Raw genomic sequence first — 144,179 nt, forward strand, 5'->3', positions numbered from 1 at the left:
ATGCTATTGATTCTTTGCATAGTTTTTTTATTCATGGTATTAAATATGAAAGAGTATGCGAATAAAGAGTTCACAGTCCAAAGAATTTTCGACTAAGTAGTGTATGTACATGTACATGTAGTCAACACAATATCGTAGACTGAATATGATCAGATATTGAGGCAGTTTGGGCTGTTATGAGCTGTGTGTCCCATCAAGGATTGTGTTCATGCATGTCAATGTGGGTTGTCATAATTTCTCTCTTTTCTTTTCATTCCAGCAGGATTTATATACTTTTGTCAGTCACTCTTTTATTTGTAAGTCGTAAACCAGAGAAGCATGCAGGTCAATGAAATATTCAGACCGTTAAAGCTGCTCTCTCTCAATCATGCATCGGCTGACTTATGTTGAAAAACGTGAATGCATAATGGCATCAATGGCACTTGTGTACATGTATCTGTGCTCCCTTTTAGCATTTTTGCATAACCCATTTTTGTGGTGCAGTCAATTTCAAATAGTTGTATTTTTTTGAAGAGAAACCAGTGAACAGTGGTTTTCTTATATTTAAACAGGCACTTTTTATGAAGGCTTACACATCGGCCTGCATGTAGTTATCCTTGTTGATATACACTGAGTGACATCACAGGTCTATCATCAACTACATGTATGTCCCTTTTTGATATGCATCATGGACTCTACTCAAACCCACTGGTACATAAACATGCAGGCCCTATGGCAAGAAGTCTCACAATACTGCTTCTCTTTTTTTACTACTGTACTACATCACTACATGTAGATGTACATGTATGTACTCTTCCTTTCTTTGGTCATTCTATTGAGTGATTATTTGAAATGGGGAATCTCTGGTTTAGATGCTGTAATTTAAAAGATCGAGAAGTATTATCTTCACACTTCCGCCAACACTGCTCAAGGCCGTGCTACAACCAGAGAAAAGGACAGATCTATTGTCATCTTATTTCCCATTTTTTTTTTGCCACCACTACACTTTTTATGTAATGGATATTGAATGGACTCTGGGGATAGCTCTATAGGTCTATGCGCTCTAGTAACGCCCTTGGTGCTTGTCGGCTCGTTGCTGTGTGTGACGTAGGAATATGATTTGTTTCTGTCTGCGGTGTGAATTCTAAGTGACCAAGGTGGTGTTTGCTGATTAGTAGTCTAGACTCCAGACAATTGTATTAATGCCCGATTACCTCTCATGTGGAGTATGTTCCATTGCTTTTATTGAATGCCTGAGACTAGAGGTCAGATGGTTACATTAAAGGAGAATGAAACCTTTGGAACAAGATAGCTTGTGTGAAAAAAAAATCAAAGAAACAGATCAACAAAAGTTTGAGAAAAATCTGACAAATAAGGAGAAAGATATGAGCATTTGAATATTGTGATCACTAATGCTATGGAGATCCTCAAATTGGCAATGCAACAGAGATATGTGATGTCACTTGTGAACAACTCTCCCTGTTACTTTAGTATATATTTCACTTAAATTGCCTCTTTTATCACATCTATCAGTAGATCATGTGTTCTTTCTATAGGAGGGCATGAAATACAACTTTTTAAAGAATACATCATAGATAAAGATTTTGTATCACCATAAGAAAAAGCCACAAGAGACATTTTGGGTGTATTTTATAGTTCATCAAAGGGAAAGTTGTTCACATGTGACATCACACATCCTTGTCGCATTGCCAATGGGAGGATCTTCATAGTACATGTATTAGTGATTGCAATTTTCAAATGCTCATAACTTTCTTATTATTCGTCCGATTTTTCTCAAACTTTCTTTGTTCTTATTTTCTATTTTTCTGTTTCGACACAAGCCTACTTTTCCCAAAGGTTTTATTTCCCTTTAAGCTGAGTTGTGCAGATAAGTCACATTCTCATTATGATTTCAGGTGTGTCTGCCAAAGCTATTTTTTCTGAGGATTATAACAGGGGCCGCAGAACGGTTTTCAAAGTGGGGGGCTGACCATGCTAAAAATCACAATCGTATGGTCATTTTTGCGTTTTTGTACACGGTTTTGGAAAAAAGTGGGGGGGGGGGGGCTGAAGCCCCCTCATGGTTCCGCGGCCCCTGTATAACATGTAGATCTGTTACGCTTTGGTGGTAAAGTTTGACTTGGGAGAAGCAGGCCTACCAGTACATGCTTTGCACAATTTAGTCTGAAAAAATTGCTTTGACTGAAAAGGAAATGATTATGTATTCAGATTGATTGTAATAGTCTAGGCTTTAGCATTGATTCAAAATGATAATTCCAATTGAATTAAGAAAATTGAATGGCTATGCGCCCACCACTTTATAACACCTTGATAGAATTAAGATGCAAACAAATGGGCCTATTTTTTGTTTACATGTAGGCAGGGGCGTCGATCCATTTTTCAGATTGGGGGGGCAAAATCATGAATCAATTTTCCAAAAGCGCTCGATCACACAAAACAAACTCACACACACACACACATATGCCTATATATATGTGTACATATATATATGTATACACACACACACACACACACATATATATACATATCTCACCAGCAGATTAATGCGAGCGCGAAGCGCGAGCTGAAAATTTTGATATTTCGATCTGAAAAAAAAATTGAGTTTAATGGACGTTTTGAAGAAAGAACAAGATATATATATCCAACAAAAGATTATTGCAAGTCGAAGTGGGAGTTCGTTTGAGGTTTAGAACTGAAAACGGGACCATATTCACCTATTTAATCATGGAGAGTATAGGTTTTTGTTACAGAAATGATGCGAGCGCGAAGCGCGAGCTGAAATTTTTTGATATTCCAATCTGAAAAGTGGACATTTTGAGCACGATTTTAGACGAAGAACGAGTTGTGTATCTTAATCTCACTTGCTGATTTCTGTGTAACATTACAATCTTATTTTATTTTTAGCACATGCGGAATTATTGGGGGGGCAAAATGATATGTTTGCCCCCCAATATTTTCATTGGTGGGGCGATCGCCCCCCCTGCCCCCCCATAATCGACGCCTCTGCATGTAGGTATGTAGCCCTACATGTAGGTGTTGGATGCAAAAAGGTTAAAAAATAAATAGCCCATCATTCATTTTTCAATATTAATGATATTAGGATAATGGGTTTCCAACCTCCGAATTCTGTGTTTCATTCACCACCATTTCGAACATGGCTCTCTTGACTCAAACTCAAAGTACTGTACTGTACTGAGTGACATGACACAGTCTGTGGACTTGATGTATGAAATGTAAGGGAGGGGGGGGGGCGTTGCACAATACTGAAATGAAGGTGACAACTAGTATTTGTACATATAGGCCTACATTGTACGTGCTGTATGACACACAATGCTGTCATGTTTGCACCTGTTCTTGAGTCTAGCTTTAATTAAATCAGTAGTTATTCTTATTAATCATCTCAATAATTGTTGGAAAGATGATTAACCCTTTCTATCACTGCAGTGAGGTCAACTAAATTTAGAGAGAAGAATAGGAAATGCAACACGTTCAGGCATATAGTCCTATGTACAACATGCAAACAAAATATGTTTTTTATAAATCGGCCTTTGGCTTTTCACTGTATGTTTTGTATGTTCTTGAAAAAGATTCCTGATTAAGTGCATATCATCATGTGATTCGGTTCATCCTTTAATGAAACAGTTGAGTAGGCTTGTTTATTACAAAGTATTCTTTTGTCTCATCAATAATTCAATAAAACCTGGGGCCCTACTCCTTAGATAAGAACATTGATTCAAGGAGAAGACTCCCTTTGGAGAATAAGGCGTGTCTGAGAGACTTTCACCAGAATTCTCCACAGGTAGCGGCCGATGCCACTGAAGACCCGGCGATGCACATGACCATGTGCTGTGGTGTGTGCGCTCGATCATACAAATCTGTGATTGGCCTTTCCATGACCCTGCATTATGCACATATCTCCATGCACGGGTTCGGCCCGGGCTCGTGGAGCTCTCTGCCCTCCCCTCATACATTCACCTTTATACACACATGTCATTTGCATTTACCTGACTTTCTTTCTTTATCACTCTCTATCATCGACCTCTTACTCATCCCTCATCTTTCTTGTGTTTTATCTATTTGCTTGTCACACCCCCCTCGTCCTATACTTACCCCCCCCCCCGTCCTATACTTACCCCCCCCACACACACATCTACATGTAACATGTAGTTTTCGCAGGAGTTGATATCACAGGCTTTCAAAGGGAATATTTGTGGGATTTATGGGATACAAAACTCCTTTCCCCATCTTCGTATTTAACACTATGCCAAGTAAATTCCAGATTTGAAAGTTAAAACTCATAATGAATAGGCATTTTCCACTTTATTTTGGCACTTAAAAAATAATAGAAGTTGCCTAGTGTGAGGAAAGGATATTAAAAAAAATCAGTTTCTTGATTAGCGATCTGTTTCTCTCTTGATGACGTGCTTCTATCCTATTTTTCTTGTCTTTTCCTCACCTTCACTTTACCTCACCTTTCCGCCCATATCATCATTTCCTGTCCCGACTTTAGTTTGCTTTCCTTGGCATTTCACATTGCCTGTCTCTAGCTTTCTTTCCTTCGTTTAATTTCCTTTTCTTTCTTTATTATCCATCCAGTTCTCGTTCTCCTTCTACATCTTCTCTCTTTCTGTTTCATTGATTTTTGTTTACATTCCTCATAGGCCCGTTTTGAAAGTCCATTTTTGATGCACGTGTACACGTAGTAAACACTGTGAGAGCGAGTTATGTTTTCATGTCGACACGGACCCGCATCAACATGTCATAAAAAGGGGTCTATATAGCCTAAGTCACGGTTTTAAAGCTTACCTGAGAAGTTTGAAGTATCAATCCACAAAAATTGGTGCAAATTAAAAGTTTACTCAGCTAAGCAGCGCAATAAATTAATAAAGAATGCAAAAGAAAATCAGTGCAGGGCCCTAGCTATCGCCGACGCTCGTTGGATGCGCATTTTGTATACTGTAACGTACATGCATGCACAGATGGCTGCAGAATTAAGTGTAACTGAAGTTATCGATAGATTTTCATTATTTTGTTGCCAATTTGAGGAGCGTTTGTAGGCTTGTAGCACTTGTGTATGAGCGTATAACACGTAAGTTGTAGCAATTATCGCTGTCGCAATTGGTAATTCTCAAATTGGCTCTGAATGTGATTGAGCAATGCTTTCGAGCTTTCGAGACCGGAGCAGACCCATTTCGTGGTACAAAAACTTGAGTCTCCAGAGTGAACGTGGATTAAACCGGCGATTTTGGAAGTGAACTCACTCTAGATTAATTGAAATATATTGACATATTAGTGATTAAAACATGTGCAGTGTCTGAGAACTAAGATTTAATGTGAGGCTGTGAGCTTGTTCACTGACTTTGTAGTCCCATGCAAGCTTTATGCAGATGCTACCGTGTACAGGGTGATGGAATTTAGTACACGTGCACTGACTTGACCGTGCGTGTACACGTGTACCCGAAACGGGCCTAATTCCTCATCCTCGCTCCTTAACATTAGCCTGTCACAGTTCTGGGCTGTATCCGTTCAATTTTCATCTTCATACATGTACGTGTATGGGGTGTGGTCTCTTTGATTCCTCCACTGCTTTCTCTGTCCTGCATCCCCCCACTCTCAGGTGCGTAGATTCTTTCCCCATTCTCTGTCTGTCTGCCTGTCTGTCTCTCCCTCCCTTCTGCTGTCTGGGTAGTGTCCTGGCCTGTTGTCGTCGTTGTGGATGAATCATCGTGTCTTTGACTATTCCTTGGCTACTTGACCTAGTAAGTGTGTGGAGGTGATATGCAGGTGACACTTTCTTCACCTACCCAACAGGTACAGGTGATGACAAGGAGAGGGCATCTACATGTAGGAGTAGGAAGTGTACAAAGATGAAGAGTAACCCCCCTCCCTGCCCCACCCCTCATCTGACCCCTTCAGTTTTCATCAGTGCTCACTGATCAGTATGTTTGTATGCAATCAACATTTATACAGGCCTACTTATACATGTGTAAATGTTGACCCTAGAGAGAAGTAAAAAAATCCTGAACTTTCATCTTGCTTTGCTGCCCAAAAGCTGTACATATATTCAGTTGCCTAGACAGAACAATTATTACGAGTAATCTGACTGAGTCCGCATATTCTTGAGACACATGTCGGGGGGGGGGGGGGGGAGTATGCAGGGTTACGGGGCGATTTTGCCTCCGAAATGCTCAAAGGGGCCTCTGAAAGTCCCCATTTACTGCAGTGTTCAAGTACATCAAATGTTGCAGATTCAAGCAGTAGATTGTGGAAAGTAGCCCACGAAAATATATTACAATTTTTTTTTGTACCTACATCTCTTTGGTTAGGTCATTGCAGTGAGTTGTTCATGATTCGCAGTGTATTAAACCGAAGTGAAAGTCTGATTTATGCATCTCGATTTGCTACCTTCCCATTTCCTGTCTGAGATTACACATCTAATATTTGCTCCTTTCCTATCAAGACGCAATGATTGCATGCGATTGAGAACTGGGTTGCGTGAATCACAAGCTGTTCAATCATGCAGCGAATTATTATTATTCCCAGGGGTCCGTTTCACAAAGCTGTTCGTAAGATAAGAGCGACTTTAAGAACGACTGGTGAACCTTTCTTACGCGCTAAACCATCGTCAATACAATATACCACTTACCTCATGAAGGGATCACCAGTCGTTCTTAAAGTCGCTCTTAACTTACGAACAGCTTTATGAAACACCCACCTGGTATATTTGTACAATTGCCTCATCGTCATCGGCAGACACTAGTAGTTCAGGGTAGAGGCTGCAGAAATATGTCATGGTCTTGGTTGGTTCACCATACATACACATATAGATACTCCTTTCAGACGAAGGGGCCTCTTACATATCCCGGCTTAATTGGATGAAGAAAAATGATAATCTTCACGCGCCCATTTCCGTACAGTTGGCAGATGTATTAAGTAGCGATAGGCCTATTTAAATAGTCTATATATAATATTGAATTCTGCTATAAGCATCTCTTCCTGTATAGATTATCATCAAGTGTGATTGGCAGTTAATAGGCCAACATGTATAGCATGTATGCATCAATTTACAAAATTAAAGTAATAAAAGAATAATAGACAAATGTAAATACATGTATATGTCTCTGATTTTTTAGAATCACAATAAAATGTATATCTTAAAAAATGTCCCCTTTTTCTATTCGGGACATGCATACTTCTGAATTTTGATAGTGGAAATAGTTGTACAGAAATGTAATTTCATTGACAAAAATGTCAGTTACATACTATACATATAATTGGCAAAAATTCAAACTACATTTACATTGGCATTGGACCTTTATAAAAAATTATTTTGAACTTCGGTGTAGGAGATGTGCCTTATAATATACATGTATATGATAAAACTCTGAATTAATTTTACAGTGATGGTTTGAGTAGATAATTTGTGGTCTTTCATTAATCTTATGCACTTTCACTGACCACAGTAGGGGGTTGAATTAACAAGGAAACTATTAATGAGCATAGGCCTACATTTCTAATTGATGCATTGGGCTAACCCTGTACATGTATATAGAAATGCATATTGGCCTGGTTGAGAATGGCAAAACATATGCAGCATCCCCCCTTTTCACTAAGGCGAGGCCTCCATATGCAATGCTCATACTATCCACATGCGTGCATGGAAAGTAGGCTTCCCCGACAGTGCCATCTAATCGTAATAGCAATACTGGCTGTGCGTGGCATGTCAGCCCAATCTTGCTCCTGTTTGTCTCCTAGCTTGGGGGCATGCGACTGCCGCAGACGAGCGAAAATGCCAAGTTGATTTCATTACGGTATCGTACAACTTTGTCCTCGCCCGACTCGCGATGGGTTCTTTATTAGGATGGTAGAGTGAAGATGGGGCTCTGTAAAACTTATCAGGGTCTTCTTATTTTCCTTATATCATTTTTCCCCCTTGTAACCTTCACTACATGTAGCTATTTTTAAATTTGCATCATATTATGGAACAGATTGTACAAAGCTGGTATTTGGTGTATACATGTATGGAAAACCAAAGAACATACTACTGTAGAATTTTGCAGAATGAAGTGGAAAATTGTCCACATTGATCCTTTGCTACATGAAGTCTTTAGAAGTAAAGCACTGTAGGCCAACATGCATACAGTACATGCAGCCCTTACGTTGCAAGAATAGCCATTCTGCGATGTTATGACCAAGAGCTAAAGTGTAATCAAGCTGCTGTCTTTATTATTCATCATGCTATCCTCCATTGGAGATGCATTCATTAGTACATGTATGAATGTTTTATAATTCACCGAGGTCATTTTCATCACGGCTGTTTACTGTCACGCCAAATTGATTCTCTTCTGTCCCTTTGTTTCAATTTTCTCTTGCCTTCAGCCTTCTCTTTGTATGCCTTAATGCTTCCGACTCTTTAACTGACCCTACTACACGAGACGGAAAAGGGTCAAAGAGTAATTTTGAATGGCTATAATGTGGCATGAACAGAAGTAGGAAAATGTACCCCCTGCCCCAGGAATTGAGATCAGATATTTTTTTTAAATTTCTTTTGGAATAGTCTATTCTAACTATGTTGTGATGTGAATCTTGCACTTCTGTATAAAGCTTTGTAACTCAAGATTCTATGCAAAACAACCCCCCGCCCCCCAAAAAAAATTGCAATAAAATAATAGCTGTCTTGCAATAATGAACTTTCACTATTTTTTATTTGATGAAATGAATTAACGAATGACAAAATGTTAGAGAATCGTCATCTGTTTTTTTTTTATTCTCTCATATTCAGTAAGGCTTTTCATTGCTTTCTCAGTTAGTTGTTAAATTTCTTTCATTTGCTGGCTTGTAATTGGCAAGTGAAGTTGTGAGTGAAAAAAAAAACGGAATACACGTAGACTGGACTGCTTGCTGTGTTTCATAATTCATGGGTAATACAGAGGGAGTTGGGCAATAGCCTAATTGCGCAGACAAAACTTGACGGATAAGACTGATTATTCCATTAACTACAGGGAAAGGCAGCTCATCAATCAATGCAGGGGAATGGAAATCGCTGCTGTTGTCCCTTTGCTGTTTTTTAAACTACTGTACATGTTTTTGACGGGGGGGGGGGGGGGGGGATATAGATATACATGTACATGTTCGAGACAGCAAGCTTCATCTTCAAGAGTGAAAGACTTTATGTTGCAGTTTAATAATCACAAGATTGTTTGGTTAGAATCTTATTCAAAGAAGAAAAATAATGCTGTTCCAGTAAGGCAGTGTTTGTGTGGATAATGAAATATTGTATTTTAAGAAATGCTTTCATTGTTCCAAAAGGAAATTTGAAACTTTTAAGAGAATTGAATATACTTTTTCAATTCATGAAGTCTGTTTCCATCTTTTCAATTCAATTCAATAGTTTCTTTATGATTTTAATCTCCACAAGATTAAAAGTAAGGAATATAAACTTGATAATGTTCAAGAGTGAGAAATCCTGTAGAAATTCACATTGCAGTATGAAATCATTGCAGTATGAAGTACATTTGAACAATGGAAAAATAGATCAAATATCAAAGATATGAGACCCCACAGTAGTTTATCACATTTCATCAACATTTCCTTGGAGTAGCTGGTTTCTTTTATTTGTCATTACAAATAATAAATCCTCAATTTCCAGATGATTAATAGAAACTTGGTAATATTACATGTACATGTACATGTTTATTCTGCTACTGTTGGTGTTTTGATGATATTGGAGTACAAACTGTAGGCCCAAAGTCCTGTATACATGTATGTTGTCTTTTTGTGGAGAATTAATCACTGAGCTATGATGACGATTAGAGGCAGACTCTTATCCAATAAAAATCATGCTATTTCAGTACCCTGTAACACTAACTTTATTCTCCCTAGTTTTGTGCAATGTGACCAAGGTTGTTGACTGTTCCCTGTAGAAACTGTATGGAAACCTATTGGTGCAAGTTCAAGGTTAGAAGATTTGACCTCCTGACCTTTCCACCATCTTCCCCATCATTGGCAGTGACAGCGAAATAATTCCAACCCAAACATCTCACCCATGCATCACTATGGCAACCACTGCGAAAAAACTCTACAATTTTTCTTATAAATCCAAAAGTTGACGGTTTCTAAGGCGATGTGGAAAACAAACGATGAGGAAAACATTCCAGTGAATGTAGGCGTTCCCAGCAGCTCCAAATGGTTTAGGTTTGAATTTGAGGCTTGTTTTGGCTTAGAAAGGAAAGCGTGGGACTGAGGGAAAGTGGTACCCAGAGTCCAGGGATAATTGGTTTAATTTTTTAAGTAAATGAAGTAGGACATCCACCCCCCAAAAAAAGCCTTGTGTCTGCAGAATACAGTATTCTAATTGAAATTTTGTTCTTGAACATGTATGTACGTCTATCTGAAAGTTATACTTGGGACAGTAAAGGAGAAACTCCATGCATGTTTGGTTTCAGTGTCAATGTAATAGTTAAATGGTTCCTCATGCTCAAATGACAGGTCATGTTTTGACAGATGAAAGTTTGGTTTTGTACATGAACGATTTCTTGGTAAAAAACCTAGGATAAGCTCTTACCCAGGTTATTCAAGTCTTCCTGTTATGACATTAAACAGCCTGTTCCCATAGAAGTATAATTTTTTGGAGTGTAGATGTAAATCCATGTATGTGTAAGGAGCGCTTAATGCCCAGCCTGTTCACATAACTGTAATTCCTGGATGAAATATAGCGTGTATGAATTTTAAGTTATTTAAACATGCACCATAGAAGTTTAGTATCAATAGTACACATTATCTTGACCACACATCAAAATATCATTTTGAAAAATAAGTGTTGCTGCATGTACATGTAGTCCTATACTGTTTTTACGTGTTGAGGGAAGGGTGGGTATTGATATTTATTTGATGGATGTGCTCAGGAATCTTGCAGACGGTGGGGGGGGAGGGGTTGCAACCAGTATGATAATCTTGAGTGGAGATTGGCTCAGGAATTTTTCAGAAATCTTTTAATAGATTCACGACAAGTACGCACTCTGTCCCGTGATAAATTGCTGAGACCGGAGATCTGTATGCTGCAGAGTCCAGAGAGAATGAGTGCTCATATCTTGTCTCATTCTCAAGGACCCAGTGTTTTCTCAAGCCATCCTCATCTTCCTGTACATCCATTGCCGCTGCTCATTAGACAGATAGAATCTCGTCTCCCAGTGAAACCGGCCAGGTGCGTCACCAAGGGTGACTTTATCATTGAGAAAGCAACGGCCTTCCTGCCGTTGTCCTGGCAACAAGATCTGAATGCTGAAATGCTGTACTTTGTTTCCTCCGTCCTCCAAGCTGACCTGTCCAAGGATTCTTCCCGTTTCCTGCCGTGTTTCCAGGGAGCATTATACATGAAACAAACAGTCTGCGATAGACAATTGTCATAAGCTACGGAAATCCTTGCATCTGATTGGCTCAGAAGAAATTAGTCTGAAAATCACTGGCAGGATGATTATGGAACGCTCCCAGACTCCCCAGATCCAATGATAATATTTCTCAAAACATCTTCTTCCTTCACTGTCCACATATCTGTTGTTATTCTTTCAAAATGTTTGTGCGATTGCGATAACCATATGGGTTTCGTGACAGGCTTTCCAAGGTTAACCAACCATCATTTTGTGTTGTCAAACCAAATTTCTATTTATTCATTCACAGATGGGTTATCAGATTTAAAAACTATTACATCTTTTTGAAATACATTGAATTACATATGCTGTGTATGTTCGCAAATCCGAGCTGTGAGATTATAAGTATACCAGGTTTGAGGGTTAATTATGTTGTGAAGTGACTCACAACTTCTTGGACAATACCAGTTGTGTTTCGTGTTACGAACAATTAAGATCTCGCGACAACCGACTAGACATGTGGAAGAGGCACCCTGTCTCTTTCCGTCCCAACCTCGTTGAGGGGAAAGCGATGTGTCGCTTGTGAGTGTCAGCATGCTAATAAACATTGACAGTTCCTCTTTTTGTGATCAAGTTTCAGTGCCTATGAAACCCTTTGTGCCGATTCTTGTCTTGGATTAGACATACGTCCCCCCACTCTCCCGCCCTCCCTGTCCATAGGAATCTCTCTTTTCTGTTGAGACCTTGTGCCATGATTCTTATTCTTAATCGTTGTTCAGTATCACCGTAACTTGTGTTGTGGGATGTCAAGGTGCTGAATAATAATCTGATGAAAATGAACATGGAGGCATTTTTAGACATAAAAAAAATTAGGCAATAAATGGAGCCTGTCGTTTGTCGGTAAGCATGCATGCTAAATGAGATCATAGTCTCCCAAATGCATTTTGAATGTAATGTCCTGCTCTGTTAATAGCTATTTTCGTAATGTCACCCCGTTTTACATAATTTGATAAATTCTCAGAGGGTTCATTCCAGATCTATATCCAGCATTGATGAATTGAAATGCCCCTTTGGTTCCCTTGCACAACAATGAACAATCTTTAGTTCGTCGCACGCACCACGAACCGTCCTCTCTGCGCACTTCTATGCGAAAGTTACTTTTGCAGAAAATGCGTTTAAAGAAAAGTTTTTTTCAAACCACCAATAAGTGCACCTACCAGGAGAGCAAATTATTTACCAGTGTCTTCGTTAAAAAGTTCAGGTTCCAAAGTTTCATCCTGTATCTTTATATTTTCTTGAAGTTAATTATTTACGACACAGTGGGCAACGTAACAGAGAGGACGGTTCATGGAATAGATACAGTGCGCTTAACTTTCGCATCGAAGTGCGCAGAGAGGACGGTTCGTGATGCGTGCGACGAGTTGATATGTGTAGCCTACAGGTAATTATGGATTGAGGGGCAGGTATAATATACATGTACATGTATCTGTAGGTTTTCCCTTTATTAAAGACTTTCAAAATAATGAAGTACATGTATGTGCATAATATTAATGGATATATTGAAATGCATTTCAGTGATAGATTATTATTCAATAACGACTAAATCACAGTCCTCGAAAATGAAGGGGTAGAAAAATTGATAATTTTGGCGGATTATATATCTGGGATTGAAGATGGATTAGGTGTGGATTAAGCCTGAGTCATATCGATTATTTTGAAAACCGGTGTTCGACAGCTCTAATTCGATCGAACATCGATGCATCGAATAATGAAGGCGGGGAAAATTTAGTCTTGTTTTTTGCGTCGATGCGATGCGCTTTGCATACATGCACTACGCACTGACGGTACGCGCTGGCATTGGCCGGGTGAGCGTTGCACAAGCAGATGACAGAGCAAAGTTCGTTTGTATTTTCCATGATCACAAAACACACAAAAAAAGGCCGGGGACCAAAGCAGAATTCTTCCCAAAATATCTTCAACAATGATATTTGCAGATGACAACATATAAGTTTAAAATGAAACAATAATAAAGACATGAATCACGCAGAGTCGATCCGAATGATTTTCGGTCGACTAGCATTCGCAGTCCATTCACCAGCCCTGTCCGCAGCTCCGTACACTCACTCTCCCGAAACGACAGGCGTGCTTGACGTCAGCGCCAGCAAACAAGTGCAATCAACGGAGAGCGCTGTAACTTGCCTGAGATTGTGTAGTTGGATCCAAAATGAGCTCCAAATAAATTCATGGGAATAAATACGTAATTTTCTCTGGATGGTCATTTGAATTGCTATTCAATGATGATATAACGATTGTGAGGAAAGATTGTGGAATATGAGTTATGACGATGTTCGAGAATTAATCCTGATAATGACAATCCAGTTTTTTAGACGCAATTGAGCATGCGATCAAAATAAATACGAATGTTTCGAATCGAGCCCTAAATTCATCTAAATTATTACGATTAACAAGATTTTATGGTCATACTAAGAATATTGACGATGTCAGCAAAGTATGTTATGTTCATATGGAAGAAATAATACTGGGATTATTTCTATTGTTATTCCATCTCTGGACGTCTCCTCCAAGCTCCGAGAAAATAAGCACAATGCGCATGCGTGTTTGATGACGTATGACATATTTTCCCATTCATCAAATCAGAGTCCAAAGTTGGGCACAAACTAGCTTCAAATTGATGGGAAAAAATATCAAACGCAATTTTCTCTGTTTTGTCATGTAAAATGTTATTATATGGTAATATTACGAACTTGGACAGAGTTTTTGCATGTAGACAATGTTCGAGAATCAATCCTGGCGTGATGATTATTTTTTTTAGACAAGTGCACTAGCTCGACTCAAGAAGTCAAGTCGATCGTCATGAGATGTCCGCCATTGAAAATTGAAACGAAATACAAACGTTTCACATCAAGCTCTAAATTCATATTAATGATTATCATATGCAAATTATTGTTAAATATTACGATTAAATAATGTTCTATGGTCATGATTTTAATATTGTTCATGAAAGCAAGATTTATTTTACGTTGATCGCGTCAATTTCCGGCCATTTTCTGGTTTGATTAAAGAACAGTACTGCGCATGCACGATCGATGGCCATGACTTCCATTCATGAATTCATCATGCATAAATTATCTCGGCACGAGCAGACGAGTAAGACTCGAACTGTGATCGAAATAAACTTCAAATTAATGGTAAATAGCATCATAATTACTCAATCGGTTTCATTTTGGGGCAATAGAATAAAGTTGGACATTACTGATATTTTGATGATTGATTGTGTAAACCAAACGAATCGGCCGGCCGACGTATTTTTTTTTTTTTTTTCGATGCACCGATTTTGCAAAATCTGCACCGGTGTTCGATGACATCGATCGAACACCGATTTTAAAATCGATTCGACTCAGGCTTAGTGTGGATGCGTGTGTGGTAATGCAGGCCCAGTCTACAACCATGCTAATCTAGGGAGGAGGGAATAAGTTCACAGCGGTTTTTAATTCCAGGCAGGGATTATCAGTGAGTGCTGAAAAGGATTTGAAGTTGATTGGAATTCATTGGAAAGGCTTATCCAGTCCGGTTATAATCTGGCACGTAGCACTGATCTTAATTCAGTGCTTTCGTGCCGTGCCGACAGTATTACCAATGCAGAGCGTATGTTGCTGGATAAATGTATTACCAATTATGGCTTGTTTCATGATGAAAGTTCATGGGTACAGACCATCCAAAGACTGCTATGAACAAACATGAATGTAAATATGACTTCCAATATATAGGAAATAGTTTTTTTTAATATACTGTTTTCTTTGGATTAACCTGACTACATGTAGCATTGAGAAATAAAATCATTTGTATATTAAGTACTATGAACTGTTGCTGTTTGTTATATTTCTATGTGTACATGTGACATGATGGAGTACACAATAGGTGGTTTCAGACTGCCTCAAAGTTCGTCAGTTCCAGGTATTCTCTGATCGGGAAATTTAACCCGATCAGAAAATACCGGGTATTTTGGTAATGTGAAAGCAAACTACGCGTAATTTCCCCGAAAGAAAATACCCGCTAAATAATAGGTACTTGGCGAAATTACGAGAACTTTCGCGGGGATTTTTCCAAGGTCGCAGGTATTTTGGCAAAATTACGGGAACTTTTTTTTAGCCCAGCGTGTCGTTGGGCGCGGCGGCGTGGGTGGCTGCTGGGCTAGTGATTTTGAATCTCGCGCCTTGCCTGTTTATCAGACCATAGTGCGCATGCTTGTACTTTCGGGAACTTATCCCGAAAGGGTATGTTTCGGGGCGGTGTGAATGCAGGAATAATTAATGGGTATTTTTTAGCCTAAATAAGTTCTCGTAATTTAACGGGGATTCTTGTGATCGAGGCGGTTTGAAACCACCTAATGGAAATCAAGCATGAATAGAATCTGGTTTGATCTGGCTTCAGAATATCAGAGCATGAACTCGGTGATGAAGAAGAATTCCGTAAAATGAGCACTACAGGTTTCTGCTCATTATGGCTTTTATATAAATTTGGCTTTACTCAGTCATCATACAGTGTTGGCATCTATACCGGTAGTTAAAACCGATTTACATGGGATGATGTTTCATACTTCATCATGAATACCCTTGCTCGGTTTTATGCTCCACTGGACCTCAATATATACCCTTCGTAAACCCGGAATGCTGAAATTGTTTCTGACTAGACACCAGACACATTATCCAGTGCGTCAGTATCTTCCCGTTTTTTCCCCTCTTTCCTGCGGTACATTTTATCCTTTATCGCTTCCATTCATGCCCGTGGATGTGAAATCAGTTGGGAAGAACCGCTGGATTTTCTTCGTGTCAATTGTGGTTTATCGGAGGCTTTTATTTTCCCCATGTGTTCTGGTCTGGTTGGTGGTGTCTGCATTCTTTAGAGGCAGCTGGTGTAGTGGCTCCATGCATCATTCCAAATGCATTGCCATTCATATTTAACAACATCCCCGACATGCATCCGTGGTCCTAACATTTTTCATTAGTGAGCGAGATTTTATAAATGGCTGTTGAATGATGAGCTTGTTAAGTAGACATGTGTACTTGGCCGTAAAGCAAACAATTTGCTTTTAATGGTCTGCATGCTTTAGAAAACAATACTTGGGGAAAAAATTGTTTTACTGATGATTTAATGTTACCTTTTAATAGTGCACGCCTTACGAGAAGTACAGGTGTACGCAGCTGTTTATGAAACTTCTTCCATATGGTACATGTACGGGGAATATTTGTCATGTGTTTGTATTTATAGTACACAATACATTTAGATATAAAATTCTCCAAGTGGGCACTTTTGTGTGAATTGTGTCATGAGCTGTAAAAGTGATTACCTATTGAATTCATATTTTGGTTTTTCTTCAGTATTTGGCCAAATGCCAAACTATTCTGATTGATGGAATTATTTGTGTTGGTAATGGCCATTCTCTCCCCCCATCCTTTTAGCTTCTAAAAATGCAAATGGGGATTATTGAGGATTCTCTGGACGTTCACCCTTTAACCATTTTGTCTTCGTGTTCTAGCCTATTGCCTGTGACGCGGTAATACTTTTCTAGAAGTCCCTACATGTATCTTTCTTTGATATTCCACCTTGCTTTTAGATTACAAACTGAGAGAAGTTATTGAATATTTTGAAGTTTCTCATTACGATTCATCCACAAGTATTGCATGACCATGGCTCCCTCCACTAGTCCACTCCTTGTAGAATACAAATTTGCATACAAATATTAGAATTGGTTTTTTAATGTACAAAAATTCGGCATGAATTCCTACATGTACATGAATGTATGTGTATGAAATAAATGTACATATTCAATATTCATTCCCATGTTTACCATGTGCATCCATAATGCACATTCTGACTAGATACTGGTCTTTAGAAATTGGGATAAAAATCCTGAATGCACCCCAACCTCTGTATGAATAGGCTGCCATTTTATTTCTTGTCGATGTGAATATCAAGGACTTCTGCCAGGTTGAGCCGGTGAGCTGAAAGTAATTTTCTATTGATCTGGGAAGGAAATAGCTTTCCAAGGAAAAATATTCAGAGGAAAGATAAAAATGTTGAAGAGAATTGATGTGACTGGCCTGACGTCGTGGTTGTTCAATGCTCACCCATTTCTTGGTGACTTGGCTTCTAGTCCATGTTAATTTTGACTAAATACTTGTATCTTGTCTGTTTCCGGAAAAAAAGATGTTTCTATAAAAAAACAGAATTTAAAAATTTAATGCTGTTTTCTAAACAGACAATACAGGTTCTGATCTGTGACTTTTAGGATTTACTATTTTTATGAAAGTATGGTATTGGAAATAAGAAAAATTTGAATGAAAAAGAATGGACCAACACATATAGAAAAAATGTTGATACCATTTACCATTTGTGACCACTCTTTGAACACCTCATATGAAGACTGACCTGTTACTGCAATTTCTATCGGGAAATGCATAGGACTGTGAATGGTGTGAAGATAAAAATTGCCAATTCAATGATACCGTGGAAGTTACTGATTCATGCAGGCTTGTTCCACCCGCTGGGACGGAGTCGTCAATTTACACAGGAGTTCCTACAGGAAGGCCCTCTGGCCTAACCATCACGCAACAGCCTGGCTATAGTCAGTCCACTGCCCTTAGCGCATACATGTAGCTCTCAGTCTTTGTCCAGCATGCACCAGGCTTCAGTGAAAAAAAGTAAAAATCACTTCACATAATCATTGATTGAAAACTCATTTGCTGTCTAATTATAGAACGAAGCCATCTTAGAAAGTTGATGGGATGTGTTTAATTGGCTGGTACGATCAGCAAAAGCCCCTACATGTATGTTTGATTTTTTTTTTTTTTGGGGGGGGTGGGCATTACCATTTTTCTATAGGGCACATTAAAACAAAAATTCCACACAGGGGAAATAATAGGGCACAAGGCATAACAACAGGATATCCAAAGTCCATAGCCTTGGTAGCATTGGATTGATTAATGCCTTTTGCATTCCCAGTAATGTAAAAATGAATTGGTAGATGTACATGTACACAGTAATGCAAGCAGGAATGGGGGGGGGGGGCATATCAGTACTTCAAAGTTCAAGTGACATTAATAGCATAGGCCGATACTCTTCTATTTCAAACTGTTGCTAGTCATTTGCCAAATAAGGGCAGTCAAAGGGGTAGGTGGTTAGGGTCTGCCACTATCATGGTGTCGCCATGGTGATGTTTATTAAGGCTTCCTGCTAATATTTTACTGTTTGTTTTTATTTGACCCTTTGCAGTGGTTTGCATGTGGAGGACCTTCAGGCCTTATTGGCAATGCCCTTAATATGGAAAGAGTGTTTTGAATGTGTGCAAGGCTCCACACTAACTTTTCTTCGTGGTGGCCTGATAGGCCCACCAAAATTATCAATTTCATATCTATGTGGCCCGGAAAGCAAATTCAGTGGCCATAAAACAATAGAAAACATTCCAATTTATCAAAACTTTGGTAGCCCCATTGGGCCTTCAAGTGTTGGCTTTTACGGAATTTAGGTTGCCCAACATTCACGTTTGGTTGCCCCGGGCCACTGCTGATGTCGAGCCCTGGTTTGGGTATCATTTGCCACTTAAAATCTGAAATTAATCATATTAGGAGTATGAAATGAACTTGAAACGGACAAGCCTCTATATCTGTTATTATATTAGGTATTGAACAGTTGTTCAGCTTTACTTAGCATATAGGCCTACACTATAGGGAGAGCAGCCTGTTCTCATAGTAGATGCATAATGTCTTCTGTTTTCCCATGGTAAGAGATTAAAAGCAATGTCATTGATATTATGAATCACTGTCAAATTCCCAACTGAACTTCGTGATAAAACGTAGCGAAATCTTCAATCCTGGTAATGCAATCCAAAGCGATATGATTCAACATCTCACATTTGCTTTAAAAATCATTCTCCTTGTACTTTTGACATTTTAAGGAGCTTAATGGTTATATCCAATATTAGGTGCAGAAGGTTTTAATTTTCAGAAATGGATGGCAAAGATAGTTATTGTTGTTCAAATCCTTTTGTAAATGTTAAGTTTTTTTATGGTGTCATTTCTTCAAAAGAAAACATTGTTTCGTTCTTTTAGCAGACAGGACGAGCTGACTAAATCTGAGATATCTTGTTTGCTTAAACAGCTGGAGCTTATTGTCCAATTAATGTTCCAGACAGGGAGACAAAAGACGAAGAAAGAATGGAATGAAATTTGATCATAGGATGCAAGTAAAGACAACATCAGTGTCTGAGAGCTGCTTCCTCCATGCACATTCCCATTTGAAGAGGGAAAAAAAATGGTTCTAGAAAATTTCTCTGCTTGGAGAATATGTTGGGATAAAAAAAGCAGCTCTCGTCCTTTTCCTTCTCATTCGGCACAATCCCATGAGGCCGCTGCCTCGTCTGCGCAGGAATCACATAGTCTGCTCCCATTTGCATTAATTTCATTTTAATCAAGACTCACTTTAGTAGACATTCAATATCTGTTGTTTATCAACATGTCGGTTGCCATGGTGAACATCCATCTCTTCTCCAACGCCATCCTACGGAAAGAGGAAAATTCATAATTTCCGAAGTTTCGGGACAAGCGAAATAGAGAGAGAAAGAGGGGGGAGAAAAAAAGCAGGAGATGTGTCTATTTATTGATTTCTTGGTTCAACATATCGTGTGAGAAGCTTGGAGTCTAGGAAATTAATGCAGCGTTGGTGGGTTCTGCGGATGATAATATATGACCTGCATTGGATATACGATGTGACAGGCTGTTGTTCGTCTTCCGCAGTGATGAGCTGCTGCTTGATGACACAGTGTTCCCAGCATGAGAGCCAGGAGGGCGTACATGTTGAAATAATGTCCTTTTAGCTTTAAGGTCAGTCAATTTTATTTCACCGATAAGCTATCTTTTGGCTCTTGTCTGCACAAGCCAAGTATTAGACAGACCATTTCCATTGCGATGATTTGCAAGAAAAGATATTCCATGTATTCCCTGAATAATATAATACATATGTATATTACCAAAACCATAGTAAAAGTAATGAACATATTTTTAAGTTTTTTTCATTGTAGGGACAGTTTTACAAATTCCAAAGCAACACAAATGTATCGACAAGATCTTGGTATGCTGGTTATTTAGCCTTTTTCAAACCATTTCAAAGAAAATTATATATTCTATGAATAAAAGAAAAAATACAGTGTATGACTACCTGTCTTATGAAATAAGACAGGAAATAAACATGAAGCATGAACATCTGCTACAATCAAATTTGCGGTATTTGATTAGCACGGGGGTAGTACTGAATGTGTTAATAAAGCTAGGAGGAAATGTAGCAAGAGGTGTGCGATCGGGGGAGCATTTCATGAAAGGACTTGTCAGACATTTTATCCGACAAGTCCCATATTTTTCCCGACAGTTACCATAGGAACAGTGCCTCTCAGCCAATCAACATCAGGGAAAGGTGTCAGATCTGGCAACTTGTCGGATGAAACTGTTGAAGAAATGCTCTACAGAAATGTATGTAATGTGCATCCTTGGGGGCGGGGGGGGGGGGGGGAGGTGGTAGTTACAATAATGTAGAGATATCTGGGGTGCCTCATATGAAATAGATTCTACTCTTCAGTCCTCAACTCTGTTTTAATGCACATTAATGTTTTATCATTGCCTAAAAGCCTTGTACTAAAAAGATTATAAATTTCTTTTTCACCATTACTGTCATTTTTTTCCTGAGATTTCTCCTAAACTGAATATTTTTTTTCTTAATGATAATGATACCAAAGATCAAAACATTTTCGCAAATTTGGTCCATATGTGCAACACTTTCATAATTTAGACAGTCCTCTACATACTGTAGATATTTTCATTTTCATAGTATTACTATTAATGATAATAGATGTTAATACTTGCTTTTTATAGTGCAATTGATTTGAAAATAACATTCATGAAATCTTGTAGGACAGAGCAATCTGCAAGACTAAGAAAGTTAGGGAACCTTGCAAGCTGGTGGTTAGAACAGTTAGATTTGACAAATTATCTAGTAGCCATATTAATTTATAAAGATTGAGTAATTATGATGTCACACACATTTACATGTTAGAAGCACAAAGGCACTGCCCAACAAGATGCCAACCAACCCCCCCCCCCTCTACCTCACCTCTAATAGAGGACGACTGCTTCTAATGTCATTAGATCAATGCGACACTTTGGACGAGTGGTTATTAATTAGACCTTGCGGTGCTAATCTCGTATCAATGCTCAGACAATGAGTTGTGATAGTGGACAGTGTTGAGGTGTTGACAAGACATTAATTAACCTGGAGAAGATTAGGGATGAGTTAGCTAATGGCTTTTCGGTATTGATATTTTCAATACCGGTATTACTAATAGCTTCAATACCGTATACCGACTAATACCGAGTAAATTCCCAATTTATTGTGCAAACAGTGTCCAATGTTTGTTTAGCCCTGATATGGCCTCGGATAAAGAGGGGATGCTTGCGGTCAGCTGAGGAATGCTCAGCATGGTCCATTCTCATTGACAAAAACTTTCTCTTAACCAAATGTTATACGATCATGCTCTCTCCCCAACGAGAGCTGTGAATTACCTGTGCATGTGTGCAAAATTATCTGCATGGTACGAAATCAATAAGTCAAGTTGCCAAATGCTACACCGCACAAACTCACTGCTACTTACTTTGCTAAACGTTTGTACATGTCCTAACTTCCAAGCACCAAAATTCCCTGCTGAAACGGTCAAGGATATATGTGTGATTTTCCCTTCACCGATTTGGCCCCACGCATTCACATTCAGATTCGCCCCTTTTGTTTACCACTCATATCAACATGTGTTCGTCGAAAGTTCAAAGTTTGTTGACCTCAAATTTTGACGTCTCGTAAATAACTTTTCTTATAAATGTCCATTGTGTTGACCCCCCCCCCCTTGTGAATCTCCACGCTGTCTAAAAGTAATACCCTCCCCCTAAACTTCTTATCCCCGGTTGCCTCTTTCTCACTCATTTTTTCTTGCTTTTGTTTTTCTTCATCTCCCCAGCCCCTTAATTCTTCACTCTCTCTTTCCCATCGGCCCATTCTCTCCCCGTCGCCACCCCTCTCTTACCACGAACAATCAAGATCCTCCTCTTCTCCGAATCTCGATCTTCCCCTCTTTTTTGTCAATTTCATCTTTCACACATGCCAAAATTTAGTTGATCATCATCTGATCACGCCAAAAGACCATCATAAATTTAAATTACAATCAATCCAATAGTTAATTTTATTTTATTCATGACCGCACATGCACAAAACGGATGCAACACCCATCACAAATTACAGAAATATTCTCAGCCACTTTCTTCCATTTACGATCACTTCACAGATCAAAATAAACAAAGAGGGATGGCGTAACATTTTTTTCCTGTTAATGTTATCAACATTTCCTGTCTTTTTTTTATTTTCATATTTAATTTATTTATTCATTAATGTATTATTTTTTCTTTATGTATTTATTTATTTATTATTATTTTTTTGGGGGGGGTCAGACGATTTTTGTAGCAGGCTTATAGTATAAAAGTAAACTTGTCATAATTGAAACAAGTCAAGAGCAGTCCAGAAAAAAAAATTGCATAAAGAAAAAAAATTGTTAATCCCTGTGGTTTGTCTGTCAATGCACAGCACCCCCCCCCCCCCCCGAAAAAAAAAAACTCAGTGGACATTCCCATTGATACAAGTTAAGAGCAGTCCGAGAAAAAAAAACTTGCATAAAGAAAAAACAAGTGTTAATCCCTGTGGTTTGTCTGTCAACGCCCCAAGCCAAGGTTGATACTTTGTTGAAGCCCGCAATACACCACATGGTCAAAAGGCAAGCTAGGGAGTGTTTGAAAAAGAGTTTTGTCAGTGATTTTGTTTGTGGAGAGGGATGTTACAAGCTAGGAAACCGTCGCATGTGATTGGCGGAAAGCAAATCTGTTGTTGAAACCACTGAAAAAACCCTTCATGAAATGCTCTCCGTCTCGGTCGACTTCGTTGTTTACTGTAGCTAGCTGTGTACACGAGTGCATGGAGCTGAGCCGACATGCACCCCAGTAGCAGTAGCGGTGGGGCCGAGGCCTTATGCAGCGGCTAACGGAGCTCAGACAGTAGTTAAGGGGCGATGTATTCATTTTGAGGTTAGATTATTGGATTCTGATTTCATTAAATACGTTGAGAGCCACAGAACTTATTGTTTTGGCTTAATTTTTCTGTAAAAATACCCATAAACGACAATACAGAAGAAAATACCGGTATGATATTTTCAACTTTTGGTATGACGGTATTTCGGTATTGAAATTTCAACGGCGGTATCCATACCGTATGACTTTCATACCGAACGGTATTACTAATACCGGTATATCGAAAAAGATTAGGGATGAGAGTCATTAAAATGTAGAGGAACTAAACATGAAACAGGGTTCTGTTCCTGGCACGTGTTGTGCTTCCGATGAGTCTTTCCTTCCTTAATTATTGGTTTTGTTTGACTTTATAATTTGATCTTTGTCATCATTGGGTAGAGATGTTAAGTATATTTTGTGTGTCTGTCCTGAGAAGGAAGTACAGTAATACCTATCCATGCAGTAAGTTAATTTATATTACCATTTATCATTGAGGTTATTGACATGGGTGTGTGTTGTGTTCCGAGAGTGAATGGTGTTCAATTAATAGTATGGACATTATGATCATGAATCTCGAGGGTGGGGGGGGGGGTGCGGAGGTGGGGCTGGTGGCTTGTGTTGGAAATAATTATTTTCTCGTCTTCATAGATCACTTAAGGAATGCAATCTTTAATGATTTTTGTATCAAATAAACGATATAAAAGCAATGAGGGTAATGATAAGCGTATAATTCTCTGCATACATTTAGGAATGGGGAGCTTAGAAGTAAAAGTTAATACTATAACTCAGAAATATCTTTATGAAAGATCCCTTATTCCTTGATCTGGCAACATCCTTAAAAAATGTCTCTGTCTGTTTTGGACAGGATGTGAATGGAAGTGAAACAAAATAAATTAAGGGCTGGAAGCAGACCATCTTGCAAGCCTTAATGGGGTATAATGAATTCTAATGCAATTTATGATATCAATTTTAGGCTCTCTTCTATTTCAAATGTACTGTATAATGCAGGCTCTCCATGGTAATCAAATTATGATGGGCGGTGCGCATCGGCAGATTTTTTTTACCATATGTAATATTAGAATTTTATAGAATATAGTGGTTCATAGTGAGAGTTCGGGTTAAGAATTGAGCGAGCTTGCACACAAGCAAATAGAGAAAATGTTTGAAAGAGTGAGAAAAGGTATTTAAAAAAGAGGAAATGTGATGCTTCAATACAAGAATTCCATTTGAGAGTGCCATTAGGATTGAAAATAAAGTGAATAGGGGAATACAAGTTGGCAAAACAAAACATTTTTCTATACAAGGGATATATTTAGTGAACAGCACGATGTCTGAATTCTGTGGATGTAAGAATTTGAATAAATTAAAAAGTGGTACATCTAATCTGCCCCCTCCCTCAATACCAAATAGAATTGGCAAATGTGAAAAACTTAATGAAACCATTGAAATTGCAAATTGAATAACCTGCTTGATGTCTTCAAATTATTTTGATGGTCAAATAAATTAACTTATAAGAGGAACAAATTCATCATTAGGCAAAACAATTTAAAAGAATGATGTCCTTGCCATAAAGAAATCTGCAAAACACATTGATTACTGCCTTGATTAAATTTCCTCTCACAATATTGTCTTTGATAATTAACTAATAGTGTTTCTTCTTCCTTTCTTCTTTATTCCCTTTTTTGCCACCTTGGTGATGATGTCTTCCGGGTTCATCTCCAAAATGACCTCATCCTTGGTATGTCAATCATCTGTTCTTCACCCTCACAGGTAAGTGAAAATGTTCATCCCTATGACTGAATGGAATGATCCAGGTGTACTTGAGCTCATGAATGATGCAGGGGGTATTGAAATTGGTTGACAGTTTTTGAAGTTCTGTTTGATGGATGCAACAAGGTGAATCCAAATGGGGGTGTTGATGAAAACAGGAATGATGCTTTAAAAAAGAGTGAAAAGGAAAATGAACCAGAACCATACTAGTACAGCAAGAGCATAATACCTCGCGAAATGAGTCAATGACCGTTCCGCTCCAAACTGCTCTTTTATGTTTCCATGCAAATCTCTGAAGGGAGCAAAATAATTATAAATCTAAGAGGATTTGAAGAAGTATTTTTCACACAGAGGACATATCTTGATAATGGAATGATGATAATCTCCTTGCCAGATGATTTTGGCATTCATTTAAGATATGCTTTGTTTTCCTTAACGGTAAGAATAATTCATTATACAATCAGTTAAAGCAACGCCTACAGGCATTGCGCCCCCGTCATCATCATCATCTAAGGGGAGGTGGGGGGGGGGAGATATAGCATTTTTTTATTTTTCTTGCATGCAGTAATTGACTGTCATGATGATAGATGGATGCTTTTAGTGGAGGGATTTGAGAATTAGAAAATATGAATAAATCTGTGTTCTTGTTTTTATGCTGTCCACGCATTATTTGATGATTTGAGTTTTTCCTTTCCTGTTGCCTGTTCTTCTGCAAGGGGGCTGAAATAATGGAAGGAAATTAAAAGTGCAGAACTAGGAAACCCTACAAGATTTTAACTGCTGTTTGGAAATATTTTACAGTTTAATTATCGAGCGTTTCATTTTCGTTGTCACTTTCCTTGGATAATATTTCAGCATAAGAAGGACTGATGAAATGTATTGCAGGGGAGCATTTCATGTGACATTTTCAGTGACTTTCACCAACTGATTTGCTCCTAGCCGATCAGATGTAAGGATTTTCAGTAGCTTTTGTCAGTGAGAATCATGTGCTGACGGAACTCTTGAATTCTCTGGTTGATGTGATTTGCATGAACATCAACTGGAATAGACCGTACATGTATTGCCCTTATACTAAATAATAATCCTAAACATTAGATGGTAAAAAGTTGAAATAATGGTAAAAAGTTGAAATACGGTCTCATTTAGAAGTTCTCTTAGCTGTGCTTCCATCCGTTTGGGGGATATTTAATTTCTAGGATTGCATCGTCTTGGAGTGTTCTGAAAACGTGTGACTCATAACTTTTATAAAACGGAACCATTTTGCATGCACAGCGTGTGCTACATAATGTGATATTGCATACAGAACCTGGGGGATTCTGATATTATGGAAGGGGCTTCGTTTAGGGATAGAACTTTTTTTTCGAGTTTTGGAATACAGGATGAAATGAATTTATACAAGAATTTAGAGAGACAGATTGATTGAGAGGGCTGTAAAGAGTATGAGATATGGAATAGAAGTTGGGATTTTTTTTTTTTTGGGGGGGGGGGGGTCAGGGGAGGAGGTAAGAGATATGTTTGATTAAATTCAGATGTGCTAAAATAAATAAAGTTAATGCTTAGGGATTAGAGAGTGAACGTCTTTCACTCCTTACTGGACAAGCAAGTTAATTGAGAATATGTATTTAATGAATATAATTCTGATTTTTTTTTTCCACGGGGGATCTAGTGAGTGATATAGAATTCAGGTCTGTTCCTGTGTGTGCAGAGTTCATTTTTGCCATTAACACACTTGTCTACTTACATGCAAATATTTATTTTTAAGAAATTAATGAAGGGACTATTTGTTCTCTCGGGTCTTGTTTTATTAACCCATTTTTAGCCATTGTATAATACTGGTGGTCCAATTTACCCATTATTTTGAGCAGACAAGTACTGGCCACACATATTGATTGTTAACAAGCACAAAGGAGAGAGGGAGAATAGTAAGCTGTCGGCAGATGAATGAAAGCAATGTGCAATTATCCACTCTTTATTAGTGTAACCCAGTTTTGTCAGACATTTTGAGGTAATTATCACGTAACCAAGTCCTTTGAAGTGTTATTGCTTATGCTCCAATTCTTTCAGAAAATAGCGTTCCTGCCCAATTTTCACCAAAGTCGGTAATATCACGTGAGAGTCATGCATGAGAACCATGTGAGTGGCTTTAATTGAGTCTGATTGTATGTTATAATTGAAATAATTCGCATTCAAATTTAGCCGATGAACCACGATTTAGATCATTAAAACATTGAAATTAGGAATTTCCAAACTATGTATTTGTAGGACCTTTTAAGGTAGATTGTAAGGGGCATGTTGAATGTCTCAGCTTATTTCTTGAGAAAAGTTAAATTTTGGCTAAATTGATATCACAATTGCGTGGCGATTCGCAACCATTGCGAAATTATATGGTTGTAACCAAATTTATGGGTGCAAATGTTGGCACGGCCAAATGAGAGAGCCCCTTAAACTGATTGAGTGACAATAAGAAATGGAAGGAAGGTTTAGAAAGAAAATTGAAGAAAAGAAGAGTACAAAGCAGAATTTGAAACTGCCCAGAATGAGACCTCACAAGCCGGACTGTCAGTGAAAGCATATAATAGGCGAACGGTGTGAATTCTAGTAGAGATACAGGGAGGCTGTACAAGAATATTAAGAGTGTGAAATAATAGGGAAAAAAGTGTGATGAGGAGATGAAGTTTGGAGGCCGTTCTCATTACGCTTTCTAAAACTAGTTTACTGGAAGCCGATTCAGGAAACCACTTTGGAAGATCGCTTTGCGAGCGTTCCCACTTGATCACACGAAAGTGGTTTTCAAAATCACTTCACGTAAAGCGCTCTTGTTGCTATGGAAACGCTCTCAGTAGGGTGACACGTTTCGCGTGAAATTCGAAACCGCAGCATAGGCATTCTACACCTGTCATGTGGAGTAGCGCGCTCAAAATGTGCGAAGATCGCTTCCCGAAGAACGGTTGTGTCCTCACTTACGCTAAAACCACTTTAACGAGGCAAAGCGATCTTGAAAACTACATCGCGAGGTGGTTTTCCAAACTGGTTTGGAAGATCGCTTCCAAGACCGCTTTGACCGTTCTCACTACGCGTTAAACTAGTTTCCACTAAACTAGTTTTAGGAACGTAGTGAGAACAGCCTCATATACTCAGTTATACCACAGTCTGATTTGTTCCGAGCCATTCAGATGTACAGGATTTCATCATTTCACTAGCTTATAACAGCAGGCTTGCCATCTTCTATTACTCTCCCTTTCATCCCTGCGTCGATCGTGAATCCAGCTCTTTTATGAATGAAGGTAGATAGCTCTTTTATGAATGATGGTAGATTTTTTGACAAAAGACGGGGCTTAGAATGGATGGGAGAAATGAAGGAGCATGATTAATTGGTATTGAGGAGTGAGGGGGAAGGGAGAAGGGGGAGAAAGGATGTAGAAAGAGGGAGAAAGGGAAGGCAGGGAAATGGAAGGGAGGGGAACAAGATGGAGAGAAGGGTGGGTGACCGCAAGGAAAGGTAATCCTTTTCTATATCGCAAGACAGCACACATGCCTCTAGCTGACTCTGTGCACTTTCTTCTTTTCAGGCTTGCCTTTATGAAAAGGCGTTATGCAAATGAGGGGAAGGAGCCAAGGAGGGGGTGTTTAATATAGCTAGGGAAATGCTGTTTGAGAGGGTAAAGGATGTGGGATCAAATGGCTTGATGTTGCGAAGTTAAAATTCGAAAATTGTATCATGGAGGATGGTAATTGGTGAAATACTCTGCCTGGTAAACAAATTTTAGGATTTTTTTTTGACTGGAAAGAGAGAGAAAGTGAAGAGGGAGGAGGAATAGTGGAGGAAGGTGAGAATGCGGTTGTTAGGGTGAATATTAAACATTTAAAGGTATTGTTTTAGGGATATGAGAAAAGAAATAATCAGCGACCTATAAGATGGAATGGGATGCCAACCATAGAGAAAGGGCGTGTAAACCATTGTTCTCACCCCTGGAGATGGCAGACAATCTTCATAAACATGAAATTATGTATACTTATAAGCAAATGGGAAATAAGTGCATAAAGTGGAGGAAAGCAGCCGCCGCCCAGCAATAGAAATCGAAGGCTACAGGAAGATTGATCAACTCCAAAATGGATAACCCTAAACCAGGGGCCGTAACACAAAACGTAACAATCATCATAGAATACATCTTTGCGATTTATTGCATAGACTACAATACTTCCATCAAACGTAAAGATCAGGCATGTAATGTATTGCTATTAAACCTTTGTGTTACAGGACCCAGGCCATTCCGTAAAGTGAATAAGCAGACCAATAAAACATAGAGACGGAAACAGACAAGAGAAATAGACAGATGTATTAAGATTGGGAAGAGCATACTGGCATAATGCAAATCCAATCAGCCAAAATGCCAATATCCGCACGACATGCACTGGACTGGCTGAAGCACCCCTCTGCCGTGGCCTCATTTTTTATCCTCCTCTGTCCTGTTTATTTCTCCCTCTGACGCTTTTGCTTTCTCGCTGCCGAACATGCATCCTAATCTGGGGCGGCCATGAGTAACCCAGTTTTTCGTCCTCTCCCGCTATCTTTCCACCTAAACCTCTGTCTGGGGTTTGACGGATCTAGGTCAGTTATTTTTTTTCCCTTTTTTTGTTGGACTGTGTCTGTCTGTCTCTCCGTCGACGCCTTCCCACTGTATCAGTGTACATGTGTGTGTAAAGTCGTTGGGTAGTAGCGCGGCATGCAGCCACGAGCTTGAACCGCTTGCCTCGATCGGTCTGTTGCTAAATGGGAATTTAGAAAGCCAGCTCCCTGATTCTAATTTCTATACCTAAGTCATTTATGAAAATGGTTTGCAGGACAGTGATGTTACTTTTATACATGTACATGGCAAGTCATAATGAATGATGGTGGGGGGGGGGGTTAATTTGGCAGTTAATAGAAGGGCCCTGTTTCTTGTTTTTATGATAATAATCACCAAAAAAATCTGCTGTAGAGTGCATAAAATTTACAGTTTCCTTTCATTGTTGTATTTACAGCCGAACCTGTGCCGAGGTTGATAGCTACCGAAAGGGTCCAATCCGGCAAAAATTAGTCAAAGAAGTATTTTTAGCTTGCCCTCTTGAAACTGTCTAGGGGGAAGGGGGGATTTTCTTACAGTTTCCACTTCTCGATGCACGGGGTCAAATATTGTCAGACGTGAGACACTAGTAATTAGTAATATGAAGAACTTCCTGTGGATTTGTGTGTGTTAACTTACTATATATGATTGGTTATATATATATATGGTTGGTGTCATAGATGTTGTCATGAAAGACAGGATAGATGTGAAGAGACAGAAAATGGAACAGGCAATGAATCAACATTTTGAGTGACACATAGTAATCGATAAAGTTGCAAGATACCAAGTGAAATTGAAATTTGGATGCTGTGAAATTGTACACAACTTGACAAAAGCATTAACATGCACAAGAATGTAAATTAGAGCTAATGGTCACTCAAATAATGAAAGAGTTTTTTTTAGACTGATTAGAAATCTACACACTTTGCATCTATATGCAAACTCTTTCTAGATGTTGGGCGCAATTTAAAGATATTCGAGAAATTAATAATAGCTGGATTTGCAAAGCACTTTTTGACAGTATACAAAGTTCAACTACTATTCAGTACCCTGGCTTTAGCCTCTAGAGCTCCCTCTATATAGCAGTGCTCAGTGCATTTAAGGAATTAATCCTACTGGGTACCCATTTTACCTCTCCTTTGTTTAGTGCACCACAATTCAAATCAAGATCTTGCTGAAGGAAATTGCACCATGGCTGAGATTTGAACCTATGAACCTCTGCTTCAAAGTCCAGAGACTAATCCAGTGGGCCACAAATCTCCACTAGGAAAAGACAAGCGAGGTCTGCTTTTAAGATATCGCATTTGTCGATGGTATTTTGCTAAAAGGTTTAAAGGTAGTTTGGATATTGAAAGCTAAAATTATCCTGCACCTATCGGTTCCCCTGTGATTAGGACACACCTCTCCTTTCTTGGCAATTTGTCTGCGAAAGTTTGAGCGCAGGGACTTAGGAAACGTCTAATTCTGGAGTTCCTTAGTCTCAAGATTACAGGCGCTAATCTGTTCGTCATCTCAAGAGGGGGGTATTGACGAGACGACAGGTTAGTGACGTTAGTTAGCGCGAGCCAATATTCATTTTCCCCCTTTTCATCGATGTTGGCCGAAAGTACGACATGAATGATATGCCTTTGCATGTGTGTTTGTTTTTGTTTGTTTGTGAGGGGGAAGGGGAGTCTTAAAAGAAGCTTGAAATACACTGTACATAAAACCTTGTGACCTGCATGTATGATTCTTTCTATTCATTTTCAATTCAATATGTAGCCATTGCACTATGCAATCATGTCTCCTGGAGTTGTTCAGTTTTGAAATGGTCCAGGAACATTCCATGATTGCTGTGGCAACCACACATACACCAAAATGGAATGACCTGCCTCGACGAGGACAGCTAAATTTTGCTGGAATATAAAGATTGATCTTTAGATGAGTCAGTGCAGAGGGGAAACCCTAAAGCCTACCAAAGCACACCTGTACGTTGTGATAAGCTTGTCGGAGAGCTAATCGTCGGGTCGATCGCCTGAGAATGCTCTGATGCCGACGAATGCTCGATTCCTGTGACGTGATAGGATGTATTAATGCAGGCGCTCTCTAAAGTTTCTTTCGTATCAAGATCTGGTGAGCTCTAAGGTTGCTCGGGTCGTAAGTTCAGGTACCAAATAGCAAGGTTTGGAGGTGTATCTCGCCTCTTTAATGATGCAATTGGGAGGTGCACTTCAAGTACTCTGCTTTCGAAAGCTTTAGCATCCCAAATCAATAAAAATTTACCATGGCATTGAGCAGAAATCCTGATAAGACGGCAAAGCCGTAAGGAGAAGATTGACTAGATTTTTCTCTAACACTTGGCGATGATGGGCTTTATGGCTTAGTGTTATGTACCTGGCGATATGTTTCACAACATATGTATTTCACGCGAGAACTAAACACATCCAGTAGAGTATCAAGCACCTGAACCATGATGAAACTCCTGTATGACAATCTCGTACTGGCATGGATAGCTACAGTAACTGTGCACATGTGTCGGTGATTGTCAGATTTGGCAGAGCACATCACCCCACCCCTCCTCCCCTCCCCGGCAACATTAACAAATTGATAATTTTATTATATTTGAAAATTATGCAGCACGGAGGAAGAGAGAGAGAGGGGGGAAATGAGAAAGAGCGGCGCAAGTGAGCATAGCACATCTCCCTCATCTAATCAATTTCTGTCTGTGAGGTCGGCTTTAACGGTGGATCTGTTTCATCTCGTGCCGCTGCTTAGTGGCACGCTTCCTTTCCTAATAGAGCGCTCTTCTCCTCGCTTCATTACCCCTGTGCGATGGCCTCATACCCAGTGTAATATATCACTCATATTTCCCAGCCTATTATGATTCCTCTTCTTTATTTTTGTCTAGATTGACTAGATGCTGTGGTTTTGAAGAAATTGTGTTGTGGTTGAGGGTGCACTGGCCGAGGTGGATCAGTTGTGGCTCTTTACTCCTCCTTTGCCATTGTAAATCACACATCTCTCATATTTCATAATCATTCTATTCCGCATCCTTCCCCCAATCCATTTTCTCTCCATCACTTCTCGTTTCATTATTCTTTCATTGACCTCTCCTTTTCTTGGTTCTCCAATTTCCTCAATTTAACATATTTATATTTTTTTAATTGTTTCCTTTACTTCCTCCTTTCCCCCCTCTTTCTCCCTCATTCTTCTTTCTCTCCATCTAATTTATATCCATCTATTCACTTTCCTCCCTTTCCTCTCTCCTTGCAAACTGATGTGGTTGACGAAGCTCCGCTGGCGCGAGACGTGTTATCCTCATGCGGATGCCATCGGGGATCATGTCGAGTGGCCTGTCTCGCCAGGCGTCGCAACGATCAAAATAGCTTTCAGTGTCTGTAGGCTACATGGCTAATGAGATGAAGGGAGAAAGAGAGAGATCGTGAGGGATGAGATGGAGATACGGAATGGAAACTTGGGAGACAGGGATGATCAGAAGGTTGGCTAGAGTATTGTGGATAAAAGAGAGGGAGTCTATCATCGGAAAAGGACAGATAAGAAGGAGAGACAGGGAGAGAGAGGGGGGGGGGGGGGTGGAGAAAGATGTAGTCAGATGAAGACTCTTGAAGAGAAAGAAGAGAAAATTCTTATGTGTATAAAGTGACATGATTCATGTAGACTCTTAATCTATAATATACCTGTAGAGAGGATGTAAATCCTTATTGGGGGATATAACACTTGAACCAAACTACATATTGTATGCTAACACAGGGTGTGGTCGGCTAACATTTAATGATCATTTTGTGCATATTTCAACCCCTATACAAATTAAAAGTAATCTTTCTTTGGCACTTGTAATTCAGAGAGGGAGGAGTCCATTAATTTGCCAAGTTTGTTTATACAGTACAGAGATGAGTTTGTCGAATTATTTTTGAAATACCAGCTTACGTTATTGAATGCATTTACAGAGAAAATGGAAAATAAAAAATCTATATGAATAACCAGCACCCTGCAACAGTTTACTTTTGTTGCAAAATGTTAAAGGAACCCTGTATTAAATTTGGAATGCTAAAATCATGATATCATGATACTTGGAGAGTATTAAGGCCTGGTCACACCGCCCGAGCGTTGTTGGAGCGGTCGTGGAGCGGAGAGAAAATCATCACCGCTCGCTACTGTTCACCATTTTCGATGTCGATTGTTTTTTGGGGGGCTTTCGATTTTTGTTTTTTATTTTTCCCCCGATTTTGTGAGCGAAATTTGACCCCCTCTCCTGACAGCTCCAACAACGCTCGGGCGGTGTGACCAGGCCTTTAGCTACATGTACATGTATACATGTATATGCAGGCGAGACTTTGAGAGGTACATGCAAAGTAGTCCACTAGTTGTTATTTGTATTGAACGGCAAGTTCACCTTGATGATTTTTTTTTTTAAAAATAGAAAAAATGTTGAAGGTTTGAGGAAAATCCTTAAAAAAATCAAAGAAGTCGACAGAATTTTAAATCTTTGAATTGTGATGTCATTTAGGAACAGCTGCCTGATATGTTATGTAAATATAAAATACATAAATTTTAATTGTTTAATTGTTGATAATGGCTAAAAATATTTTTCTTTCAGGAGTTGATGTGAAAAAAATCCCATTCTCATTTTTTTCTAGAAAATGATATTTGATTATTAGAATTCACAATAACATGTGAATCTGTTTGCATGTGATGTTGCTAGTCCCAAAATTGAAACTATTATCACTTTTCAAAGCTTTGATGGATTTTCCTCAAACCGTCGCAAATATATTCATCATTTTTACTGCTATGTTTACAATTAACTTTATGTTAGGATGAGCTTTTGTATGGTTCTTGAGACCTACATGTAGAAAGAGGATGTTTTTATTGATAGCATGCAAGTATTTTTTTCCCTCCCACCAAGTTGGCAGTAGTAATCAGATTAAAACATGAATAACTCAGAAATGGAATGCATTGAATTCGTAGTATTGAGACATCCATCTCTCTGGAGTTACCTTCTGAAATTGATTGCTAATATCAGTTACACATTTGAATTCTTTTGATTCTCCTTGATCTTGTAAAATAGATTCACGTATATAGGCCTATCTGTCTCTCAGTAATCTTTGTTCTTGGGAGTGTTGTATCATCATTTGCTGTCTGAGATTGACAACTTGTCAAATCTGACAACTTTCATGGAATTTTATTGGCTGAGAAGAATTGTTACCAAAAGTGACTATCACATAAAACAGGACCTGTTGGATAAAATGTATGACAAGTCCTGCCATGAACCCTCCCCTATTTTCACTGAGTGCCTAGACCATATGAAGCATGGCCCAGTCTTATTATAACCCATAGATGAGAGTCAATGCTTCAGGGTAACGAACCAAGTTGGCCGAGTGCAGGTAATTTTTACTGCTTTCACATCAAGGTACTGTCGCTGGGACCCTGCAACCTATGAATTCATGATGTGAAAGCATTACATTTTAGTCAATGACCGATCGTTTTGGTAGACGATTGGTCGCCGAGTACAGCCAGAAAGGTACTTCAGCAACCTGTAGAGGTGTTGTGGCTCAGTGGATAAGTCTCCGGACTGTGAACCACAAGGACCGGGGTTCAAATCCCACTGCAGCACTAGCGTCCATTGGCAAGGCGTTTATCTACATTTGCCACTCTCGACCCAGGTGTAGTAAATGGGTACCTGGTAGGAAGAAATTCCTTGAAATGCTCGATGCGCCCGATCAGGGTAGCCGTGCTAAAGCCGGGGTAATAGTATGCAGCGCTTAGAAACATTTGTATTAAGCGCTATATAAATGTTGCATATTATTATTATTATTAACCGATCGCCACCGATTCAAGCTTGATGTAAAAGCACATTGAACTCAGCGACCAAATCAAAATGCCCTTTTCATCCTTTGTGATGTTAATTTGCATAGCGTAAAATATGTGCAGATCATGATGCGCACAAACTTCCAGCGACCGATTGCTCTGGGCCTGACCAGATGTTGATGGCGGTGTGAAAGCACGTCCGATCGCAGCGACCGTTCCTTGAAGTGAATTTTTGAAAGCATAATTTCAGTAAACCCTTGCTAACAAGGTGTATAATCCCCCTACTTGAGTCTGTGTACCCCAGTGTGTAGGCCTAACTGTCTTATGCCCCCATTGTGATTGTCTAGCACCTATTTCATTTTATCTATCCTATTGTCTGTGGTGCAGAGGTAATCTCAAGGAGTATAGTCTGTCTGTCCCTTTGTCCAAAGATTGGAATTCTTGCATGTTATGTAACAACCCTTTGTATGGGTTGCAAAGCCAAAGCCATTTGACTGGGTTGGCCAACAGTTTTCCTTGAAACCATTAGTCTTTTCTGAAGACTTTCATGCATAGTATTGACAGGCAGGCCTGCATGCACTGCACCTTTCCTGTTTATAGTCATCATTCCCGTTTCTTATGTGGAAGGAGTTTCTACTTTGATTGAGAATAAAAAGATAATGAAAGCACAACCCCTGTGAGGTTGATGATCCTGATAGGCATATAGCAGGGTTGTATAATCATAGTCTGCTAAGCAAACCCTTCACTCAAATAATGGGTCTGAATGTGCAGCCTACTCATGCCTTCTGTAATGGTGCCCTCTCACCAGAAAATTTTGTATGTGCTAGTCTTTGCTTGGAGACCCACTTGTTGATCAAAGTTTCAATCAGGGTTTGTGCCTGCAGACTAGTGTTAACAAGGGGGTAAGCACCCCTTACATAATCAAAATGACAACTAATCTTGCATTTAATTATTTTTGCTTGTCAAATTCTGTAATGGTCAATCATTTTTTTGCCAACAAGAACCCAAATTACCCCCACCCATTTGACTTTTAGCTTTCATATTTTCTTGTTATTTGAGATTGGCATTCAATATATTCTCAATATAACATATGAGGAGTTTCGTAACATTCAATTTTCAATTATGTTTTAAACGAACCGGACCACTGCCTCATGTATCTCCATGCTGGGCGAACTATCAATTTTTCTCCTGATAGATCTAAATTTAGATTGATCTCCAGAACCATTACATAACAATCAATATAAAAAATACCAATCCTGACCTTAATCTGAAATCTAGTTAGTTGGTAAGCCATGCTTAAAAGCCAAGACTACCAATGAACAATAGAGTTGCCCTGTGTTTATCTGTCTCTTCCATACCTCTCTTCATAATAAACCCCTGGACCATTGGCCCTATCAGAGTCCAGTCAATAAAAGAATGGCCCATTCAGTAGGGGCCCTGGTGTAACTAGTGGATTACACCATTGACTGGTTTTAATCTCCCAGTCAAAAGAGATGGGGTTCTATTGACTAGGAGTGAGGGAGGGGGATAGTACAGATTACTGCAGATACAAATAGGTATACGGGGAAATTATAGGCCTAAGCCCTCTACAGAAGACTGGGGAAATTATATGCTAGGCCCTTCCGTGACCATGGGCCTCCCTGTTAGACATTGTGTAGTGGTATATTAACCAAAGTTAACTGGGCATTGTGACCTGCAGCTATATCTATATAGGGAGGGAGGGATGGGTACAAATATATACAGAGGTTTGAGCCCTTGTCATTGGACTTTCACATTGCTTGATTAAAGGTCGGTCGAAGACTTAAATAATCGCATCTGAATGACACGTCTGTAAAAACTTGATTACACACAATAATGTTTTGCTACAAGGGAATGTGTGTTGTAGATTCTTATCAACAGGCCACCTGTCTATAGTGGCCACAGCGACCTGGTTAGAGAAGCATGATAGTTGCTTTTGAAATACCAGCACATATTGTAGGGTCTATGCATATCAATTCACACTGAAAACATGGGCCCAACATCTATCCCTGATGCAGTTTCTGCAGGCATATTCAGAATAAAAACCCATTATTCCCAAGACCTTAGTCAAATCATTTGTGTATTTAAAAGCATATTGTGTTTGGCTATCAGTCTCTGTTTACTGATAAGTGGCTGTATTGTGGGATAGGGACACACCTCCTTTTCTAGTGTGTTTGCACAGTAGGGCATCATGGCTAAGGTTGATTACATAATAATACCCCCTTCATAATTAAAAAATAAGAAGATTGTAAAAGATATTAAGTTATTGCCTCAGTGGCTGATATTGATAATCCATTTTAATTGTGTAAGTTTTCCAATTTGGGTTCTGCATCATTGAGCTTACCGAAGAGTGATTGTTCGTGCACTTGATTCTCACAATAGATTGTATATTGAGGTCAATTTGATCATTGCTGAGCTTTGTGTAAAGTGGTCTTGGTTTGAAATGTTTCTGTAGTTTGCATTCACAATTTTAAAGTAAAGTTTTATTTTTTAATTAACCTCTTTTCAAAAAGCCAACACTTCACTTTTCAGATATGTTCATGATCAATCAAAGTTTGTGTTGTATTCCATGAATTCAGTTTTGTTCTTGAACAGTATATATTTACTGTATATTTGTTCTTGTACAGTCATATATTTACTGTACATGTATATATATATCCAGTCAAGACAGTATAAGGTAGCAACAAACTACACTGCCACCACCTTCCATTACCATCTATTTCGACCACTACTACTTTGAGAACAGCATTTATAATCTTTACCACCCTGCAACTGCTGCAACACAACTATTTTCATGACTTAACTCTGGGAGGACAACATGCTTTTTGTAGGCCTATATGTAGAGTCGCAAACCACTTCTTTTTTTTCAATGTGATTTGGGCATTATCTTTGCTTTTATTTCTATTTGATCTTTAGATATCCAGACACTGATCAAAGTTCATTTGGAAATGCTCATAGATAAGCATGGGCAGAGAGAATTCCATATCTTCTATTCTATACCTTTCCATTGGCTGTCTACGGCATGATTGATTTTGGACAACAATGCTCGCTGTCAACAAAGTAAAGATGTGACGGCAAGATTGCACGTCACATTGCAAACAAACCAAATGGCCAACTACCCAGTACCCACCCCTTTTATCCAGAACTATGACGTTGGTGTCAGAGTATGTGTAGTGAAAAAGACCCCCCTTCCACTGGTATTTCAATTTTGATAATTTTATTGGCATATTGCCAGATGGTCTTGCTAATTTGATTAAATAAATAATTTTTGTGCAAAGTGTTTTTTGAGTCCTTGCCCTAAGTGCCACAGTCACATCAACACAATCCGACTTCACAGCGATCAGTGCTGTGAGGTTATTTTAGTGGCGTACTATTGGAAAATTTTGAGTTGATCTTTATATATGTGTGACTGTACACAGGATGTTGATCTCTGCTGCAAACTTGCACGAGAGCACACCATGAGGAGCTTCACATTCAACAGATGTGGTACAACGTATGATTTTCCAGCCTATTAAAGGCTGAAGCATAACAGAGTCGAGCCCATGAGATGCCATTTTCTCTTCTCAATCACATGTAATAAACCCATGTATTAAATTAACATAGATGCATGGTGTCTGTGATGCATTCATCTATGTTTACGTCCAGTGGCTTTTCATAACTTGACGATTGAGCGACCATTGAAGAAAGTAAAGCAGACTTGTGGCATTGTGCACCTGAACCCTTTATTGGATTCCTGTCTTGTGTTTTTGTTGGATGCATCTTGTCATTAGGGCCGTCTGCACCATCCGAGTTTTCAAATTAGCGCGCTATTTCTGATCCGGCAAATTATCCCGATCTGAAAAATCTCGAGATTGTTTGTAATGCAGACGCAATTATCGCGCTAGTTCGTAGGATTAATCTCGAGATTGCAATCCCAAGTCAACTCGGGTTTATTTGCAAAATAGCGCGCTATTTACGAATTATCGCGCTAATTCGTAGGTGCAGACGCACTCGGGTTTGGACTCGGGTTAATTTATTCATGACCTTCACTCCATAATGCAATTCGCGTTCCATTTCCGCCTTGGTAAAAACATAAACAGCGATTATACCGAACGCATGCGAAAGTCAACTTTATCATAGCGTTCATCAATTCCCCAATCAGCAACGATGGTGCCAAGCCCCCCGTGAATGGATTTTGGGAGAGACCAGACCGATGGGGGAGGCGCTCATTATCTGACGATGGTCATAGTCAATAACAATACTGACAGCATTGTCGTCTTATTCCTTCGCAAAATGTGAGCAAATAGCATTTCTTTCCTCCCCCCTCTCTCTCTCTCTCCCCCTCTGTCGTTGCCTCGGAGTCCGCCATCATATTAAACGAAGAATACTTCACTCGCTTATAATTATAGCGCGGCTGAGCTGAGATTGTTGCATAACAACGGTCGAATTCGGCGAAAGAGTACATGTACTTGATTGCATATCGCGGGAAGTTATTCAAAAGCGCGGGCCGTTGAAACTCCAAGATCGAAAGTGCGCATGCTCGGAATATCGGCTTGTTGCCTCGCTCGAGCAAGAATCGCTCTTCGTGCGATGGTGGAGACGGGGTTTCTTGAATCTCGAGATTAATCGCGAAGAGGGCTGATCGGGCTAAAATCTCGAGATTGAGCAAACTCGGGATGGTGCAGTACCGTCTCCTAGAGAAAAGTGGTTCTCTTTTGTTCACCCTGCCAACTTTTCAATCCTTTTGATCTAGTGCATTGTCTGCTGATAAAGTCTTTGAAAACAGACTCCTTTTGAAGATCACTGTTTATGATGAATTCAGTACCATCTTGAATGTGAAGAAATATGACTCGGTGGTGTATCCATGTATTTATTTAGGGAGTGGGGGGGTGTTCTACTTTTTTACTTTCTTTTGAATTGAGTTGTGTGATGATCTTATAATGTAGGCCTACACTGTATGCACATGTATTTCTTCGGCATCCCTGAATTCTATTTTTCTCAAACATGACCTTGAATAGCCGACATAGGCCTAGTCATTGAGCACTTTTAGAAATGCACGTCGACATAGTCAACTGGTACGAGATGACATCATTTTTTAGCGTTCCATATGCCTCAGGTCCTCACACACGTCCACTATCAGAATCGAGAACCTCGCCACATCCATTTTGCGGTTCTCCTAAATCATAGTCGACGTGCACGTGAGTGACGTCATTTAACCGCTCAAGCTCAGCATGAAGTACAACATTTCCCTTTTAAAACACAGTTTTCAGTGACTTTTTCACAAAATTAATGTAAGTTGTACGATGCATTATGTTTATCATATTTGAAATTGCTTTCTGATCTCCAAAATTTATATCGATATATATCCTAACTCGCGTAAAAAGGAATCAAAGCAAGTGAAAGGGCAAGTGTGCACAAGTTGCACCTTCGCATCACCCGACCGGGTTGCCAGGCGATGGTACGCCCAGATCTTCCGGGGCGGGCAGCGTGTCATGACCCGCTGGTTATTGCGCTGTTTCAAATGGACGTACGTACACGTACAAGTCGAGTGAAATCTAAAGTCATCCGATCTGTAGTGAACGAGGGCAGACGACGACGTTGACTCGAGCGATCAGAGGACTGCTACGACGTTCTCGTTCACTACTCCTAAAAGTCTCTATTGATTGGAATCATGAAGGATAGAATAATTTCCAGGTTATATTATAGGACATATGGACAGGTGTTTTGGTAAACACATTTTTTTTCTTCATTACACTAAAACCACCAAAGGGTCTGCGCCTTTTTAAACTACATGTATGTCAATTCAAGGATGACCCCCCAGTGGGTCAGCATCTTTCTATTGTCCAGTTTGTCTCACACTTGACCATCCAACCAATGAGAACACTAAGAAGTGTAGGAGTGGTTGATTATCATGGCTAGACAAGTTAATTACAAGAACAGAGAATAAAGGCCTATATGGCTGTAGTAAGCTTGAGTGCAAATTCCCCCTCTATTGTTATTGGTTTTCCAATTATATCAGGTGTATTCATCATGATTCAAAAGTAGTAAAGGTATGCAAAACTTAGCATGGGGGGGGGGTGCTCAGAAGAGATGGCAAACTTGAAATTTGGAGTAGGAATTGGGGAAAGTATCATGGATAAAAAAAAAGATGTAGGGCAGCTAGGTCCTACCTCTTTCTTTACCTTCACTGTTTCCATATAGGGCCTAGTGGAAAATAGCAAGGGCTCTGTCAACATTCAAAGTCATAATCACTTTTCAAATATGTTGGCATACAAGCCTACATGTATTTCCTACAGATTGAATTTGAAACATACATTTTGATATCCAAATATTTTGTCACCATATGTATAAACTTTGGTGACACGAAGATCTGGAGAAAAATGATTGGACCCAAATAAAAAATGCAAGTAATTTCACAACGAGATATTTGGACCTCTTCCATAATCTACCAAATTTCTCCTTTTAGTAGATAAACATTAATTGAAAGTAGACCTGTATGCTACGCATACCTACCAGGTGAGCATTGTAGGACTATGTGTCCATTGAACTAGCTACGTATAATATGCCTATGCGCTCAACGCCATGCCAGTACTATCCACCTTCTAATATGTTGATGGAAAAGCTGATATTACTGTCACTGGCTGCATAGCAAGAAATCCAATTGTACTCATGTCTGTGAGTGACTGCCTATGAACCCGTCCCTGTTTATCAATATGGAAAGGCCAGATGGATGTATTGACATTTAAAGGGCTGACTGTGGTTTGCCCTGCATTAGAGTCGTGCCAACCGAGTCGAGAATGCTTCACGTTATAATTGAGAGGCTATCGTCAAGTTAGTGCGGTGATGTTGACGGTTGTCTCGGATGCAAACAATTGTATCTGATTGATTCGCTTCTGTAAAAACTTGATCACAGAAAGGCATGCACGATGAAGTATCGTCTGGCTCCTCTTCTGTTAAATGCAAAATCACAGCCTCAGCATGAAAAAGCTTTCACTTAAAACTTCCATGTATGATATTTCAAAGGGCAGTACCATCCCTTTAAACTCCCAACTGGTATTCCCTTGACCTGGTTTAAACATGGCAGTGACCATGCAATTGGTCAGTTTACACAAAGTCTGTCTCCTACAGTCCAATGGGGCGGTTCAGGTGTCGGGTTTCACGCTGGAATCGATGTTGTTGACCTATATTTTCTGCCATCGGTCAGCTGTCTCGCCCAAGAAAGAATGGACCGAAATATGAATATTTGTCATCGCTGTTCCTGTTGATAATTCTATTGATCTCATCTCTTAGCCACTAAGGTGAATTATGTGTTTGTTTGTCTGTCTGTCTATCTATCATCTCTCACCTTCTTTCTATCTTGTTTTTATTTACATTTCTTTTTTCCTCTCCATCTTTATGTGCCTTCTTCATCCGTCTCTTTTTGTGGAGGGGGGGGATGCCTGCACTTCTGTCTCTTGATGTCGATTTCACATCATACCAAGGGTGTATTTCTCTGTAACAAACCTTGCCTCATGCCCCTTACCCCCCCCTTTCATGAATTATATCCACCTCTCCATAAACTAAAGTGAACCATTATGGGTATTGATTATCTCTTGACATTGACTTAATAATATGATGATTTGTTTTGGCTATTAAGGACAAAGTCTAACTCGGGTCCAGCTAGTATTGTTTTCCTCATAACACGAAACCTGCATTGTTTCAGGTGTACAATACATGTAGGCCTACATTTCCTGGTATGATATCAGTACACGATCATTTTCATAATTAAATCAACTGCTGTGTGGCAGCTTATGCCATATTTGGTGAAGTTGATTACAGTGTATTTTATTTGAAAAGAAATGTTTTCAGCAATATGAAATTAACACAATGAGAATTCATTGTGCCATAAAGAACAAACTAATAGGCCCTACCACATTTTTCCAACCACTCTCATGATCACACTTGCCACGCCCGCTTTAAGCACCCTCATTTTTCTCCTAGATATAGATCAGATTATAACATGAAATTCTCGAGAAGCTTCGCTATCGATGAGAGGTGTCATTATGATCACGCGACCCGCGTCCATTTGTAGGTCGTTTCCCGTGATACAGATCTCGACCGGTTATCTCAATGACCCACATGTATACAAACGGAGACCGCAATGTCTACCGCTTCCAATGTCTGCAGTCTAGACAATGTTGTTACGACAGAGGGAGTATGTTCCCTTGCGCTACTTGCCGACCAGATGTGCTGCCTGCTCGGGCTGACATACTGCATGTATTAGTCTAGTTTTTGGTACCAGTTTATCATATCCTGTTGGGATAAGATATATTCTCCTATGTGCCTGTGTGCAATCAGAATTTTAACCACCAGTCTGCTATCCTCTCCCATTTTCACCGCCTCCTTCCCCTGGTCACCGATATATCTTCTTTTTTTTTAAATCTTAACTTTGTTTTATCTCATTTTTTTAATCTTTTACATTACAGGTCTATCTATTTCAAATATAGGCCTGATGAACTATGTTCCATCCCATATGGTTATCCATTTCAATATTCTGAATCATAAGAAAATTTGGTGGAAGGAAGTATAGTCTTATGGATGGGGATCAAAGTGAAATATGACTCTTTGCTATCATGTAAGAATATCTCTGATTGATGAAAAAATATTTATTACGTGCTAACTGAAATACTACTTCCTTCGCACTTGTTTAAATGTATCCACTCACGCAAAAGATTTGGTTAAGATGCATATTTGGTAAGATAGAAATAAAAGATAAAAGATGTACTTCCCTAGATACAGTACCTATGTACAGAGACAGGTTCTATTTAATCACAGAGTTCAATGAAATACAAATTGGATCACCCTTACCCCCCCTCCCCTTTTGGCTAAATGCCAATGTTATCAGATCTATATCAGTACAAATATGAACATGCCAAAGAGCCCAGGTACCCCTGTTGTTTACTGTGCTGAATTGGGCAATCCATCTGTAGAGAGCCTCCCTTGAGATTTTATGATGGACAAAAAAAATGAAGATATTAATTTCTCATTCTGGCAAATCGCGATTCCCTTGCTTCCCTCTCCCTTTTCTTGAATTGTGTGTAGGCAGTGATGACTGCAGTAGGTTGTGCGGTTTATTTTCTTTTGGTCCAACGTCAATACGTCCAATTGCCAACTCGTCTACTATCATTTGGTCTACCATCAGTTTGTCCAGTATCCACATGGTCTAATTGCCTTTTCGTCCACTCACCATTTGGTCTAATAACCAGTTGGTCCAATAGTGTTGATTGGGCGAAATGAATGAAAATAAAGGAATATTTGACCAACTGGTTATGAGACAAAATGGTCATAGACGAAATTGTTGATTAGGTGATGATTGGACCAAATGGTTGTTAGAGAAAATGTTGATACACAGAATGGCATTGGACTAAAATGAAGGTAGACTATGTGGTGATTGGATGAGTTGGCAGTAGACAAATTGGCAATTTACTGTTTGTGCTGCTAGGAAGTGATGGGAGAGCAGGGGCTTGATGCATAATTTTCAAACTCCCATTACATGATGGTTTCATTCAACTTTTGAAATGATATGGCTTGAATTATAATGAACTTCTTCCTGGTTTATGTTGATCAGGCATTTCTCAAACTTTTCAATAGCTGAACCAGCTGAAATATATTAATGTTTTGATATTTTACCTGTGTACTCTCCCTCTGTGCCCGGGGGGGGGGGCACTTACATTGACGAGTGGATACCATGCGCGACCAAAAAAACACGTAAAAAGGATGTCCTTTTCACGATAGGGCACGTTACGTGATAAGGGTGTCAAAAACACAAATATGAAAAAAGGGTATCTATTTCGCTAGGAAAATTACGTGTTTAGGGTCGAATTTGCGGGGATGATAAAACAAAATTGAAATGTTTTATAATGGATGTCCTTTTTGCCCCAACACTACGTGTTTAGAGTCCAATTTGCGCGAGGTGTAGAAGGTGGGGTCATACTAAATATTACGTGTTTAGGGTCGAATTTGCGGGGATGATAAAACAAAATTGAAATGTTTTATAATGGATGTCCTTTTTGCCCCAACACTACGTGTTTAGAGTCCAATTTGCGCGAGGTGTAGAAGGTGGGGTCATACTAAACCAAATAAGGTAAAGCCGACGACCGAACTTGTACTTGTTTAGGGGTTCATTTCAGGGAATATTTACCAAGAGTATCGTTTTGTTTCCAATACTTGTTAAGGGTAGGGTTTCACACGCCAATACTTGTTAAGGGGTGCATTTTCAGAATATGGAAATTACGTGTTTAGGGTGCTTTTCGAGACCCCATGGTCGCACATGGTATCCACTCGTGAATGGAAGTGGCCCCCCCCCCACCTCTGTGCCAAATCTTCTGTTTGGAATAAGGATTACGGCATAGAAGTCTTTTGCTTTCCATTGAGTATTGCAATGTGCTTTGTATAATTCAACTTATGAACACGTACACCGGTTGCCCTTCCTTTAACTTTGAACATGTTCAAATGTTTCAAAATGTTCTGCTTGAATTCTTAGGATATGACAGGCATCGCAACTGCTAGATATTATCATGGGACATATATGATACAGCAGTGTACAAGAAAACCACAGCAGGGTTTTTTCCCCACCTCAATTTTCCTTATTCTTTTGGGCCATGATCTTTGCCATAAAGTTCCTCAGAAGCACATCCAACATTCCTGGGTTTCTTGGATGTATTTTTGGGTTGTGTTTTTTCTGGATTCTGTTGGAAGGTTGAAAGTCACTGTGCCAGGGTTCATGGGGAGACATGTGACACCAGTTGGCTGATCCTTCAACCAAACACCCCCCCTTCTGCAGCATGATGCATGCTACATTGTTGCTGTTCCGTTTTCACTGGTTGTCATCGAGAATTAATCACAATATGCTATCCAATATAAAAAAAATACCTACATATTTTAGTAATTCAGTAAATTCACTAAGTAGACCTCATGATGATTGTGGAAATCGCTTTCCAAGTTGAACAAATCATGAACAAAATTTGTTTTACTTCATAAAAGGAGTCTGTGGCTGTGGAAGAGGCAAATGCATTTTCGGTTATGACTGTTGAATGAAGTAACTAGGGGGTCTTTATTTCCTCTTGCTCTAATATTTCACCAACTATTCCTATCTCCATGGGCCATTTTCCCTTTGCTCACAGGCTTTTAAGACGCCACTCAGTGGTTTCAAATCGCCTCGATCATAAGAATCCCTGTTAAATTACAAGAACTTTTTTAGGCTAAAAATACCCATTAATTCATTCCTGCATTTACACCGCCCCGAAACATACCCTTCGGGATAAGTTCCTGAAGGTACAAGCATGCGCAGTGTATGGTCTGATAAGCAGGCAAGGCGCGAGATTCAAAATCACTAGCCCAGCAGCCACCCACTACACCTCCGCCCAACGACACGCTGGGCTAAAAGTTCACGTAAATTGCTTTCACATTGCCAAAATATCTGCAACCTTGGGAAAATCCCTGCGACAGTTCTCACTAGGTGGTTTCAGACCGCCTCGAAGTTCGTCAGTTCCAGGTATTCTCTGATCGGGAAATTTACCCCGATCAGAAAATAGCAGGTATTTTGGTAATATGAAAGCAAACTACGCGTAATCTCCCCGAAAGAAAATACCCGCTAAATAGTAGGTACTTGGCGAAATTACGAGAACTTTCGCGGGGATTTTTCCAAGGTCGCAGGTATTTTGGCGATGTGAAAGCAAATTACGGGAACTTTTAGCCCAGCGTGTCGTTGGGCGTCGTTTGGCGCGGGAGCTGTGGGTGGCTGCTGGGCTAGTGATTTTGAATCTCGCGCCTTGCCTGCTTATTAGACCATACTATGCGCATGCTCGTAACTTCAGGAAGTTATCCCGAAGGGTATGTTTCGGGGCGGTGTGAATGCAGGAATAATTAATGGGTATTTTTTAGCCGAAAACAGTTCCCGTAATTTAACAGGGATTCTTGTGATCGAGGCGGTTTGAAACCACCTATAGTTTTGCCAAGTACCTACTCTTTAGCGGGTATTTTCTTTCGGGGAAATTATGCGTAGTTTGCTTTCATATTACCAAATTACCTGGTATTTTCTGATCGGGGTGAATTTCCTGATCAGAGAATACCTGAACTGACGAACTTCGAGGCTGTCTGAAACCACCTATTGAATCTCAGCCAGGCAGAAAATAGGAAGCTATTGTAAGCCAGTTTGATGGTAGGGTCTATTAAAGACTAGATGACCCCCATGTAGGTGAGGGTTTAGAAAGGCATCATTGAACATGACCTACTGTGAATGAAAAAAAATGATTTGGCATAATGTTAAAGAAATTCTATTACTTGCAGCCGCTTGTTTATAAGAACTTTCACTACCTCTAGTTTGAGGCCTATATAGTCTTCTCTGTTGGTTGGCTTCATGGGGTCGAAGATCAGACGTGAAAGTATGCAGCATCTGAATCGGTAGAGAATTACTGCCAGCAATCCCAGCATGCATCTCTACATAGTCTTCTGTCCAAGATAAAATAAAAATCTGCATAGGCCCATGTCATTGCAAAAATTATTGGCCTATTTTCCAAGTCTTGTTTTTTTTTTTTGGGGGGGGGACATGCTGTAAGTACTTCTGATACGTCTGTTAAGGAAGTCCACATCACATCTTTCGTGTATTGTACGTTATCCACGCATCTTTATGATATTTCATCATGCTTGCGTGCATGGAGTGTCAAATAAGTTGTATGGTCATTGTTTGCATGTGAATTTATTATGGTTGATGGAGCGAATGCTTTGCCTTGTGCCAGTGATGGAAATTGCAAGTAGAGATATTACGCTTTCCATCAATGCTGATCCTTCATTATTCATTAGCATTGGCATCCACAGAGAGTGAGAGGTAGAAAGAGACCGTGAGAGAGAGCTGGAGAAAGAAAGAGAGAGAGAGGGAGAAACAGAGGGAGGAGGAAAGCAGGTCAGGTTATAGGCATGCTATACTATGAGGTAATGGATGTGGCATATTGGAGAGTCAGAATGAATCAATAAGGTGCGATCAATTGATCAAGAGTGTTGCATTTTAAAATGTGAATGGAGAACAGAGCTTGGGTGGGTGTTTACATCAAATGGGTTTTGCTCTCGCAGCATGTTGAAATTCAAAAAGTGTACAGATAATCGTAGAGATAATTGAGATCGATGATTGTTCACGAGAACGGCATTTCACAATCACAGGTATAGATCTAAGATTAATGAAAATGCGGAAGGGATGGGAAGCAATTAAGAGCATGACAATTTTGAATCCTTGTTAGTATACATGTAGGCCGAAATTTTGAAGAAAATAGACCCTTTTCTAAGCTCTACAGTTTTATGATTAAAAATTTGTTGCTCCTATTTGTTACTTTGCTGTAGGAAGACGATTCTGAGGGTTATGTCATTGAAAGCCATTTTATAGGGGAGGGGGAGGGAGAATGAAAGCTAAAAAGCTTTTGTGTCACTTGCAGTTTTAAAACATAATGAATACTGTTTCTTTATGCCTGCTTTGCGCCTGCATTGCCTGCATGTAAATGACACAAATCTGTGTAGTACTATAGTTTGCACTTGCATGAATGTTGAATCCAGGTACCTTCTCCCACCCCTAACAGGAAGTTCATTGGGGTGCAGGTGACCTGGGAATGACCTTCGATCCCCTCAGCAAGAAATTGAAAGTGGCATGGTGGGAGCCCCATTGGGAGGAGGGGGGAAAATGGGGAGGGTTGCAAACATTCTTGGTGAATAGGACATTAAAGCGGAAACTGATACTAGGCAGACACTGTGTATTTCTTGATCTAGTGGAGTAGGCCTACTCTCTTGACTACGGTGGTACTAGGCCTTGGCCTCTCTATGGTTCAAAACCCACCTATCAAATGAGTTCCTTTCAAGGTAAAGTGAATGAGAGAAACAGGAGATGAAGGGGTAGAGAGATGAAGAAAGATGAAGAATCTTAAGTGTGAAAGAAACACATGAGGTAAAGGGTTGGAGAAAGAAGAGAGATGAAGAATCTTTAGTGTGAAAGAAACACATGAGGTAAAGGGTTGGAGAATGAAGAAAGAATGAATGTAAGGGAAATGGAGATTAATAGGTAGAGAAAAGAAGGAAGATGAGGAGTAAGATAGAATATGTGAGAAATTGTAGCGAGTAGCGATTGAAGAGAAATAAAATGAGTGAGGAAGTTGGGAAGAAAGAACCTGTAGTTAAAGAGGAAGGAAGAAAAGGAGAGTCACTGTGAAGGATATGAAGAAAGATTGAGATAAAAGCTATGAAGGTATCAGGCAACAAAGAGAGAAGGGGGGGGGGGGGTAAAGGTGAAGGCAGAGGCTTCAAAGGTTCACAAGTGTCCAAAGTTTACTGGGAAAGGGTCAATGTTTATCCTGGCTGACTGTCCCTGGAGGGTCATCAGAACCTGATACCAGGGTCAAGTGAGGGCAATACCCAAACTTTATATATCAGTGGTCAATGGAAAGGTCACATGAGGTCAAGCACTGGTGAACGGCTCTGGAAGGTTACTGGTCAGATGCAGAGAACCTGCTGTTTTGCAATCAATTATTTGGTAGAACATTGACTTTGAATTGTGGTTGTATACCCTGATTGTTGGCAGGGTGAGGGCACAGTGGCTTTATAGAAATTTGTTTGAAAGTTGGTCTTCCATTACAGAAATAAAAAAAGAGGGATTGTGCTTGATTTTTGTAGATGAAATATGGGTAGAAAAAGAGGTGTTTTTTGTAAATACTACGTGAGATGCTCCAATACCTTGTTCTGGGATTCATTCATCAAGGAATCATCAGCAGTAATTCTTGATTAGAAAAACTTGTTCCTTTGGTAGAATGTTTAATTTAAAGTTTTGTTTTACGTAAACATGCTCAAGACTGGTGTGGATCTACATGTATATGTCTGAACTTTATTCATTGTTCCATTTCCAGGCCTGTATCTTGAAAATTATCTCCCAAGACTATATTTGCATCGGAGATTCCATGTTGGCAGCTGCATTAACCCATTTTTTTCTCGTTCAGATAGGCATGGGACTGAAGATATTGCAGCATTCAGAATTGTAGTTTTTAATCATTCAAGGATTATCTGTGGCATTTAGAACCTGTCACTGATACCTTACATTTTCTGATACTCTATAGCCTTCTTATCCTGAAAGTTACAGGGGATAAATGAAGATGTGAGGATCGCATTGAGAGGAGACTTCTACTAGAGCTTATAATTTTTCAGAAATTATTCAAAGACAATTCATTTTCAAATATAGGAAATACACATTTATTGACATTCTTTTTCTCTTCTGCAGATTGTTTTTTAGGGTGAAAAGGATGGGATGGAAAAATACATGGCTTCAAAAAGTTCGTGTTATGAGTTTGACGTTCTACTTCTGAACAGCATGTTTATGATAATGTTGTTTCTGAAATGCCGATTGAACCATGTACACGTATATGCCGAGGACTTCCTATAGATCGAGACGTCGTAGCAATTTATAGCCGTTGCTCAGTATCAGGTTATTTTGCTTAGGTAATCTTTGTACATGTTGACATGCAGGGCTTGTTGGTTGGGCATGCCAAGCACAGCCAGGTCCACGTAGTACAGTGTACATGCTGGTATGTAGTGTTTGGAGATGATGTCTTCATGATGTTTTGTTCCAGGTTTCTTTTGGGCTTCTGTTGGTGTTGTTCTTGTGCCAAAAAGACCCCTGGATAGCTGCTTCACACACGTATGTTCATCACCCATAGGTTATGTATCAACCCAGTGGAGTTCGCCATTAAAGGCCTTTGCACAGTTTCAACGTTGGTGTCGTGATACTTTTTAATAAAGAAAATGTGTGTCGTACCCATGACAACATGTATTGTTGCTGGAATTTCCAGGAATTTAAAATGGATATGGTGTGATCAAACTATGAAAATTTATAACCCATATGTCAATGGTCATATCAAGACTTTAGTTCAGAATATCGTGCACAAATAAAGGCAGATCAGCCTAATTTCATATCATTGTCTAATACGTAATAGATCGGGTGTGGGGGTGGGGGTAAAAATTTCAACATTCTATTCTACCAAGTTCTCAATTTTTTTGATTCTTTCTTTCTATAGTATGTCATTTTGTTGTTATTTCTTTGTATATTTCTGTTGAGTTTGACAACTCTCCGGTTTTTTTTTAATGTGTAAGCTAGATGAATAGTCAGTGGATCTTGGGGCATATGGCAATTGAAATCACGTATGTCAAGTGGCGTTATCATCTGATCGGGGGGGGGGGGGGGGGGGGTGAGAGCAATATAAAAGTATCGAGCTGCAATAAAAAAAAATGTCCCCCCCCCCTCCATAAAGAGCTGTTAGTAGACGGGGATATATAAATCGTGTGTGAAGGGGGTGGCGGTCAAAGCAATATATTGAGTTAAAAATTCAACAAAAATATTTAAGGGTACCACCAAAGAGCGAGCTTTTTTTCCAAGTATTTGTCCTAAAATTTAAATATTCTGGGCAATGTTTGTGATCCTCAATGTGTATCCACCAACTAAATAATTACCGCCAGCGCGAAGCGCGAACAGACAATTTATCTTATCAAAAAGGGATTAAAATATTTGATATTCCGATCTGTAAAAGGGACAATTTAGGCTCTGTATTTCAAGCACTTTGTGGGAAAATTGTTATAGGTGGATATGGATCACAGTTTGAAATAAGCTGATATGTTTCAATATATTCCTTTGAGCTTTGACATATAGCACCCGGACATCCTTAGAACATTATGTCATCAAATGAAAATGATGACTATGTTCATATTTCTCTTCCAAAGCGCGAAATAGAACTTGTCAATATTCCATTTTTAAAAATGACATAGTAATTATTAAATTGACATCTTATCTAGTAATGTAATAAGCCTAATGAGCCCGTGAAAATCTTTTAGTATTATGGCTTGAAAACTGGACATTAAAAACACTTTTGCAATTATGATGCGCGACTTAATATATAAGAGGAAAGGATTAAGACAAAGTAATTTTACAGCTACAACTGTAGTAAAGTATATTCATTTGCGAAAAAAAGGTAATTCTTTTTTTATCTTAAAACCGTTCCGGTGATATTCATAATGTAGTTTATATTCAAAGAAGTAAATTGTGTCAGGAACTCGTTGGCTGCAGTAAATAAATAGTTTGTATCATATCCAATTTTAGTCGAAGTGCCGGAATCGAGCTCTTTGGTATTAACACCGCTTGAAAAAACCAATTATGTACATTGAAGACTAAACGCTGACTAAACAAAAGAAAAATATAAACTGATTGAAATTGCCATGCATTGCATACAATGACATACATGCAGTATTTTGTTTCTTTTACACAAAGAAAACTCAGACTATGCAGAAGCGGATCTAGAGGGGGGGGGGGTTGCAACCCCCCCCCCCAAAAAAAAAAAAAAAATCCGCGGACCATTTTTTAATTTAATTTTATTCTATTTCTATGTATTCATTTAACCTCTATACCAAAAATAGTGGAGTTTTAGATGCAAGAAAACGCCATTTTTTCACACAGATTTTCAAAAAATTTCTCTCCTGTGGGAGGGAGGGACACCCCCCTCCCACAGCCTCTCCCTCGCTCGGTCCGCTCGCTTGGACTCGGTCGCTTCGCTCCCTCGCATACCACCCCAACCCCCCTTTATAAAAAGCTGGATCCGCCCCTGCTATGACACCCATCATGATTTTTGCTTACAATATGATTATATTTACATCACAATTTAGATGATTATAGACACCCCACGCACACATATGCGCTATGTATACAGTCCAATGTGAGTATGTTACATAATGCAATCTTGACTTAAATTTGCCTTTTAGTAATTCAGGAAAGAAATAATAATTCTCGAAAATGAAATCATTCATGTGTCAGGTTTATTCCGAGCATTTTCGAAAATCGTTTAGCCATCAATTTTCACAGATTAAGTGACAAAATTAAGCATTAAAGTGCAAAGTGATCATTACAAGGGAAAAGGTACGTAGAAAATATGACCTTACACCAGTATGGGACTAGATATCCGTCCCCGCAGACACGGCGATCAGCCAGTGTGCGCACGCTAAAATTTATCATTCTGCGGCTCGCGTGCTAGGAAATAACTGGATTTTTCTCTCAATTACGAAACTCATTGTGGAAAAGGTTATCCCCATGCATTGATATACTCGTAAAATTTAGCGTCATGTATCATTTACACACAAAAAATAGAATATAACCCTTCTTTTGGAGAACTATTAGTAAGTTGTTCGAATCTAACTATTTTCTTTTGAAAATATAAAAAAAAATTACCTGATTTCAAATGCCTGTCTTTTCCTTAAAAAAACTGGAGCACAAAATCCACTGCCGTTATCATTTATGAAAAATTCTAAAAAATGTACTAAGATGCTTTTAAAGAAAATGAAAATTTAAGGGGATTCGAAAATAAGGATTTTTCAATGTTATATCAAATTTCTGTTATATTTTCATCAATTTTGGGATTGCATCGAAATGACTGATAATTCGAAGTCTACCCACACAGTGCTTGTAAATTTGGTATATGTTGGTAAACTGATAGTTAACGTAAATGATAAACATTCATAGCCTCACTAATATTTAACGATTCCACTGTTTTTATGATTTTAATGTCGCAGACATTTTAGAGAGTGAAAAAAGGGATGCTCACGAACGTCTCTAACTATACGGCTAAGCGAGAAGAACCTTTCAATGGCGCGCTCCACTGATTTGAGGCCGTGAACATACGTGCACAGACCTTGGACTGGTGAAGACAACAAAGCAACAAAATGATGGCATATGGTTGTTTCACTCACCTCTCTCTCGCTTCGAATGCTCCATAGATTTCTATAGCATACCTTTCGGCTTGGTTCTGCCAATTTCTTCTTTGTTTAAAGGTGCATTGCTGTTGCTGTATTGGCTGAAAGCATGAACTGTGCCATGGTGACTTTTTTGTAATAAGTAGGACCTACTTGCATGGATGTACTATCTCCCTTGTAAAGGTGTTCAGGATTTCAAGGAGAATTTGAAAATTTTCTTTCAGAGATGCCTCCCTATCTTAGACTCCAGTCATACAAATCAAGCACCCCAGACTAATCAGGATCGAGTTTCATATTAAAGGTCAAGTCCACCTCAGAAAAATGTTGATTTGAATCAACAGAGAAAAATCAGACAAGCACAATGCTGAAGATTTCATCAAAATTGGATGTAAAATAAGAAAGTTATGCCATTTCAAATTTTCGCTTATTTTTAACAAAATAGTTATATGAACGAGCCAGTTACATCCAAATGAGAGAGTTGATGATGTCACTCACTATTTCTTTTGTTTTTTATTGTTTGAATTATACAATATTTCAATTTTTTACGAATTTGACGATTAGGACCTCCTTGCCTGAAGCACAAAATGTTGAAATAATGGAATTACACGTGTTCAGGGAGGAATGAAACTTCATTTCACATGACAATGACGAGAAAATCAAAATATCTCATATATCAAACAATAGAAAACGAAAGAAATAGTGAGTGAATGACATCATCGACTCTCTCATTTGGATATAGCTGGCTTGTTCATATAACTGTTTTTGTGAAATGAAGCGAAACTTTGAAATGTCATAACTTTCTTATTTTACATCCGATTTTGATGAAATTTTCAGTGTTATGCTTGTTAATTTTTCTCTTATTATTCAAATCAAGGTTTTGTTGGGGTGGACTTGTCCTTTAAAGACTTGTTATGATAACAAATGCACAATTTCTCTAACAATTTTACTATCAGCCAGTCAGATTACTTTTATCTGTTATTGTGGATTTGTTATCATAAACAAGTTTTATAATACAGACTCTAAAGTTCAGAATGCTATTTTCGATGGTTTTCTGTGGATTTTGAGTCAGGTTTTCATTGTTATGACTGTAGCATAGACTGCAGGTTTACAGTCCTTTATGTTGAAATCTATGTATGGTTGTGGGCTGAATGTTGATTGGAACAATGTAGTTTGGTTACCTGCTTTTGAACCATGACTGGTCATGTGTATGAATGCTTTAAGGTCTTTTAAAATTGCCCCTTTTATAAAAATTATTTATCATTTTAAGTATCCAGTTTTAACTTGTACGCTTGGTAGAATCTTGAACATAGTATGACCTTGATTATACTGCATCTAATCCTCCACTTTATTATACACTCACAAGAAAAAAATAAAGGCTGTAATTCATGATCATATGCTGGCATGAACCTGAGCCATATACCGTGATGGTTTCAGCATTTGAAATCACTGAGAAAGAAATCTTACATCAAATTTATTTTGAGGACAAGTGGCAGAACAGTTGCCTGAAGTATAGGACAGTGCCACGAGGTACCAGGAGATACAATGAACAGTTAGTAAACATGTGACGAATGTAGGACGAGGTTACATTATCATCAACAGTCCATATGTGCTTCAAGGACATTGACTGCTTCATATTTTATAGGTTTGCGCAACAGATGAATATAGAATTAACTTTTTGTGCATCAATATGCTTCTGCAAACTTCTATTGCTCAAAGTATCAAGTTAATTAAAACATGTACAACGTCCTTGCCAGCTAGAAGCACATTTTTTTCGTATTTTTGTTAATAGAATTACTGAGGAACAAAATATGGCCAAATCCAACTTCTTTCAGCCTTGTGACAAGTTTTTTTTTGATTCGATGCACATGCAAATTAAAATAATTCTTGTGTCCCCTATCAACTCTTATGAATACAAATGAAGATGGGGAAAAAAGAGAAGAAAATCTGAAAAGAAATGAGAGATAAAAGGATTTTTTTGGAAACCCAACAGGCGAATTTTACCCAGGGTCGTTCGGCAGCGGCGCTGTGCCTTTTATTTGTTCATCCTTTATTATTGTTGGTGGGTTGGAGTCTGATGGTTGGCAGTGTTCCATCTTTTTTGCGGCCATCAACCCATGGTTTTGCAAGACTATCTGTTTACCTTTATGTGTTCCTGGCACTTGTGGTTGTGCATGTGTACATATAGATAGCAGTGTATGAATTTTCCTGCTTCATACTGTGTAGTAGTCGAGAGTTCTACCGCCAGTGTGTACAAACAACTACTTGCCAAGATGGTTTGTTTGTATACAAGAGATAGATATGTTATGATATCTGACTATCTGTTGTTTATTTTTCTTTGTGTATCTGATGTCATAATGATCAGATTATTGTTGGTAAAAGGGAAAAATAGGCACAGGGAATCAATTCTGTTGCTTGTGATAAACAAAAGGGCCGTCTGCACCATCCCGGGTTTTCAAATTAGCGCGCTATTTCTGATCTGGCAAATTATCCCGATCTGAACAATCTCGAGATTATTTGCAATGCAGACGCAATTATCACGCTATTTCGTAGGATTAATCTCGAGATTGCAATTCCAAGTCAACTTGGGATTATTTACAAAATAGCGCGCTATTTCATAAATTATCGCGCTAATTCGTAGGTGCAGACGCACTCGGGATTATTTATACACGGCAATGCATCGATGCCTCACTCGAGCAGGAATCGCTCTTCTTGCGATGGTGGAGACAGGGTTTCTTGAATCTCGAGATTAATCGCGAAGAGGGCCGATCGGGCTTAAATCTTGAGATTGAGCAAACTCGGGATGGTGCAGCACCGCCTTTAGAGATTATTTTTTGAAAAGATTGCCCAGCATTTGTTACCTTTTTACGCAAATGCCATTTCAAGTTTGTTTCACATTATAGTCCACTTTTGTGAAACCCAGAATAGATGATGTCCCAGCAAGATAAAGATACATTTGACTTGTAACATGCACAGTATCAACTGAAATTGTGATTTACTTCTTGTGTTATATTATTTGAAAAGAGGCTTTCTGGATACCCCCAGCAGAATATAGGCCTATTCATCAACCATCTAAAGGCCACAGTATTTACATCCTGAAAAGTTGCCTTTCCTTTGTGAATTACATTTTTTACCTCAAAATAGATATGCTCCACGACTTCTCTGATTACTCTTTTTGGCATCGGATACAAAAGCAAGTAACCGGTAGGCCTATTTGAATGAATAGTGCTATGGAATGTATACATGTACACACAATGTGGGTTTGTAGTCTCTCGTGGCATGGTCATTCGGTCGTGGACCACGTGGGTAAATGGCAATGGCGGCCACTTGAGAAAGCAGGTCACTTAGTGAACCTATAGCACACACACAACCACTTTACCAGGTCCTAATTATTTTTGAAGGTAAGAGAAGGTGAAGCTGAGGGGAAAATGGGGGAGTATTTTTAGCATTTCCTCACAGTAAAGGTGCTTCCATATTGACTTGATCACAAATGCCTTTATAAACTAAAGAAAAACACCTAAAAACAGTTTGAAGGGTATTCACTTGCATGTATTTTGACTTGATTAAAATCTTTCACACTCCAAATCTCCCTGAAAGTGTGATGGTGTAGGTGGTGCCGCCGTGCCAGTGGTAGTGGTAATGGTGGTGGCGGTGGCGATGATGATGGTGGTTGTGTTGATGATGATGATGATGATGATGGTGGTGATGGTGATTTTGGGGATGATGATGATTGTGATGGTGTGATGGAGGCGGTGGTGATAGCAGAGCAATTAATGATGATTTAATTGTGTTCATACTGTGGATGGTATTGATGATGAGGAGGACAGTGGTAACGATGCTTAAGAGGGTGATGATCACGTTGATGGTTATGATGATTGGTAATCCATTCATATAAGGTAATTTCATCAAAGAAAACAAAGGATTCGATAATCAAAGAATGCTTGTAATAATGATATAGCTTTTGAAACAAACATATAAAAATACATCATTCATTCCGAGAACACATTACATGAGAAGCCTCAATTTAGTGAATTGAAATAAAATGCATTCCTGTTGAATACATCAGCTATCTTTATCAATCAAACCTGTTTATTTCTCTTCTACAGCAGGGGCTTGATGAGAATGGGAACGCCAAGAGACACAAAGGAGAAGGGGAGGAGGATGACGAGATGGGCAAAGATGCGATCATCACGTCGTCGTGGCCGGGATCATTCCAGAGACCATCCGCTTTCCGTCCCTGGTCACCGAGCATCCTCAACAAAGAGGGTGCCGGCAAGATGGGCCTGCTTCCTGACCATGGCACAGTTCTCGTCAGAGACAGGTAAGGACATACATGTAGCTATCAAGATTCTCGACTAGAATAATCAAGCCATAATGACAGAGGGCCCTTTTTGTCTTTGATATTGTCCAGCCAAGTCTGCATTACTGGTATACACTTGTACCAAAGAAACCAAATTCAAAATGATTAATGGTACATCATTAGAAAATATGTTAAATCTTTTGTCGACCATATGAGTCTTTCGACCGTTCATGTAGCTAATACCTTTTGCCAGTCTGGAGTGGATTATCACTCATTGTCCGAGGAAATGAAAATTCTCCAATCCCCTTCCCAGAAAAGGCTTGGAGAACTCTCTCCATTCCCCCCCCCCCCCCCTCAATAACTACCATAAATGAATGATAATGCATTAAACACACTTTCACCAAGAAATCACCAAAAGTGAATCGAACAATTTTGAAACATTGCCATCCTGCTAAAGACATTCTCTTTTCCACTCCCCACCCCATTTAAAAAAAAGATCAAATGATGGGAGCATCATATCCTTTTCTCTGTGCTTTTGTGATAGTTCTATCTGATACGAAAATATTGTTCAAGTCTAAGCAGGATGTCTGGCAGTTACTTTCATGTTTGTGGTGAGGTTTGGTGGTTAGACCTCGGGGTCAGCGAACAGGACATTGCAAAATCTCTGTGGATCACCACTGCCTGGACAATGTGATAGCAACGTAGGATGCCGGAAAGGGAGGAAATAGTAATATTTGATATTTGAATGGTATTCACCAGAACAGTCACCATGAAGGAACTTCATCCAGCTTTAATAAAACAATTGTAACGTAATCTCTGCATGCAGATCTCTGCGACAAGCATTGGAAGTCCAAACTTTGGGCATGGTTTTCGATCTGCACTAAACTGGAGTATCATTTACAGGGGAAACAAGTTGTTTCTCACACTTTCTAAGCGATGAGGAAATGGAAAGTTATGTACATGTAGGTCTCTACATTCATACATGTGTGTGAATTTCAAGAAGCCTGCTATGGCCTGTTTATTGTGCATGAGCAATAATAATAATAATAAAAATTTATAGCACTGATATGGCGTCAAGCCTGATAAGCTTGTACCAGGAAAATAATTCCTTTTTCATAGCAAATGGTTACATCTTCTGCACTGTCTGCTGTGCAAATGCATTACATAACTTTCTGTTATACTGAATGATGATTAGATCAACGTCTTCTGCTACTTGTAGTATTATAATCAAGAGAGAAGTCGATAAGTTATGGAGTAAAACTATGAAGTTTCAAAATATATCTTTTTTAATTTTTGTTTCATCATATATTGATATCATTGGTTTTAGTTGTATTTGAAATATAATGTAGGATACATTCAAATGAAGACTGGACAATATTTGTCTCTCATTGTTTATTTTCAGGATAGTAAGACATAAACATGATTTTTTTGTTGTTAATGATTCATTTAAGTTGCTGGTGGCCATAGTTGTTTGCCTGCAATCTCTGTAACAGAATTAAGTTGAAGCTGAAGACTGCAAACCTATCAGAGTAGTGTGCAACAATGAATAGGGTGTGCGAAAGAAACATGAAACGAAAAAGAAAGAAAAGTTAAAAAAGAAACTGTGTACCTAAATTGACGAAGAATTTTACCAAAAAATAAGATGAATAAGCATGATGTTTTCCATGCAAGTTGAAAATGCTTTGTTACTGCTTTGACCCTCAAGGTCAAGAAGAAGCATTTGTGTTCACTGAGGAAGCAGGAAGAGGAAGCTGCGTGGTTTAAGGAATAGAGCATTGTGGGAATGATATTGATCTTCATAAGAACAATGGGTGTGATGAAAGCTATCTACAAATGGTGTCACAAGGTTCTAGATTCTGTCGCTATTGAATTGATGTGATATTACGCTGTTCATGTCAAAAAGCATAGATGTAGGGCAATGTCATTATTGCATAGTAGATTTTCTTGTGCAAACACCAAGCATGAAATACGCACACACACAGAGACATGATTGGATTTTTCGGTGTCTAATTAGTTAAGATTTTGTGAATGTACATTTAGACAAAATGGGATTTGTGTATGCAAGCATTGTTTAGTGAAACTGTAGCTGAGGCATTTAAAAAAAATTAAATTAGTGTAAATGAACCTTATTTACAACTGTTTTTGTTTCCTTGTCTTTCTCTTCAGCCGTGGGATGCCAACCTACCTCAGCATGGGACCACCAGTCCTCCTCAATCCAGAGAGAGTGGTGCCCCACACTGCAGCTTCCAAGTAAGTAGTGCCTACATGTATGGAAACCAAAGAAAGGGTCACCATTCATTATTTATTCATCCATCTATCCATTGATAGATCCATTCGTCCATCCACATTATAGGAGGTATTCACAATGTCTGCAAGCTGTGGTAGTAGTAGATGAAGCAAATTTTAAAGATGCTTGATGCACTGGAATGTATTTGATTTTGTCAATTTGAGTAAATAATATTAAAATTTTGAATTGATGTTGATTATTTCTTGCATCCAATCAATCAATCTTGTACATGTTCAAGTTTTGAGACTTAACAAATTCATTTCTTTTCCGGGTTTCTTTTTAGATTTGACAGCCAGTTTGCACCTAATGTTGCCTTGGCGCCACCCTTGAAACTATCGCCATCGTCCAAAGAATCCATGTCGCCAGATGGAGAGAAAGAAAGGGACATAAAATGCGGTAAGAATGAAGCTTGGTTGCAGGAACAGTTGCAATCAAATGCAAATTGATTTTTCAACTAAACAGAAGCGTGTATCCTTGTCTCGCGATTTATTCTCTGAGTTGCCTTTAAACATTTCGCTTCTGCAACTGGCCCCATGTTGGTAGAACTGTGAATGATATAGTAGTATTGATGTGAAGAAGGGGTTTTGAAAAGTGTAAGGTAAGGGAATAAGAGGGGAACGAAACTAGCAGAAAAAACATGTTAAGGGCAAAGGAGGAAGACTGGTTTTCGAAGGAGGTATGGGCGAGGGAGTGGGAGTTATAAGAGAGACTGAATGGGGGAGGGTAGATGTGGGAGGAAGGAAAGAAAATGTACAGCTTCAAAGGGGAATGGGTGTACAGAGAAAAGATGGATTTTAAAAGAGAGTTGGAATGGAGGTGGGTTGATAATGAAATAATACGAAAAGTGTGATTGGTTGGACAAAAGGATAGCAAAAAAAAACCCTATGAAAAACAACCTCGTAAGGATTAGTGGAGAATGTTGAGCAGAGGACTGTAGAAGTTGAGGGGAGGTATTAGGGAGAGAAGTGAAGAAAGAGAGGGTATATAGATGATGATGATAGAGGTAAGGATAGTGGTGAATACCACACAAGTAAGATGATTAGCAGAATAGCAACAAGAAAGTCCACAAAGAGAGGAAAAAAGACAGATTTGAGGATCAACAAGAACACCAGTATAGAGAAATCTCAGCATAGGGAAACCTGAAAGGAATAAAATAAGCATGACCAGGGGCTAATTAAAAATAACTAGATGGGGAAAGACTTAACAAAAGATAGCAAAGGAATAAAATCTGACACACTCGCCCAACTCTTATACCCATTCTCTTATTATACTAACCCATGATCATGTACCCTTTGGCAATAACAGAAGACCTTGACATCCATCCGGAGAGCACGATGGACCAGGAGATTGAGATGGTTAAGAAGATGCTTCTTGAGAGCGATGCTCTGGACACCAGGGCAGGACGGGAGAAACTCCTCCATGAGCTTGCTAGGATACGCATCAGGCAGGAAGAGAGATTGCAGGATGCCCTCGCAGCCAAGAGGAATTACCAACAGGTTAGTCAGAAGGTCCTTGTGATCTTACACCATATTACCCTGATTAGTAGGTTAGTCAGAAGGTCCTTATGATCTTACACCATATTACCATACCAGTAGGTTAATCAGGAGGTCTTGATGATTCTGCACCATATTACCCTGTCCAGTAGGTTGGTAACGTCTTGATGACCGTATACCATATTATGGTGACCAATATGTCAGAACGTCCTGATGATCTTGCCCGACATTACCCTGACCAGTATGTTAGAAGGTATTGATGATCTTGCACCATTTTACCCTGACCAGTATGTTAGTCAGCAAGTCCTGATGATCTTACACCATATTTCCCTGACCAATAGGTTCGTCAGCAAGTCTTGATGGTCTTGCGCCATATTATCCTGACCAGTAGGCCAGTCAAAAGTTTTTGATGATCATACATCACACTACCCTGATCAGTAGGTTAGAAGGTCCTGATGATCTTCCACCATATCTCCCTGACCAGTAAATATGTTGATGTGTCAGCTAGAAACTTAATTTTAGATTTGCTTAATTTTCTCTTGCAGGAGATGGAGTTTCTGAGACTCACCAAGAAAGACAAAATGAGGGAGGCCATGGAATCCAAGCGATCACTACGCAAAGAGCTTGATCGGGTCCGGATCGAGTATGAGAGGAAGCTTAGAGAGTCCAATGACTCCCGCCAGCGCCTCAAACGAGACCTTGAGCACGCCAGGAGCCGACGGAACGAAAAGTCCAATGAGATCGGAAGGGACAATGAACGCCTGGTCTCTCAGAATGAATACCTCAAGGATCGGGTGAGGGATCTTGAGGAAGAGAGAGACCAGCTCCGGAGAGAGCTCCAGAGGTACCAACATGAGAAGGCGGACGAGTCCAAGGACGGGGAGAAGGGGAAGGGCGAGAAGAAAGAGGAAATGTTAGAGAAGGGAGAAAGATTAGACCAATCATCAAATAGAGACAGTAGTTTAGACTGTGATGGACAGAAAGTGGTGGAGAAAAAGATGGTCGAGGTGAAGAAAGAGAAGGAAGACCTTGAATCCTCAGAGAAAGTGAAAGATGGCATTGATAGGTCTCCTCCACAAAGAGATGTCTAGTTGTCCCCATTCAGATTGATTCCAACATCAGTTCTTGATCAGAAAAGGAGATGACAGACTCTGGTGTTCATTGGAAACCTCAGATTTTATGGGTCATTGCAAGTTAGGAGCATCTTGGCTGTGTAGCCGTATGTCATAGAAAGCTGGTGTTGCCATGCTAGAGCTTGCGGCCATGTCGCGCCAACAAACCGCATCGTGAAAGAGACGTAGTGCCTGAGTTTGTATCTACCCTCTTTCCTATAAAGCTTGTGTGAAGAAGTAAACCCTTGTCACTTATCTTGACGTCCAATGCTTTGTGTAAATACTGTCAAGCGCTATCTTTGTGTGAGTTTGATCCCAAAATGTGACTTGATGAAAGTCCACCGCTGTAATTGGGCATAACCACTGACTGATCCTTGCATTTTTTTATCCCTTGCAACCCTTCTATCTCTACAGTCATATGCATCTACATTTCAGAGATATGTCCAAGAATTTGGATAATCTATGTAACAAATTTATGAACATATATATATAATAAATATATATATATATATGTAGATATACAATATACATGATGCGGTGTATATTCAATTTTTAGATTTTTGTTGCCAGCTTTTTGAAAATCTTGTTTATAAAAGACTAAGGTCACTGCCAATGAGTAACATTTATTTGTTTCCTAGATATGTTTTCATGAATGTATATTTGAATTCTTGGTCAATGTTATGACATATGTTTTATTCATGACATAGTATTGTATGATTCAATTCAGAGGATGAGGATTTTTTTTGTTCTTTTTAATTGCTATTTGTTTGATGTTTTCTGGTATATTTCTTTGCCTAAAGAGGATTAGAATACTAGTATGATGTATGTTTATTGAATATTCATTATATTTAGATTTTTTTCTTTCTATATTTCTAGATGGAAGTATGCATGAATTTTATTGTTTGTTCATTGTTATTATCTGCAGCTGGAATTTGTTCTAATTTTGAATCTGAAGAAAAAGAAATGCCTAACTTCCTTAAAAATTTTACCTCATGTTTTTGGGCAAATCGGTGCGATATTTTTATCTTGCCTTACAAAACGATTGTAAAAAAAAATCTTTCGCTTCACCGTCTATTATGAATGTGAATTAAATACCTCTGTAACTTTGAAGTTTCACTTCGGGAGTTAACATATTTTGAAAGTTTTGATTGAGACTAACCTGATAATCACCTCCTAAACGTGCATGCCAATCTAAATTCTATTTTCTCTTTCTTCGTGTGATTAGATGATACCTTTATACACCAATAATGGTTACCTTTCTGACTGACAGGAAGGCTGCTTGGTGTAGAATATCTTTCTGTTGGATAAAGTCTGTTTGGTATCCATTGCACCCACCTGAATAGGGGGGTAAATCGTCTTCTGCTTTGTTTTTATTTTTTAAATCTTCGTGTAAACCATGTCGTACTCCTCTTCCACTGTTGTTCTGTTTTTGTGGCTTTTTGTTGCAAAATAAGGAAAGGTTTCCTTTTTAAAAAATAAGGGGTCCAGAAATTTTTTGGGAATCTGAATGCATATTCCTTGTGAAGGGAGTGAAGTGGGGACATAAAAGAAGCATTTTATTGATTTAAATTTTGCATGCTTTCCTTAGTGGTTGCATGAAAAAATGCATCCATTGTTTTTGGGGTCAAACTCTAAATTTAGGTACTGTGAAGCTTTTGTTTGGTTTACATGATAAATGGAAGTATTTCTTTCTGATCGCAGTCACCATAATTAAACTGTAAAGTTAAAAAAAAGATGTAATAGATATTTTTTTCAATAAATATCCATTGGATTAAACACAAAGTCAAAGCATTGTACTGCTAGAAATCTACAAAAGACTGGATTTAATTTTGTTTATATGATGAAAAGACATTTTTGATTTGAGAGTGATGTCTGGACAATCCCATTTTATATTATTTTAGGAATTTCTCAAGTACTGAAGAAGGAATGAAAATTAAACTCGAGCAGCACAAAATTTGGAGGTGAATGCCAGGATCGTTGATCATGCTTTTAACTAAACTGGAGCACAAGAGTGGAAAAAGGGAGATAAAAATGCTCTAATTTGATATCAGGAAACAAAAATTATAATTAGTACTTGTCCTGATAGAAGATAAAGAATTACTATAGTTTTGGTGAAACTCAATGTTCTTTATTTTCTGTCTTTTTGTTGCGTTTTTTGTACAGCTTTGGAAACCAATTGTGTTGGTCCCATGCTTTGAAATAGAGTGAGAGAATAAAACGGGTAACTTTTGATTATTTTATTGTTATTTTATTGTTTACTAGCGTCATTTTTCGCTGTTTCTTATTAGTCTTGTAATTTGGAATATTTTCAATCGAGTTGATAGCTTTTGATGGGTGTATTAAGTAATGTGATCTTTTATCTTTTGGTTCCTATTTGGATCCTATTTGGATCATTGAGAAAAATCAATGTATTTTTAATGAAATATCAGCATTGAAATTCGTTGAGTAGAAAACAGTTTGTTGATAGTCTATGTCATGTCCTCATTTCCTATGCCTATATATTGTACTACAGTGAACTATGATTTTTGAAATGTGTGGCATAGTTTCTGAGCTGAGGAAAAACAATCTGAAAAGCTGATTTGCTTGTAAAGAATTTTACGTAGATACAGGGATAGATACATTAAAATATATCACCGTGCATGTAAATATATATATATAGATCATATATGATAACAGAAATATACTATATAAAGAGTGAAGCAGTATTATGGCTAGGTAATGACTTGTGCGTCGAGTTCTGATTCTTTATCTCTCATTCCCCCGTATGTGTATAAAAGAAATGTTTGAAGGATTTATCCCACGGTAGCACGTTCCTTATGTTTTTTTTTGTATTGGAATATTGAAATTTAAGTTCATATTGTATTCACATTGGGAAATTCAAGATTTTCATGTTCTTCAGATCTTCTTAACCAAACCTTAGCCTTGGGAAAGTTTACTGCCTTAAGAGCAATCCAGTGCGTTTAACTTTATTTCCTGTGAACGTAGAAATCCCCCCCCCCCAAAAAAAAGAGTAAAAAACCTCAAGAACGGATTTCCAATAAGAGTGGGAATAGAAATGAGGCATCCATAATGTTATGAAACACAAGATCTTCAGTTCGTTGTTTGATTTTTTTTACAAATTAGCAATTCGATAGATAACACAATCATCTTTAGCAGTGCACAAAATGTATTCTAGCTGGAATTGATAGATCCCTCTAAAATAAGGAGAAAGAAAGGCTGTCCCGAATAACACATTGTGAAAAAAAGCATTTGATTTTGCTAATTTTGTGTTTAACAAATTGCATTTTGTCAAAAGTAATTCTGCCTAGGAGAGATAAACAAGTGACAATACAGTGTTTGATTCAAACATTAGCTGTCAGAGGTTTTCCACCTTCTTAGTATAGTTGTTGTTCATGTCAGGTTGGATTTATCGTTCAAAGTGATAGTATGTTGCCAGAGGTATGAGCTGTACCCCCTGACGCAAAGTTTACTGATTAATCACTAAATGAAATGGTCTATTTTGGCCAGTTTGCTCTTTAGACTTACTAAGAACCAATCAGAATTGTTCTTTCAAATAATGATTGATCACTAACCTTTGTGTAACAGGGTCCAGGTGAACTTGTTTCATACACTTCAAAGGTCCCCATAACTTAGAAACTTCTGATGAAAAAGTAGTATGTATCTTAGAACTAGTCTTGTAGACAGTTAAGGCCACCTACGACTGTTCGCCATCCGATTTTGGAACAAGTCGCATTTTGCTCATTTTCTGAATATGTGATTGGAACATCATTTTATTTGTGGTTAAAAACTAAAAGAATACTAATCTAACCATTTTGAAAGATTGTAAGCCTTTATTTTGGAGAAAAGGCCAAATTAGTTTCAAATCGTAGCCAATCGTACGACTGCTATGACGTCATTACGACTAGATATTAAATATTCTTTTATTCTAAGAAGGATGATAGCATAGTCACAGATTTGAACATAGGTATACATACAATGATTTCGAACATTACACAGTAAGATATTCCAAGTCTCAATAATAGCATCAAATTCTACGTTTTTTTTCCAAAATTGAGTCGCAGACCAATCGTAAGGTATGCGGTCGCCTTTAGAGAAACAGCACGGCCTCGGTTCACATCAGCGATGACAGGATGTAGACAAGGGAGATGTTGATCAATATTTTTCTTGTGTGCAAGCTTATGCATGTTCCAGGTGTTTTCCAACTTTGGCCAATTCTTTAGGATGTAGAATATATGAGCATGTACAGAAAAACATGTTGCATTATGGGTCAACATGTTGACTCCCTTCCCCCCTCCCCTCCCCACTCCCAGGTTTACTTAAAGATGGCTCTCTTCATCACTGGCAACGTACTATCGCTTTAAAAGTTGCAAGGTTGTACAAGTCTTGTAAAACAAGCCAAGATGTCTAGCCTAGCACTGATGCGGTGTTGTTGAGGATAAAGGATGATACGCATGCATACTTCATTGGATTATCTTGTAGAACTGGCAATTTTCATTTGAATTGCCATTTCTTATTATTATTCCTCAATGAATCTCTTGAATTTCCATTTATCAATTTCAATATTTTTGTAATATTTTCTGTAAACAAGTCATCTTCATAAAATATACCTCATTTATGTCAGTTAATGTACAAAAGATTTGATGTTTAAACTGCGCAACTTGTCCTTTCTGTTGTAAATAATGTGTTGTGATTTTGTTTAATCTATATTTCTGCTGTTTCTTTAATTGGTTGGAGCTGTCAGTCAACATGTAGTCAAAACTTATTTGGTCAGTATAGTGGAAATTACAAAATGCTGCATTTTCTTGAAAAATTTAATTTTGTAGGTCACATAATTTGTATAGTTATTTAACCCATTTTGTGTAAGAGTCACTTCATATATTGAGTGTACATATTGTGCCAAACAATGCGATTTAGAGTAATTACAGTGTAAAAATAATTCAGTCAAATTTTTGGTTTAATCGACTAGAATTATAGTCAATATGACTAATACTGTACCAGGATCTGTCTTTTTTTCTTCTGTAGTCTTGGCACCCATTTAGGTTCAGTTACCTAGTTATTTCACTGCAATCTTGTTCATTTGTCTAAAATTCAATCAATTTTGACCAGAATATTACTAGTCGGTCATGTATGACGATGTTTATTTTTGACTTTGCAGAACTTTTTGAGACGAGGCTGTTTTAGACTAGTGTAACATACAATGTTCTGCTGGGTTAGTCAAAGAATTCTTCAATAAAATCGATAAACCAGCAAGATTCCATGTTAAGGAACTGTTGGATGCAAGAGGACCTTCACATTATAGATGTATTAAATGTAAATTGGCATTCAAGCAAATTAGTTGGACTTAAATTAGAGTGAATATTTAGAATTGAATAGTGGAAAATGTTTGGATTGAATAATCATTGTATGCTTTTAACCAAACTAAACAAAGCTTTTATTATTCCTCATTAAATACATTTTTTTTTTAAATAAAGCCAAATTAAACAAGGGACTCACCTCAGTGATGAAGAATGATGAATATAGTAATGATAATAATAAAAACAACAACAGTCATTGTTTGTGACTATTGCCATTTTGTAGGAATCAATTATAATTTTTAAAATGTTTTATGAATTATTTATTGAAATGATATACCGATACAGCTCGGTGATGTCATCATTATAACTTTTTGTGTGTGGATTATGTGTCTTATGTTTTGAAATATATTGACTCGCTTCTGATGCATTGTTTTGATGTTTTTAAGAGGGGACCAGCAAACAAAGGGTAATTATTGTTATTTCTTTTTAAGGAATAGATGGAGTAAATATTCATGTTGGCATTTTACGAACTGTATATGTGTAGCAAAATTGTAGATGCCTTTTTTCATAGGTAAAAATAACTGACCCGAGCGTGGAATATCATATTTGTGCTCAAATCTCGCGACAATTAAGGGAATGCCTGTAGGCTTTTGTGTACAATGCTTTGAGCATCGTGGGGACTGGCAGAGATCAAAGATGAATCAAATTTGAAACTGGTGCTACTATTATTTTGAGTCAATGGTTTGCTGTCATGTCAGGTAAAAAGCTTAGGCAAGGCGTCTTGGATTCACTCAGTCAGTATGTGTGTGTCTGTGTGTATGTATATGTGCCGAAGAGGACACCTTTTCTTAAATCCTCGGTGAATGGAAAGAAGATATGGGACTCTCCTCACAGTTTGAACGTGCATTAAAGTGGCCAAAAGCACTACTAAAACATGCATGTATGGGTATGTACATTTCGTAAATTTATGATAGTATTAATCTAATCTGTACAGAAAAATGAGGATTAGGATTTCACAAAAATCAATGCTTTTATTGTAACTAACGCATGATTTTATCTGTTGTACAGTGTGTGTGTCTGATGTCAGTTGGAATGCTGATGCCAGTGTACATGTAAATAATAATGTACATGGGTTTCAAAAATATATGTATATGTTTACAAAATATATATATATTATATGATTTTCAGAATTTTAATAATGATACAACCAATGGTCTTGTTTTGGTTGGCTTATTGCGTTTGGTGTGAAATCACACGGTTGGGAGTAAGAAGTATGTGTGTGTACATTGGTATAAATGTACTGCAGGCTGATCCAATGTCTAAAAATAGTTGATCAGACAAAAATGTTTAGTAACTATGCAGTAGATAACTTGTAACTACTAGGGTGGGATGTCTTGTTCGGTTTGCAACTGATTTGTTTCCAGATGAAAACGGTTGTATGCCTCGCTTGTAAGTCGGGAGGTAACTGTTCGGAATTTGAATCTCTGGGGATCTCGGCTAGTCTGCGGCTGACACAGATGAGATTGAATTTACTACGCTCTTAATAAACCACCAAATTACTTCATTGGAAGTTTTTTTCATTATTTTTTTTTGAAGATGACATAACTAAGGTAGAGTTTACCAATCAAAATTTTTTCAAAATTTGATTTTATCTCATTTTAAATTGATTTTCGCTGTTGGTGAATCACCTATGTGGAGATCTCTGTACGTGGGACAATGGTCATGCGAACAATGATTTAATTTAAAAGTATTTTAGTTATTGAGATGCCAAAACAATTTGAATATTTGGATGAAGTTTTGATTCTTACAGATTTCGTTTAGAGAATGAAAAATTATGTATTGTTTGTGCACTGAATGTGAAAATTTGAAAAAAAGAAGAAAATTTGGAAACCAATTATTGTTTGCAAATTGAGTAGGATATGCCCAAGAGTTGTTTCTCTGGGTTTAAGTAGTTGAGAGGAAAACAAAACATTTTACTTGTCAGGTTGTGCCAAAAGGTCATTGAAGCAGAGAACTACCCTAGTCACTAGTGTGGTAGTGATACTGTGTGTGGACTTTGGAGATAAAAGGGCTTTTTCGTAAAGGAAAGAGTCCCCATAGATTTCACACTCTTTGCCATAAGGTTGTACACTAAAATTGTCTGAATTATGCCATGTGTTGATTAAGATTTTCTGTACATGTAAGTCTGTTTTCCATGAAATGGACTAACAATGATATGCTATGTGTTCGAGTAAGATTGTTCCCGGGGGCATTTTCTTTTGAAATACTTTGAACAAAGGGAACTGATAATTGCATCTCTTTGAAATGTGTGGTATAGCTTTTTGTGAAATGCAAACATTTTATGTACAGATGTTTTCAATATTCATCATGTCATGAATAATTCATGAGCCATGTGTGTAACCTATTTGAATATTCATGATAGCTTTCTGTAACAATACATGTGTGTTTTTTGCCTACTGCTGATTATTATTCAAGCAAATCTACATATAAATTTTTTGTTCCCGCTGGGACAGAGAGGAGGGAGAGAAAGAAATTGAAAATAATGCATCCATTATTATTGTTATTATTATTTTTTGCCTCATGGGTTGGAGTGACCTAATGTTTCAAGAGGTTTATATCGTTACACATAATTTGAAAAAAATATATATATAATGAAGCTGCATTAAATAAACACCAAGAAAACTGTCTTGACTACCTCATATCAAATGCTCTTACGATTGATTAATTGATGTCATTCTAGGAAGATTGGTGAATGAAGGGGAGTAAGAGACAGAGAGAAAGGGATGGGGGGGGGGGGGGTTCTTCAGCAAAGGACGTATCTTGCGTGTGAAAAATAAGGTGGGAAAGATGGGATGAGAGTGTTAAAAACCAGGGATCTCAGCACATCAGGGAAAATTATTCTACTTTTTTCCAGCCAGGGAAAAATCAGGAAATTTGATTTTAAAAAATATGTCAAATCTGGAAAAGTGCGTCAAATGAGGGGAAAATCAGGGAAATTTGATTGGTCCAAAAGTCGAAATCACGGTAGTCAGTCAGACTCCAGTGAATTAAATGAGTGGTTATGGTGGTACTAATTAGTTTCACATTATTCTTTTTACACTGAAAGCACATGTAATTCACTGCAACAACTTAGAAAACATGCGAAACTGTAAATGGGTTTAAATAATTATCAGGGAATTTTTAAAACTTAAAATCAGGGAATTATGTTTTTTTGAAAAGCTGGGAACGCTGAGAACAGAGAGATATTGGGAGAAAGGGAGAGAAAGAGGAGAGGAAGGGAGAGAGGGGGGGGGGGGACGAAAACATGGACAAAGGAAATGATGGGCAGGCGGTACCAACCATAAAGTCTAAATATTAGCAGGAAGATGATCTGAGGGTAAAGGTAACCTTTTAATAAAACTTGAATGAAGGAAATTGAATGCAATGAAATAAGTTAAGAAAATAGATCTGTGCAAATAACAATAAAAAGAATAAATGAATATATAGTGCGTCCCAGAAAAACGAAACCGAGACTAAGCGATGATTTATCATGACTTAATCACAAATAGACAAAAGACCTACCAATGTAAAGCTTCGAATCTCCTCTTTCATGTGATATTACTTAGAATCTTCATTCACGCATGAGTGAACAAAAATAATTTGAAGAAAGGATACCAAAAACTCATTTGGCGGGGGGTATCTGAATTTCAAACAGAAAATCACATGCCTAAAAGGTTCAATATCTGCTCTTTTATTTGATATCTTATAACAAAAAATGGTCAAGAAGTAAAAAAGTTATGTTCCCTCGAAACAATGCATGTATTTCCAAAATTTCATTAAATAAACGTGTTTTCACCGGTTTACAACAGAAGCTATCACACGGTAACAAAAGGCTTAATGCATGGCTGATCAACAGAACGGAGTTTCGAGTGAGTTTGAACGCTAGCCTGTAAAAATTCTTCATCTGTTATTGAGGTATCAAATTAAAGAGCATGTATTGAACTTTTTAAAAATGTGGTTTTCTTTTCGAAAACAAGATACAGCCAAATTTCTTTTTGGTATCCCCTCTTAAAATTGTTTTTGCTCACTCATGCGAGAATGAGAAATAATCTAAGTAATTTCAGATGAAAGAGGAGATTCTAAGCTTTACAATGGTAGGTCATTTGTCTATTGTATTTGTGATTAAGTTATGACAAATCATCGATAAATCTCGGTTTCGTTTTTTTTTGTGGGACGCACACAAAGGACGTGACTAGGGATAAGTGGTGATTATTATATCGGGTTCAATATACACGTTTTGTTCATCGATCAGGGAGATACGACATGAAGATGATTGAAGACGAAAGGGTAAAGGAAAAATAAAAAGAGGAAAGAAGAATTGGGAATCAAACCACGAGCTCTGTCCATCAAGAAAAATATATCAACCAGGTTTGGAGAGGTTTTATTGTTGCGAAATATATGTTCAGTTTTATCACGTTTTTGCTGAAACGTGAATTGGCACCATGCCATTACAGATGTCAATTGGAAATATAGTCCGCTGTGATCAAAGAATTATAATCGGGGAGGGGTCGGAATGGAATAAAGGGAGGCCACAAGAGAGCGAGGAGAGAGAGAAAGGGAGAGAATGATAGAAATAGAAGGGGAAAACGAGGGGGGGGGGGAATTGAGTGGAGAGAAAACCCAGGGGGGGGGGGCACTCAGTACATAATGCATAGTGGGTATGTGGCGCGGAGGGGACCCCCATTTTCACACTGAAATTTCCGTTCCAAGGCATAGCATTTTTGGGTTCATCCTTATTCCCATTTCTAATTCATATTTCACGAGGGCTATTCAATCAACAATAAAATCTTCGAGGGTTCGAATGGACAACGCAGCACGTCCATCACTAATTAGTTGGCATGTTGCCATCTCTCACTCCATTGAATGGATTCTCAATCTCGGCGGAGGAGTGACCCAACTTCTTGTAGGGGGTCAGTGAAGATGCATGCGTTGTGCTCATCAATCTTGATTTATTGTCAATGGGCTTGTTTGCAACGAGGAAATGAAATGAAAATGAATTAGTGCAGCAGATTCGAAAAAAGGAATGTCAGGACGTGAGAGTAATTTTAATGTTATGAAAATAACCACAGCGATAGCGATTGGTAAGATGGATGGAGAGTACAATTTAAAAGTCAATGAAGTAACAAAAAATGATTGAACATCAAAAATATAACTAACTCCCAATAAACCCCCCTACTTTTTACCAAGACAATGGTGGCGTATCGGGGGGGGGGAGCATGTGCCCAAGCCGTTTATTTCATGGGAGCAAAAAAAAAGGGAAAGGGAGAGGGACAAAAATTATTTTTAAAGGGACAGGCGTGTCACATACAATGAAATAAGCTACCAGCATCAAATTGCGGGAAGTTGGGGGCAATTTCAGGAGTTGTCTGTGTTTTTCCCCTTGCTATGTCACTCTCTAAGGCAAGAAAGTGATTTAAATTCACTTTAGAAATATTCAGTTGTGTTTGATAGTCAATCATATTCATCTCTACTCTTCAATTAACAAAATTAAGCCACTTTTAGAATTGGTGGATGAAAAATATCTGAATGCTTCAATCCTGGCCCAAAGGAAAACGGTTCGTTTTACAGACTAAGATACACATGGAAGAGCTGTGGTGTAGTGGTTCTGCCTATAGCCTTGTAAACGGAGGGTCGTGCATTCAAATCCCACCGCAGTCTAGCGCCCTTTGTCAAGGCGTTAATCCAGTGTTTTGACACTTAATCACTCTCGACCCACACAGCAAAAAGAAAAACAGTGGTGTTAACCGGTGTACATAGAGGACCACACCAGTTATTTTACACCGGTGGTGCTAGTTTTATACCTATATGTGTTATTACAACACCTATGGTTGTTACATGGCTCTTTGGTGTTATGTTTAATCCTAGGGTGTTATTTAACACCTCAGGGTGTGGTCCTCTATTAACACCAATTGGTGTCAGTTTTAACTCCACATTTTTTTACAGTGCAGGTGCTAAATGGGTACCCGGTAGGATGCGAAAGATATTATATGTTTGAATTTGCCAGCGCCAATACGAGGCTGCAATGAATGCAAGGTATGCCCCCAGGGAGTGGAAATTGTGCTCTTTTCGTGCCGGGTTGAAATAATTCAAATGATCGGGGTAATAGTATGCTGTAAAGCGCTTTGAGCCATTCTGGGAAAAGCGCTTTATAAAAATTGACTGTTATTATTATTACATGGAGCATGAACTCTTTGAGACTAAAAATGTGTTGGTTAAAGTTAAACCATGGTTTAAACAGTCAGAGGGTCCGTCGATTAGCAGGGACGTTCACACACACTCTCTTCGCGGAATATTGACCTCATGAATTATTCATGGAACTGTTAATTCGGTCATCACTTTCAAAAGTTAATTAAATTCACTTGACCGATAAAAAAATCCATTAGAAATCATAAAACACACACAAGGCTAAACACATATCGAGACCTCAATCAATGGAAGATTGATTATCACGCTCACTCCGTGACAAAAATAAGTGATGTAAGCTATGGGATTTTTCATACGATTTCTTCTTAATTTCTTCTTGTTTAGCAATCAGTCCTAATGGACTATTGTTTAGGTTCACTATATGCAAGAAATATGATAAGATTTATCTATTCCTGATTTCTATATTCTTTTATTCTGTAATTGTATATTGTTTTGATAAGATGAGGGGGAAACCATAAACAAATGAACCCAACGATTAGCAAAGCTATAGGGAAAATGTACAAGTGTATCTTGGGGTAGAAAATTTAAATTGCCTTGTCCCGTGTTTTCAAAATATTATTTTGTGTGTATTCGTCCAGTTCTAAAGACACACATACATCCTGGCGGTGTTTAAACTATATACTGCACTTTGTTTCTTTCATTTCTTTCATTCGCCTACTGTGTCTGACCAGGCAACTGAATCATGGGGACCCACCTCCTTGGTCTATCATTAATGGCCATGGCGCTAGGTAGAGTTAGCTTGTCCTCGGTATGTTTTAACGATTCCATGACATTTGCTCCGGCGACAATTGCTCTGCTCTAGATCCCACACACTAATAGAATGACCAACTTCAACCCTGGGTTTAACACTATACCCTACCCTAAACTAACACAAAACGCTATTGCAACCCTAACACTACATCTTCGACGAAATAAGCCCAGAGCAATTGTTGCAGGAGCAAATGTTGTGTCACCATTTTAACAACACTAGAACAGAGAAATACCCATGAAGATTATAGCAGTAGCAATAAAGATTAGCTTTCCTCAAAATCAGCTATACTCCCAAGTTCATCGATGCTAATAAAGGCTTTGCCTATACATGTACTTCACAAATTATTTTCTTCTCTCCTATACATGTACATATATCCTTTAGATTCTAACGACAAACATTCCCGTATATTTAGATTACATAACAAATTATACCTCGATCACTCAAAATTTCTGACTGGCACTCTTTGCAATATCACCCCCCCTCCTGTTACTAACAAATGACACGATACAATTACATTTTTTAGCGTAAGCCCTGAAAACCATACATTTTGTTCATCTCCCCCTAAACCCCTTACTGGCAAGGTGTCAATAACTGGCATGTGCCTCCCCTCCCTTGAAAGCCATAATCCAAATTTGTAATGTAAATATACAGTTTTTACCCAGGTATGCACCCCCCCCCCCCCATTTTAAAGTGAGGACTTTTTTTCTTTGCTTGTCAAATTTTCATTGTGAAAATGTGCCCCCCCCCTTGGAAAATCCTGGAGGATCCGCCTCTGGTGTTGGGCGATAAATTTCCACAACTCCCAGGTGACAACCCTGGGATAGTACACAAAACAAATTCAAGGTTCCTTTATTTGTATGAGCATATTTACACGTTTCTTTATTCAAACTTTACATCCTTCAATACAGTGACAAGTATAAATTGAAACAAGTGTAATAGAAAAAAAAGTAAGAGTGGAAAAGTCACAGTATTCTATTTACAAATTTTGCCAGAGTCGACCTTCTTCAATACACTTAAAATGAAATAACACCCAAGAGGCATTTATTCAGATCAGAATCCCTGTTTGATAGACTTGTTATAGTCAGGCCTGGTTATAGTAACCAATGCAAAAATTTTATAACAAGTTTACTACCACTGCCTTGGCCTTGGGTATTAAAGCCTTGGCCTTGGAGGTTTATGCCTTGACTACAACACTGACTACCAGCTAGTCAAATCAAATGATTCCCACAGATTTAAAGATAAATTCCAGTATTGGTAATGATCTCAAAATGACTTTTTACAGAATCTAATATAATGACCACCCAAGTGTCTGTTTGTATGAATAAAAAATATGTCCAAAGGATTCTGGAAGAAATTGTGTAATTGCTGAGAATAAGCAAAATAAGCGCTGATTCGGTCACTTCCGTCGGGTCTTTATTCCAGCAATAATAATACGCTGTCCCACGTGTGCCTATCTGTGTTGTTGATCTTCAGTGTGAACATTTTTTAGCGTAGATTTCAAGATTTCACAAAGTTCAGTTTATGTAACTTTACCACATCTAGATCCTCGATGATATACTGACAATTAAGCCTGGTTTTACAGACTTTCTTATGAAATCAGTGTTTACTGCAACTACAGGCATTTCTCTTTAAAAGGTAAATTGCAAACTTGTTATACAATTTTAACAAAATGAGACCTGGATTGTGCAAAACCTGTGTTGCTCATAGTTGATTTTCGCCCAATTTGAACATACTTCTGTGGCCACAATAAACATGACTTAGGCAGACTCACACGTAACATTACAGCCTAACCCTGAAAAATAACTTGTCTGGATTTTGGAACAGTTGGAAAGAATATATCTGGAATTTCTTTACAAAGTACTGATGTTCTCTTCATATATGGAGGTGAGGGGGGGGGGGGTTGTCATAGATAATGGTTGCGATATGTTTGTAGGGAACATCAACAAGATATTGAAGTTAAGAAGTAGATATTCTGATCAGTTGTCGCCAAAAATAAAGTCTAGGCTGCCAAAAAGCAGGATTGTAATAATTCTATTAGAAAAGTGTACTCATACTAGAGTATGGGGTGTGGGTGGGGGGGGGGCAAGTAAGGTTACTGTGTAGCCATTGTTCAGACTATATGGTAACTTGATAGGAGTCCTAATATCTGGGCGGCTGAGGTGGCATGTGGGGTGGGGGTCCTCTGTGTTCCACCATATTGGCACCAGACCAATAGCTGATGGTGATTCTTACGTCTTGGTTGTCATGCGCCGCTTGCGATGTACCTGTGTAGCCCATCATTTGGTCAAACATCATGGTAACTTGATGGTAAATCTTACATCTTGGGGCCTAGGCGGCATGCAAGGCGCCGGTCCTCTGTGCAGTCCACCATGTCCAGGGCCTAAAAAAAGTTGTTTGTGTCCTACAAATCTTAATGGCCTAGGGGCACTGTGAGATGGCTGTGCAGCCAATCCTTTGGTCATTCATCATTGTAGGTAAATCTTGAAGGTAAATCTAATATCTTGGCGGCCTAGGCGGCATTCAATGCAGCCGTACTCTGTGTGGTCCACCATGTCCAGGGCCTAAAAAAAGTTGTTTGTGTCCTACAAATCTTAATGGCCTAGGGGCACTGTGAGATGGCTGTGCAGCCAATCCTTTGGTCATTCATCATTGTAGGTAAATCTTGAAGGTAAATCTAATATCTTGGCGGCCTAGGCGGCATTCAATGCAGCCGTATTCTGTGTGGTCCACCATGTGCAGGGCCTAGTAAAATAGCTGTTTGTGTCCTCAAAATCTGGGTTGTCTAGGCGCACTGTGAGATGGCTGTGCAGCCAGGCCTTTGGTCAATCATCATGGTAACTTGATGTAAATCTAATATCTTGGTGGCCTAGGGGGCATGCGGGGCGGCGGTCCTCTGTGCGGTCCACCGTGTGGAGGGCCTGCATGAAGAAGTAGAAAAAGAAAACATTAAAATCATCATAAGCAGCACATAACTGATTTCAAGAGCACAGGTACTTGGGGATATTACCTATGACCTAAAGGAACATGTATAGGACTTTCAAGGAGGAATTTGCCTGCATATTGCAAATTATTTCGAGGTTCATAACATGGGAAGAGCAAAAAATCTGAAACACCCACAGGAACTCATCCATGCACTGCTTTCCATGTCATCAAACATATTCTGTTTTACAGGAAGCAGGATTACACATGGAGTCACGTGACCCTCAAACGATTTCAAGTTACCCAATTTGAATAAGGGCAAAAGGTGTACTTAAATTATGTTTAAACATCTTAAATGTTTATCAACGTCTGCTAATTTTTTATCTTTTGTCAATCCTTTAAGTATGCCGGTGCCAAAGTATGGAATAAATTACCCACAAATTTCCAAAATGCTCAATCCTTAGATGTGTTTAAGTCTCTATACAAAAAATCGAAATCTAATAATGTATGTCATGATAATTCCCATCCCTGAACTTATATATTTTCAGTTATTTATATCACAATTTTATTCTGTCTATTCATAATTCACTTTTAGCCCCTGCTTTCTTTTTTTTGCAATTGTTTATATACTGTAGTTGCTAAGGTTATACTTATACCTACCCTTGTTATTCATATAAGCCTATCTATTTTTTTCTTACCATTAATAATAAGATGATCAATAATGTTTTCATGTTGAACTTGTATTATGCTGATAATTTTATGTCTTACCCTGTTCTTTGATATATGCCTATCTTTGTAATTACTATTTTATCATGTCTTTTTATACACCAGGACCAAGATGCAAAACAGTAATTTTATCTCTGATCTTGTGAACCTGTTTAAATATGTGTGAATAAATAAATAAATAATTTTCACTTTAAAAAAAATGAGTGAGACACACATTTGGCTTGCAATACACAAAACAGTCGTTAATAGCTCTAAATACATCTTTAATGAACACCCCCCCCCCCCCCCCGGGTCTATTGCAGAAAGGGTTGCATTTCATTGCAAGTACAAAAAATTGAGTGCAAGTCCCTAGCATGTACTTCTTGTTGGTTGAAAATAAAGTTGTGTTTTTCTGCAACGATCCTTTTTGTCATTTATCATTTTAAACTCAACATTACCAATGGAGAGTAATTCTCAGCAAAAGAAAGAGAGAAAAAATCTTTTGGCCTATAGCCTCCCTATCTTGCATGGTTTCTCTGACATTTTATCAGGATAATATCACAGAGGGATGGCCATTCCACTGAATCTACCCTTGGCGGCCAGTTATGCTCCGACTTGAATAAGCAAATGAGCTTATATCCGTTACCAGTTGTTTGTAATCTGCTTTTACACATGGGATCTGAGGTCAGTTTCATAAGCTTGTTATTACAGTTAAAAGCTACTGAAATCATTCAATTACATTGGCTGATAGTATGTTTGTCATAGAAATCATGTTCTTATTATATCAAGTCTTTGTGAAACTCGACCCTGGAGGTGCTGACCACTGAGCGCATATATGCAATGTGCACCTGTCTATTTGTGCTCATTTTGGCAAGGGTGTAAGGTTGGGAATAGGAAAAAAGCCCAGCAAAAATTTTAATGCACTACCAAACTTTTTACAATGAATACGGTAATACTTGAAAGTGTTGCTTACCATTGAATGGAGGACCCCTCGGAGGACCCCTGAATGGAGGGGGTGGTCCCCTTGGACCCATGAATCTGTCTGGTCCTGTGAAGACATAACCATTATAAAAAATTGTTAAAAAGAGAAGCTACACATATGTTAGATTGTATGCTTGTGTATTAAACATGCATATAGAAGATATGGAGCATCTGAAAGGTTTATTTCCAATTCGTCTGATGCTAATTAATCCAATTGCCAACTCGTCTACTATCGATTGGTCTACGTTCATTTCGTCCAATATCAACATGGTGTGATTGCCAATTCGTCCACTCACCATTTCATCTAATACCCAGTTGGTCCAATATCCATTTAGTCCAATTGGACTAAATGTTAATTGTGCAAAATGAATGAAAATGAAATGGATATTAGACCAACTGGTTATGAGACGAAATGGTCATAGACAAAATGGTGATTAGACGAAATGATGACTGGACCAAATGGTTGTTTGACGAAATGTTGATGGATGGAATGGCATTAGCCTAGTGAAAGCAGACCATGTGGTGAGTGGACGAGTTGGCAGATGACGAATTGGCAATTTACCATCTGAAATATACTGGGGTATAAAGTAACTACAATCAAGTCTGCCGCAGACAGCCTTCTATAAGTGAAATGAGTGGCTATATTTGGAAACAATTCTTTTTAAAATCAGCAGAGCTAAAATTGATCCTAAGCTGAGTTTTATGATGAATTGCATTGATTTCTTTCATGATCAATTGTAAAAATCAACACCATAATCAATCGCCAAGCTTTATGTAACACAGCCAAGAACCCCATTTTATAACGAACAATTATGGTAACTTTGCCATTATTGTAATGTCCATGGAACCTTGATTGTGATTGGCTGCTGAGCCCTGTTACCATAACGGCAAAGTATCTCTAGTTGTTAAAGTCTTGTAGGATATGTAGGAAAGCTGCTCACATATAATGTCCCAAATCAAATAAGTAAAATTCTATTAACTATTCAATTCTCTGATGGATTTTTCTCAAACCTTCAGCAATATCTTTTATTATTTTCTGTTATTTCACAGCAAACTTTTTGTCAGGTGAGCGTCCCCTTTAAAGTATTATGCTAATTTGATTTGAACCACGTGGTAGATGAAGGGGATATGACTGGATGATTGGAACAAATGGCAATCAGTCTACATAAATGTAGACCTGCCAATCTCTGGGAATGAAAAATTGCATTTTGTGATAAAAAAGTGTTTATTTTCCCCAAAAAAGTGTATTTCATAATAAAATGCATGGCGCACTTGCTCAATGCGGCGCTCAAGCTGCATGCAAGCTAAAATGCGCGCTGCTCTTGCAGATGAAAAAAACAACAAAACATTTAAACATGTATATATCTCACCCTAGTTTTAACAAAATGATTGAAAAAAAGTTACCTAAATTACATTGATCTAATAACCATATTTGTGTAAGTTTTATGAAATAGAGACATATTTAGATGATTTTTCTCAATAAATTACAATTTTTTTTTTTTACAAAAACGTATTTTTTAAAGAAAAAACGTACTGCCGTATTTTGGTTACAAAAACATACTAAATATGCCCAAAACGTACTGGTTGGCAGGTCTGTTAATGGTAGACAAAATGTATGTATCATAGCCAATAGACATATTGGGATTACTAACACCATTGGGAGTTAGATCAAGTGGTATTGGAGCATCTGACATTGAACCAACTGACTATGAATATGTCACATACCTGGTGGTCCCATCCTGAACCTATCCGGCGGTCCATGGGGTGGCGGCCCTCCCATCGGGGGCGGTCTCATGTGGGGAGGGGGTGGGAAAGGACCGGGGTGCATTCCTCTGGGTGGTGGTCCTCTCATATCAGGCGGGGGCACTGGTGGTGGAGGTAGCCCACCGCCCATCATATTTGGCGGAGGGGGTGGCATACCACCAGGCCCAGGCATGGGGGGCATACCTCCCGGTGGTGGTACCGGTGGAGGAGGCATGGGTGGGGGCGGCATGCCGGGTGGAGGGATGGGTGGGGGCACGCCTGGTGGGGGCATACCCGGAGGGGGCATGCCGGGGGGTGGCATGCCTGGGGGCATGGGGAAGGGAGGAGGCATTGGAAGTGGGGTACTGGTTGGTGCAGTGCTGGTTGCGGTTCCTCCTGAAATAAGGAAAAGAATAAATGTTCATTATATTAAAGTAACACACGATTCAAAATATATAGACAGCTGCAAAAGAGCAGATTGTTCTAACAAGCTCAATGGGAAATAAAAGCAAGCCCTGAAGCATCAGATAGTCTATAGAAGCAATTATCCCTCATCCCTCGATATTAAATCAGTCTACATTTCAATTAATAGTAGTGAGCCCCCCTCATCCCCCACAAAATAAGAAAAGAAAAAAAAATAGGAACATACAATAATCATTAACCACCAGAAACAGGGGCCAGATTCGAATAGTAAATGTTATTTTCTGGTTTTTGCATACAATGTATAATCATTGTTTTTCATTCTTTTTGGAAGACTGAATACCAATGTTAATTTCTATGGTGGTTATCACGGGATAAGATGGTAAACGCAATCAATCACCCATTCAAAGAGAGGAATTGTCTTACTTGTACCTCTTGGGGTAAAATGTTCAAAGGAAATTAAGAGATGATCGGCAATATTTGAGCCCTCTACGAACAGCTATGATATCAGTTCCCCCATTTGAATGAAGTACCTTGTCAAAGGTCAGAGCTGTGTCTTTCCCGCAGGAGACCTGTGCCCTGTCACAATCAATCATAACTATGGACGGCCAGCAACATCAATATTATATATGTCTGTTTAAAATATCTTCTATGATTATATTCATGCATTCGTTGTTTTCTTGAAAATTCACTGTGCTTTTCTTTGTTTACAAAGGACATTATTCAAATTTCCTGTAGAAAAAAATTATGACACTGATTTCCAGAGAGTTTCATGTACAATTGATTGGATCATGCATAACTATTTGTAAGATGGGGGCCGGGGAAAAGTTTTTCATTACAGTCACTGCAGAGCCCCGTCTTACAAAGAGTTACGATATCTGATAAAGCTCAAATATATGGAAATCTATCAATGTCATAAATTTCTACACTGGAAATTTACACAATGTTCTTTGTGAATTACACTGGACTGCCAAGAAAACAATGAATGTATGAATATACATCATATCTAGAAGATATTTTTGATAAGCATGCATTTTAGATGTTGAAGATGCTGGCTTTCAATAGTTTTGTTCGCTCAGATCGATTGCAACTCTTCGTGAGACGGGGCATTACTATGAAGATACTATGTGTCTTGTAGCTTAGCTATACATTGCAGCTTTCCTGCAGTCCCCATTGTTATATCTGGGCCCAGTCTAACAAAGAGCTGAGATTGAACGGCCAGCAACGTCAACATCTAAATTCAAAGTTGTTCAAAATATTTTCTAGGTATGATGTACATTCATACATTCCTTGTTCTTTTGAAGATTCAGTGTGATTCTCTTTGTTTACCAGGGAGATCGCGCAAATTGAATGGAAAACAATTATGGAATGGTTGCATTTCCATACAGTTGAGATTGATTGGATTAATCGTAACTCTTCGTAAGATGGGGCCCTGGATTCCTGCCTAAAGACGTGGCACAGACTTTTGACGAGTTGCCTAACAGGGTTTTCCAGCTTTTTAAGAAAACAAAATTTCCCGATTTTTCCCCAATGAAGCTGAAATATATTCCCTTATAATTATTCAAACCCATTCCCAGTTTCACATGTTTTCTAAGTTGTTGCAGTGAATTACATGTATCTTCAGTATAAAAACAATAACGTTAAACTAATAAGTGCCACCATTACCAGTCATACAATGGATATTGTTTTGGTATGCAACAAAATATAACAGAATCTGACTGACTATCATGCTTTCAACTTTTGAGCTAATCAAAATTCCCTGATTTTTCCCTCATTTGTGGCATTATCCCCTGATTTAATGTATTTTTTTATTGAATTCTCTGATATTTTCCTGACTGGAAAAAAGTAATTTGATTTTCCCTGATGTGCTGGGAACCCTACCTAAACAGCACTTACCTGCTGGTGGAGGGGGCGGGGCTTGTCCCAGGGGCGGGACCGCATTGTTGGCTTGAGATGTAGGTGGAGCATCCGCAAACAATTGATGAGGCCTGTCTGCCTGGGACAGGGGGTTCTGGGCAGCAAGAAGACGTTCTGAGGAAAATAAAAACAATATTCAATTAGATACAAAAATTCTCTGAGATAATAATAATACATTGTCTTTTTAAAGCACTTTAATACATGGCATTTCTAAGCGCTTACAAAACGATTAAGGGGCATACATTGATATAACTGAACATTTCACAAACAAGAAAGGAAATGTACAGTGTAAAGTATTATCATATTACAAATTACAAATAAGGTACGAAAACAGCCTACTCAAGTTGGAAAATACAAAATAATGATAATAATAAAATCAATGACAATTATTAATAAGTTAAACATACAGGTAATGAAATATCAGAAATACAATGAAATATAAATTATATTCGAATAATGAAGCAGTGCAAAAGCTATACATAAACAAACAAGAAATAAAGGACTATTCGTTTGATATTGACAAGATTAGCCTCAAAACTTAAGGAAAGAATTGTAAAGATAAGTTTTGAAGGAAGCTCTAAATTATTCAAATGACGAGCGAGATATCCCCTTTCACACCTGAACGTCTGACCTTTTGATTGATTGAACACTAAAGTCTTATCATTGATTTTAACTTTAAGAATCTAAGGTTCCATTTCACACTTATGTCAGTGAAATTTTGTAAAAAAGAAACCCTCAGCAAATTAACATGAAAAATCATTATTTCATTTTTTCAAAAAAAGTGAAAAAAGAGACCAGACACACCTTCCTAAGTTTATTTGATATTTTAAATCTGTATTTAAAGAGTCCCCACCAGAAGGGTTATCTTGAAAGTACAGGTTAAATCATTATCAATTTTGTTACAAAATTACATTTTATTGAATTTTTATCACAGGACATATAAGGGAGCAGAATGCATGTGACATCATAAAATTTGAACTTAAACAATTCATAGCCCCGTTATTCTGTGATAGATTTTTGTCAAAAGTTCACCAATGTTTTTCTACTTTATCACACAAACTGATCATCAGGATGAAATTTCCCTTCAACACTGACATGCTACCTTGAAATTAACCCATTATTTCCATACCTGCTGCCGAGCCGTGCCTCTCTCCTCTCGAGTCTTTCTTGAAAGCAAACGAGATGGTGATAGCCCTGTTACAGAGATACTGTCCATTCATAGCCTCGATGGCTGCGTCCGCTGCCTCAAAGCTGGCAAAGTTGATGAAAGCGTACCCCTTGGAGTTCCCAGACTCCACGTCCCTCATTATCTATGAAAGAGAAAGAGGAAACTTAGCATTGTTCTTATTTTTTGTTTGTTTAAATACAATACTTGGATTTGTTTGCTACTTGAGGGGAGAGAAAAGGTGAGCATTCCATAGTGGTCCATATAATCATGAAACACAATGTCAATTATCAACATTATGAAAAATAGACCAAATCGATAAAGCTCCTTTGGAAGAATTAGATTTTTACAAAATATTCTGCAACTATTATCCTCATCCCTTATCCAAATTTGAATAGGAAAAAATTGTTTGGGGTAGCCCGATCAACCTTGCAACCTTGGTAAAACCTGCAGAGTGCAGACTAATATTTTTCAAAAATTCCAATTTGACCCCCCCCTCCCCTCCAAACAAAAATATGTGCCAACAAGGCCCAAACAATCCCTAATTGTCACACCATTTCTTTTTTGACAGTTACACATTTTGAAGCGATAAAAGAGTTTTATAAATTGGCAAATGACAGAACATCCTCCATATTCTGAACAGATGACGCTTGTGCGTAAACAACTTTCAATCTCCATTAAAAAAATAAGGAAGTCTTTCTAATACCTGAAAAAAGGTGAAAATACCTGAAGCAACCATTTTCAGTTGGAAGAGGCATTAAAAAGAAATACAGACCGACTTGTCTTTGATGCAGCAAACCATTATTTATGGCATTATACAGTGCGTCCCACAAAAAACGAAACCCAGATTTTTCGATGATTTATCATAACTCAATCACAAAAACAACAGACAAATGACCTACCAACATAAAGCTTAGAATCTCCTCTTTCATCTGGTACTACTTAGATTATTCCTCATTCATGCATGAGTGAGAAAAGACAATTTGAAGAAAGGATGCCAAAAGCTCACTTGGCGGGGGGTATCTGAATTTTAAAAAGTCACATGGCTAAAAAGTTTGATATCTGCTCTTTTATTTGATACCATAATCACAGAAAATGGTCAAGAAGTAAAGAAGTTATGATCCCTCAAAACAATGCTTGCATTTCCATAATTTCATTAAATAAACATGTTTTCACCAGTTTCCCGCAGAAGCTATCGCACGGTAACAAAAGATTTAATGCATGGCTGATTGTCAACAAAACGGAGTGTCGAGTGGGTCTGGATGCTAGCCTGTGAAACCTCTTCATTTCATGAAAATATGTTATTTGTTTCAATTAACCAGAACTTTCTTATTTCTCGACCATTTTCTTTGATTGAGGTATCAAATAAAAGAGCAGAAATTGAACTTTTTAGGCATGTGATTTTCTTTTTTAAATTCAGATAGCCCCCGCCAAATGACTTGTTGGTATCCCCTCTTCAAATTGTTTTTGCTCACTCATGCGTGAATGAGAAATAATCTACGTAATTTCAGATGAAAGAGGAGATTCTAAGCTTTACAATGGTAGGTCATTTGTCTTTTCTATTTGTGATAAACTTATGATAAATCATCAATAAATTTCAGTTTCGTTTCTTCTGGGACGCACTGTATAAATGTTAATCAAGCTTTACCTTTGGTGTTTGTAAGATGACGCCAAAGGCGCTGAATGTATCATACAGGAGCTTCTCATCAATCTCAGGATCTAGGTTACCGATGAAGATATTCGCTCCGACATCCAGGTTCTTCTGATGAGCCGATGCCTAATTATTGAGAATTACATGGATCCATTAATAGCAAAATAACATCATTAAGTGTGAGTTACACAGCTTTCATGGAGTCAAAATTAATACTGTTTTGCTCTTCAAATTGGCAACAATCACTTATTTGCTGTCCATTTTTATACTTGAAATATAAAGTATAGATATAACATGCATCAAGATAATAGTGAAAGTTATTTTGAATACGGTAGTCGCCAATTTGCATCTTCAAAGAGTGACTTGTTCATAATGCGTTGCCATTTTTCGGGCGTAATGATTAGCAGGCAAATGGCTTTAATTCAGGACAGACTGTACTCTATACTGCAAGAGAAATGATCTCACTTAGTTTTAGGACATTTGTTCTTTCTTACCACACTCCACGTATCATTGCTAGCATTCCAAGAGAAACAACTCTATGAAATGTCTAACTGCCACTTTGTCCTTTTTACCATTACGTCTAAATTCCCATTTAGGTTAATATAGGGGACAATTCAAATTTCTCTTTACATCCAACATGGTATCATCTTACCTTATTCACTCTGACAGGTTTACCATAGAGCTTTATCATGTTCAGCACCTTGATGGCATAATCGGCATCCTCCTCCCCCATGAATTCCACAAAGCCATAACCCTGATGCGACTGGGTTACTCTGTCCTTTGGCATGTGGGTGTTCACTGAATGAAAAAGAAAATTTGGAGGTGAGGTTGCTACTTAATACTAAGAACTACAAGCACATGTTTGCTGATTTCTTGAAAAAAAATCAAGTGGAAATCCTTTGGCTTACACAGCTTCTCTTGTTATAGTTTCCATTCAATTTTCAGTTTCCAACAGCTATACAGCTTACAGTAAATAAGGGATGCAGTTATTAAAGTCTCCTAATCAAATTTTTTTCTTGGTGGCCTCATCGGTCTGCCATTACCATCAATTTCATATTTTTGGTGGTCTGCAAAGCAAATCTAGTGGCCCTAACACAATAGAAAATATTATAATTTATCAAAACTTTGGTAGCCCAATAGGGCCACCAAATGTTGGCCTTTACAGAATTTAGGTTGCCCGACTCTCATTTTTGGTTGCCCCGGGCCACTGGTAATGTCGAGCCCTGAGCTATTGCACTTCTATTTGACATAGCTTACCGGTACTCGTAACGAGCCATCAATAAGAATTCTAACTTTGTGTTTTAACAATGAAGACACCTTCATTTTCTCAAATTACAGCCCTCATTCCATTCCTTAAAACAGACAGAGACTTACCGACAGGACCTGCCTGCAGGAAGAGTTCCCATAGTAACGCCTCTGTCACCTTCTCATCCAAGCCTCCAACGTAGACGGTAGCATCTAGATCATGAAAGAAAATGACAAGCAAATAATTTAGCACCTTAAATGTAACACAATCTAATTTTCTTCTATTCAACTCAAATGAAACATGAAGATGTCACATTCTTCTTTTTCTTCCTTCTTCTTTCATATTCTTCCTTCTTCTCCTATTTCTTCTCTCCTGTTTTTCTTCTTCTTCCCCTTCTTCTTCATCTTCTCCTTCTTATTTCTCTTCCTCTGTTTTCCTCTCCTCTCTAACTTACTTCTCTTGTACAAATGTATCATGCATACTATTTCTTCTACATTTATTGTGTTTGAAATTTAATGATGAATATTTGTCACATATACTAAGATGGAGGGGGGGGGATGTAAAAGCAGCAAAAATACCTTTTATCATCATCCGCAGGAATTATGAATTTCAGGGGTATTAAAATAGTTGCAGACATGTAATAATAATAATTCATCGTGATTGTTCATGTACAGTATTTCAATATTATTATGATATAGTGCACATTTCATCTTTGTGTAAACTTACTGTTAAAGCCATTGTAAACCAAATTTCTTTGTATTCTCACATTGACCAATGAAAGATTAGAAATTGTATTTTCTTCAAGGGCAAGAACAAGTAATTATCAATATCATAGAGAGGGAGAGGCATGTCAACCATGCAGAGAAAATAATTTCTGCCCATTGATTGATTGTACTATACCATCAACCATTTAAATGTTCATGAGACATGACCATTTGAAATGTTTGGACAAAATGACTATAAAACTCTCCTACAAAAACACTCTGAAAACATCCTTCACTGCTGCTCATAACATGTATCCAAGATTCGAAGTTTAATTTTCGAGACCAGCTGCACAGCCATTTGAAGATTAGGACCTATTGAATGCAACTGGCAGTTGCAATGTACATGTATATGAAGGGAATTCCCCTCTTAAATCTTGTGTACAGAGTTCGCCAGGCATAGTCCTATATGTAGGTACATGTATGTGGCAATCTCCGCGCACACACGAACCAAAGTGTCTGTGATTCCTGCTCCATTTTTTGCAGCCAGGTGGCGTGAGCTTGAGTGAACCATGAACCACCCAAATTACCCTTTCGCTGTGCCAAATATATTGCCGTAGTCTTGTAGAATCTACACACGCGCGACCCCCCCCCAAAAAAAACATTTAAAGGGGTGTTTTTTTCAGTTTTGGACGTGCACTCATTAAGGGTATCAAAACAAAGATTAAAAAAGGGGTAGTTTTGAAAGACTGGTCAATGGTCAAACACAGGGTCAAACATATTTAGGGTATGTTTTTCTTCCAAAGCTTTTTTTTTTTAAACTAGCCATACGTGTACTGTTCACAGTGGTAAATTTTATATAACGGGACAGCGGAGCATTAAATGCTAGCGTGCGTGTACATTATGCTTATAACATGACGTCATCCAGCCACTGCCGAGAGTCAATTTATGAATGAAAATATAGTAAGCATGCGCAGTGCAAGCCTCCCATTGCCCTACACAGTATTCCACCAAAACAATTCTCTATCACCTCGTACCAAAATCGACCAAGAATTTCACTCAAATCCTATATTTTACATGAATTATGAAAGGTATTCTTGGAGGACCTATTTTCTCACCGATACTGCACAGGTAGGCCTAGGCAAATTTCCATCTTTTTGCTTTTCCGTCGAAGACTCACCAATTACGTCGATATGGCATCGTATTTGTTGGAGTTTGTAGTCTCTCGCAATGCGCATGTCAAGTCAATTGATTTCCGGGATATGGAGCATCGCGTGAATATGCATAAAATTGCTGAGTCTCAATAATTTTCGATCAATACTGAGGCAATCTGATCGCAAACCAAGACCATTTCCCGCATGTACAATGTAACCAGATATCGTGAACGCTATTGATACTGTCACAAGCAGTCCGAGGAAATTATATTGGCGACCAAGCAGTCAGGTCATGATCTGCGCAATTGACCAATCAGCAGTATCCGATTCGCTGAGATGGTCTATCCATTGTACATAGTCTATCTACGATTTACCACTGTGCTGTTTAGGGTATTTTTTTTTTCCCCGAGCTTTTTCCCTGGGGTCATAATCTGGCGACTTATTATTTAGGGGCAAAAATGTATATAGAGCCTATGAAAAACTTTTTTAAGGGGTTATTTTGCACACAGAGAAAAACTCGTTTAGGGGGTGTTTGGAAATAATTTGGCGACGCGTGTGGACTGCCTCCCCCCCCCCGGAGATTTGTCATTCAGAGTATCTAGTTAATTAAAAATTAGGTCTGAAAAAGGGGGCCATCAAAGTGGCACATCCCCGTGCTACCAATATCAGTGTGCCCCCCCCTCCACCAGGATGATAGCCATGATGACTTAGACCAAAAGCTTCGGTCTCTGTTATGTTGGTTGTTCTGCTGAACTACGTTGGCTCCACTCACCGAATAGAGAGACCAAAGTTCTAGCGCGATCTGTACAGGGACAATGGCTATACCGTATCTTTATGTACTTAAGTTCAGATAAAACGGGGGAGTGAAGTTGCGCAACAGCCGGAGCTCGGAGTAAGTCTAGGGTGTCTGAAGCCACACTGAAAAGTGTCAGCATATAACAGGCTGATTTAGAGGAAAATATGGCCATTTTTTCGGGAAGTTAAGGCTGCTAGAAAAATGTGATCTAAATTGATTATTAACTTGTGTTTGGCATGTATACATGGAAAGAGATAATTCAGGGGCTTCTTTTGACATTAAGGACAAGTTTATAGGATCATTTTATATAAGGATCTAGTGATAAATTGCAAACCCTTATTTGTGTGTGTGTTGAGATTGCCATTTCCCCATGCTTTTCTATGTGAAAATGAAATTTCAGTTTTGCACAACTTTTTTCACTTTGTCGCAATTTTTCTTTGTGATCTGGTTTCAAATCTTTATAAAAATCATACCATCAGAAAGAGCATTAAAAATCATATTATCAGAAAGAGCATTAAAAATCATATTGGACTTTGAATGGACAAGTTTTTGGCATTAATGATAAAATTTATTTTTTGATTAAAAATAATTCATATCAATATATATAAATTATTTATGATCACGAAATAAATTAAATAAGAATGTTTATCTCTAAATTGTTCGTTTAGATGGCATTGCTTTCCGGAAGTACGTCACATAAGCGGTTAAGGGTCAACGCTATTGTAATTTCCATTGTTTACATGAAGAACGAGGGGTCTACGCGGCATCAGTTAGGTAAGAAATCTTCATTTTTTAACATTTTTATATAGGCCTAGGCCTAATAATATTTAAAACCTTCCTACGCATTGATTAGGCGTAGCGTAGGAAGGTGTAAGAATTATTTAGAATTCTCGTAGTTTTAGTATAGAAAGATGGATTTCCTAGGGAAATGCATCTTTGTTTTGGTCCTTCGCTTAAGACACTATGGAGAGAGTGTCAAGACGTCAATGATGAAGAAGTATATGACATATCTAAAAAAATCATCATCATTGCGTCCTCAAGACTACCGCCAGGTACCGGCTAGCGCAGCGCTGGAAAAGCCGATGGGCAGGATGGGGCCAGCGTCGGGACATTTAATGTATTCGACACGTTCCAAATCCAACATCGGTTTCTTCGATCAACAAAGGTTTCAGATGTTTTTTTTTATTGAAAATGAGAAAAATCGAACCCACCTTGATTTCTCTCTTGTGGCGGTCCAGCTGCCATCGTAGTATTTCAGATATTTTCTCAGAGAAGTTCCATTTCGTCACTCTTTTCGTTACAGCAATCGTCCAAACGCACGCTCGTTTCGTAGTTGCAGAAAAGAATGTCACAATATTTTAGCACAAAATCCCCCGCCCTATGCCTACGTACAAGTAAAAAGAATGGTACCACTCTTCTAAGTCAAAGTACCTGCTGAAATTGCGGACCAAAATATGAAGTTGTAGTATGGTACAGTATCCACCATGGAAAAAGTACCTCTGTCTTCGCGGGGGGGGGGGGCTTCTTCAGATAAATCCCTTTTCTCGTCTAGAACCTTGGAGAAAAAAGGACTACCATACTTTTGTTTAAAGCTTTTAAATACAATTTTCTGTACCCCAATCCGAACTCCAAAACAGTTCCACCCCAGTGTGTGGTGTGGCAAGTTGCAATCTGTGTACAAGTAAATCGGAAATTGAAGTGCTTAAACTTAAAGGAGAAGACAACCCCAACAAACAGTTAATTGATTTGAATAAAAACTTAAAAATCCAACAAGCATAACACTGAAAATTCTTATACAAAAACTCGGTTGTAAAATAAGAAAGTTATGACATTTAAAAAGTTTTGCTTAATTTCACAAAACAGTTACTTCGTACCCGGTCAGCATATAAGCGATCCAGGAGGGGGGGGGGGTGTTATAAAAGAAATCTACATATTTTTAGAAAAATTATCATTGTGGACCTAACCCCTTTTGCACACAAACTGAAATGAATCAAGTATCTTATGAATAAAAAGGGATTTTTCTTTGCCACATTTTACTCATTATTAAATGTGAATTTCAAATTTTATTTTGTATCATCAGAGCGACTAAAAATCTATGGGGTTTGTGACAGAAAACAATAAAATTTATGAAAAATACTCCTTTTGACAAATGAGTTCTTCAGAATAGTTTGGTTGCAAAAGGTATTATGAGATCAATTCAAGAGCCCATCATGAACGTAACACAATTGCTCCATTCGTAGCACCGTAGCGAGGTCCTAATTAGCGTATGGGCCTCATTGTACGGTCGCTTTGATCGCAGAAGCAGCGCCTCACATCTTCCACGAATCGTGGCAAGAGAGTGGCAGCGTCGTACTATCAGCATATTACCATCGCCTTCAGCGCAGGTCGCTCGCAGTGAAGTTGGAGTGCAATCGCCTCGCAGGCTAAAGAATTCGAGGAAGATTCTGCTACGCTTTGCGGGAGTTAGACAGATGGTCGCCATGATCGCCTTCCTAGTGAGATGGAGGCCGTACGCAACGTATTATGTATTAAGAATGTCAATAACACTAAAATATATAATTGATAAGAAAGAAACATTTATGTTCAAATTTGCGAGGATAAAAAAAATAAAATGCTTTATAGAGGATGTACTTTTTTGCCACATTCATGCCATTTCTAGGTGTCTAGTGTCCGATTTGAGTGAGGTGTGGGCGTCGGGCGGTACTAGACCAAATCCATCCATCCATATTTTATTGTTCGAAATAGACATGAAATGTATAAGTAAATAGGTAAAGTCAGCGTCCGTGACTGTTTAGGGGGTCAATTCCCCCCCCCGGGGGGGGGGGGTGGCACTCGACCAAAAAAGTACTAGTAGTAGGTCTGTGCCGCGGGCGAGACAGAAAACGGGGGCCTTGGAGCGGGCTTATTGTAATAAAAAGTAGGGTCCCCGGAACGGGCTTCGGAACTACAAATGTTTGTGAAAACGGGTCGCCTGCTTGTGAATGCGTATTCATCCCTATGGAACGGGCATCAGTGGCGTACCGTGGGTCACGGCATGGGGGGGGGGGGGCACCATCAAATTTTTTTTGACACTTAGCGCGCTCAGTTGCTAAGTATACTGATCTATATAGAGACTTTTTAAAGAAAGTGCCATTAAACGGATTTGTATGTCACTGATCAAATAATGCGAGCGCGAAGCGCGAGCTGAAAATCTTTGATATCCAGACCTAAAAAGGGACATAATAAAAAAATTTTGTAATCATGATACATATCTGTCTCGCTAAATAAATAATGCGAGCGCGAAGCGCGAGTTGAAATGTTTGTATATATTGACCCCAAACAGGGACATTTTAAGGACTATATTTTAGGAATCCATTAAGAGTATACATTTCTCAACAAGGTCATCTATTGCCAGTGCCAAGCGCTTGCTGATTTTGTTTGAATTACACAGGAAGTATTTGTAGTCATAGTAATCATGATTAAATTACGCATCAATAAAATAATCAAATATTGTGAGCGCGAAGCGCGAGCTGAAAATTTAGGAAATTCAGACCTGACAAGGGGCATTCTAAGGCTTGTTTTTAGGAATTCACTAAGACCATACGTATTTCACTAACCAAATGATACGAGTGCGAAGTGCGAGCTGAAAACTTTTGACATTCAGATAAAAAAGGGACATTTTAAGGAATGATTTTAGGAATTCATGAAAAGCAGACGTATATCACCAATCCGCTAATGCGAACGTAAGCACGGACAGGAAATGTTTCATATCAAGACCTTAAAATTGGGCAATCAGTTTTAGTAGTCATGAAAAAAAGCTATGTCGCTGCATAAAAACAACTTGATAACTGGAAGTGCGATAAAATTTATACGGTGTATATACTTGAAAACAAATGTTTTATTACAACAGTATTATCTATCTCAGGGGCGGATTCAGCCTTCGCCAATAGGGGGGGGGGGGCGGAGTTTTTTTTTCAGCCTTATTTCCCCCGCACAGACAGATCAATGAGGGGTGGGTCCCAGTCCCTTTAATCACCAGCTGCTTCTATTATCTATACATTAGAGGCAGTAAAAGGAGAGTGGCGTAATGAGCCAAAAAATTCGAGGGGCCAGATATGAATATATGAGGGTCGTGTGGTCTAGTGGTTAGAATATTGTACTCATAATTGAAACTTGAAAGGTTGTTAGTTCAGACATGTAGGACCCCAAGGAAGAACAGCAGTAATTTGCAAATACAGCTGAATTGGGTGATCCTCCGTTATTGCATGTATCTCTCTTGTATATTGTATATTTTTATCTGACTTCGGAAATAAAGCAATCAAAACAACAAACCACTTTAACAAAAAAAAGGGCCCGAGAGTAATTTCTGTCGTCTATAACGGCAAGTCACTATGACTGATTAACCAAGACGTATTTCTTTTTATATAAATCATGATATTGGTTATATGCCAGCTTGGCGTTGATACAGCAGAAAGCTGCTTTGCCGAGTTACCCCCGCAACAAGTGAGCGAGCCACAGTTTCTACATTTTCATCTAATAAAAATTTCAACCTTTTCTCCTTCTTTTTTTTTTCTTGGTCAGGATTTCCACACTCTTATTTCAAAAATTCAAGTTTGTGATAGATTTTGACATAATGATAAGAAAATTATGTTATATTTCAACCTTCACTCTGTAATTTTCTCTTTTTTTTGATCGTCATGATTTTTTTTTGTTGGGGGGGGGGACAAGCGCCCTAAGTCCCCTCCCCATCTCTACGCCTATGGAAAAGGAGAAGAAGACAAAGAAGAGGAAAATACGAAGAAAAAGAATATAAAAAAGCAGAAGAAGATGAATTTGATAACATAACATCAAATTTCACATAAATCCAAAACAGAGAGAGAGAGAGAGAGATTTAACTCCAATCACTCGATGCTTTCAGACAGTACGAACAAATATTAAGGAACACTCGACTACATCTCCGCTTTGCACATTTTCTTTTCCGAAAGGTCAATTAGCTCTATAGATGTCATTATGATTATTGCCTGCAGGTCTTCTCATGCCATCCAGTAGCCATGGTAGGGAATCAATCTACCCTTCATTATTTCGTCTCTTTTACCATCACATCTCCTGCCCCTTTTGAGTGAAATTTCACGGATCTGTAATGATATTTGCTTTATATTTCCTCACTACCGCCTCTATTCTAAGACAAGGTGAAAAAAGTGACGAGTTAAAACGGGCACCATCGATATGCTGTCAAAATAGCATGTTTGACATGTTTAAATAGAAGAGACCATTAGGCATGACACCATAAAGGGCAATTTAACCAATTAGCTGCTACCAGCGATTGATCTACAAACAAAACTGAACAGAGACGATGAACATTATTATAGCGGAGTGCTGATACAACTGTGACATCCTGGAGAGCGGACGGGTAGTTTCGACAATATACATGGAATAGGAAGTTGACTTTCACTTTCTTCAAAATTAGAAAGAGTCCGGCCGAGAAAACCCATGGGATATTGTCATCATGAATTCTACTGCAGCTAATCCCACTCTGTACACGACTATGAACTATTCATCGAATAATTTGATTTCATCTGGGAAAGAGTACGAGACGAGTGACGACGTGACAGCCGTTACTCTTACCTATTACATTCTTGTGTTGATTCTTGGAATTCCCGGTAATACTGTCATCATCCAAGCTATCGCATGGAAGAAACGGAAGACGAGCACAGACATCTTTATCCTAGTTCAAGCCATTGTCGACTTCGTCGCTTGCATCTTCTCCCCTGCATTTATCATCCGGGGTGCATTTCCTGAGCTAAGGAGCAACGGTTTGTGTCAAGTAGCATCACTTGCCGAAAATTCAACCGCATTTGCTTCAATATTCCTGACCACTGTAATCAGCATCGACCGTTACATAGCTGTCTGTCGTCCGCTAAGGCGACGAGTGACCGTACGAATGTCCATTCTAATTGCGATCCTATGTACGGTTATCCCAATCATTGGTAACATACCAGTTTCTATCTCTACTGATTCCCAGTACGTCGAAGCCATCAGACAAAGTTTCTGCTCCGTTAAAGTCTCGCTCCTCTTGGTCACAACAATTACAGTGTTGGTGTTGTTTCTTATGTCGCTTATGACAAATACTGTCCTTTACACCCTGGTCTACATGGCCTTACGTAAGAGGGTAAAGATTCATGCCGACCTAACGAGAAATGATGCCATTGTCGCCACGATTAGTTCGCGATCATGCAACTGCAACGGCATTGGTGATGTGCAAAATTTCAATTCAAGGGAAACCCACACAGCTCTGGTAGAAAGAAACGATAGAGACGGAACATCAGTTGATGGTAAGGAGAGCAAGTTTGGAGCGAATCATATTTCCTTGGGCCTTCACTCTAGGAGATCAGGATGTTCGAAGACCACTGTCTTGCCTTCGGTCTCCTGCTTAAATATCACTGATACGGATTCATCTCTGGGAAGTACATTTCCTCGTCCGCCAAAAGAAAGTCGAAGAAAAACCCTTCATTCGGCAACATCATCTTCCAAAACGAATCCTTTGAGACACGGAGGTATGAACCGAATCAAGAATTCAAAAAATAAGAAAGATAGTGATTACGGACGAAAGACGACTCGCATGCTTCTTATCATAACAATATACTTTTTCGTAACGTGGACTCCAAAGATTGTATTTCCCATGATTCCGCTCTCCATTATTCAAAAGAGTAGTCATATTCAAGGATATTTTGCACTCCTCCAGATCCTCTACAATCTTAGACTAACCAACCACATCATTAACTTCTTCGTCTATTATTTGGTCAGCAAAACTTTCAGAAGAGACGTAAAAGAGTCGTTTAAAAAGTACAGATGCAGCAAGTAATTGGTCATGATGGAAGAATATGTATATATATATATATATATATATATATATATATATATATATATATATGTGTGTGTGTGTGTGTATGTGTGTGTGTGTGTGAATGTGATATTTATAAATCAATACAATTATATAAAAAAAATCGTTGTTGGTAAAGGCATCTTCTTAGAGAAACATAAGATACATACTATAGAATTCTCTGAATTAGTTTTGGTTTTTGTACCAATTTATTAGAATGAAGTCATTTTATATTTCGCCAGTTGTATTGGCAAGATCATGAAAAAAAAAGAATTTTGTTAAGGATGGTGCTTCATATGGGTTCAGATTGTTTGGAGGAAAATGCCATTGATACTTGAACATGAATGAAGGCAAATCGATCAAACGCTTATTGTAACCCCCCCCCCCCAGCACAGTACAGGCCATGAATGAAAGGCCAATGGAAGGAATTCGTAGAGGCGTACTGTTTTACAGCTGGTAGAGCAGTTTCTTAACTGAAGTGGTAACTTAGAACTAGGCAGGACAGCATTTTGCTGGTAAACGCCAAACTGGTATTTTTAGGTTAATTAGTCATAGTGGCTGACCTTATAGACGACAGATATTACTCTTGGGTCTTTTATCAAAGTGGAGACAACAGAAGAGTGGGGGTTCGAACTCACAACCTTGCGATTATGAGTCCAATGCTCTAACCACTGGACCACACGACCCGTGTGGCTACCCTGGATAAATAAATTGCTGTTATTCATTCTTCCTTTCCAGTGCCGCCATCAGTTTTTTTAGGGTTAACCTTGTTAACATTATTAAAGCCAGTTAAATCCAAGAACATGTCCCCTTCTCAAATCCCCCCTCCACGGAAGACATTCTAGTCTGGAGAAACCCCCTGTTTTCCCCCGTTTCCCCCCACATAATTCCTTCATTGTATGTGTGTGTGTGGGGGGGGTGCACCCCTGCCCCACCCCTCCGTTGCACCATCTATATGCACCGCTCGTCAATTTTCTGTACATTTACCCTATTGCACCTGCAGCATACGCCATCAGGGTCCCGTAACACAGGTAAGCGATTGATCGTATCCTTGATTTTTCACGATTCATTGTACATTGTAGTCAATACAAACAATAGTAGAAAAACGTTCTACGATCATTGCTAAGCTTTGTGTCACTGACCCATGGACGATATATTCAAAAGTAATGTATGTTATATCAAAAGTAATGTATAAAAGAGGGAACCTTATCTACAAGCATTCTACTTCTAAGGTTTCCTCCATTTTCCGTTTTATGTACTGAAACATGTATTAATTAATATGTATTTCTACTGACCTAGTCTACATGTGTAATGGTTGGTAAGTTTAGTTATGTAAGTTAAGTTATCAAAGTCTTGTAACATAACGGATTTGTGGAAATAAAACCTAAATGAATGAAAATAAAATGAATAAAAATCATTTTGAGGATGATCTATATACCTATTTAATTGCACAATTTGAGATCAATCTCAACTACAGAGTTCGATTTAAGTCTATCACACATCTTTGTGAGATTGGGCCCAGAAAAGCTAATACACAAGGTGCCAAGGTATCATAGTGATTATTTCATCAAGAAACAAAAACAACAAATCTGCTGAAATGATCAACCTAAACATTATACTGTATGTTCCTTTTTCGTTTGCTAAACTCATTAGCTAGATGCTTACAAATTTGTCGTTTTAGAGATTAGAAAAGTTTGCGTGTTTTGATGATTTTTTATTGTTACATAAAACACACAAAGAGGCAAAAATAAGATTGGATATTAGATATGCTAAATGATAATTAGTCAAATATACACCATATATTATGTATGCAATCTGTTATGCTATAAAGTCATAATCTGGAAAATAACATTTTGCTATGTCCATATGTCATGTATGTTTGACAATGTATAGCGATAAAAAGAGAAATTCAGACAATATAGAAATTCACCAAGAAGCATCCTATCAGACATTGTAGGAATTTATATATTCACTTCTTTTAAAAAGAAAACAAAATTCCTGACATTATTTTATCAAAAAGGGAATATACTTAACTATACAAACGGATTATCAAACGCCGCGAGCTTATCTATTCATTCATACTCCCTATTATCTCTTCATATCCATGAAATCTATCTTGCTTTATGATGACGACGAATATCGACTTTGCCATTTCCGCTATTGGCATGGCAACCCCTTCAAATATTGTCACAATTTGTGTATTTGGCTTGTGTCATTCATACCGTGATTGAAGTTATAATTACAATCAACCTATATCCCACCTTTTTCTTTCATTAAAGTCTCTCTTATCAGTGGTATACCTGACGACGGAGTTGATCATCCTCTGTTTAGATCTGGGTATTTGTTTTTGGCGTTTGGTGGATGAGGATATATTTCTCTGCCTGACTACAATCGATGCGGGTAATACGAACTATGTCAGTCATATGTAATTGGAAAATATTCACAATCTGGAACTCTGTAAGAAACATGTTTGCCGTTAGAATTAATTAAAACTTGATTGATGATTAAATGGATTCGGACTTAAAAATCATGATGTTGATTAATGAATCAGAAGGTAATGCTTTTAATCACGACACAACTGTGGATGATGAGACAGAAGAAATGCAAGATGGGTTCGGTAATACCATTGCCAATCTAACCTACTACATGGCGATAGTGGTATTTGGATGTCCAGGAAATGCCGTCATCGTCCAAGCTTATGCGTGGAAGAAACGGAAGACGAGCACGGATATCTTTATCATGGCCCAAGGGATGGTCGACTTCATCGCTTGTGTTTTTACCCCAACAACCCTCATTCGCAGTACGTTCCGCAGTCTGATAACTGTGAATGTGTGCCGTTTCGCAAGTCTTGTTGGAAATGCAACGGCCTTGGCGTCCCTGTTAATGACCGCAGTCATCAGCATCGATCGTTATACCGCTGTATGTCGTCCATTCCGACGACGAGTGACGACGACATGGGTCTCCATATCCGTCGCCATAGCTTGTGTGGTCATCTCCATCGCGATCACCATTCCAACAGACATATCTATGGATGTCGGGTACGTTAATGAAACTAGGGTGAAGTTCTGCTACTTGCGACGTTCTGGATTGACGCGTGTTGCCTCATTTGTGGGCATTCTGCTGTTCGGCGCCTCATTTCTGACAAACACTGTCTCCTATTTTAAGATCTACCATTTTCTTCGGAAGAGAGCGAAGATCCATGCCGACTTGGTGAGCAAAGAGATTCGAGTAGCAACCATCAGCCGAAACCCAGAGAGCAGTTGTTCGTCCGATAGTAGTTCAAAACCAAATACTCGACATTCGCCCGCTGTGGCTATCGAGAGTGACGACATGCACAGCAATCACGACAATGCAAGTAGTGTTGTAGCCTACAAAAAGAATGGCTCTACAGTTCAGTCACACTCTGCAGGACCTTCAAATCCCATCACCCTGCGAATGTCCCCGACAAGAGAAAAACCTTCGAATATAGAATCAGCCGTAACAAACATGCCGCAGAGCTACAGAAAAACTCTTTCAATGCATTCAAACCTGACTGGGTCAGGGAATCGTCCACGCCACGTTCCTGTTCCCGAGAGCCTTTATCCAAGTGAACCGAAACTGTTCAGGAAGAAAGAGGAGCACGATTATGGCAGAAGGACAACTCGCATGCTCCTCATCGTAACCATATATTTATTTGCCACATGGACACCACTAATGGTCATTGGAAGCCTTAGGCCTTCTATTCTTTTGGGAATTGACCCGCGCCTTTTCACTTTTGTACAAATTTTATCTTCTCTGAGACTCACCAACCACGTTGTCAACTTCTTCGTGTACTACTTGGTCAGCAAGAGCTTCAGGAAAGACGTGAGGCAGTCTTTCAAACGGTACCGATGCAGGGGAGCTAACTAATGGCACGAGCTTAACTATAATACTCTTACTTTATATTTGACAGACTCTAGTCAACACATTTTACGGGATTTGATTGGTTGACTCCGCTTTTGAATGCAAAATGAAATTTGTAATACATAGCAAAAACTTTAACATCTACATTATCTAGGTGACTAATCCGAATACTTCTCCTTTACACTCTTGACTCTCACCACCACACACCCTCAGTCACCCCAACATTATTCCGACACACCCTCTCACCCAAATAGACACCCTCACTCACAAACACACCCGCACCCTCACTCACATAAACACACGCACCCTCTCACACAAACACACGGTCTCATGCGCACACATACCCACCCTCACTCCCGCAAACGCACCGCCTCACACAAACACACACCCTCACTGACACAGACACACAACATTACTCCCACAAATATCCCACAACCCTTCCCGCTCTTGCATTTTCAATACAAAACAAAAATCACAAACGATTAGTTTGTAACACCGCGGGTCTACCCGTCAGCATGAATTTATTATTCACCAAAAGTCAATTTCATTCATTACAAGACTCCATCATGAATATAAGGCTGGGTTTTCTATAAAGGGGTGTACCGAGCAAAATGCCGAAAATTTCGTCAAAATCGGACAACAAATAGCAAAGTTATTGAATTTTAAAGTTATATTTTGTGAAAACAGTCGTCATGGATTTTCATTAGATGGGCTGATGATGTCACATCTCCACTTGTTTTTTTTTATTATATGAAATTAGGTTTATTCAATTTTTTTCCTCCAAGAACTAAAAAAATTGGATTGACAACCGATTTAGTGCATTAGATACTTATTGCTGCAACTTATTTCATCATAAAGGAGACATATTATTCAAACAAGTATGAAATAACAAAAAAAATATGATGTTATGTAATAACATAAGAAAACGGAAAGTGAAAATGTGACATCATCAGCTCGTCTAATGAATATTCATGACGACTGTTTTCACAAAATATTGCTAAACTTTAAACTTCAATAATTTTATTATTTGTTATCCGATTTTGATGAAATTTTCAGCGTTTTGCTCAGTAAATTTTACTCTGTGTATTAAGATACAAATATTTTCAGCCTGGACCAACCCCTTAAGACTAGTTTAGTAGTACTTGTTTCAACAGAGTTATTATACATTCAAGAAATAATAAAGTAATAAAAGTGTGTGTCACCCTTTGGCATTTCAGCATTTTCAGGACCATATTTGGGGTAGCGCATATTGAACATAATGAACATAATATTCCAGACGTACACCATAATCAAATCAGTTTAAAATGGTCTAGGTTATAACAGCTAAAACGTAAATGCCCCACTAAACCTGACTTAAATGGGTGCCTATATAAGACCCGGCTTGTAACTTTTTGAATAACGTTTTGAATAATGAAACAGAACTATCTATTACTTTTAAATTCAAGTATGTATTCAGGTGGCCACTTTCCGGGTCCCGATGAACACCTTCCTATACTAAATTTCAGTTGTCCATGTTTTTTATCATGTCCAATCAAGACATGTCCATAATGTTGAAATGATAACAAAAATAAAAAAATGTTAAAAAATAAAAAAGAAAAGAAGATGGATAAAGTAAAAATTGTTCCGTCATCGCTCCACAACTCGTTATCCTGATCATGATACGTCAATTTATATATTGGATTATTTCTTTCATTCATGCATACATATATTTCTCTGTATATTAACAGGATACCTCATCAACAACAAGCTCTTCTTACTCGAGGTCCTGCACGAGTTAGAATCATTCATTTATTTAATTTCATGTATGGTTTCTGCAACACTTTTTCATAAACACATTAACAAAGAAACTACAATAATGATATACGTATAACTGACAAGCAAAACATTGAACAAAATTGCATTTTCTATTAATATATATTTCGATTTTTAGAAGGTTGCAGGGGCTGCCACTATACGCCAAGCTTGACTGCGTGGCAACCCCAGGTTACAAAATCGTCGTACGCACCACAAACCATCCTCTCTGCGCACTTCGATGCGAAAGCTAATTGTGCAGAAACCGCACTTAAAGAAAAGCTTTTTAAAACCAGCAATAAGTGCACCTACAAGGAGAGAAAATTGTTTACCGGTGTCTTCGTTTCATCCCGTATTTTTATATTTTCTTGAAGTTAATTATTTACACCACAGTGGGCATCGTATAAGTGAGAGGACGGCTCGTGGAATAGATACAGTGCGCTATCGCGCCTCTCGACTTCACCACGAACCGTCCGCTCTGTTACGATGCCCACTGTAGCGTTAATAATTCACTTCAGGAAAATATAAAGATACGGGATGAAACTTTGTAACCTGAACTATCGAACGAAGACACCGGTAAACAATTTGCTCTCCTTGAAGGTGCACTTATTGATGGATTTAAAAAAGCTTTTCTTTAAATGCGTTTTCTGCTAAACTAACTTTCGCATCGAAGTGCGCAGAGAGGACGGTTCGTGGTGCGTGCGACGAAATGTTAACATACATGTTAAGAGAAAAATAATCATTACCTGTAAAGAAATATAAAAAGACAAAACATACAACGAGAAAGCATATTTCGATATTTCTTAAATATTATGGAATCAGACTAAAAACTGAAATATATATATACATACATATGTTATAATATAATATATTACAATATAATATATATTGGATGCAGACGCGCCGGAACACTTTCAGTTTTTTGGGGGGCAAAATCCTGAAGGGGGCACAATATTTTTGACAGCTTTAGATACCGAAGCGATCGAGCGGGAGAGGCTATTGGACCCCCCCCCCCACGGTAGGGACTTTGTGTAAAAATGGAGTATAAAAGTTGCGTTTCTAAGAGCATTCAAAAATAAATTTCTTGAGAATTAAACAGTCTTGGAGTTCTTTTTGCCCCCCCCAAAAAAAATTATTTTTTTTCGGGGGGATGGGGGGGAGGGGGGAAGTGCCCCCCCCCCGCTTCCGGCGCCCTTGATTGGATGATATGAAAGTTTCAAATTGTTCCAGTAATATAATGTTAAATAACTCTGTATTGCATATTAGGTAATGTCATTTATTTTGAGACGATTAGCTTGTTCTATGTGTAATTTTCTTTTCTAAACGTAAATAATTTTGAAGGCCATTATAAAGGGCCTTTTCTACATATCTGATTAAAAAATCTATATAACTGTGTATCGGAAGAAGTCATAATTAAAATCAGCAACCATTCAGAATTACATGTTTAACTTTGTTTTCTTCCTTATATCCGTGTCAGGTAAAATGTATAAGTTACAGATTGACTTAAAAGTAAATGGGAGAGAGAGACAATAGCGGACCGTGACCCGGCGGAGACAAAGCATTGGGGGGTGGGGGGGCACTGCAAATGCTGTGCCCCCCAATGCTTTGTCTCCTCCGGGTCACGGTCCGCCACTGGAGAGAGAGGTGGGGGGGGGGAGTTGAGCGTGTGTGAGTAAGAGGGATTTAATGTACGTACGATTGTGGTACAGATAGATGGAATTAACGTGGCGGAGCCGCCCGCCCACTCCGAAAATAATGAAAAAAATGTAGCCATAGTGATAACTATATGTATGTCAGAATTAAATATTTTTCACGCTCTTCTAGAGTCGTCATTTCTTTAGCAGGAAGATCGTGCTTTAAAGCCCTCTCATCTGACCGAATATAGGCGGACGAAGGGTGACGAATGGGAAAAATGTACGAAATCCACCCGAATTCAACGAATTCAAATAAGAATTTAGTCAAATCATGCGATCAGTAACTATTGTCAAATTATATCAACGAGGGGTAAGCGAAGGATAAAAATGACATGCGAAGGATATCGACTTTTGGTTCACCTCTTTGAGAACATTGCGGCCGAAGGCGAGCGAAGGGTTGATATAACCCAATAAGACGAACGAACATTGAGCAATGGTTTGATATGGCGTGCGATTAGAAACGAGGACGAGGGAATAGATCGGGCAATCTTGTTCGTTGTGTCATCGTGTTGCTTCGTTACGGGTTCTTTCGAGATCGGTCCACTTTGGCAAATGCGCGACAATAAAACACGAACGATAAATTAACGATTAACGCAGACTAAAGAAGAGATGCGAATTCAAACAGATGACCAACGATTTTTAAATTCGTCGGAAAATTTTAAACATGTTCAAAATTTCCGCGCGAATTTGAATAATTGCAGCTCTTAGTTCAGAAGGTGTGCGAACCCAAACACGAAGGGTAAATATGATTTACTATCAGTTACCATTGAAAGCGATTTCTTAAAAAATGCTTTTCGCCAGCCATCGCAAGGCATATTTCAAGCAATTCGGTTAGGCGTTCACGAGGGGGGCCTTTAGGATGTAGGTCTAATACCTTATTTTCGGCGAGGACATGCATAGTTTTGGCAAAAATGAGCCGTACACTGTTAAAGAAAATTTTCGCTGCAGGACGAACCTGCACCCATTGGCGGCGGAAGCCCAAAAATTTAAGGGGTGTCCACCTGAAATTTTTGGATGGACACAGGTAAAAAAATTGGACAAGCGCCACCAAAATTTTTTGACAAGCAAAAAAAAAAAAAAAAAAAAAGGTTATCTAAAAAAAATTTAGGGGTGGGACCGCCCCCACCTAAAATTTAGGGGGGGGACACGTCCCCCCCCCGCTTCCGCCGCCTATGCCTGCACCACCCTGGGGCAAGTTGGCCGGGAAGGCGGGACGAGTTTGCCCAGTGGGGAAAACAAAGACATATGACACAAAATGATTTGTTCAAAGACACCAAACATATTTCTCATATTGGAACAATAACGACTTCTTGTTCGAATATCTATGAATAGTTATCATGATTTAGCACATATACCACCATACTTGCATGTCATGTCACGTTTTGTAGGCACATGGGTCTATATGTAAATAAAAGTGGGGCGGACCTATACCCCGTCGCAAAAGGAGCGAACTAGCCCAGGGACAGCTTATCTTTATATCGTTTTCGCAAAATGTAAAACATATTTTCAAGTATCAAAGGCATATATCACACCTAACAAAAAAAAATATATATCATGCAACTGCATTCACGAGTATCTATAAAGTAGACAAACAATTTGACAAATTTAGTTTTTACAAAATGGCCTCGAAATAGACGAGTCGCCGTAATTTTCTAAAATTCCGAGCAAATGACCTCTCGCCAAGGTATGTTGCTACACATCTGGCCCTCATGTCACCCTCTGGTGAACCATCAACATGACAGGAACCGACACTAGCTACGTGGAGACTATTGCTCATTAGGTCGCCATGGATCTTTGCTCTTTTTCGAATGAAAACATAAATTCTCACTTAAAGGACGGTTGTTGTCGCAAACGATATGACAAAATTACCAAGTACATGATGGTGATGGCGAGATGTCTTGTAAGGGATATCAGCAGATGGAACATCCTTTTCCATTGGCACCCGAGTCATGGACGACCGTGATTAAGAAAAGCAATGGAATATTGGCGAAGATCGAAATTACCATACATGTAACTACTGATATAATAGCTATGCGCACCGTCATCCGACGTCGTAATGGACGGCAAACGGCCAGAAAACGATCAACGCTGACCGTTGACATCAGGAAAATGAGGCGCATGCCATCACCGCTTCCGTAATCGTTGCAGTCCTACAACGGTTCACAGTGATCAGGTTTCGGAACACATCCCGGATGATGAAAGTTGGAGTCATCACGCAAGTGATGAAATCGACTATTGCTTGCGCTATGATGAGGATATACGTGCCAGTCTTTCGTTTCGCACATGCTTAAGCTTGGATAATGATAGCATTCCCCATACAGCCGAATAGCATTATAAGTAAAATCACCTACGAGAATATCACAATTACTATCATTCTCCATTTCGTCTTTGTTTGTCTCATTTTCGATCATCCATATCAAACGCGCGTTTGGTGTTATCATCAGAATGTAAACAGCAAAAAGTCGTTCTGGTAATCTCGAAATTTCTTGAGTTTCTGTAATGACTGAATGATGTGAGGTGTGACTATTGTTTTCTGGGTGCTTCAGATCCTAATGCCTTGATGCATTTGGTAGAGACTGCACGGTGGCGATCGATTACTACTCTTAAAGTCTAAGGCAGCTACCTCAACCATTATTCGGTTTGAATATAAGACAAGTACTTAAAAACTTTCAATCACGTACAAGTTACCATGGCTAATGCCGTTACAAACTGAAAGACACTAATCATAAACCAATGTTATGCGCACGGGGAAATGGCGGAATGACAAGAAGATACATCCGATTTTTTTATTAGCGAGAAGTTAAGATGCAACACATGATAGACGTCCAGGAAATGACGAAAAAGCTACATCGATCATGTCTTTGAGCATGGGGATTATAATTGAGTATCTTAGTATAAAAACAGCCGATTTATCATGTTTTTGGTGAAATTGAGTTAAATCTGGGAAATTGTTCGATATACAATTTTTTGTATAAATGATAAATCTGAAATCATCTCAGAAATGCCTCAAATATTAAACCTTTTGTGAGTGTAAGAAGAGCCCTAGTCCAGAACTTGTGCTTTACCTACATTCACTTCACAGCACCCCTCTCATTACTTCTACTATTTACTAATGAAGACTACCATGTATTTGAATGTAAGGATTACCCAAGTCCATATGATCATAAAAACGATCCAAATTCACCAGACAAGAGGACCCGCCAATAAGTAGCGTGGATAAAAAAAATGTACACATTGATTTGTTTCTTGATGTTCTCCCTCACCCAAATTTCAAGATAGCCGCATGCTAGTTACTAGCTAGTAGCTAGTTTACGACTAGCTAGTGATTAGCTTAAAAAAGTTTGTAATAGGCATGCAGATGAAAATATTAAGCGATCCTTTAGCGGGCATGTACTGTTTGCTCGCTTAAAATCGCTTATTAAGCAGGCCATCAGCTAGTCGCTTGCTAGTTACTAGCATGCAGCGCGCTTACATTTCCGTAAGGGTCTGATGTGTTTTGGCTAAATATACTCTAATTGTCTAAATCTAAAAATATCAATTTTTCTTTTCGATTTTCTCGAAATGACCTCCTATGAATTTGGGCCTTTTTTGTTCATATACTCAATCATGTTGCTATGGAAATAACCTTTGAGTAAAAGAAGTAGGCCATGTCAAAGAAGGGACTAATATTCAAGACTATCTGTTCGAGGATAAAGCATGAAAAGAGACACAAAAGAACGAGAGAGAGAGAAAGGGGAGAAGCCCCTCCCCCGGGGGGGGGGGACTTTACATTGACGAATGGATACCATGCGCGACCCAAAAAAAAACACGTAAAAAGGATGTCTTTTTCAAGATAGGGCACGTTACGTACGTAATGTGATAAGGGTGTCAAAAACACAAAAAATAATGAAAAAGGTATTATTTCGCTAGGAAAGTTACATGTTTAGGGTAAAAATTTGCGGGGATGATAAAACAAAATTAAAATGTTTTGTGAAGGATATTTCCTTTTTGCCCCAACGCTACGTGTTTAGAGTCCGATTTGCACGAGGTGTGGAAGGTGGGGTCGTACTAAACTAAATGATTTGTAAAGGTAAAAAACCAACGTCAGAAGGACCCGTGACATAACAATAAAATATTCGTGTACTTGTTTAGGGGTTCATTTCAGGGAATACTTGCCAAGAGTATCGTTTTGTTTCCAATACTTGTTAAGGGTAGGGTTTCACACGTCAATACTTGTTAAGGGATGCATTTTCAGAATACGGAAAATACGTGTTTAGGGTGCTTTTCGAGACCCCATGATTGGTCGCGCATGGTATCCACTCGTCAATGAAAGTGGCTCCCCGGGGGAAATTGATTATATTTTGGCATTTTTCTGTCAATTTTTCGTCGGCGGTCTTCCCAACCGTCTCAAAGTGGGCCGGGGCGAAACAAAGGTGCGCCAAAAGTCATTTTAGGCAATTTCAGATTTTTAATTTTTATCATGCCCAGCTGAAAGACAACACTTTGAAGAATATTTCAGCAAAATATTTCATTCCGGAATTTGCATAAAGGTTGGTAATTTCCTACCCCAAATCGTAAAATGTGACATTTTGCGAAATGTCACGTATATGACATCCTAGTTAAAAAAACATTTCTCAGGTTTTTCATGTAGAAATCTGAAATGGCTACCACATAATCCTGATATATATATTCTTTTTTTTTCATGTGAAAGGGTTCAAATGAGATAAAAGACACCTTTTAAGAGGTTTATATGATGATTTTTTTTCTCGAAATAAGCTTTAAGAAATCCATGTTTTTTGCATTTACAATAGAATCGTTTAGATTTCCATCGATTTCCGTCTAAATTCTATAAGCATCATTTTCTTCGATGTCTAAGCTTTAAGTCGATACCAAATTTAGCTGCTTGTTTTTGCCCGTTTTTACGTAAGAGCCGATTTTACTTGCCACAACACCCCTAAAACCTGTTCAAAAACGGTAATTTTTTTTATACCGCGCAGTCATCGTAGCACAACGCATGGGGGTGCATTGCCGTTCGCTTTTGAACGGCGAGTAGATTTAGATTTAGATTTATTTCCGTTCAACAATTTTTTTTTCAAAATACAATCAAAGTAACAATACATATTCAATATAATAGATATTACAGACAAATCAATGACATTTCGTAACAAATGTTGAATATAAATTAAACAAAACTACAATTTGTTGCAGTAATTTTATCAATGGAAAGAAACAAGAAATGAACGGAGGGACTTGCCAAGAAAAGCAAAAGCTTGTAAAGAAGGCAAGCCCCTAAACTTAGTTTCAATGCTAAATTATAAACAAACTATATATACAACTATATACAAAAATCGAGACGGACGCAGAAGACAAACTTAAAACAAGTTATCCACAAGATGTCAAAATAAAACGAATAAGCGACAAAAAATAAGAGAAAGTAGATCAAATAATAATAATTACAGTGGTAACACACTGTCACATTGTGTTTTATGTGAACTTGACTTATTAATCTACTCAGGCTGTTTGACCACCCAAGAATTAAACTATAAGATAGGATTGTACATTTCAATAAAAATGAATTTATTATATATATCCATACTGCCATTATCCAGGCTCACATGCTGACAAAACATAAAAATCAATAAACTTGTATCAACAAGTTTTTGGAACAATCTGTCTTAAATTAATATAATCTAAATAAAGTATTGTGACCTGCTATTCCTATTCAAAGAGCATAAACTCTGTTTATGAAAACAATCATCTAGTATACCGACTTCATAATATGGAGAAAGTTCAGTTTCTCAAGTCTTCACTCATCACGTCAGACGTCGAATGCTTCAATGTCCAAGTTGATCATACGATGCTGAAGAAATGGATGAGCTGTGCGAACGGAAGACGATATGGGATGAACTTGCGAATGTGATGAACTTGTCAAACTAGAAGAAACCGGATAACCTAGATCTCGGGACTTTCCCGTGAATAACGTAGCAATCGTAGAACGTCGTAACACGTGGATAAATCATCAATAAAAACGGCCGTCTGGAAGAGAACACGCAAGGATTAACAGCCTACAGTTCATATCATTTCTGTTGTTCGAATAGTTTAAAATAAAGTAAATGCTGAGTACATTCAAGCAGGTCATTAAACTTCTATACTTGCTTTTGAGTACCTAATAGCAGAGTCCTAACTTCGAACAAGTGAAATGTTTATTCTAATAAAGTGTCATATAAAAATCTCCACTCTCCTTAGTTAATCAGTGTTTAAACAAAACCTTCAACATTGTAATAACTACACCAATTGTCTTGATAAATGACAAAATAGCTTTAAGTTTTAAGTATTGGATAGTTAAGCCACTTCCTAAAACAATCCTTTCATGACATGTGTAAGACATATAAATATATCATGAATTTCCTAATAAAGTGTATGACAAAGGTATATATTTATATAAAATATCCAATATCTGTACATGTATGTCTTATATCTTGTCTTCGAATAGCATAATTATCCTTCGTCATGTTCAATTGTGATACCAATTAACATCAGTTTTTAACTATAATCATCAAAGCTTTACATAATGATATGGTAAAATAAAACATTAACTTACAGTCTGGACCTTGAATTCCAACCAGTGTACCAACCAATGCTGGCTTACATGCCACTCCAAATAGCAAAGGCGTGGCACCAAAGTGCTGGCTTTCCCAGCCAAGGAGCTGCTGAAAGGTGCTGCTGCACCCTATGCTTGCTTATCTGCAGTCTGCTGAACATTTGCTTGCATAGCCCTATGCAGTGCACACACACAATAGCTATCAAACACAGTGAGGGGTTGCCTACTCTAGCAGTTAGGTTTGGTCTATTCATAAACAAATTAAAGAGTTACTCAACCAAATAGGCTCTTCCACTGGCTAATAAAGGGGAGTTTAAATGAGCTGCTGACACACACAAAAAAGGACTTACAAAATTATAATAGGGAGGGTAAAGTGGCAAAGGAAAGAAAGAGGGAGATAAGGGAGGTGCAAATAAAAAGTGCAAATGAAAAGAGGAAACATGGCAGGTGCACAGGTCGTAATGTATTGTATCATGTTGTAGTGTTGTTTTTATAAGTAATGTTTGACAAATTTTAAAGGTGAAGTTATTATGTAGTTTTAGGTTATGTGTTAGCTTGACTTGTTGGTGTGGAGTATTGACAAATGAGCATCTTTTTAAGTTTGCGTTTGAAAATATTAAGGTTTGTAGATTCTTTAAAGTCGTTGGGCAGTGAATTCCAGTACACAGGTCCAAAAAAGATAAAAGAGTTTTTCGCTAATATAGTACGGGTAGGGGGAAGGTGATAACAGTTACGTTGTCTGGTTGGGTAATCGTGTATAGAGGAGTTTTTACAGAACATATCTGAAAAAATTGTTGGGAGATCATCTTTGTTTAGTTTATACATAAATTGGGCGAGTTGGAAAAGATATAAATCGCTCACCGGATTCCCCTTCCATTCCATGAAAATGACATGAATTCCGGGCATAATGTATAGAAAGTAAAGGTTGCTAAAGCAAATAAGGGCTATACCATAACTTTACCAGGGATAAAACTGACTTGTAGAATAATTTCAGCCCAAAATCCTCCTCACAGTGATACATTCGTGGTGTTATATATTCTTCATTTTACACATGTCAACACACCTTGATAAAGCACGGTTAATATTTTTCAGATTTTGAAGTTTATTTTTTAATAAATATAATTAATGATAATTTTGATGCAATAAAAATGTTTTAGGCATCTCACAAACACTTTCGAGGCATAACCCAACATTCACTCTGGCCAATTTTGAAGTAGCACATAACACAAAGTTATAGACTACAATTTGCATAGCGTAATTTGTCTTTATACGTTAAGTATCCAATCAAAATATGGTATCAAGGTGACGTCATATCGGCTTTAAATTATGTTCAGTCGATTCTACGCCCAAAATTACCCATAATCAACACGTTAAAGTAAAAATCTAACACGGAATATAATTTTGGGGCATTTTCAACTCATTCTGGCCCACTTTTTGTCGTATAGAGTATGACCGTGCAAACACATTTCAGAGAAAATCGACCTCAAAGTTTACTATAATTTTCACCCTTAGTTCCCAAGCCTTAAAACACATCCATTGCTTGAAAAATACATGGTTAGAAAGGCAAAAAAATGATTGACATTGGTATCTATATTTTTACATAAAAGTGAGGATCTGAGAAAATATGGCAAAAGAGCTACATGCTTGTAATTTCGGTTTGAGCGACTTAGATTTTCCCTGTACAAAAACGCCATCGGGAAAAAGCGATGCGACGTTTTGACTGGCCGCGATTTCAAATGCACGGGATCAGTCAAAACGTATCGCTTTTCACGTGCAAAGTCAATCAGTGCCCAGTGCCGATACGACGGTTTGGTTTTTTGGTTGACCGCGCGCATTTAAATCGCGGTCAGTCAAAACATCGTATGGCTCTGTTACAATACACGTTTCCAATGGGATTTGCGCACGAAAATCCTCTCATATATCAGAAAATGAAGTAATTTGCTGCCTATAAATTTAGTTATGAGTAGTATATTATTTGATGACAGGTCAAAAAAGACAATGTTTGATTTTTTTCGTTTTTTCAGCGAACTATTGCCGGTAGCTTATGAAATTTCCAATGATTTCTTCTTCAAATTAAATGTGCTCCCGTACACGTAACACGGCTGCAGCTTTTTTGAATATTGAGAGCTTAATCGTTCGAGTAACCACTTAACTAATTATCGAAAAGTTATACGTATTGCGAGGATTTTCACCACTTAATCTTTCGTTTAGAAAAAATCTTAACGAGACCAGTAATGTCAATTATCGGAGTATACGAATGAGTGACATAATTCTCAAAAGAGCACAATGGTTATCACGGTTAGAGGCTTTCAAGAAAATGATAAATTTTCTTGTTGAATGGGGGAGGGGGTAGATTGCTAACAGAGTGTGATGGAAACTATGTCATATTGCATTTAAATTGGAGGTCATGTAATCGGAAGAATGTTTTGACCTCTGAAATCCTTATAATTAGATAAAAGCAATTATGTAATTCAGCAAAACGTTGTTCAGGGTTGTCTTTTCAGAGTCTTGTTATACCATGACAGGTCCTAAAGTTTAACATACTTAATCGCTACCCCGGCATTTCTTAAATGACTGCTTGACATCTTTTCTGAAAGTATTGCTCACCAAATAGTAGACGAAGAAATTTACAATGTGGTTTGTAAGGTTAAGAGAAAGTAGGATATTTAGAATGGTGTAGAATCCAGTAACTGATCTTCCTTTCAATATGGTCGAACGTGGGATGAGATAAATTATCGTTTGCGGAGTCCACGTGATACAGAAAAACACTGTCACAACAAGGAGCATTCGAGTTGTTTTCATTCCATTCGCGTTTCTTCTTCTTCCGAAGGTCATTTCCACCATGGTTCCTAAGAGATGGAACTTGGTGGGATGAAGTCGACTGCTGTTGCCAAGCCTCAATGATTGGTCTTGGAGGGTGTGGTCTAAAGTTGGCCGGACTAGGTTCAACATGATCAAGAACGGTTGAACTCCGAGGCAAATCGCAGACTTGATTGCTTGTTTTTAACGCAAGATTATTAACTTTGGTGGTGCCTTCGGGATTTATTTCGGTGGAGACTTTGTTTTCTCCACCAGGCTGAGGAACTGGCGAGGTTTCATCTCCCACTGAGTAAAGTAAATTGGCATTCATACCGATGTTTGCACTGATGATGGCCAGTTGCAACTCATTACTTACGAGATCAGCGCGAATCTCTGCTCTCTTTCGGAGGAAACTGTATATAAATGCATAAAGAAAAATAGTTGTCAGGATCGATACAATGGCCAATACCGAATACGATGCCGTCATAACAACGTGATAAGTATTGTTTTGCCTAGAACTAGTACAAATCTGTCTTTTGAATCCATTGGAAAATGTAACTTTGACGAACACAGCGAGATCAGTATTGAACGCGATGCTGACAACTACACTGGAAACTGTTAGGAAGATGGCCATATGCACAGTCATTTTGCGTCGAAGTGGATGACATACGGCTAGATAACGATCGATGCTGATTGCGGTGGTGAGGAAGAGAGAGGCAAAGGCGGGAACCTCAGCGACAAGAGCCGACAGTCGACACAAACCAGTAGATAACAGCTCTGGAAAACCGCTCTGTACGATCAACACAGGTGTGAATATGCAAGCGACGAAGTCGACTATCGCTTGGGCCATGATAAGGATATCCGTGCTCGTCTTCCTTTTCTTCCATGTATAAGCGTGGACGATGACGGCGTTGCCCGGAAGTCCAAGAACAAGTAATAATATGTAGTAGGTTAAGCTTACGATGTGATTACTGTGGAAGTCGTCATCTTCCGAGTCGTCATTTCTTCTAGTTATTTGGTACTGATCGTTCCAATTCATTTTCATATCCTTGATTATTTTGGTCTATGTCTATTTGAATGATGTTATCCAATTATTCCTGGTCTTTTGTCACACTTCCATGAATATTGGTGAAGTCTTTTCAAGACAGTTTGCAAACCTGAACCCCTTCGATAATGCCAATTGTGGATCAATGTTCCCATACACTGTTCGATTCTAGAATACTGCTTGGGAACGGAGGAGATATAGGCGACTGGATATGAATAGTTACGATGACGAAGTATATCCGAGAGGTAACGATAGGGGCGCCTTGTATCAGAGAAATTGGCATCAATATACCTGAGATGGTTGGCCGCGTAATTATCTGATTATTAATGGAGTAATGGATGAAACGAATGGAGTTAATGGTTTCAGTAATCAAAGAGAAATGCCAGTTGTGGCAACGATCTCAAAATGACTTTTTACAGAATCTAATATAATGACCACCTAAGTGTCTGTTTGTATGAATAAAAAAATATGTGCCAAAGGATTCTGGAAGAATTTGCGTAATTGCTGAGAAATAAGCAAAATATTCGGTCACTTCCGTCGGGTCTTTATTCCAGCAATAATAATACACTCAAGAGCGCCGGAAGCTGGGGGGGGGGGGGCAGGGGGAGGCACTTGCCCCCAAATATTTTTTTTGGGGGGGGGGCAAAACGAGATTTTGCCCCACCCCCCAATGTGCCCCTAAAAGAAGAAAAATTATAAATTATTTAAGGACAAAAGTAAACGATGAAGGCACTTTTCTGCCGAAAAATTGTCATTTCCATTGTCAAAAATGAAAAAATTTCGCCCCTGACTGGGCACTTACATATCATAGTAAGCCTCGCGTTTTTTGACGAACATGTCCCTCTGTGAAACATATCTTTGATAAGCCCCTTTTCCATCAAATTACAGTGTGATAACGTTTAACCTTCCAATTTTCTTCTTTTATATGGGGCACATGGGGGGGGGGCAAAATCTCGTCCCCCCAATGTGCCCCACTAAAAGAAAAAAAAAAGATAAATTATTTAAGGACAAAAGTAAACGATGAAGGCACTTTTCTGCCTAAAAATTGTAATTTCCATTGTCAAAAATGAAAAAATTTCTCGAATAAAATTAAAGGATTACGTACACACTTTTGGTGAATTTTGCCCTCACGATCGGCGGCCTCCGGCTGCGCGTACGGTCATGTTTGTCATCTTCAAAAGACCTGTATTACATTTGTTTGAAACAATTTCATTTGCCAGGCTCGTCATTTGCTGGAACTGCGACCCTCATCTTTAAGAAACACCACTCTGGGTCAGAAGGGCGGAAAGAGAAGGAGAAAAAAGGAGTCCAAGACTTTAATTCTCAAGAAATTTATTTTTGAATGCTCTTAGAAACGCAACTTTTTTAGTCAATTTTTACACAAAGTCCTTACCGTGGAGGTCCCACACCGTCTCCCGCTCGATCGCTTCGGTATCTCACTGTCAATAATATTGTGCCACTTCGGGATTTAGCCCGGCTCGCCTGAATACACTGTCCCACGTGTGCCTATCTGTATTGGCGATCATTAGTGTGATCGTTTATCGGCTTAGATTTTATGATTTCACAAATTTCAGTTTATGTAACTGTACCAGATTAAGATCCACGATGATAGACTTTCTCATGAAATTGGTGTTTTACTACAACAACTTTCATTTAGCTTTAATGGAATAAAAAAGAGAAGAATGATTTTTATGGTAAAACAAAATAGTTAGGGAAATGACACAGAAGATGCATGTCTGGGGTATGGTGGGCAGGTTGGGGCGATCAATAGTAAAACAAAGAAAACGTTTCCTTGTACAGAAAACCGTGCGTTTCACCTCATATACAGAAAACATTTCAACTGTTATTTTTTATTTTTCATCATCAATTTCCATTTTCTATTCACGGCTCTTGTCAACAAATGATCAAATTAGTCAACTTCTTAATCTCAAACTTACCAAGTTCACTCGAACTTGCGTATGAAGTGTACATTATACAGAGTTGACCATAAGCGGTCAAGCCGATCAAAGGTAAACAAGTCAATCTATTTTCAATTGAAAGTCAATGTAATTTGTTCTTGTTGAATCACGAGTCCTTTCGACTTGACGATGCCATGATCATGAGGAGGAATCTTCAATTTCAGGTTTGTCAAGTAGAGACCAAATTTCAGATCATTTCATTCACTTCCGAGCCAATTTTTACTAGGTTTTGACATACTGTATACATGATTACTGAACGAGGCTTTCGCTAGCTATATACATTACCTGTCCCTTTGACAGCTTGCAAAACAGGAACAATGGACATGGACCCATCTTTATAATCTAGAGATGGTCAAAAAATATCAAACAACTCTTTCAGTATTCTATTATGTGCAACGTTTTATTCAAGATATGGCATACAAGTACATTCGATTTTATTTCATTGCAAAGCATTTTTTAAATGAGTGCTTAACGTCTCTTCTAAAACTGTTGCTGACAAAATAATAGACGAAGAAGTTGACGATGTGGTTGGTGAGATTGAGATCGACCATGATGTTTATGAATATAACGAGACCGGGAATGTTTCCTGCTATCGAGACAATTGGTCGGTGGATGATGATAATTACTGTCTGTGGAATCCAAGTAACCAAAAAGAATATTGTTACAATGAGAAGCATTCGAGTTGTTTTCCGTCCGTAATCAGATTCATGCTTTTGTTGAAATGGACCATGTTGCTTTAAGAAAGCTCCTTTGGAATGCTTTGGAGCTAAAGCCGATTGCTGATTTGGTGCCCCGAATTTCGATTTTAGGTGGAGAAGGTTCCGATCGCCCTGAGGTCCTTCAGGTATGGACGACCCATGATCTGAATTTATGACGTTACTACTTGAATGCGATGTAAGGGTATCATCACCTGAACTTTCTCCACTGCGTGCATACGAATTCTTTGGGTTGGACTGAGAGGTGGTGGCCCTTCCACTAAAGCCGCTGTTTTCTTCAATTACAGGTACGTAAGTGTGACCTACCGTCAGGCGAGGATCATTGGTAATCCTATCGTTCATGTTTGAACTAATGATAGCCAATGGTAGACCATTACCGACAAGTTCAGCGTGAATCTTTGCTCTCTTTCTGAGAAAGTTGAATATGAAAGAATAAAGAAGCGCCGTTGTGATAAATGACACAAAGAACATTGTAAAGTACAATCCATTTAAGGCAACACTAAGAACTTGCTTAGTTTGGTTGACAAAACTGAATGTGCAATATTTCCCTGTTTCATCGGCAAATCCTACCTCGGAGGAAACAGCGAGGGCGAGGGAGGTTCCAGTGCCGACGATGATACATGAAAAAGACAATCCCACAGCCATACATACCGTAATTCTGCGTCGCAAAGGGTGACACACTGTTAGATAACGATCTATGCTTATTAAGGTAGTGAGGTATAGTGAAGCAAAAGCAAACATATTTTCTACTAGGCACGACAATCGACAAAAACCTATAGTTATCCGTTGCGGAAGGCAGAATTCAATTATGAAAACAGGCGTAAATGAACAAGCGGCAAAGTCAACTAAGGCTTGACCCATGATGAAGATATCCGTGCTCGTTTTTCTTTTCTTCCACCCATAAGCTTGGAAAATGATCGCATTGCCAGGAAGTCCAAGGGCCAACAACATTATGTAGTAGATCAAACTTATAACGATGGTATTGGTGTTGCCTTCATCGTCTGTCTCATCATCGGAATAGTTCGATGTTGTCTCCATTACTATAATATTCTATCGTCCAAGCATCATTCGTTAAAACGTATTCCGAATCTGCTTGAGATTGATTTTTCCACCTTTTTTCTCACGGTCTAATTAAATCCGACATCCTCAAAAGATACTTTGAACATATTATTCATAAATTCAAATGTTCAACAGTTTGATATTTAAGGGAAACTTTTTCATCAGTTTCATTAAACTACAAGTCCAGCAGGGGTAGTCTAACGGAGGGGAAAGAATCGTCAAATGCTAATTCGCAGCGATAGTAAAAGGGAGATGAGGCTCGGCTTTATCCATGTCTCGCACCTAACTAACCCTTGAACAGTTGAAAGAATAAGCGCACGAGAGTCCATGGAATATGAACCAATACAAAGAGAGTATAATCATAATGAAAGTGATTTAGAAGATCGCAGAAGGCAACTTCAGCATTTCAGCTCCACCGCAATTAATATAATCAGATTAATATATCACTCTTGCGAATGTCAGTTATGTAGCTGTTCAATTAAAGCTAGCGGCGTCGCTGAGGATGTACCTTGATTGCAGTTGAATCACGTTTCGCTTTCTGACGCCATTCATGTGAAAAGGCTTTTGACTAACCTGATGGGAGGTGATGCCGAAATAGCAGGGTATGGTTTACAGCGATGATCAACATAATCAAAACCTGGGGAGTGGGCGGGGTTGAGGTCTAAGTATCTTGTCTTGGTTATTAAAGTACCTGACGGCATAGAGGAGACAAAGGCCTGCAACGACTCCATGAAAGGGGTTGACATGCTTGATAGTGATGATGATGGAACATTTAATAGTTTGTCATGATAAAATAGACACTGATTGGAAGAATACAATAAAGGCGAATGGACAGTCGACATCTATGAAATTCAAGAGAAGTTAGGGTGTGGAAGAAATTAGATTGATCGTTATATTCTTGCCACGGTAGCGGGTTCTTTTGACAAGATTTAACAGCTCTCCCCAAATAAATTTCCCTGGGCTCTGCAAACTTTGAAAGTATTTTCAGATTCACTACTCTTCTTAAAAGATATTTTTTTACAATTATAATCAGTCTATTTTTTGTTCGGAGGGATGAATGCTTATGACCACCCGTCGCTGGAAATGAGCAAGCAATGAAGTCGATTATGGCTTGGGCAACTGTTGAAGATGTCAGGGGCCCGTCCTACAAACATTTACGATTGATCCGATCAAACTCAATTATATGGAAATCCATCAACGTCATAATATTTTCTTCAGGAAATTTGCTCAATATCCTTTGAAAACAAACAGAAGCATACTGAATTGTGAAGAAAAAATAGTGAATGTATAACTATACATATACATAAATATACATATATATCTAAAAATATTTTTAACAAGCATGTATTTTAGAGGTCGAGGTTGCTTGCTTTCCATAGTAGCGATTAACTGGATCAATCGAAACTCTTCATAAGATGGGGTCCAGGGGCATGTCTTACAAAGAGTAACGATTGATAGGATCAACTACGGAAAGCTAGCAAAATAAACATATAAATGCATGTTTGTTAAAAAAAATCCACATATGAATGAATATGAAAAATAGTTGATTTCTAGATAATTTGGTGTGTTCTCTTTTGTTTACAAAAGAACATTTAGCAAATTTCCTGCAGAAAGAATTATGGCACTGATGGATTTCCATAGAGCTATGATTGGTTTTATCAATTGTAACATTTGTAAGACGGGAACCAGGACTGACTTTTAGTCTGTTCTTAAAGGCATAAAAGATTATATCATAGCTTGGATTCATTAGAACAAACGACATACCCGTTTCGGTAAATAACGTAGGACTAACAATGTCAAATACTTTAGAGCGTACATTAACCCAACCTTATCCATAGTTGGAATAGTGCTTTTTGGAGCCCCCAAATTAGCAAAATGTTGTTACGGCTATGAAGAAAATACGCTTTTATTTTTTGGAAATCAATAGAATACAAAAAGACTTTTCTTTCAGCAACAGAAAAAGACGTGTTGGCACAACAAAGCCTACCCCCTCAGGGGGCAGTCAAAATCACAGCACCCCTTTCATATTTTGCCAATTTCTGCGAAAATTCGCCATTTTGGAATCATATTGAGGGAAAAGTCGTTTCTACTTTGTAATATTTCCCATTTTTTAAAAAAACACTATAAAGAAGTACTGGCACAGCGAAGCCTACCCGTAAGGATGATGCCGAAGTCACCCACCCATCTTCGTATTTTGCCTGTTTATGGGAAAATATGCCAATTTGGAGCCCCTATTTAGGCCGAAAGGTGTTTTTGCTATATAGCTAGCCACTTTCATTGTCTTAAATCCACTTGGAGACGAAAGAGTAGGGTTTTCTCTATCAGCTACATATAAAGAGGTACTGGCACATCATTGTGTACCCCCTCAGGTGGCTGCCACCCACCTTTTTCCGTGTTTTTCCTATTTATGGGAAAATCGGCCAATTAAGGGCCCACATTGAGGAACACAGGTGATTCTGCCTTAGAGCCCCCATTTAGGCAAAAAGATGTTTCTGCTATAGAGCTCGCCTCTTTCATTGTCTTAAATCCACTTTAAACGAAAAAGAATGTTTTTCTTTATCAGCTACAGAAGTACTGGCACATCGAAGCGTATCCGCTCAGGGGGCTACTGAAGTCACCAGCATCTATCCCGTATTTTACCCATTTTGGAGCCCCATTGACAAATTGAGGCAAAAGGCGTTTCTGCTTTGCAGTAAAGCCACTTTCATTGTCTTAAAACCACTTGGAGAAGAAAGGGTACGTTTTTCTTTATCACCTACATATAAAGAAGTGCTGGCACAACAAAGCCTACCTCCTAATGTGGCTGCCATATTCGACCACCCTTTTCCATATTTTCTCTATTTATGGGAAAATATGCCATTTTGGAGTCTCCCATTGGTGCAAAAAACATTTCTGCTACTAGTATGTAATAAAGCCACTTGTATGGTTTTGAAACCACTTGGAGACGAAAGAGTAAACTTTCCTCTATCAGGTACATATATATAAAGACATGCTGGTACATCAAAGCCTTCTCCCTTCAGGGGCTGTCGAATCCCCCTTTTGTAATTTTTCCTCTATTAAAAAATTGGCAGTGTTTGAGCCCCCATTTTGACCTTAATAGGGGATCCAAACTGGCAGATTTTCCCATGAAGAGACAAAGTAAGGAAAATGGATGGAGTGGATAACAGCATTTCCACATGTAGCTGATGTACAAAAACCTACCTATTCGTCTCCAAGTGGTGTTAAAACAATGAAAGTGGCTTGCTATATAGCAGAAACACCTTTTGAAGTCAACGGGGGCTCCAAATTGGCATATTTTCCCATAAATAGTCAAAATGCAGAAGCCTTCGCTGTGCAAGCACTTCTTTATATGTAGCTGATAAAAAACCCCTACTATATCATCTCAAAGTGGTCTCAAAACATTTAAGGTTTTAAATGGTTTTAATGCATAGCAGAAACGCTTTTTGCCTCGATGGGGTTCCAATGTGGCATATGTTCCCATTAATAGGCATAATATGTAAAATGTTTTCGTGACTTCGGTTGCCACCTGAAGAGGAAGGCTTCACAGTACCAGCTCTGCTTTATAATATGTAGCTGATCGAGGAAAATCTACCTTCACGTCTCCAAGTGATTTCAAAAGAATAAAAATCTGTTTACTGAATAGCAGAAACGCCTTTTTGCGTCAATGAGGGCTCCTAAAGGACATATTTTCCCATAAACAGGTAAAATACGGAGAAAGTGGGGGGGGGGGGGGGGACTTCGGCAGCCTCCTGAAGGAGGAAGCTTCGCTGTTCCAGCTCTTCTTTATATTTAGCTGATCAAGGGAAGTCTACTGTCTCGTCTCCAAGTAGTTTCAAAGGAATAGAATTGAGTTTACTGCAAAGTAGAAACGCCTTTTGCTTTAATTGGGCTCCAAAATGGCAAATTTTCCAAGAAATTTGCAAAAATACGAAAAAAGGGTGGTGTGACTTCGACAGCCTCCTGAGGGGTAGGCTTTGCTGTGCCAACACTTCTATATTTATAACTAATAGAGAAAAGTCTTCTCTTTTGTTTCCAAGTGAATTCAAGAAAAAAGAAGTGTTTTTTCCTACATATCCGTAACACCATTTTGCCACGTCGGGGCTCCAAAGAGCACAATATTTTAATAATCAAGCTACGGATAAAGGTGGGGGTACCTACGAGTGGCTCTAGCGGGACTATGCTTTAAGGTGCCCGAGTGTAATTGCATGCAACATGTAGAGCAGTGCCTCCTCTAACTATTCTAAAAGGTTTCATTAACATAAAAGCTGCTTAAACATGTAGAAAACGCCTTTTGTCGTCATACCATAGTACTTTCCATCGCACATTACATGCATTTCTGAGTAGCAGGGCATTTTCATACGTGAATCTTGAATCATCATTGTAATGATCATTGCTATTGTAATCGTTACTGTGATTAGCGTTCGAGATTCTAATCATGTTCTACTTTGTTTTCACACGCGCTAAATATTCGTGTTTAGCCTTATTTTTCACCGGAACCATCATTCAAATTACGATCTTTTTTACCATGTGAAAGGGCGGTTATTATTCTCTTGAAAGGCATGCTAGTGATCGCATTGTATTTGGTATCAACAGTGTGACTATCCGCCCTTTCACACGGTACGAGTCTTACGTATGAAAGGGTTGACCTCCAAAACATCTTTTAAGGGGTGGAGCTTACGTGACCTTTCAAGCACTTGCTTTCAAGTGTTTTTTTTGCGATGCAGTGCTTTGATTGGGTTTGATTGACAAGTCACCAAGTTTTCGAGTGAACGTGTGAATGGTACAATGATTCTAAATAAGAATTGCAATCGTCATTCAAGATTCTCGTGTAAAAAGGCCCTAAGGCAAGAAGGTTGCTTAATTGTGTTATTTTATCGCAATACATCTAAGCTAATTAAGACATTAATACTGTTATCAGAATGTCAGATATTTGATTTAATTTGATGCGAGCAGCATTCTTACATATCGAATGGTAAAAACAAATCATTGAAATGTCAATTTTTTCAGAAAATTGAAAATGGTTTTTACTGTACCTTTTGCATATCAATAGACAAATCATTTCACACCCGATCATCAATAGAAAGCGGAAATAGGTCATCGGGTAAAAATAAGAAAATGAAGTTTATGCAGTTATACTACATAACATATGGGCAGCTGCTCGTTTATGACGTCACAAATCCAAAACTGAACATTCTAATCGCTTTCTTAATCGTTAACGGATTTCCCCCTAATTTTCACCATTTTAAATCATTTTTTCTGCTGTTTAAAAAAAAAAAATTCTTTAGAGTGAACTTCCCCTTTAAATTTAGCGATAGCTAGATAACTAGATGATATTGTAATAACTTTTGAATTGCACAATTAAAATTTTCGTTGTTAGGCCTACTTTCAATTTGTTTTCAAAAATAGTTATTCCAAGATGCGACAATAAGTTAAAAAAAAAAAAACTGGTCACGATGTTACTTACAGTTCACGTACTTCAGGGTGGCAGGATATCGATAGCATAATGGCATCGATTAGCAAAGTTCGTGATACGACATGCTACCCATGATGTGCACGATCAAAGCTTGCATTGACTGACATGATGCGGTTATGTAAGAATGATACGTTTTTCTTTATTGCTGTTATATAAACTCCAATGATAACACCAGTATTTTTAAAAACATATTTTCTTCTTCTGCATTCATATAATTTGGATGCGTCGTGGTCTAGTGGTTCTGACTCTCGCCTTTCAAACAGAGGGTCATGTGTTCGAATCCTAACCATGGCGTGTTTTCCTTCAGCAAGAAATTTATCCGCAATGTGCTGCACTCGACCCAGGTGAGGTGAATGGGTACCCGGCAGGATTAATTCCTTGCATGCACTGAGCGCCGGTGATGGCAGCTCGAGCTAAAGCCGGGGTAATAATAGCAGCGCTTTGTATCCTCAGGCAAAAGGCGCTTTATAAATACCGCTATTATTATTATTATTATTATAATTTATATAATAATCATTTATAAACCCCTCAAGAAAAGTTCTGCAACTCAAGTTGCAGTTGCTCATAAATCTCTTAGTGTGCCATCATCATATGTGAAAATGGTATCATTGGAAAGTATGATTATTCCTCTTTAAGATCATGCGTCATTTGTAATGCTAGTGTTATCATGAAATACACAGACATGATAAATATGCAGCAATGTAAAAAATGAACTGTTGCAAAATTCGTTGCCATGTAATGTTTGAGTTCTGCAAATCAAACTGCAAGTTTGAGTGCTAATAAATTTCTTTATGTGCCATCATTATATGTAAAAATGGTATCATTGGAAAGTATGATTATTCCTCTTTAAGATCATGCGTCATTTGTAATGCTAGTATTATGAAATACACAGACATGATAAATATGCAGCAATGTAAAAAATGAACTGTTGCAAAATTCGTTGCCATGTAATGTTTGAGTTCTGCAAATCAACCTGCAAGTTTGAGTGCTAATAAATTTTTTTATGTGCCATCATTATATGTAAAAATGATATCTTTAGGAAGCATGATTATTCTTCTTTACAATCATGTGCCATTTGTAATGCTAGTGTTATCATGAAATACACAGACATGATAATACACAGCAATGTTAGAAATGAAATGTTGCAAAATGCGACGTTTCCAATAGCGAATTTCCAATTGTTTCGAGGATGGACCGAGTGCATTCACTGTCACCTGCATGGTGGAAATTCTATAGAAATGGAGACTCTGGTTAGAAATCAATGCATTTTGCAACATTTCTCTTCTGACTTTTCTCAATGTTCAGGGTGGCTGCATATTTCATGATTACATATTCACAGCAGATGGCATGTCATTGTAAAACAAAATATTATATCATTCAAAATTAGCACCAGAAGGATTGTCATCATAAGCAGACTGCTTAACGAATAACAACACCAGATCCAAGCCCATTGAAATGATCAATACATTTATAAATTACAATGGGTATTTTTTTAATAGAAAAATTAGTTCATAGTGTGAGTGTCAGGAAAGAAATTTAATGCAGTTATAGATATGTTTCAGTTAAAGTTTGAACATGTGTTTAAAATATCTACTTGGTTCAGGTAAGAATAGGCCTTTACACAAGCATGTACTTATGTTTTTAATACTTCAAAAGTAAGCGTTGGAAACGTTTGACACTCCCCTTCGGGTACGTACAAGATCAGGTGGGTGCCATATTTTGTACAATTTTTTTAAATAGTTATATACAGGGTTAAGAATATGTTGCGTTATGCACTCATCTGTTTAGTTAGTCCTAGTAACGGTAGGGTATATTAGGAGGTTAATTTAAGTAAATTCAGAGAGAACCACCTAAGCTAGAATATACCACAGATGTTAGTATAGGCAGTCGAAGTTAAAACTGAAGGACTACGTCGGTGACGTGATAACGACCCCAGCTGCCACCAGTTCTCCACCGACATGATTAGTCAATATTCATGTCATCCTCGAGGGCTCGATCTCATCCACTAATTCGTCTAAGCCAAATCTCTCTGATCTGGGGGCTAATCATCAAGGGGCAACACTGTCTGCGGAGGCCGAGTGGAAGAGACATCGCAAGCTACGGAGGCCAGGAACTGGACCGACCACCAGGGCCAAATGGGGCATGTCAGGCCAGAAGAGATGATGGGGGCTCGAGTCAACTGTAATTGTTAAGTTATATTCTGTTACCAATATTTATGTGTATATTCATGTCCAATTGTTGTAAAACAAATCAAAAGAAAACAACCGAAATATTGAACAGATTTGATTAATTTTTTTAATAACTGTCATTATCAGTTTTACGAATTTCTTATTTTGTGTCAAGCGGCAGTAGGTAAATAATTAAAAAAGTCCCTCCCACTTGACAGTGAGTAATGAAAATGAAATGATTGAGATAATAACCATGATATCGATGAGGGTGATGGTGACACTGGTGAAGATGATGGAGATGGAGGCTATGGGGATAATGATGATGATTATGGAGATATCGGTGACTATAAAATCGAAAGACGAATGACTTTGTGATGAACAGAAACACTGATACAGAAATTTTACTTCAAATATTCTTCTAATAACATGGATAATAACAGCTGTCAAATAGTCAAAGTCGACAGATAGGACTGACGTCACACAAATAGATTATTGTATAAACATGATAAAGGCACTCCACACGCGACTATTCTAAACGATTTACATTTTTTGAAATATATCTAACATGATGAAATTACGATTTAGTATACGTTAATTTATCATCTTTTATTTCAAACCCCCTTCGTCATGTTCATGTGGTCCATTCACAAGATCCTAACATTATTTCTGTATACTATTTCTTTGGCTTTAGCACAGCTATCCCGATCGGGTTCTCGAGCATTCAAGCAATAATTCATACCGAGTACACATTGACTACACCTGGGTTGGACAGTGTCAAATTAAGATAAATGTCTTGACGAAGGACGCTAGTACTGCGGTGCGATCCGAATAATTGCTGTGGTTCAAGTCGAGAGACTTATCCACTGAACCACAACACCTCTGTCGTCCCAATTATTTCTAAATTTCTGAGCATTTTCTGTATGTATATATATTATATACACAATTCTACCTCAATTTGTACATATGCAATGATTAGATGTCTAATATATACTAAATATAATTTGTTAATATGATATAATATGTATTAGATATTAACGCAATACACATTACCAGCTGGTACAACGTAGACTTGACATGAATGACACCAGAATTATTTCATGTTGCCCTTCGTAATGAAAATATTGAACTGCTTAAACATTAAATTAGAGAATAGGTAATAGGTACAAATGTCAACATGGATAAAAAGCACTTATTTTGACCAGGTTTGTTCGTCTTCTCTAATTATATTGTGATTCATAATGCATGGTTTTAAGCTCAATGATAACATAATTTCTTGATTACTTTCCATAACGAAACTTGTTAAAGATCTAAATTGGAGATACCTTTTCAATAATTTTATCATCTCCTTTATATTGACTTTGTCCTATGGCAAACATAAAACTTACACGCAAACAATCCATTTAATTGATAAAGATTATTACAATTTGAAGAAAATGAAAGGAAATAAATGAATATAGACAGATGAATAAATAAAAAAAAGAAATAATTCATTAGTGCTAAATTGATAAAAGGTATGCTATTTACGTGAATGCCTGCATGTGCAATTTTTAAAGGATTCTTTAACATCTCTCCTGAAACCATTGCTGACGTAATAATAGACAAAGAAATTAACGACGTGATTAGTAAGTCTGAGACTAAACATAATTTTGATTAAGGTGAGCATTCCGGGGACGTCACGGAAACGACTGAGGGTCGCGATCGGGATCATGTGGATAATCAGGTTTGGTGTCCATGTGAAAAAGAAGAATATGGTTATTATTAGAAGCATGCGCGTTATTTTCCGTCCGAAATCGTATTCGTTTTTTCTCTTCACAGGTCGATGCTTGGGCTGTTTCGTTGAAACCTCCTCAGCAATTCTTGATGCAGACGATGGTTCACACTTTTTAGGATGCTTGCTGGAATCAGATGTCTTCCTATTGCCCTGATGTTTATTCAATGGCTTCGTCGGAGAAGCAATATTTAGATGTGTCGATGTAGAAGGCAGATTTGTCGGTCCGACCTGGGAAAGTTTAGTTCTACTCTTCTTATTGACGGTGTTGCTTTGTTGGGCATGGATTGAATCTCTAATGACATCCTGATTGAGCTTCAAGCTTGTTTCAAACGAAACACCCCCGTCATTTGACGTGACGGTGGCTAAGGAGATTTTACTGTCGCTCTTTTCATTGATGGTGTTGCTATGTTGGGCATCCTGATTGAGCTAGCTTGTTTCAAACGAAACACCTCCATCATTTGCTGCGACGGTGGCTATTGGGATCTCTTTGCCATGATTTCCGACCAGGCCAGCATGGACAGTTGCTTTCTCTCGTATGAAGATGTAAATAAGTCCGTAAAGAGTAGCAGTTGTTATAAAGGATAGGGTAAATACAGCTACTCGAATCGCAGTGAAGATCAGTGACACTTTATAGGATACCGACGGTCTACATGTTCGGCCATTCTGCGTTTGAACGCTTTTAACGAAAATTGATGAAGGAATATTGAAAACGATCCCGGTGACCACCGACAATGCTACTAACAGAATTGACATCTTCACCGTCAATCGCCGACGTAATGGACGACAAACAGCCATATAGCGGTCGATACCGATTGATGTTGTTAAGAAGAGCGATGCCAAGGCCGTGATATCTTCGTGAATGGCTGCGAACCGGCAGAGACCCAGTGTAACGTGTTCCTGAAACACAAGCCGTACAATCAAAACGGGTGTGAAAAAACAAGATACAAGGTCGACTATCGCTTGCGCTATGATGAGGATATCCGTACTCGTCTTCCGTTTCTTCCATGCGTAAGCTTTGATGATGACGGCATTCCCTGGGATACCAAGAACCAACACCATTACGTAATAGTTTAAATTGACAATTGTCTCATCGTCGAGGTTGCCCATCATCGTCTCGATGTTGTTACTTGTTAAGTTGTCCTGGATGATTTCGATATCCACCTCTCCTGTCCAACATCTCCAACGATCGTCAAAGATTTTTTTAAAATGGATGCGTGCCAGTCAATTTTCTTTCGGTTAAAGATCCAACCTAATAATGATAATCAGCATAGGGGTATACTGGTGAATTAAACAAATAAAAATTAAACCCCGCGCTGACAACGATCGACTATAGCTGGATCAGAGAGTGCGACTTGAACTAATGAATACGTCTAAGCCCAGGAAGACGGAAATCAAGAGTTTGACACTAATATGAAACGTAATCATTTCATATACCAAAGGGGAGACAGCCAATCTCCATCGTTTGTCGATGTAAACGTCACAAATTAGAATTTTCTTTTACAGGGTGGAAAGGAGAGTCATCTGAATCAGACTGCAAAAACTTTGTATTTGATTTTGAAAAATAATAAGTCACCAGGGAGTGATGCTTTTAATATGGTATTTTATCAGATGTTTTGGACAGAAATTAAAGTTATACTTTTGCCAGCTTTTAATGAAAGTTTTGAGAGTAACGAATGATCAAACTCTCTCTAAAAAGGCATTATAAAATTATTGTACAAAAAGGTGACAAATTCAGATTGGAAAACTGGAGACTTATTTCTCTTCTAAACTATGATTATAAAATTGCAGCTTCAGTTATAACTCAAAGATACAAAAGGTAATATTTACATTAATTTCAGATAACCAGATAGGTTATACAGTGCGTCCCAGAAAAAACGAAACCGAGATTTAGCGATGATTTATCATAACTTAATCATTAATAAAAATAGACAAATGACCTACCAATGTAAAGCATAGAATCTCCTCTTTTATCTGATATTACTTAGATTGTTTTTCATTCACGCATGAGTGAGCAAAAACAATTTGAAGAGGGGATACGAAAAAGTCACTTGGCAGGCTGTATCTGGGTTTCAAAAAGAAAACCACATTTTTAGAAAGTTCAATATCTCCTCTTTAATTGATACCTCAATTACAGAAAATGGTCGTGAAATAACAAAGTTCTGGTAATTTGAAAAAAGGCTTGAATTTCAATTATTTCATAAAATGAAGAGGTTTTACAGGCTAGCGTTCAAACTCACTCGACACTCCGTTTTGTTGGCGATCAACCATGCATTAAGTCTTTTGTTAACCGTGCGATAGCTTCTGTGGAAAATCGGTGAAAACACGTTTATTTGGTCCAATTATGGACATACAAGCATTGTTTTGAGGGAGGATAACTTTCTTACTTCTTGACCATTTTCTGTGATTAAGGTATCAAATAAAAGAGCAGATATTGAACTTTTTAGGCATGTGGTTTTCTTTTTGAAATTTAGATACACCCCGCCAAATGAGTTTTTGGTATCCTTTCTTCAAATTGTTTTTGCTCACTCATGCGTGAATAAGGAATAATCTAAGTAATATCAGATGAAAGAGGAGATTCTAAGCTTTACATTGGTAGGTCATTTGTCTATTTTATTAATGATTAGGTAATGATAAATCATCGCTAAATCTCGGTTTTCGTTTTTTCTGAGACGCACTGTACAGAACGTATAAAAAAGTTTACACTTTGAAAAAGCCCTGGGAATTAAAAAAATATACAACATTTGGGTCATTTTTTCACATATAATCTTTGGTTTGGGTCTCATCTATCCAATGAAAGTATAGGTTTTGACAGAATGTTAGACTTGAGTGAGCACTGTCCATTTTTTTAAAGCTCGCAGAAATCTGTTTGCGCAGAAATGGTCGTTTTCACGCTTTGTCAAGGGGAAGAAGCGAAATCAAACTTACCCTGCGAAACATTTCTCATACATTTCCCTTACACTTTTAGTCAATTGAAATAAAACGGATATATTAAAGCATTTTGTTTCAATTTTGCTACCCACATTAAAATTTCGACACTTAGTAAGCACAACTTTTACTCTTTTATTGTGCCAGCTGGATCTGAGGACATGACTGAACCTGAACAAAAGTTTATATCAGATAGCTCCATCTTTTTTTCACTAAGTTTCTATCATGTCTATCATTTAGAGTGGGTTTACATTTAATTTTTTTTCATTTAATACTAATTTCTCCACATATTTCCTAAGCTTGACAATGATTAACAAAATGAAAATCAAGTCTAAGCCATTTCATGTAAATCGCAGCTTAGTGTAAAGCGAATATCGTCACGATGTTCTCGGTGTGTGGGGAGTGGGGAGGGGCGCAATTTACTCTTCGAAGTGTTTCGGGCAAGGAAATAAGTTTAAAAAGGTAAAAGATATCTTCAAGTAAATTTTACTAGCTGAATTCCACGTATTATTCATGATTAATGTCTACCTTTATTTGCATAACTATTTCAAAAGCCTGCGCAAATCATTTTCACTAACTTTCCAAAAGTCAGTGGTGCTCACTCAAACGGAAATATTTTTCGACAGTTATATTGTCATTTGCTAAAATGGACCTGCACAATGTTAACATGTGGAAAAATCTTTAGGATATAACAAATGTATAATTTTACAGGATATTTTCTAAGTGTAAGCTTTTTTTGTTATACGCACTGTATAAAAGGAAGAAGGATAGCTGAAAACGTCATATTGATTGAGGTTATTTTTGGATGTTAAAAAATCATGCCAAAGGAGGAATTGCATTACTGAGTGATTTTAGAAAAGCATTTGATTGCCTTAGTCGAGATTTTTTTTTAAAGATGTGGATTCAAAGATGATTTTTGTAAATGGGTTAGAACGTTTTATACTAATGTAAAGATTCTGTTAACATAAAAGGATAGCCAATAGAAAAAAAATATATTGAGAGGTGTGCAGCATGACTGCCCTCTTTCGGCATTGCTTTTTATCCTAGCTGGAGAAGTATTAGCTGTCAAGAAAAAAAATGATTCAGAAATAACAGGTATCAAACTTTTCAAATCAGATGAAATAAAAATTTTGCAGTTTGCAGACGATGCATCAATATATTCTCTAACGATACTCTTTGTTTTACACAAAGCTGTTAACGAAGTAGACAAGTAAAGTTCTTTTTTACGATTGTATTTGAATGAAACAAAATGTTCCAACCCGTGACCGGGTAATAATGATTGTGAAGCGCTTGAACAGTCGAAGGTTGACAAAGCGCTATATAAATGCCAATTATAATCAATATCATTATTACTATTAATCGAGAAATGCCTTTCGATCTAAGTATAAAATATATATTGATGCTCGTTAAGTTTCAAACTGTTACTTTTTGTTAGCTTGTTTTACTTAATTTCTTTGTCGCATATGTATGATGGTGGGCCCCAAGTCTGCGCACCTAACAATGTGAGTTAAGATTTAACATGAATTTCTTCTTATTTCAAAAAATCTTTCAGTTGATAATGTTCCTTACATCATAAAAAGTTAGTGTGCTAAATATCTCGTAAATATTTGAAAGAAATATATGATTTTCTTGGAAAAAACCTCGGGCAGTCTTTTTCAGATTGAAAAAAAGAATTGTACCCCATGTCTGCGCACGCGCACTTATTCACTTTGCACACGATCCGGGGATTTTGATGACAAAAGGCTGCATTTTGAGACCGTCAAATGAAATGCCCTGAATTCATTATTTTTCCACCATTAATACCTGTCTATGCATTGAAGTGTAAATTTCGTGCCCGTTGCGTATCTTCTTTCACTAGAATCGTGCAGATACGCGGGTGCGCAGACTTGGGAGACCGCGCAGACATGGGGGAACATACTTCCTATCGTGTTTCAATTCATTGATCACATTGAAGTCAATAAAAAACTTTAAAATCGTAAATAGAAATATCATTTGCTCTGATACAAAGGTGTAATGAACCAGAAATTTTGAGAGGGCCTGATATGGCGTATCGGGCAAAATTTACAGAAAAAAAGCTACAAGCTAACAAAACGAGCAAGAAACGGTACATTTATTACGAATCCAATTTTTTGATAAATTTTGACATAATATTCAGAAAATGATTTTTTTTGGAATTTTACTCTCCTCTCTTTTCTTTACTTTTATATTTTTCTGGGTATTTATTTTTGGTCCTTTTTATTTATCATTGTTATTATTACTATCATTATTATTATCATTTTTGGGGGAGGGTTAGAGCCCCTCAAGCCACCCCCATCCCTTCGTCACTTCACTGGTAAATATTGGACAGTTGGAATTATCTTGTATATTCATTTGTGATTATTTCATACGAAACATGATTGAAATAACTTATAAAAATTGAAATATTGAAAACGTTTCACTACAATCATATTTACCAATTTTTTTCAAATAATACATGATGTTTTAGCTCATTGACGCACTTAAGATTCATAAACAGAGTAATGTAATGTGTAGAAGCAAAGACACTTAGGCCCGAATTCACAAAGGTGGTTTTTAAAACCCACGGTAGAGTCCATGGTTTATGCAGACTTCCTGTCACAGTGCGCCATATTAACGCCTGTTGCCATGGTAAGAAACGCTATTTCATTCATGAGTCCACTGTTTTTATTCATGAGTCCACTCTTCAAACAGTGGACTCATGAATAAAATAGCGTATCTTACCATGGTAACAGGCGACAGTTTGGCGCACTGTGACAAAAGCGCGAATGAGAATTGGACATTTTTTATACACGCGCCAGATGCGCTATAAATTAAGCGTAATTTATACAGGAAATCTGCATAAACCATGGACTCAACCGTGGGTTTTCAAAACCACCTTTTTTGAATTCGGGCCTTAAAGATCTTTGGCAAAACTTGGTGCCGTCAGTTTCGTCCTTGATTCACAGGGCGAACGATACAATTTCCTGTTTGCTGAATCTAGGATGTAATACGAAATGATGGAGTATGTTTCAGCTGTCCAGTTCAGGCTTTTCATTGTTTTACAAATACTGTAAGCATCTTCTGTCTTGTGTCCGCCAAAACGCACTATTTCCTTCCGAGAAAAAGAAACTCGTAACCAATTTAACCTTTTTATTTACATCTTTATGCTTTGCATTCTGAATAAAAGAAAATAGCCCCAAAAAATAAAAATTGAAATATAGATTCTCTGAAACATATGAAAACAGACTTGACGAAATAATCAGTGAATACACACACCTCTCCTCTTTCACTCTTACCCCATTCTCTGGCTTGCTATAATCATGATAACTCTCCATTTTGTCGCAGAACATATTTCTCTTTAGCCTCTGTTACAGACTTGCTCCATTACTCCATCATCACTTGGCAACATACCCCTTTTGTCTCCTTCTCCGTCTATTTGATATTGACATCCACTTTCAATGGTCGGTTCATTTCTCTATCAAATGTGTGTTTTTTAAATGAAACATGTCTTTCATGTTGACAAATCATTTCTAAGCTTTTTTTTTCAAGTGAGTGACAGTCTCGGTCTAATAGCCTTGACGTTGGGTTATTAGATAACTCAATCATGACTTGTAAAGAGTAGGTTTGCTCATGGACCTATTCGCTCACCTTCTCGTTAGTAATGAGAAGGCGAGGCAATGAGTTAGTAATAAGAAGGCCATGTCATCGCAAGGAAATTGCAAAATGGATTTGTTCGCAAATTACTTTCTGTATAGCTCTTATTGACGTCAGAAACTATATACCGACCCATGTTTTTTTAATGTCAATTGTTTTCTTTGAAAATAGAAAAAGAAAGTCCCGTCATTAAAAAAGGGAGATGGATACATGGAAACAGGATGTTAGAGATCATCAAGCAATATAATGGCAGCTACCTTATATTCCAGCACAATTCTATCCATAAGACGTATAAGATAACTGTACATCCTTTAATATTTCATTTTTTAAGAAACATTTTATATGTTTTGTGCATTCATGAATTTTCAAGTGAGATCTAACCACATTAAGTTATAAACATGATAAAGAAAGCAGTCTGTGTAAATAATTGAGATTATATAGAACATAAGTAAAAATAAAGTAACAAAACTTTTAAAAAGAGGTCTAACATTGGACTCATAATCGCAAGGTTGTGAGTTCGAATCCCCACAGTGCCATTGTCTCCACTTTGATAAAAAATGGATAGAGAGTGAACATCTGTCGTCTAGAAGGTCAGCCACTATATGAGTGATTAACCTCGACGGAAAACGTTCCCTCGATAATTGGTTATATACTACCTTGGCGTTTACCAGCAAAACGCTCTCCTGCCGAGTTCCTACGGGAGTTATCAGAAACGGAAACGGATACATGAGATATATTTAAGTGAGAGTTCAAGAAATATAACAACAAAAAATATATATCCATGGTTTAATTATCCAAGACTTAAAGTGATTATAAAAGCTAACCAATACAGAGTGTTTTTGAAAAAAGGTAACCGAAGTTCAAAGGTCAGCTATATAAAGAATACGCCTTCTTTGCGTCACCATTTTAACGGGTCACAGAGTTAAGGTCCATCGAAGGCCAAGGGTACAGAACCCACTTTTTCAAAGTTTTGGGTTTTAATGTACAAGCACGAAACCTTTTTTTTTGTTGTAAGGTTTTTGTTTTAGCAGTTTTCACTCAAAAAATTAAGTGAAATCCTATCACTTCTGTTATTTTTTGTGAGTTACTGGTATTTATTAACTGCCTATCTTTAATATCTGTTGAACACGTCATTCACCCTAACTTTTGCAACAACACCTTTCACATGTTCAACGTTTCCACAGTATCTCATAGTTGACTATGCATGTCTTGCATTGCTCTTCTAACCATTACATGGTTGCGATGAAGAACATTTATCTCATGCTAAACACATGCCTTCAGGTCACTGAGTATGTGCTGAACCATAATTGCAGCTAGACACCAGTTATGTAACATTTACTCGAAAAATTATAAGAAGTGTAACATTTCACTGAAATATGCAGGGAAAATCTCTGATGAAACCAGAACCTTTCAACAAAGTTGGTTTCGTGGTTTACAGTGATTGGTTAACATTGGTTTGACTTTAAAAAAATCTGAGCTAGAAGGTCACACTTCTCACCTGTGTCTGTGATATGTTACAAAAATGAAGCCCAGAAAAAATTGCGTTCAAAAATAATTATTAAGTGCTTCAAAAATTGAAATATAAAGCGACCGGAAACACCATCTTAATTTCATCCCATACACTTATGTGTACTATTTAGGTGTCTATAAGACGCCTATTTACAAAATCGGGGTTTGCCTTGTAGTTTAAGCTTTTCATTCTCAATAATGGTTGTTTTCAGGGTTTATTAGTTCTAATACATGCACTTGTACACATGTTTCATCTTGGTTTGAGAATTTTTTTTAAATTACCTGCTCACAAAGTTAAACAATACCTTTAAAACATTAAAAGCCCATAACTTGGAAATGGTGGGTTTTGTATCTTTCGCCTTCGATGGACCATAACTTTGTATCCCGTGACAATTGTGACACAAGGAAGGTATCAATTTAAATAGAAATGCCAGTAGTTGCAGTAAACGTTCTGGAGGCTCCACAGTTGCAACCGCTTTGATGACAGTGCTGAAGTTAAAAGTTTTTTTTTTAAATCAACGAACGCTTATACCACGTCAAACAGTTCGATTAACGAATGAATGATCGGGCGGGAATTATGCCGTACACAAAAGTGGTAAAAACATATAAGGTCCGTGTCACATTTTTTGGACAGGCAGTCACTGAGAAGCAAAGATAATATATCTGTTATGTTTGTGGGTATAATGACTTTATGACTGCAAACAGAAGTTGACTCCTCACGATCATATCGTGAATAAAGAGAAACCATCGTCAGAAAAAGATTGAGGGAACTGACAGTCGAAGAGGGGAGATAGAAAGAAAGAAGAAAGAAAGATAAAAGGATGTGAAAGGTTGATTGTCTAAAAGAAAGTATATACCACAAATTCTAAATATGAATCAGATAATGTTTAACGGTATCTTATAGGTCAGAATATGAGATTATGATTCATGAAAGTTAAATTCACAAAGCTATACACACACACCCACACACACCCTCTCACACACACACACACGCACACACACGCATATATATATATATATATATATCAGGAAAGCAAGGAGACGTATCCTGGGGCGGTATTCTGAACATTGTCTTTTCTCCATATTTTATCTTATCTCAGAGATATGACAAAATCGGTATTCTGGTGGATGTCATAATTTTTGTCACAAAAATTGTCATAAATTTTGTCTCTTCTCTTTAGCGCGCAGCAAAAATACACTTCTTTAAATGCGCGTAATCATTTTATACATGCAAAAGATATGACAAAAGTTATGACAGGGGTAGCAGTCATAAATTTTGTCATATCTTTTAGTACCAAATATCCCGATACCCTGCCGACTGAATGTCAAGCAAAGAATTATATTATTTAGATTAGATTGTGGTATTAGTTTCACTCATCTTCCATGACAATTTTCAAAATTATTTTTTCATGCTACAATTAGTTAGGCCCTACATATTCATTCCTCCTTTTTTCTCTGTTTTCCTTACTTTTATACTTCTCCTCTAAAATCCTTCACAGCTCCCTGTCTCTCTTTGTAATTAAGCGCATCAATATACGCGTAGTTGCGCGATGCCAGCAACTGTTTTGGGGATACGCCCTACTTGCCACGGGGCTTTCCTATTGGCTAGAAGGGCTCCAACTGGGAACTAACGATGATTTTGATTGGTTTGCTTCCGAAAAGATGGGTGGGAACTTTGAGAGATATGACAGGGAAAAGACAATGTTCAGAATACCGATTTGTGACAATCATAGCGGTGTCACATCTCGGAGAGAAATGACAAAAGTTATGACAAAAGTTATGACAGAGTTACAGAATACCACCCCTGGTCTTTCTTTCAGGTCCAATACGAGCTTTCGGCCAGGAGGATATATATGGTCCAGGATAGGCCCCATAAAAACTTGACCAAACCTTGTTTTTTATATGTAAAATATTTTTTGATGGTTTCGTGTCAATTCGAGGGTGCTGATTACTGGATCTGGATGATGCCATTCTTGTAACCTTGAGCATTTTCCGCAGATTGGCAAAATCAAATATGGCCGCCAAAATATGCAAATTACCGATGAAAATCCTAAAATTGTCCGCACATTGGCTATGAAATGCATAAAATCGTTTGGCAGGAGTGAATTACTCTCTGAAAAAATAATTTTTGACTAAAATATTTATTTTCCTGATATTCAAAATGGCCGCCATAGGCCTTTGTATACTCTATTATGTACAATATGAATAAGTAAAAATATTTTTCACAAAATGAGCACTAATCCGCAAAAAAAATCGCGATGTATGAAAGAAATAATATATGAAATCATCATCACTAACGTGATATATTATTTATTATGTCATATATGGGGACATTGCTTTATTTTGATACATAAAATAGCCACCACTGGCCCAAAGCGTATTATGTGCAATGGCAATGGCCCGGCCCAAAAAAAAGAGTGTGCACTAAAATGCCTATTATTGAAATGAGTGGAATACTGACTAAAAATATCATTGTTAATATGCCATGTATGTAATAAATGCTGCATTTTGGTCGCCATTGGCCCTATATTTATAATGTACAATGTGAATAGAGAAAATATTTTTCACAAGAGTGAGAATCATAAAATGCATATAATCATAACTGTGATGTACTAGTAAAAATATTGTCTTAAATATGATTTCTAACTAATTACATCACATATTGTTCGTGGAGGTAATGAATGTTGTACTTTGAAATCCAAAATGGCTGTCACATGTCCTAAAAGTATTCAGTATATTGTAACATGCATGGGACATATAATTTTGACGGAATTTGGCTTTTGCATGTAATTGTCAATTGTGATATATGAGGGTGAAATATTGTCTAAAACCATGGTTTAAATTGAAAATGGCCACCGTAGGCCCTTAACGTATCATATATACAATTTGAGTGGAGACAAATAATGTTCGCAAACAGGGCATATTTTGAATGTTTAAATACAGTATGTATCACCTAAATTACATGAGATATGATATATTTTGTTATAAATCATGTTTTCAGACAATATTTCACTCATACATCACCATTTGGCCAAGCAAAGCCAAATTCTGTTGAAATAGTTTGCTCCAATTCACATTGTGCATAATACCGTAAGGGCCTGTAGCAGTCATTTTGAATGTCCAAAGACAGTATTTATCACCTTACTGGCAGAATAAATGATATATTAATAGAAATTATGCTTTCAGACAATATTTTACTCATAGATCACTATTACTTGCATTCATGGTGCTCACTCCAGTGAATATTGGTTTCCCACTTTGCATTGTACATAATACTGTTAATGTCTATGGCGGCTATTATGAAAGTCAAAATACAGTATTTAACACAAACTTGAAACCTAAATCATATATTTCGTTAGAAAATGTGTTTGTAGACAGTATCCCATTGATTTATCACATATACATATGCATTTTAGTGCTCATCCTTGTGATTTCTTTGCTCCTCTTTCTCATTGTGCATAATACTTTTAGGTCCTTTGGCAGCCATTTTTCAATATCAAAATACAACATTCATCACATACATGGCATATTGATAATATATTTCGTTAAGGATTATGTTTTTAGTCAGTATTCCACTCGTTTAATCTTAATAATATTCATTTTAGTGATAACTCTCGTGAATATTTTGGCCCCCATTGCCATTGTATGCAATACTGTTTGGGCCAGTTATTTTAGATATCAAAATACAGAAATGTTCCCATATATGACATAATAAATGATATATCTCTTTAGTAATAATGTTTTTCATATATTTCTTCATTCATACATTACGTTTTTTTTTGCAGTTTAGTGCTCATTTTAGTGAAATTTAGTGTTCCCTATCCATATTGTACATTATAGAGTATACAAGGCCTATGCGGCCATTTTGAATATCAGGAAAATAAATATTTTGTCAAAAATTTTTTTTTCAGAGAGTAATTCACTCCTGCCACACAATTTCATGCATTTCATAGCCAATGTGCGGACAATTTTAGGATTTTCATGGGTAATTTACATATTTTGGCGGCCACATTGGATTTTGCCAATTTGCGGAAAATGCTCAAGCTTACACGAGTGGCATCATTCAGATTAGTAATCAGCCCCCTCGAATTGACAAGAAACCATAAAAAATATTGTTAAATCTGTGTTTGGCCAGTTTCGCCCAACTCCCAATTTTATACAGTGCATAGTTTATATCATTCAAAATATGATTTAAATCTCTTTAAAATGATACCATACTTGTTATGATCATGTAATCACGAAAAGAGCAGGATTAGAATGTTTTGGATGAGGTCTGAATTGAAAAGCTGCAAAACGAGCAAAAACGGTTTGCAAATCTGAGTTTGACCATCCCTTTCTCCCAACTCCCAATTTTACACAATGCATATTTGATATCATTAAAAAGATCATTTAAATTTCTTTAAAATGATACCATACTTGTTGTGATCATGCCATCATGAAAAGAGCAGGATTCAAAATTGTTGGATGATGACTGAATTGAAAAGATGCAAAACGAGCAGAAATAGTCATGAAGGGTCAATTATACCCCCATCACACTTATTCCGAATCAAGCAGAATTGGCCTGAATGAAAGGACTATTGTTTGACCACCAGTTGGTCATTTAAATCTACTTCGAACACCGTTCGAAATTAACCCTCGAATGTTTTGAACATGACTAAAACATTCGGGACGGCAAAAATATTTCGAATGCACTCAGAATGCAGTCAGAATGCTTAGAATGCCCCGAGAATGTCCAAGAATGAAGCACTAATTATCAATCTGACTCCATTGCGGTTCATTTTGACTAGTGTATGATGATTCACCTGGTCAATTTACTGAATTTCAACTAATAATAAATTAATAAGTTCCTCTCAAAAATTTCTAGATTTTTAAAAATATTTTGTTCGTTCCAGCTTCTGCTTGATTCCTGCTGATTCCGAATAAGTGTGACGGGGGCATCAAGAACATGGTTCTTTTGTCTGTGTCTGTAGAGATGAAAATCCATTCAAATCAAGCCCCTGCTTCTGTAGTGATGGTTCTGTGAGATAACATGGTTTGAGATACCCATGCATGTTTGTTTGTTTGTTATGTTTTTGCTTGTGCAGATGTGTGTTTGTTTCCATGTTGATGTTAAGGTGCATGAAAACAAAAGCAATTGCTGAGAAACTCACTCATCACCACTGAAAAAAGTAACATTGACTTTCAATGTTGTGTCATTTTGCAACTTTTGAATGTTGACCTTGCTCCTCATTTCAAGGCACTGCACCTTCTTGTGAATGATAATCATATCATGTAGGGTATCATTTTAAAGAAAATGCAATGATATATTAATTACACATTGATATTTACTAAAACCGAAGAGGGATAATCAATCAAAGCCAGATTTCCAAACTTTTTTCGAGAAGTTTATTACTGATAATTACAGAACGATTGAAGTCAATGACGTTTCGGCAGGCGCCTTATGAGACCTATAAACAGACGTATGATTGTGACTTGGAGCTAGAAATCTCTGTAATTATTTGATTTTTATTTTAGAATCATGTATTAACTGTTAAACTCCTAGAAGGAAAATCGCAATAAAATATGAGGAAAGTAGTCGTTAGGCAACTGCATGCATTTTATTGCCACAATGGACAAATTCGTGAATATGTGAAATTATCAAAACTTTCTTTTCTTTTCTTTAATTCTACCCTCAGATGCATTTTATAGGGTGTTGTAATATTATATTGATGGCCATCGCACTTTTTTGTTCGATCAGTGCTGTCATAAAAATAAACTTAAAACTTTTTTTTGGAAGGATCCATGATCTTAGAAAGAGGGGGTGCTGGGGTGCAATATCAGGATTTCCATGGGGGTGCTGCTGTAATATTGGCCATAGGTAGCACCCCTAAAAAACTATTGCGTATTTAATGGTAATATGGAACCACAAATTACCTTAATTCTGTAGCAAAAACCTTATTTTCCTTGTCAACTTTAAACAGCACCCCCTATTAAAAATCGTTCCTAGGACCATGATCTAATATTAGAATTCTGTTGGATGGTAGTTAGACGCTTAATTTTTTTTCTCTCTCTCTTAAGTGACAAAAGGAAAATGTTTCCCTTTATGCGTTGTAATTGTGAAATTATATTTGATGATTACGTTGTCTCATTCGTTGCAAATTAGTTTCGAAAGCTGAGTGAATGGGTTGATGATTTCTTCTTATCTCAGAATGGAAACTACTTTCTTCGTCATCATAACTTTTATTTATTTTTTGGCGCCGCGATCATCAGGTAATCATTTCATTTGTTTATTTCTTTTTCATCTTAAACACCTAGTCCGTTACCAAATGACAAGTTGATTTGAATATTGTGATGAATCAAACCAGAGCAATACTGCATGGACATTCCATCTAAATCCCAAGTACTTGTAGTATAAGAAAATTACATTGGGTCATTTTCACAATACAATTATCATCCACAATTCTTTGATTAAAGACCTGGCGCACTTTATTTTGTATTTCACTGAGCATGTTGAGTGAAAAAAGGAAGAAAAGTGCATGCCCCATAGGTTAATTGATTGATTGTTTGATTAAATTTATTTTTTTTCTTCATTTCAAACAAATTGACAAAGTAAGTAGGAACAAAACAGAATATGAATTACAGAAATAACAAGGGAGCTCAACTATATAGAAGGCTTCGCTTGTTTATGTGAGTCCCCTGAAATAAATAACTGATTAAAATTTATCAAATACAAATGGAAATTAACAATGTTTAATAGAATATTTGAAGAATACTAATGGGGTCAAGCTTCGTATGTTTTAGCATTATACAAAAAATATAATACAATCAAGACAATATAGTCATACCCATGGTATACAAAATATATACATGTATATACAAAATAACGATTCAGTTATTGCATGTAAGATAAATTTATCGAAACAAGAGGGAATATTAAC

At 38.0% G+C, this 144,179-nt stretch overlaps 3 protein-coding genes across 3 annotated transcripts; 2 read left to right on the top strand and 1 right to left on the bottom strand.

Annotated features, from left to right (window-relative positions):
* Nucleotides 1-38,687: 38,687 nt before the first annotated feature.
* LOC121427827 (ski oncogene-like) lies at nucleotides 38,688-66,693 on the top strand. Its single transcript, XM_041624393.1, has 6 exons — nucleotides 38,688-38,930; nucleotides 58,611-58,825; nucleotides 60,971-61,054; nucleotides 61,375-61,487; nucleotides 62,397-62,587; nucleotides 63,130-66,693. The coding sequence occupies exons 1-6, from the start codon at nucleotides 38,841-38,843 to the stop codon at nucleotides 63,673-63,675; spliced, it is 1,239 nt and encodes a 412-aa protein (XP_041480327.1). The 5' UTR covers nucleotides 38,688-38,840; the 3' UTR covers nucleotides 63,676-66,693.
* An 11,391-nt stretch (nucleotides 66,694-78,084) lies between these two features.
* On the bottom strand, nucleotides 78,085-92,783 carry LOC121427495 (splicing factor 3B subunit 4-like). The gene is made up of 9 exons (XM_041623917.1): nucleotides 92,594-92,783; nucleotides 88,860-88,943; nucleotides 88,138-88,283; nucleotides 87,483-87,611; nucleotides 85,799-85,979; nucleotides 84,649-84,783; nucleotides 82,315-82,728; nucleotides 80,582-80,656; nucleotides 78,085-78,902 (listed from the first exon to the last, which is right to left on the bottom strand). Exons 1-9 carry the CDS (start codon nucleotides 92,625-92,627, stop codon nucleotides 78,835-78,837), a joined length of 1,266 nt encoding a protein of 421 aa, XP_041479851.1. The 5' UTR covers nucleotides 92,628-92,783; the 3' UTR covers nucleotides 78,085-78,834.
* Nucleotides 92,784-100,369: 7,586 nt separating this feature from the next.
* Nucleotides 100,370-102,153, top strand: LOC121427159 (gastrin/cholecystokinin type B receptor-like). Its single transcript, XM_041623421.1, has one exon. The coding sequence runs from the start codon at nucleotides 100,750-100,752 to the stop codon at nucleotides 102,127-102,129; it is 1,380 nt and encodes a 459-aa protein (XP_041479355.1). The 5' UTR covers nucleotides 100,370-100,749; the 3' UTR covers nucleotides 102,130-102,153.
* The last annotated feature ends 42,026 nt before the right edge of the window (nucleotides 102,154-144,179 follow it).

This window comes from Lytechinus variegatus, chromosome 14 (genome assembly GCF_018143015.1).
Source record: "Lytechinus variegatus isolate NC3 chromosome 14, Lvar_3.0, whole genome shotgun sequence".
Classification (NCBI taxonomy): domain Eukaryota; kingdom Metazoa; phylum Echinodermata; class Echinoidea; order Temnopleuroida; family Toxopneustidae; genus Lytechinus; species Lytechinus variegatus.

What these genes read in the sequence shown, in the direction of transcription:
- LOC121427827 (XM_041624393.1), top strand. Translation starts at nt 38,841, where the DNA reads ATGGCCAACTACCCAGTACCCACCCCTTTTATCCAGAACTATGACGTT. An exon ending in ACAGTTCTCGTCAGAGACAG is followed by an intron (nt 58,826 to 60,970) that starts GTAAGGACATAC and finishes CTTTCTCTTCAG; the next exon opens with CCGTGGGATGCCAACCTACC. An exon ending in CCAAGAGGAATTACCAACAG is followed by an intron (nt 62,588 to 63,129) that starts GTTAGTCAGAAG and finishes TTTCTCTTGCAG; the next exon opens with GAGATGGAGTTTCTGAGACT.
- LOC121427495 (XM_041623917.1), bottom strand. Translation starts at nt 92,627, where the DNA reads ATGGCAGCTGGACCGCCACAAGAGAGAAATCAAG. An exon ending in AACCTGTCAGAGTGAATAAG is followed by an intron (nt 87,612 to 88,137) that starts GTAAGATGATAC and finishes CTCAATAATTAG; the next exon opens with GCATCGGCTCATCAGAAGAA. An exon ending in GAGGCACGGCTCGGCAGCAG is followed by an intron (nt 84,784 to 85,798) that starts GTATGGAAATAA and finishes TATTTTCCTCAG; the next exon opens with AACGTCTTCTTGCTGCCCAG.
- LOC121427159 (XM_041623421.1), top strand. Translation starts at nt 100,750, where the DNA reads ATGGATTCGGACTTAAAAATCATGATGTTGATTAATGAATCAGAAGGT.